At 46.6% G+C, this 144,179-nt stretch overlaps 3 protein-coding genes across 5 annotated transcripts; 2 read left to right on the top strand and 1 right to left on the bottom strand.

Annotated features, from left to right (window-relative positions):
• Positions 1–11,461: 11,461 nt before the first annotated feature.
• On the top strand, positions 11,462–21,943 carry ACBD7 (acyl-CoA binding domain containing 7). Its single transcript, XM_040434547.1, has 4 exons — positions 11,462–11,629; positions 19,285–19,402; positions 20,094–20,156; positions 21,642–21,943. Exons 1-4 carry the CDS (start codon positions 11,618–11,620, stop codon positions 21,713–21,715), a joined length of 267 nt encoding a protein of 88 aa, XP_040290481.1. The 5' UTR covers positions 11,462–11,617; the 3' UTR covers positions 21,716–21,943.
• Positions 21,944–44,451: 22,508 nt separating this feature from the next.
• OLAH (oleoyl-ACP hydrolase) lies at positions 44,452–88,898 on the bottom strand. 2 transcript variants are annotated; one of them, XM_040434545.1, is made up of 7 exons: positions 88,795–88,898; positions 77,806–77,936; positions 50,543–50,681; positions 48,526–48,625; positions 45,898–46,067; positions 45,399–45,481; positions 44,452–44,730 (listed from the first exon to the last, which is right to left on the bottom strand). In XM_040434545.1, exons 1-7 carry the CDS (start codon positions 88,800–88,802, stop codon positions 44,588–44,590), a joined length of 774 nt encoding a protein of 257 aa, XP_040290479.1. In that variant the 5' UTR covers positions 88,803–88,898; the 3' UTR covers positions 44,452–44,587. The 2 variants fall into 2 exon arrangements, with proteins under 2 accessions (XP_040290479.1, XP_040290480.1); XM_040434546.1 differs by lacking the exon at positions 88,795–88,898 and adding an exon at positions 88,703–88,793.
• A 111-nt stretch (positions 88,899–89,009) lies between these two features.
• On the top strand, positions 89,010–127,472 carry CROT (carnitine O-octanoyltransferase). Of its 2 annotated transcripts, none has more exons than XM_040434542.1 (17): positions 89,010–89,119; positions 96,071–96,205; positions 97,912–98,036; positions 102,314–102,495; positions 103,594–103,718; positions 105,804–105,912; positions 106,075–106,168; positions 106,252–106,377; positions 110,099–110,200; positions 111,319–111,402; positions 111,481–111,588; positions 114,423–114,553; positions 115,969–116,092; positions 116,499–116,577; positions 119,681–119,774; positions 122,800–122,919; positions 125,719–127,472. In XM_040434542.1, exons 2-17 carry the CDS (start codon positions 96,091–96,093, stop codon positions 125,837–125,839), a joined length of 1,839 nt encoding a protein of 612 aa, XP_040290476.1. In that variant the 5' UTR covers positions 89,010–89,119; positions 96,071–96,090; the 3' UTR covers positions 125,840–127,472. The 2 variants fall into 2 exon arrangements, with proteins under 2 accessions (XP_040290476.1, XP_040290478.1); XM_040434544.1 differs by having other exon boundaries at positions 89,067–89,151.
• Positions 127,473–144,179: the final 16,707 nt, after the last annotated feature.

Raw genomic sequence — 144,179 nt, 5'->3', positions numbered from 1 at the left:
CAAGATGAATAACAATCAAATGCGGAACAGGCCATTTCTTCATAGGCTTATTACTTTCTTCCATTAACCCTTTCCAACACATCCCTCTAACTCCCTGCCAAAGAATAAGAACTTCAGATGCATTAAACGACAAATTCTCTGAGTATATTATTTTTTCAGCTCGCTTCTGAGCCCAAAACATAAATTAATGGCCCACAATCCAAATCACAAACTGACTCCCTGTAAAAATAGAAAAGTATTCAGACTGGCAACATTAACTCCGGTCTAACATAAATTCTAAACTTATTAGATTCCCAAACCTAAAAGCCTCCGTCACAGCGCCTATCCTAAATTAATGCGACAAGATTTTAGCAGAACTGAGCCCTAACCGCCCCAAACAATTCTTCAAAATTGCGCTAAACTGAAATTTAGTGAGAGGGGAGGAATCCTGATGCACTAAAAAGGAGCCACACTTAGGCCTCATGCACACGACCGTTTTTTTTTTGCGGTCCGCAAAAACGAGTTCCGTGATCCGTGTCCGTTTTTTCTTCCGTGGGTCTTCCTTGATTTTTGGAGGATCCACGGACATGAAGGAAAAAGTCGTTTTGGTGTCCGCCTGGCCGTGCGGAGCCAAACGTATCCGTCCTGACTTACAATGCAAGTCAATGGGGACGGATCCGTTTGACGTTGACACAATATGGTGCAATTGCAAACAGATCCGTCCCCCATTGACTTTCAATGTAAAGTCAGGAGTCCCTATTAATATACCATCAGATCAGAGTTTTCTCCAATCCGATGGTATATTTTAACTTGAAGCGTCCCCATCACCATGGGAACGCCTCTATGTTAAAATATATACCATCGGATTTGAGTTAGATCGTGAAACTCAGATCCGACAGTATATTCTAACACAGAGGCGTTCCCATAGTGATGGGGACGCTTCAAGTTAGAATATACTGAGAACTGTGTAATAACTGCTGCCTGGCAGCACCCGATCTCTTACAGGGGGCTTTGATCCGCACAATTAACCCCTCAGGTGCCGCACCTGAGGGGTTAATTGTGCGGATCACAGCCCCCTGTAAGAGATCAGGTGCTGCCAGGCAGCAGGGGCCAGACCCCCCTCCCTCCCCAGTTTTAAATTCATTGGTGGCCAGTGCGGCCCCCCTCCCTCCCCAGTATTATATTTATTGGTGGCCAGTGCGGTCCCCCTCCCTCCCTCCCCAGTATTATATTCATTGGTGGCCAGTGCGGCCCCCCTTCCTCCCTCCCCAGTATTATATTCATTGGTGGCCAGTGCGGCCCCCCTCCCTCCCCAGTATTATATTCATTGGTGGCCAGTGCGGCTCCCTCCCTCCCTCCCCAGTATTATATTCATTGGTGGCCAGTGCAGCCCCCCCTCCCTCCCCAGTATTATATTCATTGGTGGCCAATTAATTAAATACAGGGGAGGGAGGGGGGGCCGCACTGGCCACCAATGAATTAAAAATGGGAGGGGGGGCCGCACTGGCCACCAATGAATTAAATACAGGGAGGGAGGGGGGGCCGCACTGGCCACCAATGAATATAATACTGGGGAGGGAGGGGGGGCCGCACTGGCCACCAATGAATTAAATACAGGGGAGGGAGGGGGGTCTGGCCCCTGCTGCCTGGCAGCACCCGATCTCTTACAGGGGGCTATGATACGCACAATTAACCCCTCAGGTGCGGCACCTGAGGGGTTAATTGTGCGGATCACAGCCCCTTGTAAGAGATCGGGTGCTGCTAGGCAGCAGGGGGCAGTTATGTCCACAGTTCAGAACAACGGACACGGATGCACACAACGGTCGTGTGCATGAGGCCTTAGAGGGATGAATCTCAAGCAAACACCTTAACAACTTAAATGGGCAAAAGTCAGAACCTACCCAAGCATGTAATCTAACTACCTGGCCTCTGCCGTACTGATCAGTTTTGGATCTTCTAATAAAAATCTCAACTTTATCATCAACCAAAACAACATCTGAAAACTCCAAACCAGACAAACTATCGCGGCTCGCCGCAACCAACTCACTAATCCTAAATGCCCCGAAAAAAGCTAACACAAAAGCTGTACGAAAAAGCAATATTTCACATTGATCCTTACACACGTCACACAAAACATTACAGTAATGAGACAGAAATCGGCCTCCTAGCGTCCAGCTTACAAACACCTTTCTTATAACCCTTGAGCGATTGCTTAATCTGAAAAAAGGATGATAACGGCCTCTCACCCCGCAGTTTTTGAAAAAACAAAACACCCGCCACTACTCTCGCAATAGACGAAGCCGCCAAATTTTTATTAAATAAACTAGCAACAAACAATAAACCAACACCTAAAACATCCCCTTTAACATGCACTGTACATGAATTTACAAAGTTCAACTAATCCCGCCATGCAGCAGAGTAAGCTGCCCATGTTCTCGGGGCTAAAGACCTCTTAATAGCTTCAGATATCAGTCCCAAATCAAACCCCAAAGATGTTGAGGACACGGGCTCCCATCCAGGTCCGCCTCCGGAGCTAATTCCCGGAATCTCAGGAACTGTGAACGAGACAAAGAATCAGCCAGCACGTTAGATGGCCCTACATATATTTTGCTTTGATCCATATATTAAACTTCATGCAAAACAGAACTAAATGCCTTAACAACTTCACCACTACGTCACATTTGGATGAAAGAGTATTGACTGCAAAACAAACCCCCTTGTTATCTGTGTGTAATAAAATCCTCCTATCCTTAAACTCAGAGCCCCAAAGAACAACTGCCACAATTACCGGAAAAAGTTCTAATACAACAATATTCCTTGTGAGGCCATTAGCCACCCAAGAAGCTGGCCATCTCTCAGCTGACAATTTACCGTTCCAGAACGCCCCATATCTGCAGCTACCGGCCGCATCCGTAAATAAACCTAAAGTGTCTGAACTCAAAAATTCCTCCTGCCAGCAACTAGAACCATTAAAATCCTGGAGAAATTCTAACCAAACACCCATATCCTCCTTCAAACACTTAGTCAACCGAATATGGGAACTAGGCGACTTCAGACCTCTCGTAGCAAAATACAACCGACTAGAAAAAACCCTACCTATGGGAATAACCCTACAAGCAAAATTAAGAGACCCAAGAAGAGATTGCATTTCTCTCAAAGTACATTTCTTCTTCCTCAACAAAGACAAAAGTAACATCCAAATTTTTTCCAATTTCGCCTCCGACAAGCGAAATTCCATGCGACTAGAGTCAATAACTATCCCAAGGAACTCTAAACAAACACAAGGACCAACAGTCTTCTCCTCCGCTACTGGAATCCCAAAACAAGAACAAATATCTAAAAAGCTAACTAACAAGTCTGAACATGCACTAGAATGAGAAGAACCAACAAACAAAAAATCATCTATATAATGAAGAACGCCATTAAAACTTAAATCACACTCAACTACCCACTGAATAAACGAAGAAAATGCTTCAAAATAATAACACGACAACGAAAAGCCCATCGGCAGGCATTTATCAAAATAAAAATAACTGTCAAACTGAAAACCTAACGAGTTGAAACCATCTGGAGGAACAGGCAATAAACGAAAAGCAGACTTAATGTCCGCCTTAGCTAACAAGGCATCCTTGCCGAAAGACCTAACTAATGCTAATGCTCTATCAAAGGAGGCGTAGGAAACAGAGGCCTTAGATTTATCCACCATATCGTTCAAAGAGCTTTTCTCTGGGAAAGACAGGTGATGAATCAACCTGAAATCACCAGGGTCCTTCTTTGGCACAACGCCCAAATGAGAAAGCCTAAAATTAACAAACGGCGGCTCCAAAAAGGGGCCCTCAATCCTACCCAAGTCAAGCTCTTTCTGAATCTTTCTACGGACTACCTCCTTATGCAAATCCACAGATTTTAAGTTCTCAACCCAACAGCAGTCAACACCAGAAAACGGCGGAACTTCAAAACCATATAAAAAAACGCTAAATATTAAATCAGCTTTCTGACGGTCTGGGTAAAGAGCGAGCCACGGTTGCATTTCTGCCAACCTCACTGGACTCGATGCTTTTTGCCACCTGCTCCCTAGTGTTTGGCTGCTGCTGGCTTGACTGGGAATTTATTTTAAAGCAACGGGATATAGGATGGGTCCCCCCACAAAATGAACATTCATGTTTAAAACGGCAGGTAGCCTCATTATAAGCGAAGCAAACGCCTTTTCTCATAACCGTCTGAGACACAGCCTCCTGGCGTGGACCAGAGGCTGAAGACGATAGGTGTGGTAGTCTTCCCAGGGGGCCCGGAGATGTCTCAACCAGCAGAGGTGGGAGCCTCTCAACAGCCCCTGTAAATTCATCTGTAGGCTTTGATAATCCACTTCCTGCTGTTGAAGCTCCTCACTGGCAGCATCTTGATGATGCTCCCTACCAGTGAGAGCACCTGCTGGATAGACTGTCCTGCCGCTCCGCCCTCCAGTCTCACTGCTCCTGGAGGACCGCCGACCTCTCTGCAATGCCGCTCCTCCTTGACTGCTGCTGCGCCGGCGCCCTCGGGGGAAGAGTATAAGCGCTCCTTGCTTTTCTAGCTCTTTTGCTAGGTAGCGCTGCTGACTCCTCCTCCTGGAACCAGCTGAAGGCATCTCTCGTCGTGCGCTGCTCCGGAACGCTTCCCCCTGCTGGCACCGGACCTTCCTCTTCAACCACAGTCGGCGGCGGCAGCTCCAGCGATGGCGGCGGTAGCAGCGGAGACTCCAGCAGCGGTCCAGACGAACTCGGCGGCGATGTCATCACTTGCAGTGAGCTTGATAGAAGCGTCGCCGGCATCTTCAAGCAGCTCCTCAGCCGGCCGACCCCACTCTCTTCATCAGCTGCTGCATGTCCCACGCTGCTCAAGTCTTCGGGCACTTCTGAGCCAGCTCCGCCGAACCTGCAAATATAAAGGGGAACAGATTCCCGCCACCAGAACAGCAACAAATCAGGGAGCTGGAAATCTCCCCCAGCAACAGGCAGCGACCAATCAGCTGCACTCTTGACTCGCAGAAACCGGAATCATCTAGAATGCAGGTAAACAGCTTTCTGAGGTAATTTTACCCGAAATAGAAAAAAGGCGGGAAAAGAGAGACAGGGAAGGGAAAAAGAACACCCTAAACAACCCCCAAACTTAAATCTACCTAAGGTGTCATTGCCCCTATGCTTCCCCCCAAGCTAAACGCTCTGGTGGGGTTAATTCAGAGCGGACAGAGATAATGAGAAGAGATAGTTATTAGGAGCTAGATAGATTTAGAGAGTAAAAATAGTTGGGGTCATTTATCAAACTGGTGTAAAGTAGAACTGGCTTAGTTGCCCATAGCAACCAATCAGATTCCATCATTCATTTTGGACAGCTCCTTTAGAAAATGAAAGGTGGAATCTGATTGGTTGCTATGGGCAACTAAGCCAGTTCTACTTTACACCAGTCATTTACACTGTCACCCCTGCAGTTTCTGCACAGTGTGCCAGGCAGGGTCATTAGTAAGGACCAGGTCTGTACCGTGTATGGAGTTTAGCCAAATCAATGTGAGCTGGCTAAACACTAGATCTGTTCCGGACCTGTCCACTAGGGGGCTGAGGTCCGTACCATGTAGGGAGTTTAGACAGCTCATATAGAGCTGGCTATTTCCCATGCTTGGTAAGGACCAGCTGCGTTCCAAGGTTTGACTTAATTTTTGGAAACGCAAAGTCGGAAATTGTATCTGATTGGTCAGTCCGGGTATGGCCCCGCCTGTTCTGCTCACAGGCATTCTGGGAGATGTAGTTTGTAGATCTGTACAGGTCGGGTGGTTACTACACTGCGACTTCCCCCCTAAGTTCTGTGAATGTAGAATCTGCAGCTCCTTTCTGCTGTGTGGGGCCTCTGACCCCTGACCTAGATCTAAATCTGCCCTATAACTGCCTCCCATGCTGTTCTGCAGTTCCATTATAATTTATATATAATATAATAATTCATAGGACATAAATGTGGCTGCCTGCGGCTCCATGGTGACATACTGTGGTTGTTTTATACACCAGTACTGACTGCATGCTAGAACTCAGTGTATAATAGTCACTAGTATATGAATATTTTTTGCAGGGACTCTTTGGCCATGTTCACACGTAAAAATTAAATCTTACGCATTTTCTGAACCAGAAATTTGGGCCTGACCCTCGTATTTCTGTGGATTGCACTGCTGCAGATCTTTGCAAGGATTCATTACCCCCGCTATCATACAATGGGACAAATCCTTGTGTTTTCTGCACAAAATAAGTGGAAATTCTCCTATGTGCATGTGCATCGGGCCCCGGGTGGGAGTAGTGTAGTGATGGTTGTGGCAATGATGGTGGGAGTTGTACTCACAGTGTCAGCCCTCACCACGGCGCTCCGTAGGCCGTGCATGGGAGGGGCACAACTTGGCCTTCTCCTCGGGACACACCCTGGACCTTTGGGGGCTCCTGCCTGGTGGTGGCTGGAGTGCCCTTGGTGTTAGATAAGCAGCAAGGCAGGAGGGCTGGCGGATGGTGGAGTCAGTCTCTACTGAGTGGATGATGGAGGTTGTAGCACATACACCCGACACAGTTCTCAGGTATTTCACAGAGCAGGCTTTTCCCAAAGGGGCAGGGAAGGTGATAATCCCCTCTAAGTCTCTCTATATACACTGCAATCTTACCAGTTGACCACAGGCGAGGCGTGAAGTTACTCTCAATACACCTTCTGCAATGGCCAGTCTGAGGGGTGCAGAACTTCAACGGGTGGCCAATCTGTCTTAGAGGTGTGGCGGGCAGTGAAGTCCAAAACCATAAACGTGCGGTACCTTTTGCTGACTTAGTCCACGCACTCTCTTAAATGGTCCTCAACAGTCTGTAAATGTCTCTTCTGCCTTCTCTTAGAGGTCAGACCATAGCACAGTTGGCTTTTGGTAGCGGCACACACCGTCATGTCTAACAGAAAACTCTCTACACCAGAAGGCAGGACCATCCCACCACCCCGCAACGGTAACCAAGGGGTGCCTATTAGCCAGGGTTTGCCACAGAAAGGTATCTAGGCTTTCTGACACCCTAGGCAAAGATGCTTCAAGATACTGTGGCTATTTGATCCCCCTCCTGCTTTGCCAGTATATACCGGTACAACTTTTCTAGTATTCTCTCTGTATCATCCTCACTATAGGGAGGCTTTTTATGTAGCCACCCTTATGGCTTTGTACAACTTTGACCCAGGCTGGTGGACCTCAGGCTCAGTCTATACTGGGAGGCCAATGCAGATAAAAAAAAAAATTTGGCCAACAATTGATTGTGAGTTTGGAGGACTGGGGCATGGGGGAAGAACAGGTACCTCTGTCTCAGCGTAGTCCATGATTGTTGTGTGTCTTGTCCTTCTCTGTCGGTCTGTACTCCTCCCGTTTTCTTGTCTTTCTGTGGTTGCCTCTATCAGGCCTCCTGTATTTTCCCATACCCTTTTTGTGTCTGTCCACGTCATCTTCTGTCCTGAGTCTTCCTGCACAGTTTCCTTTTACCAAGGCTCTGCTCTGTGGTGCCACCAAGTTCTCAGAGCATCGGCAGTAGCAAGGAAACAAGGTTTCGTGGCGTTTCAGAGTAGGCTTGATGCTTGTGTGGGGGCATCACTGCCTCTGGTGTGAACGCTGTGATGCTTGTAGGAGAGGACAAGGGAGCCCATAAATTGGAAGAGCACAGGTAGTAGGCACGTTTGTGTGTGACTTGTTAGGAGGGCCCTACTGTGAAAGTGATTGCAGAGGCATCCCAAATCTACTGTGACCTGGCAGGGTGCAAGAAATCCTCTTCATTGAGGTTGTTGGAGCTGTGAAAGCCAGTGGTCAAGCCACCACAAAGACCCATGGCAGTGTCTGTAGCCTCCTCCAAAGCGACTGGTAAACCCTGCTGTGGGTAAGTTTGCTGGGTATGTTCTGTGATAGAGGGTAGCTACTCAGGAATCCATAGCAGGAACCCAACATGGTGGTCAACATTCTCAGCCTCAATTAAAGGACTTGTCCAGGATTAGAAAACATGGCTGCTTTCATCCAAAAACAGCACCACTCCCATCCACAGGTTGTGTGTGGTATTGCAGATCTGTCCCATTGACCCTAATGGGCCTGAGCTGCAATAGCAGACACAATCTATGGACAGGGGTGGTGCTGTTTTTGAAAGAAAGCATGTGTTTTTTTTTTTTTATGCTGGACAACCTCTTCAAGGGTCATTGCTCTCAAGCTAATTTGCTAAGTTGCTGGTGCTCAACACTTTTATCGTCTTGATGCTATTAGTAGCTGTCATCATATGCAAGTGCTAGTATTCTTGCAGATCATAAGACAGTGTGTGCGCATTTACTACAGTGCCTGCTCCTGTTTTAGGCGGAAAAATGCTGTGTTAGGCCTCCTGCACACGACCGTATGGCTTTTTCATTGTTTTGCGGTCCGTTTTTCACGGATCCGTTGTTCAGTTTTTTTTTGTTTCCGTTGTGTTTCCGTTTCCGTATGGCATATACAGTATACAGTAATTACATAGATAAAAATTGGGCTGGGCATAACATTTTCAATAGATGGATCCACAAAAACGGAACGGATACGGAAGACATACGGATGCATTTCCGTATGTGTTCCATTTTTTTTGCGGACCCATTGACTTGAATGGAGCCACGGAATATGATTTGCAGGCAATAATAGAACATGTTCTATCTTTCAACGGAACGGAAATACGGAAACGGAATGCATACGGAGTACATTCCTTTTTTTTGCGGAACCATTGAAATGAATGGTTCCGTATACAGAACGCAAAAAATGGCCAGTAAACGGAAAAAAAAAAACTGTCGTGTTCAGGAGGCCTTAGACAGTCTTATTTTTTTAGTTGCATTAACTACTGAAACGTGTGCCTGTTTTGGAGGCTTTTGCGCCTCGTTCGCCTGTTTTGGTTTTCTAGACTAACTAAGAAGTTTTCTAAGTCTTGCAACTTCTTTCTGACCTATTTTTTTATGTGCAAATAAATTAGACCAGTCTATGTGAATATGAACCCGTCGAACTGAAAAACCAGAGGTCAGACTAATAAAAATATGCAGAGTCTAATTCATCAATGGCTGTGCGACTTTTAATAAATACTCGGCGAAAGAAAGACGGACGAATGAAATATGCCGGTCTAATCGTCAAGGGCTTCTGCGGTTCTTTTAAACTGATGATCTATCCTCTGTATAGATCAGGCATCCTCAAACTGCGGCCCTCCAGCTGTTGCAAAACTACAACTCCCAGCATGCCCGGACAGCCTACAGGTATCAGCCTACAGCAGGGCATGGTGGGAGTTGTAGTCTTACAACAGTTGGAGGGCCGCAGTTTGAGGATGCCTGGTATAGATCATCAGCATCTGATCGGCGGGGGTCCCGGGCTAGCTTGATAAATGTGCCCCAATGTGTGGGGCTCACCGAGCCCTTTTGTACTGCATGTCGGTACCATTAGGACTAGGACTTCTGTGCGGCTGCCCTAACTTCTGCCTGGTGGCCCAATAGTGGAAGTCAGTCATGATAATGGTGCCACTATGCTGCCCGTCACACCTGCTGCACTTGCACCTACCTCACCGGAGATCCTCTTGTTGGTCACAGGAAAATATTCAGCAGCGCTTGCCCCAGAGCTTCCCTGTGCTGGTTGCTGGGTGGGAGGATGATTTCTTTGGGGCAGAAACGGGAGCCGTGGGTAGGTACGGTATATTGAAACAGGAGCTTGATTGCTCCTATCCCACAACTGGAGAGCAGGAGCCAGTATAGCCCCTTGCAGACGAGCGTGTGCGGATCAGGTCTGGATGCGTTGCGAATGCATTCAGTGAAAAATGCGCGATTTTGCAAAAAAAGTCATTCAGAATGGCGTTGAGTTATTCAGTGCAATGCGATTTAATACATTTTGCACGCGCGTGATAAAAAACGGAATGTTTACAAACAACATCTCTTAGCAACCATCCGTGAAAAACGCATCGCATCCGCACTTGCTTGCGGATGCGATGTGATTTTCACGCAGCCCCATTCTCTTCTATGGGGCCAGCGTTGCACGAAACTCACAGAATATAGAACATGCTGCCATTTTCACGCAACGCACAAGTGATGCGTGAAAACCAATGCTCATGTACACAGACCCATTGAAATGAAAGGGTCAGGATTCCGTGCGGGCGCAATGCGTTCGCATCACGCATTGCACCCGCGCAGAATACTCGCTCGTGTGAAAGGGGCCTATGAAGCTTCTGCTGTCACTGCTGCACTTACTGGGAGGGCCAGTAGAGGGCGTTCCAATACATTAATACACTAGTTTGATTCTAATGCCTCTTTCACACGTCAGTGTTCGCTCAATGTTTTCCGTCAGTGATTGTGAGCCAAAATCAGGATTGGAGCCTCCACAGATATAGGCCGATTTCAGACGAGCGTATTGAAATCCGTCAGTATTCTGGCCATTGGCGACTCTAGGAACAATATATAGGGGGGGCGCATAAGATACCACAGTCAATATGGGGGGGGGGGCACTAATAAATTTTCACTGATGACGTCTCTGATAGGCTGCAGGACCAGTGCCTGCAGCCTAACAGAGGAACGGGGAAGGGAGACGCCTCTCCCTCCCCCGCCCCGCCGCAGCACTTCTATCTGTATCGCTGTCCGCCCCCTACGTCACCAGTGGCAGCTGTCTTGGGCCCCCCAGGAACAACTGGGCCCGGGGCAGCTGGGGAATCAGCGGGAGTCACGCATGGGGGCAAGGAATAACCTAGGGGGTCCGTTCGCTTACCTCTTTCCACGCCCTTCTACACTTGATTGACAGGGCCAGGCCAGCGTTGGTCTCCTGTCTGCCGGGGAAATCTCGCGCCTGCGCCGTCCCGTTCAGTATTCGCCGCAGGCGCACTGAGGGAAGGAGGTTCGCCGGCAGCCGGCTTCCTCACTGCGACGTATTCAGCGCAGGCGCAGTGAGAAAGCCGGCGGTCGGCGAACGTCCCTCCCTCACTGCGCCTGTGCCGAATACTGAACGGCACAGCGCAGGCGCGAGATTTCCCCGGCAGACAGGAGACCAACGCTGGCCTGGCCCTGTCAATCAAGTGTAGAAGGGCGTGGAAAGAGGTAAGCGAACGGAGCCTCTAGGAGCAGGTGCAACCCCCCCTCCCCCGACTCCTAGAGGCTCATTTGCATATTATAAAAGTACATTTTTCTAAATAACGGCAGCACATAGTGACATGGGACTAATATAGTTATGTTCGCTAATGTCAGCCAGCTTAATGCCCATTTTTCTGATGACAGAAACCCTTTAACTGTTTCTTTCCTTTATTCTGCTGCTTATATTTGGATGTAACAAAGAAAGAAGTCTGAGTGTGAACGAGCAGCGGCAGCTCTGCAATGTCAGCCTTTACTCACACTGAACAGCCAGCTGCTTAAAGCTGCAAGTCAGCACAAGGACAGATTGGCAGTGAATGGGTTACACCTGCATCCTCACTCCATGCCAGCTTCTGTAGTCAGCCACAATGGATGATGTCATCTCACAAGACATGGGTAACCAATCAGGGGTTCTGGAGAGCTGACCCATATAAAAGAGAGAGAGAGCTGAGCCACAGATTATTGTACGAGGTGCCGCTGCCTGCTGATAGTGCTGCTGCTGCTGCTGATTCCTGCAACCACCATGTCTCCCCAGGTACCACCCATTTTACTGCCCCCTGGCATCGCTGCTGTAGGATAGAACTGGTCTGCTTCTGCATGCGGTGCTCTTATTCTGCATTGAAAAAAATAATAATCTAAATTTAATAATTTATAGCTATGGTCCCCAAACGATGAGCACCGACTGTTTGCATCGTCCTCACCCATTTTTAGAACCATGCACCTCCGAAGGGTTAAATGACAAAATCAGCACTGCTACATCTTCCTGCCCGGAGAAGCTTTACTGAATTTTTTTATTTTTTTGCTTCTATGAACGTAGAACAGAAGTTTTTAAAGACTGCGTCTCTCGTCGTGATATTTACTTGAGCATGTTTAGGGTAGTAGTCTCATTTTTTTAGTTTGCATAACACGCAATTGATGTGCAGTATGTGTAACTGGCGCTTCAGGTCTCCATAGGAAGAGATGCAGAGTTTGGGTATGCAGACCATGTCCTTCAAATACCTTGGGCGGGTTATTGTAAGGCTGAATGGCGGGGTGCATGTACCGTATTTGCAAAATTTGCTAAAAGTCTGAATATATGTATAACTGCCATAACAAAAGCCAAACACTTGACCTCAAGGAGGTGCATCCCATAGAAGCGGACCGTGCAGCGGCCGCAGTGCGGCTTGAACCGCATTACCGTACAGGTCTTAGAGGTATTCAACCAACTTATTACAGGGGTGGCCAGGCTACAGATATGGATGACCTATCCCAGGGATAGGTCATCGATCACATGAGTGGGAGTCCGAAACCAGGTACCCCATAGCTGTTTCGGACAGCTACGGCGCAGGAAACTATCCAGTGTATGGGGCACACTCCGTACATGCTATAGTGGACATTCCAGGGTACTGCAGCTCAGCTGGAGTCTACAGTGTACGGAGACTTCTGTTTACACGCCGCATATAGTATAGTGTCTGGTGCCATAGCAGTCCGAAACAGCTGATCGGTGGGAGTACCCGGTGTCAGACCCCCACTGATTTAATACTGATGACCTATCTTAAGGATCAGTCATCAATATCTGTAGCCCGGACAACCCCTTTAATGGCCGCATGGTTTTGCGGGTTACTGTACGGCCATTGACAGTGTTAATTTTTTATTTTATTTTTTGTAAAAATCTGTTTCTAATGAGTTAAATGAATACTGCTGCGGGTTGCATGGTCGTGTGGTTCAAACTGCACCTTCACCGTGTGGCCGGGACCTTGGATCGAGTGGGCTCAGCCATGTTTGGTCCATTACCCCTTTGCAATTGTATAGCAAGAACACATGCAGGACTCTCCTCTCCAAGGGTCATGGAGTGGGATCAAAACACCAGGACCTTCTGTCCTGGCTGTCAAACCCTTGCACCGTAATGGGAAGGCCTCCCTCTTTTTCATTGATGCCTTATAGGGTATTCATGTCCTAATGGGGGGAAAGGAATGGTCAACCAGTCTCCAGAGGGAGCTCCATGTTGGTTTCCAGTATTGGAATACACCTCTGTGCTTGGATCCCAACTTTTTACTAAGATTTTAGACAATAATTTTGCTTGTGGATGATGGCAAGGACGAGCAAAGCACCCAAGTATCTGCTAGGTCACAATCCCTGCTGTTACTTTGGTCTTCTAGGAGGAAAGTCATCTGGTATACGAATGGGTTAACTATGATCGAACATAGTCATCTTGGGCTCAACTTTAACATGAAAATGTCCCATTCAAAGCAAAGTTAGATGAGCTTGACTAAAATAGCGGATTGCACCATGAGACCTTTCCACTTCTCATTTGTTACCTGGGGCTTCACTGCTGAAAATTAAATATCGAGGAGTCCTAGGGGCCCACCAAAATTATTTTTTTTCTCCTTGTTCTCGAGGTAAGTTGAGTTAGGCTGCTGGTACACGATGCGACCTTTATGATTGGTCTTGGCATAAGGGGCCTTCTCTTGCATGGATTTTCAGTAATTACTCCAAAAACAAGCATTCTCCAGCTGACCAAATGGAGAACTTCCTGTGTTTGACAAGGTGGGGTGGCATGGTCTCTGGAATCTTTCATGTTTCTGGTGGTATCTCAGTTAACAGTTATTGTGGTCAATATGGAGATCATACTGGGGATCTCATTGTCCTTTTACTTAAATGGATGAAGACATCCCAATTGATCCTTACAAATATCTGACAACTTTGCCCAAGACAATTGAAGGTTCCACAAAGGAAATCTGCCTACTAGGTTTAGTCCTTCAGTTGAGCCTGCCTGACTTGGTTTCTCCACACACCAGACCAGATGAACCCTGTCTGCATTTATGGTGCCCTCCTGAGTGATGGGTGACCTGCTACATGACAAGTATTCCCTTATGGCCTCTATACTCGAAGGTGAAGTGTCATGATCCTAATATAATAGAAGCTAAAACCCACACAAATGGAATATATAAGGGGAAAGTAGAAATAATTCACTGGGTGGATTCACTGAATGTCGTCTTATCCCTTTGTGTTCTGTTGTCTCTGAACCGCTTCCTGTAGAAGATTTCATCCCGAACCCTTTCCTTCAGTGTGGATGCCTGTGACATGCATGCTGCTGCACAGAGCCGTCTGTGGCTTTCCATGATTCAATGTCTGATGGATGCGATCTGGCTGCACATCCTTATGGTATCTGGACAAGAACCCACGTGACATGCAGTTACCAAGCCTACTCCTGCAAGCTCCAGCGGTGTGGAGGATAGGAGTGGTAGTGGCTCTGATTGCAACAGTTGTTCACAGTGGCAATCTTCGCACCAATGCCCCATAGGGCTGGGTAGTAAAAGGAGGACTCAGACTTTCTTCCCTTGGGGCACACCCTGATATTGGGGCTTCTGCCTGATGGCAGTTGGGGTGCCCTTGGTGTTATAAGCATTGTACGGATGCAAGGCAGGAGATTCGGTGGCCGGTGAATGTTGCTGGGGTCATTTGTAGGAAATGGACAATTCTCTCTTCACTAAAGTGCAGAATGAGAGTTGTAGTAAATCGAACAGTATCAAAACACAGTTCCAAGCAATTCACAGTACTTTCTTCCCAGATAGAGTTGTATGGGTATAAACAAGGATGGGGGTTGTAGTACTCCTATCTCTCCAGTCTCTCTCTGCAGAATCTAAGGTTGGCAATAATGTTCTTGCAATGGTGACTGTGTAATTCCCAGCTGAGGGGTACAGGATTAAGATACGGTGTGGAAGGGTGTATTAGCAATGTCCCTCTCACTGCAGTAAAGTCCATATCAGACTGCAATACCTTACTGACTGACTCCAGTGCTCAGCCATGCAGATTCTGGGCCTTCCTGGTTCTTTCTTTCTCTCTCTGGAGTACTGTGAAGTAAAAATAGTTTTCTTGATGGAAGGCTCAGCTAACACTAGACTGAACTAGCTCCTAGCTTCCTACAAGGGATTAACCCTGACTAAGGCCTCATGCACACGATGTTGTTTTATTCCGTGCCCGTTGTGGCGTTTTTCGTGATTTTCTGCAGACCCATTGACTTTCAATGGGTCCGTTGAAAACTCGGCTAATGCACCATTTGTCATCCGCGTCCGTGGTTCCAGTCAGTCAACAAAAATATAACCTGTCCTATTTTTTATATTTTTTTTCACGGAAAACGGTTCGCGGACCCATTCAAGTCAATGGGACAGTGAAAAAACGCGAAGGCACACAAGATTGTCGTCCGTCCATTTTTTTTTCCTATCATTTGCAGGGCAAACTTGACTTAGACTTTTTTTTACTTCATGTCTGGTGATCCTCCAAAAATAAAGGAAGACACACGGAAACAAAAACTGAAACGGAACAACTGAACCCCATTTTGCGGAACGGAACACAACAACGGTTGTGTGCATGAGGCCTAATCCATATGCAACAGCCCCCCCCCACTTTACGCCACCTCGGCCGATCACCTGTTTGAAGAGGCTGTGGCACTCCAGTGAGCGCTGGGCCCCTTCCAAACATACCAAGCACAACGCCGTACATTGTATAGTGGCTGTACTTGGTACTGCAGCCCAGGCCCATTCATTTGAATGGGACTGAGCTACACATAGGCCATATGACCAATGAGTGTGATGTCAGTTGCCCATAAGAAGCCATAACGTTCACCTGAGAGAAGACTCTTCAAACATCTGATTAAGGCTCCATTCAGACGTCCGCAATTTGCGGATCCGCAAAACACTGACACCGGCCATGTGCACATCGCCGGCACTATGATAGAAAATGCTTATTCTTGTCTGCTATTGCGGACAAGAATAGGACATGTTCTATTTTTTTTGCGTAGCCGCGGAATGGAAGTTCGGATGCGGACAGCACACTGTGTGCTGTCCGCATCTTTTCCGGCCCCATTGAAAATGAATGGGTCCACACCCGTTCCGCATAATTGGTCCGGATCCGTTCCGCATTCGTATGGACGTCTGAATGGAGCCTAATGGGGGTACCAGAAGTCGGGCCACCACCGATCAGATAGTGAAGACCTGTCCTGAGGATAGGTCAACCATATTTCACTCCTAGAAAATTCCTTTAAATGTGTTTGATCACTCTTCAGGACCTGTATATGCTCCAGAAGTCCCTGTGTGTGTGTGTGTGTATATATATAAAATGAATGCAGAGCAGGACACGGCGATATTAGCGGAGGCTAATTCAGTCTCTGCTCCACCAGCATGGAGAGGAATGGGTTCATTAATATTTTCAGTTTCCACAATCCTCGGTAACTGAACAGTAGCACACTGTACCCGCATTGTATGGGCTTTTGGAAATGTCTCATGACTGGGCCATTGTTCCTCTCATGACTATGGTCATGTACAAATCCCTCCGAAGAGCTGGCCTGGCCTTATTACACTGGTACGTGTATCGTGCTGAACCTGTATTATGATGGTTTATAATGGTGAAGTATAATATAACGCAAGTGGTCACTGACTAATTAAATATTTTTTTTTTAATTTGTGCCGACATAAGCGCCCCAGCACAAGGATTGACCGTTTTTGCCTGCGTCACAGAAGTACAGTTTACTATAGACAATTTTTGCACCTAAAACCAGAGTCCCAGAAATGTACTAAGGTGCACAGCATTTTGGGACTCCTTGGGGGCAGATTTACAAATCCTGCAGACCAGGGATGCTCAACCTGCGGCCCTCCAGCGTGTTGCAAGACTACAACTCCCAGCATGCCCTGATAGCTGTAAGGCTGTCCGGGCATGCTGGGAGTTGTAGTTTTGCAACAGATGGAGGGCCGCAGATTGGGCATCCCTGCATAGACAGAATAAACTCAGGAGATAATGTATCAAGGTGCAACTTTTTTTCTTTTCTTTTTTTTTGGGTGTGTGCTTGGTTTGAAGACATTTTTATGACACATTTACTATGTTGCATGCTATTTTGTTAAAATAGCACAAAATACATATGGCTTTTTCAGTCTAGGCACCTTTTTTATTACGAAAGCTCCACCAGTTTGAACACCACCTAAGGTTTGGAGTACACTTGTGACTTTTTGCAAAAAGTCACAATGATAAAAATGTTGCTTAGCCCACAAACATCTGGGCGCCCCTTAGTAAATGTAAACTGCCAGGTTTGGCATAAACCACATTAATGGTGTAAGTGCGTCATAAACTTGTTGCAGAAGCACTCCACTTTTCTGGCGCAGTGCATTTTATACATGATCCACTTGTACAGGCGGTCTGGACCTGCACCAGGCTTGTCACAGGGGCTCAGGCTGAATGATATATTTGGTGCAGATACTTTTGTCTTAACTCTGTACCAACTATTGATCGGCTTAGACTGTGAAAATTTAGGTGCCAAATTTACAGCAGCACAAGACCAGTGCAGGTGGGTGCAGGTAATCCTCACAGCCGCAGGCTCACATGGCTATTGTAAGTATAGCATCAAAGGATGAGGCAGCACTCCAAATAAAGTGCAAGAAATGGTGGATCTTTATTCCCCTTGCAACGTTTCAACCGCTCAATGCGGTCTTTCTCAAGCTTGAGAGACCGCATTGAGCGGTTGAAACGTTGCAAGGGGAATAAAGATCCACCATTTCTTTCACTTTATTTGGAGTGCTGCCTCATCCTTTGATATATATTATATTATATTCGATTTGATGCAAGCCTAGGATACCCTTTCAGATGTGGGTATGGGTGAACATACATGGGATGGGCCATGCATCTCCTACATGGGCAGGGAGTAGGAGAACAAGCACCAGGCCCTCACGTCTGAGGAGTAATGTGAAGCTCCAGCACCCAATGCCAAATCTGTCACTGGACCCCCACTGACTATGTGCTATTTTTGTAATAATAGTGTCTTATGTTACCAGGGCTCAGGTAATAACTGCTATTTCTGCAGCTAGCCATGGAGGGTGGGAGTGGTAGTACCTCTGGCAATAATGGTTGTACACACAGATCACAGTGGCAGTCCTAACAGCAATAATCGCTAGGGCCATGTAGTGACAGCAGGACGCACCCTTTTCTTCCCTTGGGGCACACCCTGATGTTGGGGAGATCCTGCCTGGTGGTGGTTAGGGTGCATTTGGTGGTGGTCAGGCTGCAAGGCAGGAAGTGTAGGTGCAATGGCCAACACCTACACCTCCACCAACAAGGCACAGATCCAAAGGTAGATCACAGTGCAATTCATCCCAATAGCAATGTATGGATAGTAGCAATGATGGGGGTTGTAGTACTCCTTTACTCTGTCTCTCTAAAGTCTCGCTGCAGAGCCTTAGCATGCAATGAGTTTCTTGTAAAAATGTCAATAATTCCCAGGCCCGGGGGGGGGGGGGGGGGGGGGGGGGGGGGGTCGGGGTGCAGAATTAAGGTATGGCTGGCCAAACCATCTCAAAGTGCGGAAGTGTTAGCAATACTTCCTCTCAATCAGCAAAGTCTCTGTGCCATAAATGTGCACAATACCTTGCTATAACACCAATGTATGGCCCTTTAGATTCTGGACCTTCTAGTTTCCCTGGTCTGTGGAGCACTTTTGTAGTAGAGTAGCTTGCTTGGGTGGCTGTAGTTTCAGAGAAGATGGTCCTCTGAAAGTCAGGCCTTCTTCTGTGGATCTCGTACAACAAATGCCAGAAGCTTCAACTTGCTAAATAAAAAACAAAACAAAATACCAGATACATAAAAACCACTACTGAAAAAAACGCTCGTCTTCCCTGCATTACATATTTCCCATAGACTTTCAGCTATGATCTGAAAATACAATTTTATTTCAGCACAAAATGCCACTCAAATCTCAAAAGTGCTGAAAAATACCACAAAATACATGTGTTTTCAGCTTTATGATTTTTTTTTTTTTTTTTTTTGTGCAATCTCACTTGATTAGTTGCCTGGAGTAAAAATTGCAGAAACGTCCCAAGACATAAAGATGCAACAAATTTATCACTTCAATATTGCATCCAGCAAAACCGACTTCAAAAATCAGTTCCTGCAGTGTTGATGCCTGTGACATGCATGCTGCTGCACAGTCCGCAGCCTGTCCCGGTCTTAGGATCTGTTGCGAGATGCCCTTCATATTATGCATTAGTTCTATTATAGGGGTTACCCCATCAGGATTGCCCTAGGACTGCCCCCACCAGGTTCCAGCTACGGGTGTCCTAGGCAGTAATGGGGCTCCTCACTGCAAGGGAAATGTAAAAGGCGATTCCATGATGTAATACTACAACTTCTGCGCCATTGCCTCCTCATTCTCTACTGATGTTTCTGCAGGCAGACTTTGACAAGGCAGCCGAGGATGTGAAGAAATTGAAAACCAAGCCAACCGATGATGAACTGAAGGAACTCTATTCCCTCTACAAGCAGTCCACTGTGGGAGACATCAATATAGGTATATTTAGGCTCTCACAGTAACAAAATGCATATTGTAACTCTGGGGTGCCACTTAAAAGTTCATATCTACCATATGTATGCTGTACCAGTGCTTTTATATCCGGTCTTACACTACAATTACTTCCAAAGCTGTGGAAACTGTGATTCCCTCCAAAGGAGGACATGATATTTGAACAAAATGATATTTAGACTTGTAAAGGCACAGCTCTCATATTGGTTACATTCTCAGGGAGGGCACACAACTTGACAGTTACAAATCTGTAGTCCAGTGGCACAATGCGCGTAATGGTACTCAAGTAGAGGCACAGTTCTTATATCTAGTCCATATGTAGTCTCATGGGGGGACCTCTCTGCTGCAGGGACAACATAGGCCTTCAAGCCACAAGGTGTCCAGCTTTGAGTCTCTCCTCACTTGCAGCTGTTACACTTCATGCCACTGGCTGGGAGTTTCCAGCTAATGCATTTCTTTATGCTTGGAGAGCAAGGGGCCCATATAGTGTTCTTGCGCAGGAATCCACTCCTGGCCAGATCAGCAGGGATCGGGGCTGTGATGTAATACTGTATAACAAGCCTTGCAGGTCCGTGGAAAGTTGGAAGATAACCCCCTATGATCTGGAAATGGATGCTGTATGCGATTGAGACCTTGTTTTGAACTGTGAACTAAAGCAATATTCTCATTCCTTTTGCAGACTGTCCTGGGATGCTGGATCTTAAGGGCAAGGCCAAATGGGAAGCATGGAATTTAAAGAAAGGTAGGTTTATAAATATGTAAGAGGCCAATACATAGATCTCCCCCCCATCCAGCATCACGTATAATGGAGGAGGAAATCCATGGCTGCACAATCAATTGAAGTCTTGGACTTCTCCCAGGGTCTGATGAGCATTCACAGTGCTTGCTTAAGTTATGCAGAGGCACAACTCTCAATATGCGGGAAATGATGAGCGATATGGGGCAGAGGATGGATCTCGTTGAATACCATGTCCAGTGTAGATGTATCGGGTACAATGGAAGAAGAAATCCACAGCTGCACTTTCACTAGATGCCATCTTGGTACCAAGACACTTGCAGGTGGACAGGTTTATTAACATCTGTATATTTATCACTCATTTCGGGGTGTAAAACATCCCTTCATAAGAGAATACAAGAGATCTGAAGAACAGGTGTTTTATACCCCGAAGTGCGTTGTAAATGTACAGATATTAATACAGATTGTCAATTTGCAAGTGTTTGGTACCAAGACACCATCTATCTGGTGAAGGAGCAGCTGTGGGTTTCTTCTTCAGTTGTACCTGATGCTATATATACCCAGGACTGTAGTGGTAGTAGTCTAGTTCCTCCACTATGTCTGGAGGAAAAAAGTTTACATCAGCAGAAAAGGATTCTTTACTGTAAGGGCAGTGAGAAGATGGAACTTTCTGCCAGAAGAGGTGTTGAAGGAGGACTCTCTAAAAGAGTTCAAGAGGGGCCTGGAAGTATTTCTAGAGTGTACTAATACTACAGATTATAGTTACTACGGTAGATTTCTGGGTGTTTGATCCAGGGAGTTATTCTGATTGGAGTTGGGAAGGAGTTCTTCTCTTGAACATGAGTAAGAGTTGGCTTCTACCTTGACTTTTATGCCTTCCCCTTGCAGAATAACAGGCTGAAAGTGGATGGACGGATATCTTTTTTTTTTCAGCTGTACCAACTATGTTACTATTTTATAGGAAACCAAAGTATCTTAATTTTTTTTGCAATTAAAAAAGCTTTATCCAACTTCCAAGCATGACAACTGGAATGTGTAGGTAGAGGTCTGCAACATGTGTTCTTCAACCGTTGCAACAACACAACCCTCAGCATGCCCTGACAGGTGTCAAAGCTGGAATCGCACATGCAGTTTAATGCGCCAAAGCCAGATGTGGATCCAAGAAGGAACAATGGGACACAGTATCTCCTTTTCAATACTCTCCTGGTTTTGGCTCTAAATGTTGTAATTCCAGCATGAACATGGTCTCATATATTTTGATCCAGTTTTAGTAGCCAGGCAAGGAGTAGATACACAGAAAAAAAAAAGCCACAGGTTTTGGTGTGGTTTTTGGATCCAAAGCAAGAAGTAATGGGAAATATAAAAGCACATGCTCCCTGCTGGAGCCACCTCTCGTCTTGGTTCAAACTACATGAAAAATTGCATAGAACCACCCTTACAGTGGACGTCTGACATGCAGACTTGTTTTCCAATTTATTTTTTGTTTTGTAGGTATGTCTAAGGAGGATGCCATGAGCGCCTACGTGTCTAAAGCCAACGAGCTGATTGAAAAATACGGTCTGTAATGCCTATGCAGCCACGTCTGTCCCGGATGTAACAGCGAGAATCTAACCTGTATGTCACGTGGAGAGCAAAGACCCACTAATAACACTGTGCACCTGCTCTACTGTAGGTTTCTGCAATATTTCAGGAACTCTAACTTAGGATTGTCCTCTCACAGAGAAGACCTGTTTTCTACACATGTATGGTTTTCTATGTCCCTCTTACTTATTAAACCATTTTACACAAGAAAATTGGTGCAATTGTCTTCAGTGACTTGGATTGTAGATTTGTATTCTTCAGCCTGTTCCGACTTTAGTGAGCTGGGTGCATGGCTATGAACGATCTGTAAATCTGAGGAATTCTTCACCTTTCCATAAAAGGGTTGTCATCTGGAACTTTGATAGGATATGGCATCAAAGTCAGATAGGTGTGGGTCCCACCTCTGAGACCCAAACCCATTTCTAAAACGGGATCCCGAAAGTGATGGAGAGTGCATGCAAGGTGTGCTCTCCATTCATTTCTATGGGAGTTCCCAAAAAAGCCGAGTGGCTCTCAGTGAAGACTCGCTGGTGAATGGAGACTTCTTTTCGGACAATGCTACATGTGCATCGTCTCATTGGGATACATGTGTCGTGCAACAGCAAGTCACAGAAAAGTCGTGAGATACAAATTTGCAAGTCTACAACTTGGGGCTCATGCACACGACCATATGCCCTCAGACATACGGTCCGTGAGCGGGCCATAAGTCCCGGAGCGGCATACATCGTGCTCACAGGAGCGCACAGCATAATGGGTTACTATGATGCTATGTGCATCGGGTCGCCCGCGGGGCTATTGTCTCGCACTCATAATATCATATATGTGCGGGACAATAATTCCGCGGGCGGTCCGATGCGCACAGCATTATAGTAACCTATGATGCTGTGCACATTATGTATGCCGCTTCGGGACATATGGCCCGCTCACGGACCGTATGTCTCAGAGGGTATATGGTCGTGTGCATGAGCCCTTACTGTTTGGCGATGATCTTAGAACTGTGATTTGGGAAGTCCAGGTCACACTTGACTTGCATTAACCGCCTAACGCAGGATCGCGTTCCGGAGGCGGCAGAGTCACGCATATACGCGTCATCTCGCGAGACGCGAGATTTCGCTCAAAGCCGGCCCGCGCATGCGCATCGCGGGCCGGCAAAAGTTACAGGACAAGTTCGTCATCAACCTGCCAGCCAATGATCGTCGCTGGCAGGTTGCTGATTTTCTAAACGAATCACAAGCCATCTAACACCTTATATTTATAAATAAGGTGTTATATGGCTTGTCTGCTCCTCTGCTGGTCCTTTTGGTCGGTTGGTTCCAGCAGAGGAGCAGACATCACAGTGAGTAGCCACCAAACACTACACTTAGCCCCAGATCACCCCCATCACCCCAATTAACCCCTTGATCGCCCCTGTCAATCACTAGTGAAAGGGGAAAAAAGTGATCGGTGTAAACTGTCACTTTTTTTTTCCCACTGTTAGGTTTTAGGATAGTTTAGGCCCCTTGGTTAGGTAGTTAGCGATCGTTTAGCGCCCACCGCACCGCAGTCACTGGTTCGCTGATTAGCGTATCGCTAATCAGCATTTGTACTTCTATAATATATGTAAGTGATCAAAACCGATCAGTCAGATCTATAATAGTATTAGTGTCACCTTAGTTCGCCCTCCCCTCAAAACGCAGTGTTTGCCCAATCAGGCCTGATCGGTCGCCCACACGTGCGTTCACCCACGCCCGCCCCGCCGCAGTGACAAAAAAAAAATGTTTTTTTGGATTACTGCACAATCACTTTACAAGCGCTGCGGCGATAAAAATATCAAAACAGATTTTTTTTTATCAATCGCAGCGGCCTCCGGTACTTCGCTAGCCTCCCATTTGTAAGACAGGCTTGCTTTTTTTTCTTGGGTAGTCTCAGGGAATACCCCCTAAATTTAGTAGTCTAAATGTCAAACAGGGGGTATTCTTCTGAAGAGGCCTACAGGCTTCTGACCAAGTCGGATGAGGAATGGGAACCCTCATCTGATGAATCTAGCGGGTCAGAATATGAACCTGTGGAAAGCAGTGGCTCTCTGACCCAAAGTTCGGACGAGGAGGTTGAGGTCCCTGATATAACCAGGCGTACCTGGCCCTGTGTCGCTAGACCACAGGTTGTGCAGGATCCGTTTCAAGGCCAGCAGAGTGGGGCTGGCGCTGTCGGATTACGTGGTGAGGCATACACCAGCAGCGCAGCCCATCCTGGACCTAGTACCAGCACTGCCGTACAACATGGTGACGTGGCGAGCACCAGAAGGGCAGTTGAAGCTGGTATGGTGGCACGTGCAATAGTTACCCCGTCGCAGCCACCGCACAGACAGGCCCGTAGAGTCCCTGAGGTGCTGGCAAACCCTGATTGGCAGTCCCCAACTTCAGCCGCACCTGTAGTTCCCCCTTTCACCGCCCAGTCTGGAGTTCGGGTTGAGACAGCTCAGATCGGTTCGGCACTGGGGTTTTTTGAGCTGTTGACTGCGGAGCTCTTGGACTTAGTCGTGGCAGAAAGAAACCGATATGCCACTCAATTTATAGCTGCCAACCCTGGAAGCTATTATGCCCAGCCTTTCCGGTGGAAACCCGTCCATGTTTCCGAATTAAAAAAATTTCTGGGCCTTCTCCTCAACATGGGTCTAACCAAAAAGCATGAATTGCGGTCATATTGGTCCACGAACCCAATTCATCACATGCCCATGTTCTCTGCTGCTATGTCCAGGGCACGATTTGAGGCCATCCTGCACTTTAGCGAAAACACCACCTCCCGTCCCAGAGGCCACCCAGCTTTTGACCGGCTCCACAAAATTCGGCCCCTCATAGACCACTTCAACAACAAATTTGCAGATTTGTATACCCCTGAGCAAAACATCTGCGTAGACGAGTCCCTTATACATTTTACCGGGCGCCTTGGCTTCAAACAATACATCCCAAGCAAGCGCGCCCGGTATGGGGTCAAATTGTATAAGCTCTGTGAAAGGGCCACAGGCTATACCCACAAATTTCGAATCTGAGGGAAAAGATCAAACTCTGGAGCCGGTCGGTTGCCCTGACTACCTGGGGAGCAGTGGGAAGACAGTCTGGGACCTGGTGTCACCCTTATTTGGCAAGGGGTACCATCTTTATGTGGACAATTTTTACACAAGTGTGCCCCTCTTCAGGCATTTGTTCCTAGAACAGATTGGCTGCTGTGGCACCGCGCGACCTAGTCGCCGGGGCTTCCCCCAACGGCTCGTTACCACCCATCTTGCAAGGGGGGGAGAGGGCTGCCTTGTGTAACGAAGAACTGCTCGTGGTGAAATGGAGAGACAAGCGTGACTTTTACATGCTCTCCTCCATTCACGCAGACACGACAATACAAATAGAACAGGCAACCAGTGTCATTGAAAAGTCCCTCTCGGTCCACGACTATAATTTGCTCATGGGAGGGGTGGACTTCAATGACCAGATGTTGGCTCCTTATTTAGTTTCCCGACGCACCAGACGCTGGTATAAGAAGGTGCCTGTATATTTGATTCAATTGGCTGCATATAATAGTTTTGTTCTCTACAGTAAGGCTGGGAGAACACGATCCTTCCTCAAATTTCAGGAAGAGATCATCGAGAACCTCCTGTATCTAGGAGGTTCCGTGGCCCCATCCACCAGTGTAGTGAGCCGTCTACACGAGCGACATTTCCCCAATGTCGTTGCTGGTACCTCAACCCAACCGTCACCCCGAAAAAGATGTTGTGTCTGTAGCAGGAGTGGAATAAGGCGTGACACCCGCTATTTCTGTCCTGACTGCCCTGATCACCCTGCCCTATGCTTTGGGGAGTGTTTCCAGAAGTACCACACACAGGTACACTTAGCATAGGGATTGCATCTCACAGGACAGGCACACAGGGCTATTAGGGCCCTTTCACTCACAGCTGCTGCAAACCTCTCCTTTCACCTGGGACAAAGTGCATAATGTACTTCGCCACATCTTTGGGCGATTTGCGCTTTGCACATTGTCCCATGGGGAAGGAGAGGTTTGTCCTATAAAGGTAAAAAAAAAAAAAAAAAAATCACCGGTAAGCAAAAAAGTTAACATTCTGTTCAAAAAGTTTAATAAAGTTTATATGTTCCGTTCAAATGTTATTATAAAGTTAATAAATTTATTGCGTTGCGGCCTCGTTTTTTCTTTTTTGTTTTGTTTTTTTTACCTTCCAGGTGGACCAACCGATCGACTAGCTGCAGCACTGATGTGCATTCTGACAGAAGCATTGCGCTGCTGTCAGATTGCACGCAAGTCGGTGTATGCGGCGCTGCAAGACGAGATTTCTCCTCTGCAGTAAAAGATACGTTTGCCGAGGCATATGAGCTGAGGAGGTGGCGTTGTTCATATGCTTTGGCAAACACTTTGTGTGTGTGTGTATATATATATATATATATATATATATATATATAAAAAAAACAATAATAAATCCCGGCAATGATTTATTCATCCACATCGATTGATGTGAATGGAGAAATCGGGTTTGCCAGGGCATACGGGCTAAGTGGGTATGGATGTTGGGCGGAGCTCCTATGTCCTGGCAGACGCCTTTCCCCTCCTTTTTTTTTTTTTTTTTGGCAGAGATTTTTTCATCCACATTGATCGATGCGAATGAAGAAATCTGTGCCGTTTATTTTTTCTTTCAGCCCAGAAGCTGAACGAAAAAAAAAAAATCTCATTACCCGTATGCTCAATATAAGGAGAATAGCAGAAACTCCTAATGCTGGCCATACATGTAATGATTGCGGAGACCCTCAAATGCCAGGGCAGTACAAACACCCCACAAATGACCCCATTTTGGAAAGAAGACACCCCAAGGTATTCGCTGAGGGGCATATTGAGTCCATGAAAGATTGAAATTTTTGTCCCAAGTTAGTGGAAAGGGAGACTTTGTGAGAAAAAAAAATAAAAATAAATCAATTTCCGCTAACTTGTGGCAAAAAAAAAAAAAATTCTATAAACTCGCCATGCCCCTCATTGAATACCTTGGGGTGTCTTCTTTCCAAAATGGGGTCACATGTGGGGTATTTATACTGCCCTGGCATTTTAGGGGCCCTAAAGCGTGAGAAGAAGTCTGGGATCCAAATGTCAAAAAATGCCCTCCTAAAAGGAATTTGGGCCCCTTTGCGCATCAAGGCTGCAAAAAAGTGTCACACATCTGGTATCGCCGTACTCAGGAAAAGTTGGGGAATGTGTTTTGGGGTGTCATTTTACATATACCCATGCTGGGTGAGATAAATATCTCGGTCAAATGCCAACTTTGTATAAAAAAATGGGAAAAGTTGTCTTTTGCCGAGATATTTCTCTCACCCAGCATGGGTATATGTAAAAAGACACCCCAAAACACATTGCCCTACTTCTTCTGAGTACGGCGATACCAGATGTGTGACACTTTTTTGCAGCCTAGGTGGGCAAAGGGGCCCAAATTCCAAAGAGCACCTTTCGGATTTTACAGGGCATTTTTTACACATTTTGATTTCAAACTACTTCTCACACATTAGGGCCCCTAAAATTCCAGGGCAGTATAATTCCCCACAAGTGACCCCATTTTGGAAAGAAGACACCCCAAGGTATTCCGTGAGGGGCATGGCGAGTTCCTCAAATTTTTTTATTTTTGTCACAAGTTAGTGGAAAGATTTTTTTTTTTTCTTACAAAGTCACATATTACACTAACTTGTGACAAAAAATAAAAACTTCCATGAACTCACTATGCCCTTTAAGAAATACCTTTGGGGTGTCTTCTTTCCAAAATGGGGTCACTTGTGGGGTAGTTATACTGCCCTGGCATTTTAGGGGCCCGAATGCGTGGCAAGTAGTTTGAAATCAAAATTTGTAAAAAATGCCCTGTGAAATCCGAAAGGTGCTCTTTGGAATGTGGGCCTATTTGCCCACCTAGGCTGCAAAAAAGTGTGACACATCTGGTATCGCCGTACTCAGGAGAAGTTGGGCAATGTGTTTTGGGGTGTCTTTTTACATATACCCATGCTGGGTGAGAGAAATATCTCGGCAAAAGACAACTTTTCCCATTTTTTTTTATACAAAATTGGCATTTGACCGAGATATTTCTCACCCAGCATGGGTATATGTAAAATGACACCCCAAAACACATTGCCCAACTTCTCCTGAGTACGGCGATACCAGATGTGTGACACTTTTTTGCAGCCTAGGTCGGCAAATGGGCCCACATTCCAAAGAGCACCTTTCGGATTTCACAGGGCATTTTTTACACATTTTGATTTCAAACTACTTCTCACGCATTAGGGCCCCTAAAATGCCAGGGCAGTATAACTACCCCACAAATGACCCCATTTTGGAAAGAAGACACCCCAAGGTATTTCGTGATGGGCATAGTAAGTTCATGGAAGTTTTTATTTTTTGTCACAAGTTAGTGGAATATGAGACTTTGTAAGAAAAAAAAAAAATGAAAAAAAAAATAATCATTTTCCGCTAACTTGTGACAAAAAATAAAAAGTTCTATGAACTCACTATGCCCATCAGCGAATACCTTAGGGTGTCTACTTTCCGAAATGGGATCATTTGTGGGGTTTTTCTACTGTCTGGGCATTGTAGAACCTCAGGAAACATGACAGGTGCTCAGAAAGTCAGAGCTGCTTCAAAAAGCGGAAATTCACATTTCCATTTCGTCCACCATGACGGCTTTACTACGAGATTGACCCTTGACCTCTGTAGGGGCAGGAACACACAGAGTTTAAAAGGCCACCACCCACACTCACCCTCAGTGTTTTCCTGTCCCTACGGGGTCAACCACACAGAGAGCCCTCCTGGTGGAGGTGAAGAATAAGTTTATTATTTTATAAAATACCTGAGGATTCCGTCCTCGTCCCCTGCCCTCCTGCGGTCTGGTCCAAAGCTGGGCAGGGGATTCATATGGAGCCGATCTCGCTTCTGTACCAGGAGCCTGTATCCCTCCCCACAGTGCAGTCCCCCTTCCCTATGTTGAGGAAGCTGACCGCAGGGAAGCAGCATGCTGAACGCCGACAGGAAGCCTCAGCATTACTCGCTGCTCCCGGCGGCTGGAGGCGAAAGGGGCGGAGCTTAGACCGGAAGGGGCAGAGCTTAGATCGGCCGCACGGCGGTGACGTCAGACGCCGGACTGACTACTTGTGGCGGCAGATTCAAACAGGCAGTGGCACCGATCTTCCTCCTGGCGCATACAGCACTAATGTCTGCTCCTGAAGCCCCGGACGCCTCTACAGCCCAGATGGACTCTGAAACTCCCTCGGCTACTCCAACAGTGAGTTCCCCTGTGGGGAAAGACAAAATGATGTATCTTTTTTTGACTTACTTGCTGTTTTGTCTATTGATACCTGGCTGCTCCTCTCTTTTATAGGGAGTTAAAGAGCCCAGAACAAGGTCTAAAGTTCAAAGATGTGCAACTTGTAATAAGAAGCTCTGCCAAAGCTGCATAAAAGACCTTATAAAAGAGGAGCAGCCGTCAATTTTGTCCGAGGTCAAAACGCTTATTCAGAACGAAATTAAGTCCTCTTTGGCCTCCCTCAGATCAGCCCCGTCTACACCTCCTGCTGCAAAAAAAACTAGATTATCCGCCCCATCCTCCTCTGTTTCGGAGATTATGGACGAGGGGGCCTCCACCTCTGGACAGAATGTGGACTTTGACGTTCTATCAGAGGGGGAGATAATGGAAGATAATAAAAAATATTTCTTTTCTTCCGAGGATATGGAGGAGCTGTCAGAGCAACCATGGGGATTGAGGAGGTGAAAAAACCAAGGTCCGTCTTAGACGAGATGTTCGAGGGACTCAGAGCAAAAAAGTTAAAAGTTTTCCTAATGAATGAAAATTTAAAGGACATGATCTTAGACGAGTGGACTGACCCCGAGAGGAGACTAGGGGTATCTCGGGAATTCAGAAACCGGTTGTTGTTTGATCCAGCGGACGTCAAATTATATAACGAGACCCCCAAAATTGACATCCAAGTGGCGAAAGTAGTTAAGAAGACTTCCCTCCCATTTGAGGACTCTTCACAACTACAGGACCCAATGGAAAGGAAAGCCGACTCTCTCCTAAAGAAATCATGGGAGACAGCTGTGTTTGGGGTCAAAACCAACATAGCCGCAACATCGGTCGCAAGATCTATGTGTTTTTGGCTTAACGAACTAGAAGAACATATCAAAAACAAGAGAAATATTGAGCTCTATCCCACTCCTCAAATCTGCCACGGCCTTCTTGGCGGATGCCTCGGCGGAATCGGTGAGGTTCGCCGCTAAGGATGCGGCCCTCACCAATTCCGCAAGGAGAGCTTTGTGGATGAAAGCCTGGGGAGGGGATAGAGCATAAAAAGCAAAACTATGCTCCATAGCGTTTTCTGGGGAATACGTTTTTGGACCCGTATTAGACTCTATCCTGGAAAAGGCTGCAGACAAAAAAAAGGGGTTCCCGGAAGAGACCAAAAAGAAGCCCTTTCGTTCCTCCAACTCCCAAACTAGACCCTATAGGGGCAAAGGAAAGGGGGGTAGGTGGAGTTACCAGAAGGGGGGAAAAGGCAGAGGTTTCCTTCTTAACCCCCAAAATAAAGATAAACAATGACGCCAGAGTAGGGGGAAGACTGCAGAATTTTCTGTCCAGTGGGAGTCCATTACAAAAAATCCATGGGCCCTAAATATAATTCGGGATGGCTACCGGATAGAATTTTCCTCAGTCCCTCCAAAGAGGTTCAAAATAACCTCTCACAGCCCAAAAATAATAGAAAAAATTTGGCAGGGTATCCTGCAACTTATAGACTCAGGCGTTGTGACAGAAGTCCCAAGTACAGAAAGAGGAAGGGGTTATTATTCCAGTCTATTTCTGGTACAAAAACCAGATGGTACCTTCCGCACTATTATAAATCTAAAAGGATTAAACAAAGCGGTCGCATACAGGAAATTCAGGATGGAATCTGTAACATCCATCATTCCCCTGATCAGAACAGGAGACTTCATGACGTCCATAGATTTAAAAGACGCGTACTATCACGTCCCCATAAACAGATCATCGCAAAAATTCCTCAGGTTTGCCCTAGTGGACAGCTCAGGAGTTGTAAGACACTTCCAGTTCACCGTGTTACCCTTTGGAATCTCATCTGCTCCAAGGGTATTCACAAAACTAGTAGTAGAAATGATATCCCCTCTGAGAGCAGAAGGGATAAAAATTTTCCCATACTTGGACGACTTTCTGGTCCTGGGACCCTCGGAGCAGGAGACAACCAGCATTACCAGAGACCTGATGCACAGGTTTTCAGACCTGGGGTGGGTAATAAACCTGAAAAAATCAAGTTTAGTCCCCTCAACCAAAATGAAATTTCTGGGGGTAATACTGGACTCGGTCTCCCAGGTGACATCCCTCCCTCGCGAAAAAGTTACGTCGTTTATGGAAAAAACACAAAAATTCCGAAGTCAATCCCAGTGCTCCATTCGCAATGCCATGAGCCTCCTAGGCACAATGACCTCCTGCATAACAGCGGTGTCTTGGTCTCAGGCCCACACCAGGATTCTCCAATCTTGGATCCTGAGAATTTGGGACAAGAGACAGTGCTCTCTAGAGAAAAAAATCCCCATCCCGAGTCAGGTAAAATCAGATTTAAAATGGTGGATGAAAGAGGAAAACCTGCAAAAGGGTGTACCCTGGGTAAAAGATCCGGAGATTTAAATAAACACGGATGCAAGTGGTACAGGATGGGGAGCAAAAATAGGCTCGATAAATTACCAGGGCACTTGGTCGGACGCCATGAGAAAATGTTCCTCAAATCACAGAGAATTGAGGGCAATCTGGGAGGTGCTGAAGGTGTCACAGGACAGGGTCTCCGGAAAACACCTAAAAATCCTCTCGGACAACGTAACAGCCGTAGCATACCTGAAACATCAGGGGGGCACACGATCATCAGGCTTAAAGGAATTGGCAGAAAAAATATTCTCCTGGGCGGAAAAGAACGTTCTATCCATCACTGCTATCCATCTAAAGGGTACAGAAAACATACAGGCGGATTTTCTCAGCAGAGTAACCATAGATCCGGGGGAATGGGCCCTAAACTCAATCGTATTCGAGCAGATTACCAGGAGGTGGGAAACCCCCAAGATAGACCTGTTTGCATCAAAAAAGAACGCAAAGGTCCATCCCTTTTGCTCCCTAAACCCAAGAGACAACCCTTGGGCGACAGACGCATTTTCAGTCAGGTGGTCTTGGGATGTAGCCTATGCCTTCCCCCCTTGGCCATTAATACCCAGGGTGCTGCAGAAAATAAGATCGGACCCAGTAACAGTAATACTGGTTGTCCCGTACTGGACAAAAAGGAATTGGTTCCCAGTGTTAAAAGAACTAGCTCTGGAAGAACCCTGGATAATCCCCCCACGGGAGGACATTATCTCTCAGGGTCCAATTCTTCACCAGAATCCAGGTCTTTTCAGACTATCGGTCTGGATCCTGAACGCGAAATCCTAAAAAGCAGAGGGATATCAGAGAAAGTCATAAACACCCTTAAGTCCAGCAGGAAAGAAGTTACTTCTGCAATATATCTTAAGATATGGAAAAAATATTGTAGTTGGCTTGGCCAGACTCCTCCTGTAAACTCTTCTCCCAATATTAAAAAAGTGCTAGACTTCCTCCAACGAGGGTTAGATCTGGGCCTTAGACCAAGTACTCTCAAAGTACAGATCTCTGCTTTGGGGGCTTGTTATGATACGGACCTGGCCAGTCACAGGTGGGTAAGGAGGTTCATAAAAGCTGCCTCAAGATTGAGACCTTCCCTAACCCCTAGGACGCCTCAATGGGATCTAAACTTGGTCCTAAAAAACCTTACAAATTCGCCTTTTTCTCCTACGCAGGATATATCTCTCAAACACCTATCTTTAAAAGCAGCCTTCCTAGTGGCAATCACTTCAGCCAGACGTCTGGGTGAAATCCAAGCGCTGTCCTGCAGGGAACCATACCTCACGATCTTCCCGGACAGAATAGTTTTACGTTTAGATCCAGGTTTTCTCCCAAAAGTGGTGTCGGACTTTCACAGAGACCAAGAGATCATTCTTCCATCTTTTCCCAAGGACGACCCATCACAAGATCAGTTCCAGCTCCTGGACGTCCGGGATACCATCATACAATACCTGGACTTAACAAAAGAATTTAGGAAAGATGATAACCTTTTCGTTCAGTATGGGGGTCCAAACAGGGGGAAAAAGGCATCCAAAGCCACGATCGGAAGATGGATCAGATCTACTATTATTTGCTGCTACCAGAAGTCGGGTCTAGATAGCCCCACGAATATAAAAGCTCACTCTACAAGAGCTATGGCGTCTTCATGGGCAGAAAGAGGAGGTGTCTCCCTTGACAGGATTTGTAAAGCAGCCACCTGGTCGAATATAAGTACTTTTATCAAACATTACCGGATTAATGTGTCAGCTTCTGCGGATTTAACCTTCGGTCAGAAGGTTCTACAAGCAGTTACCCACCCTGTTTAATAATCTGGTAGTTCTCATAGTAAAGCCGTCATGGTGGACGAAATGGAAAGACCGTAATTAGACTTACCGGTAATTCTGTTTCCTTGAGTCCACCATGACGGCCCAGATTTCCCCCCCTGAGATTTAAGGAGGGGTTGAGTATGAATTAATACTCAAAAAAATATTTAAAAAAAAAAAGTATATATTCATATACTTGCCTTGGTTAAGGCTACACCCACTTGGTAATTTGGAAAGCACTGAGGGTGAGTGTGGGTGGTGGCCTTTTAAACTCTGTGTGTTCCTGCCCCTACAGAGGTCAAGGGTCAATCTCGTAGTAAAGCCGTCATGGTGGACTCAAGGAAACAGAATTACCGGTAAGTCTAATTACGGTCTTTTTGTACCATAGTTTGTAAACGCTATCACTTTTACCCAAACATTTTTTTTTATCAAAGACATGTGGAACAATAAATTTAGAGAAAAATTTATATATGGATGTCTTTTTTTTTAAAAAATTTTTACAACTGAAAGTGAAAAATGTCATTTTTTTGCAAAAGAATCGGTAAATTTTGATTAATAACAAAAAAAGTAAAAATGTCAGCAGCAATGAAATACCACCAAATGAAAGCTCTATTAGTGAGAAGAAAAGGAGGTAAAATTCATTTGGGTGGTAAGTTGCATGACCGAGCAATAAACCGTGAAAGTAGTGTAGTGCAGAAGTGTAAAAAGTGGCCTGGTCATTAAGGGTGTTTAAGCTAGGGGAGCTGAGGTGGTTAAAGTCAATGGAGTAAAAAATTTGCATGCAACTTGAAACAAAATCCAGCATGTCTGGATTTTTGTGACTGTCGAGTCAGTGTGTTGCATTGTGACACCATTGACAAACATGACATAAAATTTCATGTGATCGTGGTACCGTACCCTTAAAGAAACCAGTACTCTCTTGAGCATCTCATTCAGTTAACTAGCATCCTGCTCTGTACTGATGAGGGGGCAATAAACCCAAAACTGAGATGTCTGCACATAGGTATCTGGTTTAGCTAAACTGCATAACATGATGTGAACATTTTGTGTTAGAAGTGGGAATTACTGCAGGTCTTAGCATGGTGTTATGATGCCCATCTGCAGGCACTGCTAGCGAGAAATCTTAGATGCATTTTTACTTCTATAAGACATGGAGATAAGCAGCTAATAGATACCTCTGGTTTTGCTCATCTCCTTGCTGAACATGGTTTACCACATGAGCAGACCGTAAAGTAATAAGGAAAGCAGTGCTTCCCTCATACAAAGGAGATTTTTGCTGTCAACCAATATCTTATGTCCAAAATGCCAAGCTAAAAGCAGTTTTCCCATCTTTTAAAGTGGTGGTATATTGCTAGGATACTCTGTGCCATCACTTTATGGTCATGGGAATAAAAGGGGTGCCGCACTGGTTTAGTTTACCCTACAGTGTCTGTGAGCGGCACTGTGTAGAGAGAAAATAGTGAATGGGGTGCAGCAGTACATCAGCGCTGTCACGTGCCGGAAGCGCAAGGCAGACCTCTGGGACGTCATGCGAACAGGACACAGGCAAAAAAGACAGAGGACCCACAGAGAACTTATTACAAGTGTAATAAAAGGACAGGTTAGGCAATAGTGGTAGCACTACCACAGAACCAAGTGCACCGGCAGACCAGAGGCAAAACCCAGAGAGCCAGTGAGCCCAGTTCTTCACAGAGCCCCTGGTGGTGGGGATGAACTGGGCCGAGGGCTCACTGGTTGCACCTCCAGGAAGGTCCCAGTACACTTGGCCCCTACCTGCAAGGAACCACGCTGGTGCAAGCACCAGCGGAACAGACGACAGAACTGGAACCCATACAAACACAGCACATGGAACAGACAGGACGAACGGGAACCAGCACAGAAACAGACTAGAGAGACTAGAGATTCCCACTCCGGGGAAGCCAGGGACCCTCTCACGAAGGCAGGACAAACACGGGATAGGAACAGAAGCAGAAAGGAACTATAGGCAGACAAGGGTCAGAAGCAGTAGGCACTACCAGACAGGACATAGGACAGGTAACAACATCAGACAATGCAGCAACAATCATTACCAGGTGACACCACAAACAAGGGCAGATAGGAAAAAACACCTGGGTCAGCAGAAAGGGGCTACACCCAGTAAGGCACTGGACAGAGATAGACTGACCTCCTGGGTGAGCAGCGAGGTGCTACATCCAGCAAGACACAATAAAGACTGACCACCAGCCCCACAGCTCACAGATGGATATAGCTGGATAATGAGGGCACCTGATAAGCCACATCTAGGACCAGATCAGGGTAAGTTAGCCCCACCAGAACAGAAGTACCAGAACCACAAAACACACAGGCTGCAGTACAGGACGTTGCCCCTGGCAACCAGCATACACGGAGTCCACCGCAGCCAGTATGCCAGAGAACAAACAACCCATGTCACAGTGACAAACAGAGAAGCAAACACGGGGAGAGCAAACATTCACAGGCAGTTTACAGAAGACACCGCAGCCAGCACGCAGCCCAAAGCAACCAGCCTGCACAGGAGGCAGCCTGCAGCCAGTACGCGAGGGGGGCATGCAGCCAGCCTACACGGACACAACTGTCAGTGAACCGCACTGTGACAAGCGCTGAATCGACTTTATTTTCATGATTAGTGAGTGTGTGGTCTCAGAGGTCAGACCAAACCCGATATAAAGTGATGGCTTATTGCTAGGGTATGGCAACTTTTTATGTAGCTGGGGAAACCTCTGCTGACCAGTGGATCATGAATTATATTTACATGGATACTTGTCTTCTTGCCCAGGGTCCTCCACCAATCTTGATCTGGCTCTGTTAATATTTGGCTTAAAGGGAACCTGTCACCCCTACTATGCTGCCCTCACTGATTTCAGTGGGCTGTCACCAACATGCCGAAGCTTGCGAGGGAGTTCTTGTCCCTGCCCTTCCTATGCACAAGAGGAAAGAAACCTGTCAGTCTAGAGGCATGGACAGAAGCCTCATTGGACTTCTCTCCCTCTCAGCGCTGGCGCGAGGTTCAGCATATCGGTACTGTAAAAGTACTGACTGCCAGCAAAAAAGTGACAGCCCCTTGAAATCGGCTTCTGCCACTGCACTATGCTGTCCTCAGTGAGGGCACCATCGTAGAGGTGACAGGTTCCCTTTAAAATCGTGTTGTTGGGGCAGCATGTTAATTCGATTAGTAACATTACTCACCCCCTATCCACCGCTTATACGGGACTATCACCACATCTTGGAAGCCCGGTGACTCAGTGGTTAGCACTGGTGCCTTACAGCGCTGGGGCCCTAGGTTTGAATCTGACCATGGACAACATCTGCATGGAGTTTGTATGTTCTTGGGTTTGTGTGGGTTTCCTGAAAACATACTGATCGGGAACTTAGATTGTGAGCCCCGTTGGAGACAGCTTAATGCTAATGTCTGTAAAGCGCTGCGGAATATGTCAGCGCTATATAAGTGAGTAAAATAACTAAATATCTGGCAATCCCACAGAAGTACATGGAATGGTGGTAACACATGCACAGCACTGCTCCATTCTCATAGGGGGCTGTTTTTCATGACCGTAGGGGGTCCCAGTATTTAAACCTCAGTGATCAAACACTTATCCCGATACTGTGGACATATCAGTGGGGCAATGATTTTAAGTTCAGGCATTTTTTACTAGTGAGGTCAAGTTCCCAAAAATGCATTGAAAGACCAGCCCGAAAGTCTGTGACAAAATGTATTTATGTTACATGCAGATTTGGCCAAGGAAGTCACCCACTGCATTGTGTAAAATACATGCCGAGGATTTTTGGGAATTTGGTAAAACCATATTCACTTGCATTGTACTTTGTAGCTGTATGTATTCGGCTTGCTGGTTGTGGGATACGCGTGTATGTCTATCTCTATCCATTCTGCTTTGTCCTGGTGTTACATCACTTCTTCCCTCCTCCGAGATACGTTCCTTGAAAGCTGATAAAGAGAATATTCTCCTGAGACGAGACCGTCCGGGGAAACATGCAAACTACAAGGGAAGTAATTTTCCACTTGCATCAGGCTGTGTATTGTCTCCAATAGAGACGGACGATGTAGTATTGCCAGCGCTGGATACAAGCGAGGACCGTTGAGTAGCCTGCGCTTTGTAGGGGATATGGTGCACATAGAAATGCCTAAAATATGTTACCTAAAGCAAATCCCTAGCCTGACTATCCACACTCCACTTCTGGTGGCACCATGAAATTGTCACAGCAGCACAAAAATAAAGCATCGGTGTTTGTAGATGGGTACCTGGGCACTGCCTAGCAAAAATGACCCTTTCTACAACATTATTGAAGTCGGTTGGATAATTACAAGGGGAACTTTTTTTTTTTTTTTTAACTGAAGTTTTCCTTAAAGGGGTTCCAGGAGAACAGAAAAAAGGCTCTACTCCACCTCTCCTGAAAACAGCACCACTCTTGTGAACAGGCTGTCTCTGGTATTGCAGACTCCAAGTGAATTGAAATAAGCTGCAATGCCAGATACAGCCTAAGGTCGGTTTTACACGTGCGTTTTCAATGCATTGAACTCGCAGCGTGTGTCTGCAACTGCACCCGTCCTGACCTACGTAGCACTGATAGGATCGCATAGCGTTATATTGATTTCTGATGATATGTAACCCTTAGGCCCCTTTCACACGGGCGAGTATTCCGCGCGGGTGCAATGCGTGACATGAACGCACAGCACCCGCACTGAATCCTGACCCATTCATTTTTTAATCGGGTTGTGCACATGAGCGATGTAAATTCATGCATTTACTTGTGCGTTGTGTGAAAATCGCAGCATGCTCTATATTCAGCGTTTTTCACTCAACGCAGGCCCCATAGAAGTGAATGGGGCTGCGTGAAAATCGCATGGCATCCGCAAGCAAGTGTGGATGCAATGCGATTTTCACGGATGGTTGCTAAGGAGATGATAATAAATAGGGATGAGGTCCATTCACTTTATTATTTTCCATTAGAACATGGTTATAATGGAAAATAATAGCATTCTTGAAGGCCTCATGCACACAACCGTTGTTTTATTCCGTGTCCGTTGTTCCGTTTTTCGTGATTTTCTGCGGACCCATTGACTTTCAATGGGTCCGCTGAAAACTCAGCTAATGCACCGTTGGTCATCCGCGTCCGTGATCCGTGGTTCCAGTCCGTCAAAAATATATAACCTGTCCTATTATTTTCGCGGAAAACGGTTTGCGGACCCATTCAAGTCAATGGGACCGCTAAAAAACACGGAGGCACACAAGATTGTCGTCCGCGTCCGTTTTTTTCCTATCATTTGCATGCCAAACCTGTCTTAGATTTTTTTTTACTTTCCTTTATGTCTGGTGATCCTCCAAAAATAAAGGAAGACACACGGAAACAAAAACTGAAACGGAACCCCATTTTGCGGAACAGAACACAACAACGGTCGTGTGCATGAGGCCTAATACAGGATGCAAAGTAAAATGTCCCTCGAGGGTAAAAAAATAATAAAAGAATTAGCACGATGACGTCAGCGCAGGTCCTTTTGCAGGTCCTTTTGCAGGTCCTTCAAGAAGAAGAAAGAAGACGATAACGGCTGCGCGAATAAGTGGATGAGGTGAGTAATTTTTTTTAATTATTTTTGAACCCTCAACTGACATTTTACTTAGCATCATGTATTAAAGAATGCTATTATTTTCCATTATAACCATGTTATAATGGAAAATAATAAAATCTACAGAACACCGAACCCAAACCTGAACTTCAGTGAAGAAGTCCGGGTTCGGGTCTGGGTACCACATTCAGTTTTTTATCACGCGTGTGCAAAACGCATTAAAACGCAACGCAATCGCAGACAAAACTGACTGAAATTGTGTGCGTACTTGCGCGGGTTTCCCGCAACGCATCCGGGCCTCTTCCGGCGACGCCCGTGTGAAAGGGGCCTACGGGTTACATAGCATCATAAATCAATATAACGCTATGTGATCCCTTCAGTGCTACGTAGGTCAGGACGGAGACACACGCTGCAAGTTAAACGCATTGAAGCCGCTCGTGTGAAACCAGCCTAAGGCCTTCTGCACACGACCATATCCATTTTGCTGTTCGCTAATCACGAAACTGCAAAATACAGATGGGGTATGTGTGCATCCCGCAATTTTCACAGGACCCACGCAAAATGGACAAGAAAAGGACAGGTTCTATCATTTTGGGCCCGGCTGTATGGATGCAGACAACACACCGTTTTTTTTTTGCTGACCTAGAAATGAATGGGTCTGTGTGTGATCCACAATAAAAGCGGATCGGACACAAACCAAAAATACGGTTGTGTGCATAAGGCCTAAAAACAAGAGTGGTGAGAGCTTCTTACTGCAGGTAAAGTGAGGGGGTGTGAGAACCGCATGATACATGGGATTATGCATGTATTTCTGGAGTGTAATAACATTACAGGTCGATGGAGGGGTCGTTGATCCAGGGAGTTATTCTGATTGCCTGATTGGAGTCAGGAGGAAATTTTCCCCTAAAATGAGGAGAATTGACTTCAACCTCATGGGATTTTGTTGCCTTCTTCTGGATCAACTTTGCAGGATAACAGGGTGAACTGGATGAGCAGAAGCCTTTTTTCAGCCGTATAAACTATGTTACTATGCCGGCTGCTTTTAATCACCTACTAATAGGATTTTGTAATCGTCCTCCTATAAAGTTTGGGGTGAAAGTACAGCTGGTTGTCACGGTGCGATGCAGATGGACTGTTTTATTCAATCTCTAGGTAAATAAAAATCAGGAGGTGGAGGGAAGAGTTGGCAGACAGGGTGCCACTGCTTCTTAACAACTTGTACCCTTGTACCCCAAGCCTAGTTTTTAGTGCTGTAGGTGCAAGGGCCAAACCCTAGACAAATGGCAGGTTTGCCTCGACCTTCTCCCCTCTCCCTGCCTTGTGCCTAGTAAGAGATAAAGCGTAATAAAAATGGTGCATTACACACATGGTGGTTCAGATCTTTGTATATGCTGGCTAGATTGCCACCTGTAGAGGACTTTGGGTCACCATCTTGACGCCATTATGTCGGGTAGTTTGAAAGCCTAAAGTGGGACATGAGCCAGTAACCACCTGAATTCAATGTGGAGCCAAACCGAGATTTTTGAGCTTTGAGGATGCTTAGGGTGGTAGTCTAACCCGGCAATGTTTCCCAACCAGCGTGCCTCCAGCTGTTGCAAAACCACACCTCCCAGCATGCCTGCACAGCCAAAGGCTGTCCGGGCATGCTGGGAGTTGTAGTTTTGCAACAGCTGGAGGCACGTTGGTTGGGAAACCCTAGGGAGACTCCAGAACAGAATGGATTTCCCAATGCTCTGTGACTTGTTTCGGACCTGCAGGGTCTTCTGACTCAAGACCCTTGTACTTTTGTAGAGGGCTTGCAATAGACTGCCTCTGAGTGAGAACACTGGCACTTCTGTAGCACTGATGGGGGAGAAAACACGAATCATCTCAGACTTTTTCGATAGCGTTGCTTCTCTGGAGAATATCTTTACAATACAAGGGCCAAATATCACACGGAAATATCAGCAAATTCAAAATTTCTTGTTTTTCTGAATTTAATGAATGCAGCTCCCAACCATCACGGAAATATATGACTCTATTGAGACTATGACTGTCTATTGACCTTTGCAGTAAACCACATAAAGACCCCAAAACATTATATGTGAGGAATATATAAGGGATATACAGACATAACAACAGCTGAAAAACATGGCCATGGGAATGCTCCCAAACCATAATATATATATAATATAAAAATGAATGATAGTATGATTCAAAGCATGTTGAATTACGTGTATTCTTTACTACAAGCATTGCTTCTATGGGAGAATGTAGTGTCTCTGTGAGGCACAATATGAGGGTACACGGCCACTGCTCTGTGAGGCCTCATTCACACCTCAGTGATTGTGAGCCAAAACCAGGTGCGGGTCAAAAACCCAGGTGCAAATATTTTCATTGTATCTTGGTGAAGGATCCACTTCTGTTTTTGGCTTCCAATCACTGACCAAACACCGACTGTAGGGTTGAGCGAAGAGGGTTCGGATTGCTGTAGCCGAACCCGATTATTTTAAAAACTACGTTAAGAATATCGGCTCCGTCCTACTGTAAAAAAATATTGCCTCCGCGGAGGTCTTTCCAAAGTTTCAGCAAATATCGCAAGACTTACTTCATCTAGCCGCACGTGTCACTTCGTTTAGGGCCCATGCACACGACTGTATTTTTGGTCAGCATTTTTTTCGGATAGGATGCGGATCCAATCATTTCAAAGGGTCCGCAAAATATGGGGACAGCACACAGTGTGCTGTCCGCATCTGTATGTCCGTTCCGTAGCCCAGCAAAAAAGACAGAACGTGTCCTATTCTTGTCCATTTTGCAGACAAGGATAGGCATTGTTATAATGGATCCAGAAATTTTTTGCGGATCCACGTTTTGCAGACCGCAAAATACATGCAGTTTCGTGAATGTAGCCTTGTTCGCATAAATTACTGTATTAAAATACAAAGCCAAACTCAGCTTTGTGCCTCATTAACGAAGCCGAGTTCAGCTTCATATTTCGATACAGTAATTTATGCGAATAAACAAAGTGACCCGTGATAGAGGCTAGACAAAGTAAGACTGCGTGTCCCCAGTGGCCGTATTGCGGCCCACATACGGCAGGTCCGCAATACATGGGACACCGGCCGTGTGCAATCCGCATCACGGATGCGGACCCATTCACTTCAACGTTCCATTCACTGGAACAGAACGGAACCACAGAATGGAAGCACGACGGAGTGCTTCTGTGGTGTTCCGTTCCGTGCTTCTGTTCCACAAAAAGATAGAACTTGTCCTATCTTTTTGCGGAACGGACTGATCGCGGAACCCATTCGAGTGATCGGGGTCGCGATCCGCATGCGGCTGGCCCATGGTCGGTGCCCGTGCACTGCGAACCGCAATTTGTGGTCTTCAGCACAGGCACGGGCAGCACAGTTCGTGTGCAAGAGGCCTAAGTCTCGCGATATTTGCTGAAGCTTCGGAAAGACCTTCGTGGAGGCAATACATTTTACAGTAGGACGGAGCCGATATTCTTAACATAGTTTTTTAAAGAATTGGGTTCAGATACAGCAACCCGAACCCGATTTGCTCAACCCCAAGTCCGACTGTGTGAATGCAGAACCTTAGGGGCCAGTGAGCAGTGATGGCCAGTTCGCAGTGTTCGCCAGCGAACACATGCGGGCTGCCATCTTAACTCACAAGTCCAGCGATGCACAGGTAAGCCCTTACCTGTGCCTGTGCCGCGAGCCAGTCTGAAACAAATGCGGTCACCGGGAGCAGGCAGTTCCGAGAACAGCGCGATGAAGGCCCCCGGCGGTTGTTCTCGGAACTGCTTGCTCCCGGTGACCGCATTTGTTTCAGACCGGCTCGCGGCGCAGGTACAGGTAAGGGCTTACCTGTGCATCGCCGGAACTTGTGAGTCAAGATGGCAGCCCGCATGTGTTCGCTGGCGAACACTGCGAACTGGCCATCACTGGCAGTGAGCATAACGTTCCATTGCTGTTTGGCACATTAGTCGGATCTACATCTATAAAATCGGAGGAACAGAACATTTCAGGCACCTTTTTACACACATCCAAAATATAACACTTTTTTTTTTTTTTTAAAGCAAATCAAATTATTTGCATGTAGCCAAAATTATAAGTGATTTCAATACATTTAAAATCAATGTGATCCACTGGTCATGATTAGAATTTTAAAGGGAAAACCCAATCAGATTGATCTTCTGGAAAGTCATTAATACAGTAAATCACATGTCTGTGATCTCACCTCAAACCACCTTGAAAGGGCTTACTGCTCTGTCATTAAAAATCTGACACAATGAAGATTTACTAAGCAAAATGCACTTGAATTCTGCCTAAAAAAAAAAAAAATACAGGCCATGCCCCACATTAGTTAGGCCTCATGTTGCAGACCGCGATTTGCAGTCCGCAATGCACGGGCAACGACTGTAGGGCCGCCTCATGCGGACAAGGACCCGTACACTTGAATGGTGCTTCCATGGGGTTCTGTGCCTCTGTTCTGTACCGACCTTCCAGATTGCGGACCCATTCAAGTGCATGCGTGATGCAGGGTGCACGCGGCCGGTGCCAGTGTATTGCGGACCCAGGCTGGGCAACGGTCGGGTGCATGAGGCCTTATGCAGAGGGATTTAAAGGGAACCAGTCAACATGAAAATGCAAAAAAATCTGCAGGCAGCAGGTTATAGAGCAGAAGGAGCTGTGCAGAGTGATGTATAGTTTTATGGGAAAAGATTCAGTCTAATATGTATTTTATACATTTATATTCCTGCTCTTTCTGGGCTTTGAAGTCCAGGAGGCGGTCCTATCAGTAATTGACAGATATCTCTATATACACTGTCAAAGGGGAAAAGAGCAGAGATATAAATGAATAAAATACAAGTTTTACTGAATCTTTTCCCATAAAACTATACATCACTCTGCTCAGCTCCTCCTGCTCTATAACCTGCAGCTCAGACACCATGTTCAACGTGACAGGTTCCCTTTAAGGATTCTGCAGAGCCCCTTCATTCATGGAAGGCTGTGGTAGTCAACGATCAGACATCACTTTTCTATGACAGATCAGAGGATGATTTCACTGGATTTCCCCTTAAAGGGGTTGTCTCATCTCAGAAAATGGGGGCATATCGCTAGGATATGCCCCATTGTCTTACAGGTGCAGGTCCCACTGCTGGGACCCGCACCTATATCGAGAACGGAGCTCCGAAAGTGAAGGAGAGCGCACTGCTATTGCCGTCTGCCCCATCGAAATGAATGGGAGCATGGACCACGCATGGGCGGCACGCCCCCATTCACTTCTATGGGAGAGGCGGGGATTAGCGCTCCCCGCTCGATATAGGTGTGGGTCCCAGCGGTGGGACCCGCACCTATCAGACAATGGAGGCATATCCTAGCGATATGCCCCCATTGTCTAAGATGGGAATACCCCTTTAAGGCCTTATGCACACGACCAGGCCGTTTTTTGCGGTCCGCAAAAAACGGAAGCCGTCTGTGTGCCTTCCAAAATTTGCGGAACAGAACGGGCGGCCCATTGTAGACATGCCTATTCTTGTCCGCAAAACGGACAAGAATAGGACATGCTATATATTTTTTTGTGGGGCCTCGGAACAGAGCAACGGATGCGGACAGCACACGGAGTGCTGTCCGGATCTTTTGCGGCTCCATTGAATCGAATGGGTCCGCATCCGAGCTGCAAAAACTGCGGCTCGGATGCGGACCATAACTACGGTCGTGTGCATGAGGCCTTACAGTTAAAGTCCTGCAGTTTTCACAGCCACAGAAGATAAACTTTAAAAATAGTCCATTCCTGTCCCTTCTAAATATTTTGACATGTAGGCCATTAGCGATGCCTCATTTTGTGGGTCCTTTAAGTAGAAATGTCCCCCTGGCAGCATGTGAATGTTGAAGTCTCCACTTGTGAGCTCCTTCCAAACTGTAAGCAAAAAACACAAGGAATAAATATGTTCAACATTTGCATTTTACAGTTGAGTATTCCAGGGTTCTGCCCCCCAAAATATGCAATGAAGGGATGATGACATTGATTGTTATATGAGATTAGAAAGGTCTGTTCTTTACAAAAAAAATAAAAAATCTCATCCAGCTATTTTAGCCAAGCTATAGACACAACTTTCCCAAAGACCACTGTTTTGAATTTTTTTTTTTTTCCAGGAGTAGAATATCAGGATAGGTCAGCAACAACTGATCGTAGCAGTAGTGAACTTTTCTTTGGCCAATGATGTCACGTTCATCGGTCACAAAGCCTATTTGCAGCTTAGTGTTATACAAGTGAAAGGGTCTGGGCTGCAATACCAAGCACAGACACTATCCAATGTACGGCGCTGTGCTTGGTGTGCTCACTCAGAGCTGATCGCTGGGGGTGTCAGAAGTCAGACTCCCACCCATCAGATATTGATGACTAGCCTGAGGATAGGTCATCAAAAACGAACAAATATATATATATTTTTTAAAGTTGGTAACCATGGAGACACATAGGTCTGCATAGGGGCTATGAAAACAAAACAGTTGATTTTAGCAATTACAAAAATGGTTGGAAAGGTGGACATAGCCTTGTAGTGTAGCCGACCCCCAAGGCAAACTTACCGGCCAAGTCACGAGGGATGTCTTCTGTCCCATAAAAGCACGTCAGGCCACAAGAAAGGGGAGGAGAGGCTGGCTTATCATAGCTGCAGAGTCAGAAAGAGCATTCCTAGTAAGTATCTCTAACAGCCACATATAATGACACAGACACAGGTCCTCTTAAAATCACGTTAAGGGCCCCATTTTGCTCTGGCTTTGTTTTTTGTGCACTTTATGTGGTTTTTAGTGTTTTATTTTGCAAAACAAATATTTGAATGGTGTTTTTTTGTTCAAACGCTTTTTTCCCCCCTACAAGAGAAGGGGATGAAAAACTGACAGAATAAAAAAAAAAAAAACAACAATTGGGAAAAATACACCATGAGGCTTGTCTGCCCTGTCTTTCATATCTTCCATAGACTTTCAAACTAACATCTGGAAACAGCATATTTTTTTTTTTTTTCAGCAAAAAACACAATCTTCATAAGGGAATTCTGGGGGAAACTACAGTATAATAAGAACTCACACATAGCCATCAACAACTCTCAGATCAGCTTTCAGCGGCGGGAGGAAGAGCTGCATGGCTTCCTTGTTCTCCAGAATTTCAGGCGGCGTTCCCCCCGCGGTAGACAACCACTTCAGAAATTCTTCGTCGTTCATCTTAGATTTTTTTTCAGATGAGTAACGAGATGTGGCCTACAGAGAGCAGAAACATTTATATATGTTTTTTTAGGATTAAGCATTGCAAGAACCCCCTACCATCTTAGAGAGGTTGACAACCCTTTACAAATAATACTGCAGCTCATTCAGATTCAATAGGCTGATTGGAGGGGGTCCTGAAGGACAGACCCCCAGGATCCAACATCGATTGCTTATTCTAAGAATAAGGTTTGTCTGGGAGAAATCCCTTTAATTTTCCTTAGTATAGAAAATGCTAGGACAAAGGCAGCAGGCAGGGAGCGGATGGAGGGTTAGAGGGGTACCAAAGTAGACTTGGAGATACTGAATGGATCAGTAAATTAAGGGCTTGTTCACATGTTGGTGTCCCGTTCCCGTATTGCGGACCGCATTTGCGGATCCACAATACACGGGCACCGTTCCGTTGTCATTCCGCATCACGGATGCGGACCCATTCATTTCAATGGGTCCGCAAATCCGGAGATGAGGAACGGAACACTACGGAAGCACTACGGAGGGCTTTCTGGGGTTCCGTTCTGTGCCCCTGCACCGCAAAAAGATAGAACATGCTCTATCTTTTTGCGGAACGGAGGGATCGCGGACCCATTCACGTGAATGGGTCTGCGATCCCCATGCGGCTGCCCCACGGAAGGTGCCCGTGCATTGCGGACCACAGCACGGGCGCGGGCTTCACACGGTCGTGTGAACAAGCCCTAAGTCTGTATATTAGAATAAATGTCTGTTCATTAAAAAGGACTTCCTGGGAGTTAAATATTGATGAGCTATCCTCAGGATGAACAATAAAGATGAAAAAATAAAAATACAAAATTAAAAAACAGAAATAAAAAAAAAGGAAACAGCACGTCCAAACTTGTGGAATTTAAATCAGGATGCGAGTGCGCGCTTCTCCGTTTTTTTTATTTTATTTTTTTCATCTTTATTGTTCACACTACCTTTGGGGAATTTTACCACCCCCCTGGAGACGAGCACCCACTACACTTATACTAAGGAGTGCTGTTCATCCTCGACTATCCTCAGGATGGTCATCGGTATCAGATCTGTGGTGGTCCGACTCCTAGCACCTTCGCCGATCAGATGTTCTGCATAGAATCCCAAACGCGGCACCGTACACTGCATAGTTGTACTGCTTCGTACTGTAGACCAAATGGATCTGAGCCGCACAAAGGCCATGTGTAACGAATGGAAGTGACAACACAGGCCGTGGAAGAGGATGCACAGCTGATTGACAGGGGCGCCGGGAGTCGGTCCCCCACCGATCAGATATTAATTACCTATCCCGAGGAAAGGTCAGCATTGGCCCAGCAATATTTGAAAACCCCTTTAAGCCACGGAGGGTAGAGCTTACAGACAACCCAGTTCTGAAGGCAACAACCCACAGCATGAACATGCAGAAGTTCCTAACCTAGACCTGAATACCAGTTAGAGGTGACGTCCTGACAAGACCACCCCAAGTATTGTCAGAGCATCCCTGCATAAACCCTAGGTTCAGTCCCTCCAACACATTTCACAGTAGCTCACCGGGAAGTAGATGAACTCAACTCATTGGAGGTTAAATGACAGTGTCTAAAATCGAGGACAAAACAGGAGGACATCGCAGTGGTGAAAACAAAATATTACGCTGGCATGAAGTAGAACATCAGTGGCCGCATATTAAGTAGGTCGACAAAGTGGGAAAGACAGGACTGGGAGACAGTCTCAACTGGTGCAGACAATGGAGCAGGAACATTTCCCCCCGGAATATATCTTATGTAGACTTTTTAGAAATGGGTGGGTGTCAATGATTTGAGTGACTGATGTCCTCAAGATTGGCAGAATCTTTAATACAACAGTCACAGAGGTCTATATCGCTTTCCAATGACATAGGACATGTCAGAAGATAAGGTTGACCTACACCAGCAGATAGTGTACGGATGATATCTCTGTGGCCATGGCTAAATGTTTGCCCAATATGCTAATCCTACAAGTCGGATAGACAATGTGGGTCATCCTGAACCTTTCCTATCCTAAACGTGGCCACGCACAGAGTAACATCTTCTGAATCCGTCAAGTACGCCAATGTGTATGGGGGACTCCTGGCCCTTCCCCAACAGATGATGTCGGGAGAATGAAGAATCAGGGATGTGGAACAGCCACACCCGATCCTTTTGCGGAGCAGACTGTGCACGTGTACAGGGCTTGGGATTTATGACCCTTCAGCTGACAGCTGAATATATTAGATTATTTGATCATTTCAAGTTTTTGGGACTACCCAGGTGTTAGTGGTTTTACACCTGTGTACAATGGTATAGTCTCATGCGGCAGAAATATCTGCTACCGTCCCATCCATCTGAATGTAGCTTGCAGAAATCTATGCACACAATGCAGAAACATCCCTAGTCAGATGCATTGGAAGAATTTTCAGTTATATAAATTTTTGCAACAGATCTACTGTGTGTGAATGTACCCTAAGACTCACGTGAGGCGCAGGCGCTCCAGACACGAACAGATGCACGGGCTCCAGACCATATTTCTCCTTAAGTCTAAGTGCGGTAGCAAAACTAGTGAAGGACCCAAAGCTGTGATGAAAAAGAAAACAAATCAGAAATGCTTCCGGCCGTCAGGAATGTGGCAAATGTGATGTCCGATGGGCAGTTGCTAACAATGGACACATGAAGGAACTGGAGAAATAATCCTGCCATCTGCAGCACAAGCTCCCGCCGGACTCTAGAGTTAATCGCACAATGCGGTTTTAGTCTGTTAAATAGATGAAGACTTCATAAGACGACATGGCTCTGGATGACACGGCATCGGAAGCACTGACACAGTCCTGTAACACTGCCGCATACAGTGCGAAAACATATTTACAAAGACCCTGTGGCCGAAACACACCCATGGCGGCCATTTGTGGCCAAAACCTAAGGGGCCACTGCCATTTATACTATCTAGGGTTCCCGGATTACATCCACTTAAAGCGGACCTGTCACCACTCCTGACATGCCTGTTTTAATAGCTTCATGCATTCCCCATGTAATATCAATTCTGGAGCCTCTATTCTTATGGCTCTATGTTGTGCCGTTCCTTTATTATTTCTACTAGAAGTGATGAATGTACCCTTACTGCAGACTGCTAGCAAGTCAGAGGGGTGTTACCAGTTGGGGGAAGGTGTCTCCTGCACAGTCTGACAATCGCAGCACTGATTGGATAGAGTGAGACTGTGCAGGGACACGCCCCCACCTGGTTACCTCCCCTCTGTACCCTTACTGCAGACTGCTAGCATTTCATTCACTGAGGGGTTATCCAAGATTTACTAAAATTATGCAGAGAGCAAGGGGCAGTGTAACATTAGAAAAATAAAAAAACCTTACTCCCCGTTACAATGTCCTATCGGTCCAGCGCTGCTCCTCCAGTGGCCACAACTCCGATCCTCGCTGGGCCTGCAGTGGAAACATGCAGTTCACATGTCACGTGATGCTGTAGCCAGCCAGTTATTGGCTGTAGTGGGCACGGGAGCAATGAACGTGATTTCATTAATACAGGCTCGGCGGGGATCGGAGCAGAAGTGTGGGAATGGCGGGACATTTTAAAGGTGAGTAGGTTGTTTTTTTTTGTTTTTTTTTCACTGCGCCTTGCATAACTGAGGATGATTGAAGTATTCTTCCAAAGGAAAAATGTCTGCCCCCATAATCACTGCTTTACCTCAAATTTCTCTAGTGCTTGGCGCTTCAAAATACAATTACTGTATATACATAAACATAGTGAAAAGTATGTGAACCCCTGATCAGCACATCCATCGTCCTAAAACCATGAGTACTAAGTGGAATTGGATGGACCGCCTCCTTTGTTGTGTTTTCGCGTCGTCAGCCGGCGCATGCGCAATAGTTACTGTGATGCCGTACAAGGAATGGGCATCGCAGTGCGCATGCGCCGGCCAAATGAATGAGTGCGCAGACGCGGGATCTCGGCGGAATAACAAGTTGGTACATAGGCGGTCAGAGGGAAAGGATGGGCGGGCGGAGGGTAGGAAGGGGGCGGGGGGACGCAATTAAAAGGCTGAGCAAGCAGGGCACCTAAGAGAGTAACACCGCCCCTGGGCACTTGCGAGCCCTCATTTGCATATCTTATAAAGATCGTTTTTGATGGATTTTATAAGAGCAGGAAAGATGCCAGAGGTAACGTTTTGATTAACTGTAAGCATGCTAGAGAGCAGTGGTAAAGGTTAAAAAAGTGAAATGCTGGTGACAGACTCCCTTTAACAGATATTCAACTTCTAAGAATGGCTGCAGTGGCTGAACTCGGTAACAAGGAGGGAGGTCCATATACTTTGGCCACCAAACAGGACATCAGCAGCTGTTCTTGTAGGGGGCAGACTCTTCACGGTTAATACACCACACCATTAAAATGACTCATAGAATAGAATGAGCGTATACCATAACCATGGACGTCACTCAGCTACTTCTGATAGGTTCATTGAATGTGATATCAGAACTACTTACCTGTGGCCGAAGAAAGCAAAATTTTTTTCCTGCAGTTGCGGTAACAATACAGCAGCCACTTCATCGACTATTTGGTCCATGCTTGAAGAAAATGGCTCTGAATGCCGGGACTCTCTTCCTGGAAGGCAGATTGAGCAGACTGGAAAGACAAGTAGTCAGATAAATCACACACAGTGCGAAAATTATAGCATTCTTAATACAGAATGCATAGTACAATAAGGCTGGAGGGGTTAAAAAAAAAAAAAATAAAAAAAAAAATAATTAACTCACCTTAATCCACTTGATCGCGCAGCCCGGGTTCTTCTGTCTTCTTCTTCGCTGTGCACAGGAATAGGACCTTTGATGACATCACTGTGCTCATCACATGGTCCAATCACATGGTTCATCACCATGGTGAGGGACCATGTGATTGGATCATGTGATGTGACGTCACCACAGGTCCTTAGCCGGCATCTCAACATTACAGAAGAAGACAGAGATCCACAACTACGCGACCAAGTGGACTCGGTGAGTTAATTTATTTATATTTTTAACCCCTCCATCACTATTTTACTTTGCATTCTGTATGCTATAAGGGAAAATAATACAGATCGGGTCCCCAGCCGGATCGTCACCTAGCAACCATGCGTGAAAATCGCACCGCATCCGCACTTGCTTGCGGATGCTTGTGATTTTCACGCGGCCCCATTCACTTCTATCAGGCCTGCGTTGAGTGAAAAACGCAGAATATAGAGCTTGCTGCGATTTTCACGCAACGCACAAGTGATGCGTGAATATCACCGCTCGTGTGCACAGCCCCATAGAAATGAATGGGTCAGGATTCAGTGCGGGTGCAATGCGTTCAACTCACGCATTGCACCCGTGCGGAGTACTCGCCCGTGTGAAAGGGGCCTAAGGTGAGTTTTCCACGCGGGTGCAATGCGCGGGTGCAATGCGGGATGCAAACGCATTGTGCCCGCACTGAATCCGGACCCATTCATTTCAATGGGTCTGTGTACATGAGCGTTGTTTTTCACGGATCACTTGTGCGTTGCGTGAAAATCGCAGCATGCTCTATATTCTGCGTTTTTCACGCAACGCAGGCCCCATAGAAGTGAATGGGGCTTCAGCGAAAAACGCATTGCATCTGAAAGCAAGTGCGGATGCGATGCGTTTTTCACTGATGGTTGCTGAGACCATTCCGTTTTTTATTACGCGCGTGAGAAACGCATTAATGCACATTTCGCCTGCGCGAAAAAACCTAACCGATGAACACAATCGCAGACCAAACTGACTGAAATTGCTTGCAAAATGGTGCGGGTTTTCCTGAACGCACCATGAACGCATCCGGACCTAATCCGTATCGTTCGTGTGCAAGAGGCCTAAGGGTTACATATCATCATGAATCAATATAATGCTATGTGACCCTGTCAGTGCTGGGAGGTCAGGCTGAGAGCTGTGCTGCGGACTCGCAGTGTGACAAACGCTTGTCTGCAATGGGCCTTACTTATCAGTTTCTTTAGAAAGGAAGCTCGAAAAAGTCTCAAATTATGGTGCAAATATTGTGTGTGCCATAATCTGTGACCCTTAACGCCATAAAAGTGGAGTTAAAGCACTACTAACTCTCCCCAAATGTGTCTTCTGTGCTGTTTTATTTAGGCTACTTTTACATTTGTGTTTTTATTTCCGGTTTTGAGATCTGACAGAGGATCTCAAAACGGGAGGAAAAACGCTTTAGTTTTGTCCCTATTCATTGTCAATAGGGACAAAACTGAACAAGCCGGAACAGAGTGCGCCAGAATGCATTCCGTTCCGTTGCGTTCCTATCTCGGCAAGTAATGTTTTTGTGTGTGGCATGGGAAAGGCATAAAAAACCATGTAAGGCTGAGTTCACATCAGCGTTCAGCCTTTCCGTTCTGCTGCTCCGTTGTAGGAGCAGGAGAACGGAAAGGACAGATTCGGCACATAACTGAGCTGAACGGAGTGTCACGGGTAGAGTCACGGGAATCAAGATAGAGCGGAGGTGCACCCCCTGAGCTGCCACCCGGTCCCCTGTCTCTGCCTACTTGCACCACCCTCCCTAGGTGACGGAGCGCAACTGGGCGACAGTCCCTAACCTACTAAGTGCAAGCAGAGAGAAAGAGACAGCAGGGAAGCAGACAGCCACTGAGAAGTAACACTAAGCGGACAAGAGGTAGAACAAAAACGGAAGGCGAGGCGGGTCAACTAGCCGAGGTCAGTCCAGGAGGTCATGTCAGAACAAGGGAAGAGACAAAGACAAATCCGTAAACAAGCCGAGGTCAAAATCCGAGAGGTAGCGTCAAGGTACAGGGAGCAGGCAGAAGAGGTGTCAAGAGGCGGATCGAGGGTCAATTCCAGAGGTAGCTTAATAACAATAAAGTACACAGCCTATAGGACGAAAATCACAGGCAACCTGTGGCCAGCAGGTTGCCTGTTTAAATAGTGGAGGGAAGGGGTCATGTGACGTGGCCAACGTCACATGATCCCTCCTCCCTGACAGTAACTGAGCCCCAGCTGGTCCCCATGGCAACGAGGAGCGTCGGCCGTTCCTGCATGAGGATTGCGGCCTAACATCCCGCCTCCCCCGTCACCATGGCGACCGGGACGCCGCACACAGGAGAGCGCAGCCAGGAGACGTGAATTCCCTGGCTGCCGCGATATCAGAGGCCGACGGCGGCGCAGGGAACAGGAAGCCGGCCGTCTGCCTCTCGTAACACGGAGCCTACTGACCCCATAGACTATAATGGGGTGCGTTAGGTTTCCGCTCAGAAGATGATTTTGGAGCGGAGACAAAAGTAGTGCATGCAGGACGGGGATTGAAAAAAATGAAGGTAAAAATCAACTTCTGTCAGCTGCAGGGCTGGGAGGGAGGGTGACTTTCTCCCTGCAGCTTACACTCAGACAGCACAGTGCTGCTGTCTTAGAGTGAGCTGTTCAAAAGGACACGCCCCCGATCCAGTAAAGGCCACTGTTTAAGGGGCGGGCCCCAGTGGAGGTCACTGTCAAGGGGGTGGCATGCTGTGAAAGTCACTGTTAAAGGGGAAGGCTGCTGTAAAGGTCAAAGTTAAGGGGGTGGGCTGCTGTGGAGGTCCAATTTTAAGGGACGGGGCACTGTGGGGGGTCAGTGTTAAGGGGTGACGGGCTGTGGAGGTCACTGTTTTAGGGGCGGGGTGCTGTAGATGTCACTGTTATAGTGGATAGTGTCGATATCTTTTAACGACACACACAAACATTAAAGAGGACCTTTCACCGATTCTTACCCTATGAACTAACTATACAGATATGTAGAGCGGCGCCCGGGGATCTCACTGCACTTACTATTATCCCCGGGCGCCGCTCCGTTCTGCCGCTATGCCCTCCGGTATCTCCGCTCACTAAGTTATAGTAGGCGGAGATACCAGTCCCTAAGTTATGGTAGGCGGAGTCTGCCCTAGCGCTGGCCAATCGCAGCGCAGAGCTCACAGCCTGGGAGGTTATTTTCTCCCAGGCTGTGAGCTCTGCAATGCGATTGGCCAGCGCTAGGGCAGACTCCGCCTACCATAACTTAGGGAACGGAGATACCAGAGGGCATAGCAGGAGAACGGAGCGGCGCCCGGGGATAATAGTAAGTGCAGAGAGATCCCCGGGCGCCGCTCCACATGTCTGTATACTTAGTTCATAGGGTAAGAATCGGTGAAAGGTCCTCTTTAAATGAAATAGATTAAATATACCCGAGCGAAGCCGGGTCCTTCAGCTAGTTTTCAATATAATACAACTGGATCTGTTCTGAACTAATTCAGTCTGTTGTATTATTCAAACGGATGCGTTTTCCTGCGGTTTTGAGATCCTCGGCCAGATGTCAAAACAGGAAAGGAAAACGCAGATGTGAAAGTAGCCTTATGCAGTTTTCTGTTTGAAGTGGATTTTGATGCGGTACTTAGGCCTCCCATCGATTCCTCATGGGATCATCTGTGTAGAAGCTGCATGAAGAATGAACACATTGGGGGAGATTTATCAAAACTTGTGTAAAGGAAAACGGGCGGCCTGGATGCCCATAGCAACCAATCAGATTCCACCTTTCATTCTTCAGAGCTCCTTTGGAAAATGAAAGGTGGAATCTGATTGGCTGCAAGGGGCAACTAAGCCAGTTTTCCTTTACACAAGTTTTGATAAATCTCCCCCATGGCTTTTATTTTTTTTGGCATTATGGATTTTAAATCTGCTCATGGAGAAAAAACGCTCTGCATGGTCTACAGAGAGGATTTCTCACTGAAAACAATGGAGGGTGAATTTTTTTTCATGGATTTTGGTGTATGGAAAATGTGTGGCTGTGCCCTTATGTTGCAGATTTCACCCTTTGTTAGGACTTATGCACACGACCGTTGGCTGATTTGCAGTCTGTAAGTTGCAGATCCACAAAACATGGCAGTGTGCATTCCGCATTTTGCGGAACAGAACAGTTGGCCGCTATATGGAATAGTCCTATCCGTGTCCGCAATGCGGACAATAATAGGACGTTCCATTTTTTTGCGCCACGGCTATGCGGACACATTTTTTAAGGGCTCATTGAAGTGAATGGTTCTGCATAAGGGCTGCAAAAAAACGGAACGAACATGGAGAAAAAGTACGTTTGTGTGCATGAGCCCTTATGGAGAGGGGGAGATCTGAGGCAAACCTGCAGCGTCAACAAATGATTAATTGCAGCGACAAATGATGCACCATTTGGAACTGTATGGATTTTGCTGCCGTGGAATTCCAGCAGATCCGCTAGTTAGACAGCGATATCCCCGCTCTTGTACTGCTGCATTATTAAACAGGTTTACATTTCAGGACTCCAGGAAAGCTGGGTGACGCTTGCAGGACCTAAGGGTAGATAATTGCAGATAACTAATGCGGCAGAAGAGGACAACTCCGGGGCTAGGGGCGATGAGACGTGGAATAAATTATTGCCGCTCGCAGGTATTAAGACCCACTAAACGCCCTGATCTGAATACACTGGATATCTTGACCTGAGACCTTGAGCTGCAAATGGTAGCGTTGCACAGGCCAGCATTGTGTCCAGCCGAGGACATACGACAGATGTCTTTCACTCGGAAACAGAGGGTTTCTTCTCTGCTGGAGAGATATGTGATGTGACCAGCACACCAATGCTGAGCACAGGGTGCCAAGTCCACGGCTTGCCTTTGTTTCCTATGCTAATGTTGGGCCCCCGGAGCCCGAGTCATTCTGTTCTTTCACCAGAGAGCTCTTTGAAAAGCGTCTCCAGCTTCCCAACCCCCAGAATTGCCAGCTCTGAATGCCGATATAAAGTTACACAGACAATGGCTTCTCCATGGAGCTCAGACATTGTGCCCTGGCTCCAAACATTCTGGGCCTCATTTATCAAAAAGACTGTCCTGATTGCCCATGGCAACCTATCAGAGCGCAGCTTTCATTTTTCCAGAGCAGCTGAAGACAAGAAAGCTGAGCTCCGATTGGTTGCTATGGGCAACACAGACAGTTTTGATAAACAATGCCCTCCGTGCCTAATGTAATGATGTCCTCTTATATGTAAGAATGTAATATAATTTGGCCTGCATGTAAGGCAACCGGCGACCCCTCCCCATGGGGCTAATTTCAACTGAGTCTATCCCCATTTGCCCCACTATAGGACAGATTTATGAAACTGTCTAGAAGGAAAACATCTATTGCCCATAGCAACCAATCCCAGTGCAGCTTTCATTTCATATTCTGCTCTTGAAAAATGCAATCTGCGCTGTGATTGGATGCCATGGGCAACAACGAGTTACCGTTTTAGGCCCCGTTCACATGGTGGAAATCCACCATGTATCCTGCAGCACAGACCCTTCAGGTTTCTACCACGCGATTTCATGCTCACGGTTCAGCCTCATTTAATGAAATTAAACCACGAACGGTCACATGCCGCGTTTGAATGAATGGTAGCATGGCACCCCACTGAAAAAATGGGATGTCGATTCCGAGTGGCCACTAGTCAGCTTTTTGACGGTGGACCCGCTCGTTGTTCAGCCTCAATAAATAAAATTAAACTGTGAATGAACACCCGCCGCAGTTTCCAGAGCCGTCTCTGCGGACATCTTGCCGTCTGTTCTTGGCGTGGTTGTGTAAATAAACCGCGGTCGCATGAAGGACAGCTTGGCCTCCCATTGAAAACCATGAAAGGCGGATTCCATGTGATAACCGGGCGGCTTTTTGACACAGAGTCAGTACTAATATCTGCCTGCAAGAAAGCGAGTGTGAACGGGTCCTAAATCTGCAGAGCATGACACGCGTATGATATAGGTGCTAATTGTGCTGAATTTGCAGGGACTGTCCCTAATTTTCAGTGACAATCCCAGCAAGTTTAGGCTGCCCTGAGCTGAAAAGCGGGTGGGGCTATGGTAACTCCGGCCCATAAGTGGGCATTCCCTGACAGGTTTGGGCGTTCCCAGGGTAGGGCTTAAATGCCCCGAATTTAATGACTATGGTATTAGCACCGATTTTAGTCACAACCTAAGTTGCTTTTCTGCATTTTAAACATGGCAGACCCCAGAGCAGGAGGGTGGGAGGCAACAACAGGTACGCTTCTAGTGCGGCGCTTGGTTCTGTTTTATCACAGACAGCCGTTTCATATGGAGCCTTTGCAAACAGCCAGACATTTGCCCTGCAGGCCAGACCAGAGAAGTGGACCCCATCCATGACACACATATGCTCTAAGAAGGGGTGTGGATAGTTTAACCCTTTTAAAGGGCATCTGTCAGCAGTTTTGTACCTATGAAACTGGCTGACCGGTTACATGTGCGCTTGGAAGCTGAAGACATCTGTGTTGGTCCCATGTTCCTATGTGCCCGCATTGCTGGAAAAAAAAGTTTTAATATATGCAAATGGGCTTCTAGGAGCAACGGGGGCGTTGCCGTTACACCTAGAGGCTCTGCTCTCTCTGCAACTGCCGTGCCCTCTGCACTTTGATTGACAAGTCCAGGTGTGATGATGTTTTCATATGAACATGGGACCAACACAGTTGTCTTCAGCTGCCAAGCGCACATGTAACAGGTCAGCCAGTGTCATAGGTACAAATCTGCTGACAGATGCAGTTTAACGGATTGGAAAAATCATGGCTGCTGTCTACAAAAAACAGCTCCACACCGGTCCATGGGTTGTGTCTAATATAGCAGCTCAGCTTCATTTAAGTGAATGCGGCTTAGCTGCAATACCGAACACAACCTGGGTGCAGATGAGGCGCTGTTTCTGAAAGCAGCCATGTTTTTCTAATCATGCACAACCCTTTACGTTTTTGCTTAAAAGGAGTTCTGTTTCGGCAATCCCTTTGCGTTAGAAGGGTCCCCAGATAATAAGTTGGCATTTAAGCCCTACCCTGGGAACGCCCAAACCTGTCAGGGAATGCCCACTTATGGGCAGGACAAGCTGTCCCACAGAGCTGGAATTCGTCAGCAAGTGTTCAGTTAAGCGCTGCAGAAGGAGTAATGAACCTTTGTTAAGCGTCCATTATACTCTTTGTAGCCGCTCTGTAGTCTGGTGGAAACATAAGGGTTTTGTATTGGGGCCCCCATCTAGCAATTCACAACTAACCTGCCAAACCGTGCAGCTGCAAAGTTTTCTCTAAGACTTAAAGGGATTGTGCAGGGGGTTTATAACAGTGCCTTATCCACGGACCCCCGCCGATCAGCCATGTGAAGAGGAGGTGGCGTTCATTAAAGGGGTTATCCAGTAATATATATAATGTCATCATTATCACATTGGAAGGGGTCCAAGTCCCATCAGCTGTTTGGGGAGCCACTGCGCTCTCCAGAGCTCTGGTGAGCACATCCGGCTACGGCAGCTTTCCAAGCACAGCACCGTCCATTGTATAGTGGCAGTGCTTGGTATTGCAGCTCAGGCCCATTGACTTGAATGAGGCAGAGCTGCAACTAGGCCATGTGAACGATGTATAGTGACGTCACTGGCCTAGGAAGAGGCTGCTGCGCTTAAAGAGTGCAGACCTCTAACAGCTGATTGGTCAGGGTACCAGGAGTCGGACCCCCACAGATCTGATATTCATGACTTATCCCTTCCTATAGGTCATTATTATTATTATTTATTATTAAAGCGCCATTCATTCCATAGCGCTGTACATATGATGAGCGGTGCACATACATAATACAGACAATTGCACTAATCATAAACAAGACAAGTTACAAACTGGTACAGAAGGAGAGAGGGCCCTGCCCGTGAGGGCTTACAATCTACATGGTATGGGAGAAGGACACAATAGGTGCGAGTTAAGTTGGTCATGGCGGTATAGAGGCAGCAGGGCCCCTCTATACCGACAGGTCATCAATATAAATCCCTGGATAACCCCTTTAACTATTGATGTTGCATCCTTAGGACTCAGACTGGCGAGGGTCTGGCATTGGAATTACACTGTGTAGTGGCCGTGCCTGGTTACTGCAGGGGAGTGCGATAGGTTCTGGAATAAGTCTTGAATTAGTCCTTGCATTCACAAGCTGCAGCTCAAGAACCACTGCCGCTGACCCACCACTACCGCTAACCCACCACTACCGCTAACCCACCACTGCCGCTGACCCACCACTGCTGCTAGCCCACCACTTCCACTGAACCACCACTGCCGCTGACCCACCACTACCACTGACCCACCACTGCCGCTGACCCACCACTGCCGCTGACCCACCACTACCACTGACCCACCACTACCGCTAACCCACCACTGCCGCTGACCCACCACTGCTGCTAACCCACCACTGCCGCTGACCCACCACTGCTTCTAACCCACCACTGCCGCTGACCCACCACTACCACTGACCCCCCACTGCTGCTAACCCACCACTGCCGCTGACCCACCACTACCGCTGACCCACCACTGCTGCTAACCCACCACTGCCGCTGACCCACCACTACCGCTGACCCACCACTGCCGCTAACCCACCACTACCACTGACCCACCACTGCCGCTGACCCACCACTGCCGCTGACCCACCACTACCGCTAACCCACCACTGCCGCTGACCCACCACTGCTGCTAACCCACCACTGCCGCTGACCCACCACTGCCGCTGATTGACAGCTTTCTGATGAGTTCCCAGATTACAAAATATTCTGAATTATCAGGAACAATATAGATCTATAGATATTTATATACACTACACAAAAAATGAAAGAATGAAATATAAACCCGTTCACATGAACTTCTTTCTACATACACTGCATCTGTCTGTTATACTGTACTGCACTAGGAGTTTAGCACCTGCCAGTGGTGTAACTACAGGGGAAGCAGCTGCTTCAGGGCCCGAGTGTAGAGGGGGCCAGGGAGCAGTGTCTTTTCATGTACAATTCATGCCAGGCGGGGCCCCCGGTGTCACTGTATCTGAAGGGGGCCTGGCCTGACCTGAAATGTACTAGAAAAGGTGTACATAACAGTATGAAGGACCTTTACAATGCAGTAAAGATAGGCTAGAGGACCTTTGATGATGTCATTATGTCACATGATCGAAGGTCCTTTAGAGACATCAGAGGACAACAGAGAACCTGCAGCCTGTAAGTAAATAAGTGTGTATATATATGGGTGTGTATATGCATGTGTGTTTGTGTGTATATATGTGTCTATATGTTTATGTGTATGTACATATGTATTGTAGGAGGGCGCAAGGGACCGTCGTTGACGGAAGGTATGTGTCACCGAGCTTCCTGGCCTCGGTGGAGTAAGAGCTAGTTTTCATGTGTCAGCAGCAGTTGCTGTTTGACACCTTGCTATTTAGTATAGCTGTAATAGCTGATCCGGAACGGCTCTTACTGGGAGTAGTCAAAGTCAGGAAGCTGTGTGCAGCGGGTACCCCAGAAACTCTAAATCACTTGTGCCGGGTGGAAGTGGGAGACACTCCAGTGGTGGCCCTACTGTACTCAGGGAGTCTGGTGTCCCTAGTAAGGGCTCCCCTGGTAAGGTCTGCTGAGTATACTGGCCAGAAAGTCAGGGTCATGTGCATTCATGGGGACTTAAAAGACTATCCCACCGCCCTGGTGTCTCTAACCAGGGAGGCCGGCAGATGGACTTACGAAGTGGCAGTTGCCACAAACTTATACCACAAATTTATAATTGGAAGAGACTTCCCGGGTTTCCCGGAACTGTGGCCTGCTCCGAAAGTGACTGATACCCATGAGACAGGGGTAACCCCAGCAGAGTGGCCTTGCTCTGGGGAGAGGCCAAAACCCTGGGAACCCGAGGCCGAAGGGCCAGCGGTAGGGGTGACCGCCACTTTGGTGGAAGAGGGGAAGACAACCCCACTGAGTGTAATGGTGGGAGACGTGGAGGACTTGCCTGAGCTGGCAGACCTCAATGTCTCCGGGGATAATTTTGGTACTGCACAACACCGGGACCCAACCCTATTCCGAGCCTGGGAAAATGTATTAATAGTAGATTTTGAACCACAACAAGCTGGGGCAGAGTCGTTTTTCTCCCGTTTTGTGGTTCATCAGGATATGTTGTATCGGGTAAACCAGCTGCGGGATGAACCCATTGAACAGTTGGTGGTGCCCCAGGCTTATCGCAAAATCGTGTTTGAGTTAGCCCACCAACATGTTCTCGGGGGTCATCTGGGAATGCAGAAAACACAGGACTGGATACTACAACGGTTTTACTGGCCCAGTGTGTTTAGAGAGGTGGACGAATTCTTTAAGTCTTGCCCGACCTGCCAGGCAACTAGCACCCAGCACCTTCTCCGCAGTCCCTTGGTACCTCTCCCGATCATCGAGGTACCGTTTGAGTGAATCGCTATAGACCTTGTAGGCCCAGTACCGAAGTCCGCTAGAGGACACCAACACATCCTGGTCGTCCTAGATTACGCCACTTGGTACCCGGAGGCCGTGCCACTGCAACATACATCAGATAAACTCATAGCTAAGGAGCTAATGGAGATGTTCTCCCGAGTGGGGCTACCTTAAGAGGTTCTTAGCTGGAACACGGATGTGTTCTCGGACCTCCCTGGACGCACTTCCACAATTCGGCATGACATTGTCACTGAGCCTCAGGCGAAAGTCCGGCTAAAACCATACCGGGTACCCGAGGCTCGGCGACAAGCCATCTCAGAGGAAGTGCAGATGATGCTGAGGCTAGACGTCATTGAGGAGTCTAACAGTGAGTGGGCTAGTCCTATAGTGCCAATACCCACGCCGGACGGGCAGGGCCGCTGATAGAAATCATGGGGCCCCGTACAGCATACATGACGGGGCCCCCTTCAGCTCCACCCCCTGATCCCTCCTTCAGCCACACCCCTGGCCCCGCCCTTGGCCCCTCCCCAGACGCCGCCTTGAAACAACATGCAGATTTGTCTACAAGTGATATTTATTTTTCTCCAGCCAGTTATAAGTTTTATTATCCAAAATAAATACTGTTTTCAGATGAGAACAGACCTCTTTAATATCAATATGTAATAAAAAAACATTAATGAATAAATGAAGTGGTATTTTGAAAAAATTAGGAAGATTAAACAAATGATAAAGGTGGAAAAAAAACAACAAGCCAGGTCTCGTTAAAGATAGTTTACTGTAGACAACTCAACTACAGTGGGGTAGCCAGGCCTGAAATAATAATTAGAGTGAGCCTGCAGACAGTAGATCTTGACCCCCCCCCCCCAAACAAGACATTCATACCTGTTATCCTGATTCCTGGCCCCAGGACAGAGTCACTCCTCCTTCACTGTAGATAGACTGTAGTAGTAGCGCTGGCTGCTGTGCTGTCTGCCTCCCTGGATTCCTGGATTCGCTGCCCGGAGTGTCACAAAATTTTTTATTTTTTTTCCTTTCTTCACTGCCAGTGGTGCTTTTCCTTCTCTCACTCTCTTCCCTGGCGCCGCGGAGGGAGAAGAATCACTCCGCGGCGCCAGGGAAGGACAAGCTGGCCGGGACTTGATTCTGAGCAGACTGAGCAGAGCAGAGGAGCGGGCGCGGGAGAGAGAACAGAGAAGAGAAGAGATACTCTTCCGCGCCCGAAACAGAGGAAATAGTCCCTACCTGCTGCCGCATACAAACGGAGCAAGCAGGCAGGTACTGAGCGGCGATTTAAAAAAAAAAAAAAAACGTAGAAAGCAGGGGGGGGGGGGGGGGGGTACGACGGGGTTTGACTATAGGGCTGGGGGGGTTTTTTTTTTTTTTTTTTTTTTAAACATTAATTGGTTATGTCGAGGCTGCCCGGGCCCCCCTGCCAGCCGGGCCCGGTACAACTGGGCCAGCTGTACTGGCCTATCAGCGGCCCTGCGGACGGGTATTCTATCTTTTAATGGGACAACACTGAAGATCTGACACTTTGATCCGATGTAAAGTAGTCAATGTACGGGTTGTATAATAGTGTAAATTTGGTGTGGCCTCAAAATTACTCAACACACAGCCATTAATGTCTAAACCGCTGGCAACAAAAGTGAGTACGCCCCTAAGTGAAAATGACCAAATTGTGCCCAAAGTGTCAATATTTTGTGTGGCCACCATTATTTTCCAGCAGTGTCTTAACTCTCTTGGGCATGGAGTTCACTAGAGCTTCACAGGTCACCACTGGAATCCTCTTCCACTCCTCCATGACCACATCACCTGGTGGATGTTAGAGACCTTGTGCTCCTCCACCTTCCATCTGAGGATGCCCTACAGATGCTCAATGGTGTTTAGGTCTGGAGAAATGCTTGGCCAGTCCAGCACCTTTACCCTCAGTTTCTTTAACAAGGCAGAGGTCTTCTTGGAGGTGTGTTTGGGGTCGTTATCATGTTGGAATACTGCCCTGCGGCCCAGTTTCCGGACGGGATCATGCTCTGCTTCAGTATGTCACAGTACATGTTGGAATTCATGGTTCCCTCAATGAACTGTAGCTCCCCACAGCCGGCAGCACTCATGAAGCCCCAAACCATGACACTCCACCACCATGCCTGACTGTAGGCAGGACACACTTGTCCTTGTGCTCCTCACCTGGTTGCCACCACACACTCCTGACACCATCTGAACCAAATAGGTTTATCGTGGTCTGGTTCCAGTAGTCCATGTCCTTAGTCTGCTTGACTTCAGCAAACTGTTTGCAGGCTTTCTTACTGTATGCATCATCTTTAGGCCTCCTGCACACGACCGTAGGTGTTCCGTTGCCGTACTGCGGACGGCATTTGAGGATCCGCAATACACGGGCACCGTTCTGTGTGCATTCCGCATCACGGATGCGGACCCATTCACTTCAATAGGTCCGCAAATCCGGAGATGCAGAATGGTGTGGAACGGAAGCACGGAACTGTACCCTACGGAGTGCTTCCGTGGGGTTTCGTCCCGTACTTCCATTCCGCAAAAAGATAGAACATGCTCTATCTTTTTGTGGAACAGCCGGATCGCGGACCCATTAAAATGAATGGATCCGCGATCCGCTGCGGCTGCCCCACGTTTGGCGTTCGTGCATTGCGGCCCGCATTTTGCGGGCCGCAGCACGGCCATGGGGCGCACACATTCGTGTGCAGGAGGCCTTAGAAGAGGCTTCCTTCTGGGATGACAACCATGCAGACCAATGTGATGCAGTGTGCGGCGTATGGTCTGAGAACTGACAGGCTGTAACTTCTGCAGCAATGCTGGCAGCACTCGTACAACCTCTGGATATGACGCTGAGCACGTGCACTCAACTTCTATGGTCGACCATGCCGAGGCCTGTTCTGAGTGGCACCTGTCCTGTTAAACCGTTGTCTGGTCTTGGCCACCGTGCTGCAGCTCAGTTTCAGGGTGCTGGCAATCTTCTTATAGCCTAGACCACTGATGGTGAACTTTTTAGAGACCGAGTGCACAAACCGCAACCCAAAACCCACTTATTTATCGCAAAATGCCAACGCGGCAATTTAACCTGAATACCAACATAGTATATCTTCCATGTACTTTATTATTTAGCTATAATAACTGCCTACATTCAGCGCACTGCCTGTGCTGTACATAGTGCGCCCTGCGCTGATGAATAGCGGAAAAAGTCTAAGGCTTATTGGTACACCATAGACTTTTTCCAGTGTGCGGGTGCCATAGGTTCGCCACCACTGGCCTCGGCCATCTTTTTTTAGATCCTCAGAGAGTTCTTTGCCATGAGGAGCCATTGTTGAATTTTCAGTGACCAGTATGAGAGTGTGAGAGCAAAAACACCAAATTTAAAGGGTTTCTGTCACCTGAAAAATGGGTATTAAGCTGCTGATGTCAGCTGAACATAACTATATTAGTGCCATCTCACTGCCTGCCGCAGTTATTGAGAAAACAAACTTTTATAATATGCTAATTACCCTCTAAGAGCAGGGGGGGGGGGGGGGGCGGTTGTTCCTGCTCCTAGAGGCTCCGTTCTCCCACCTCTGGCCACGCCCTGCTACACTAGATTGACAGGGCCAGGCAGCCTTCACCTCCTCCTGCCGACCCTGTGCGCTGGGAGATCTCGCGCCCCGCAGTGAGGAAGCTGGCAGCCGGCGAGCACCCTTCACTCACGGGATTTACACTGCAGGACAGGCCGGAGTGTAGGAGACCAACGCTGCCTGGCCCTGTCAATCTAGCAGGGCGCGGCCAGAGGTGCCTGCACCTATATAGTTATGTTCAGCTGACACTAGCACATCGGTAATGTCCAGCCAGCCTAATACCCATTTTTCAGTGACAGAAAACCTTTAACTCACCTGCTCCCCATTCACACCTGAGACTTTGTAACACTAACGAGTCACATGACACCGGGAAGGGAAAATGGCTAATTGGGCACAATTTGGCCATTTTCACTGAGGGGTGTACTCACTTTTGTTGCCAGCCGTTTAGACATTATAGCTGTGTGTTTATTTGAGGGCACACCCAATTTACACTGTTATACAGGCTGTACACTGACTACTGTACATTGTATCAAAGTGTCAGATCTTCAGTGCTGTCCCATTAAAGAAAATTAATAAAATATTTACAAAAATGTGAGGGTGACTCACTTTTTTGAGATACTGTATATACTGTATGTGTTTATCTGTGGTGTATGTGTATGTTAGTATGTGGGTGTTTGTGTATCTACTGTATGTCAACATCTGCTTAATGTGTATATAAGATATACCGTATCTGGATAGAAGTAGTGTGTGTGTATATATATATATATATATATATATATACACACACACTGCTCAAAAAAATAAGGGGAACACTTAAACAACACAATGTAACTCCAAGTCAATCACACTTGGTCCACTTAGGAAGCAACACTGAGTGACAATCAATTTCACATGCTGTTGTGCAAATGGGATAGACAAAGGTGAAATTATAGGCAATTAGCAAGACACCCCCAATTAAGGAGTGGTTTCTTCAGGTGGTGACAACAGACCACTTCTCAGTTCCTATGCTTCCTGGCTGATGTTTTGGTCACTTTTGAATGCTGGCGGTGCTTTCACTCTAGTGGTAGCATGAGACGGAGTCTACAACCCACACAAGTGGCTCAGGTAGTGCAGCTTATCCAGGATGGCACATGAATGCGAGCTGTGGCAAGAAGGTTTGCTGTGTCTGTCAGCATAGTGTCCAGAGCATGGAGGCGCTACCAGGAGACAGGCCAGTACATCAGGAGACGTGGAGGAGGCTGTAGGAGGGCAACAACCCAGCAGCAGGACCGCTACCTCCGCCTTTGTGCAATAAGGAATAGGAGGAGCACTGCCAGAGCCCTGTAAAATGACCTCCAGCAGGCCACAAATGTGCATGTGTCTGCTCACACGGTCAGAAACAGACTCCATGAGGGTGATATGAGGGCCCGACGTCCACAGGTGGGGGTTGTGCTTACAGCCCAACACCGTGCAGGACGTTTGGCATTTGCCAGAGAACACCAAGATTGGCAAATTCGCCACTGGCGCCCTGTGCTCTTCACAGATGAAAGCAGGTTCACACTGAGCACATGTGACAGACGTGACAGAGTCTTGGACGCCGTGGAGAACGTTCTGCTGCCTGCAACATCCTCCAGCATGTGGGTGGGGGGGGGGGGGGGGGGGGGGGGGGGGGGGGGGGGGGGGGGGGGGGGGGGGGTTGGGTCAGTAATGGTGTGGGGTGGCATTTCTTTGGAGGGCCGCACAGCCCTCCATGTGCTCACCCAGAGGTAGCCTGACTGCCATTAGGTACCGAGATGAGATCCTCAGACCCCTTGTGAGACCATATGCTGGTGCGGTTGGCCCTGGGTTCCTCCTAATGCAAGACAATGCTAGACCTCATGTGGCTGAGTGTGTCAGCAGTTCCTGCAAGACGAAGGCATTGATGCTATGTGACTGGCCCGCCCGTTCCCCAGACCTGAATCCAATTGAGCACATCTGGGACATCATGTCTCGCTCTATCCACCAACGTCACGTTGCACCACAGACTGTCCAGGAGTTGGCAGATGCTTTAGTCCAGGTCTGGGAGGAGATCCCTCAGGAGACCGTCCGCCACCTCATCAGGAGCATGCACAGGCGTTGTAGGGAGGTCATACAGGCACGTGGAGGCCACACACTAATGAGCCTCATTTTGACTTGTTTTAAAGGACATTACATCAAAGTTGGATCAGCGTGTAGTGTGTTTTTCCACTTTAATTTTGAGTGTGACTCCAAATCCAGATCTCCATGGGTTGAAAAATTTGATTTCCATTTTTTAATTTTTGTGTGATTTTGTTGTCAGCACATTCAACTATTTAAAGACAAAGTATTTCAGAAGAATATTTACTTAATTCAGATCTAGGATGTGTTTATTTTTTGTGTTCCCTTTATTTTTTTTGAGCAGTGAATATAGCTAGTCAAAGGCTCCATAGAGAGTGCTGAAACATTGCTGCTGGTTGGTGAATAAACGTCCACTTTTTTCACTACCTGGAGTGCTGCCTTCTTTTTGCTTCTTATCTACAACCGGGGCCTTGGTCACAGGTCCCCCAGGAGGATTTTTTTGCACCCGCATATTGTTTTTGTGTGCTGCTTCTTTTCTTTTTTCTTATATACAGTTGCAAGAAAAAGTATGTGAACCCTTTGGAATGATATGGATATCTGCACAAATTGGTCATAAAATGTGATCTGATCTTCATCCAAGTCACAACAATAGACAATCACAGTCTGCTTAAACTAATAACACCAAAGAATTAATGTTACTATGTTTTTATTGAACACACCATGTAAACAATCACAGTGCAGGTGGAAAAAGTATGTGAACCCTTGGATTTAATACTGGTTGAACTTCCTTTGGCAGCCAATAACTTCAACCAAACGTTTCCTGTAGTTGCAGATCAGACGTGCACAACGGTCAGGAGTAATTCTTGACCATTCCTCTTTAACAGAACTTTTTCAGTTCTGCAATATTCTTGGGATGTCTGGTGTGAATCGCTTTCTTGAGGTCATGCAACAGCATCTCAATCGGGTTGAGGTCAGGACTCTGACTGGGCCACTCCAGAAGGCGTATTTTCTTCTGTTTAAGCCATTCTGTTGTTGATTTACTTCTAGGCTTTGGGTCGTTGTCCTGTTGCAACACCCATCTTCTGTTGAGCTTCAGCTGGTGGACAGATGGCCTTAAGTTCTCCTGCAAAATGTCTTGATAAACTTGGGAATTCATTTTTCCTTCGATGATAGCAATCCGTCAGGCCCTGACGCAGCAAAGCAGCCCCAAACCATGATGCCCCCAACATCATACTTCACAGTTGGGATGAGGTTTTGATGTTGGTGAGCTGTGCCTCTTTTTCTCCACACATAGTGTTGTGTGTTTCTTCCAAACAACTCAACTTTGGTTTCATCTGTCCACAGAATATTTTGCCAGTACTGCTGTGGAACATCCAGGTGCTCTTGTGCAAACTGTAAACATGCAGCAATGTTTTTTTTTTGGACAGTAGTGGCTTCCTCTGTGGTATCCTCCCATGAAATCCATTCTTGTTTAGTGTTTTACGTATCGAGATTCGCTAACAGGGATGTTAGCATATGCCATGAGACTGTTGTAAGTCTTTAGCTGACACTCTAGGATTCTTCTTCACCTCATTGAGCAGTCTGTGCTGTGCTCATGCAGTCATCTTTACAGTACGGCCACTCCTAGGGAGAGTAGCAGCAGTGCTGAACTTTCTTAATTTATAGACAATTTGTCTTACCCTTTGACTTATGAACAGCAAGGCTTTTGGAGATACTTTTATAACCCTTTCCAGCTTTATGCAAGTCAACAATTCTTAATCGTGGGTCTTCTGGGAGCTCTTTTGTGCGAGGCCTCATTCACATCAGGCAATGCTTCTTGTGAAAAGCAAACCCAGAACTGGTGTGTGTTTTTTTATAGGGCAGGGCAGCTGTAACCAACACCTCCAATCTTATCTCATTGATTGGACCTCAGTTGGCTGACACCTCACCTCAATTAGCCTCTTGGAGATGTCATTAGTCTAGGGGTTCACATACTTTTTCCACCTGCACTGTGAATGTTTCATGGTGTGTTCAATAAAAACATGGTAACATTTAATTCTTTGTGTGTTATTAGTTTAAGCAGACTGTGATTGTCTATTGTTGTGACTTAGATGAAGATCAGATCACATTTTATGACCAATTTGTGCAGAAATCCATATAATTCCAAAGGGTTCAACATACTTTTTCTTGCAACTGTATATATATATATATATATATATATATGAGAGAGAATTAGGGTAGGTCATCAATATCAGAGGGGGGGGGGGGGGCTGTAGAAAATTTGCTGTGGGGGCCCAGTCAGTTCTAGCTACGCCCCTGGCAGCTGCCCATTTATCTGCCTCCATAGTTCTAAAATGTACTAATACAGAATATAGCACACGCTTAATTATAATTAAAGGGGTTCTGCAGTTTGTTTTAGCTGATGACCTATCCTCTGGATAGATCATCAGCATCTGATATCCGGGTGAGATCTATGAAAGGCATTTACTAAACGATTGCATTAACGGTTGGATGCCGGCACCCACATTCTCTCCTCCGGTCCATAACCTCTCGAGTGGACAAGATATTAAAGGGATCCACGGAGAACTCGAGAGTCAACTATTTTCGCGATCTTGAATTCCAAATTACCGTCCACCATGACTGGAGCGGGTGGAAAGGAAGATGGCTGTAAAGATTCCACATATTTTTTCAACAAAGACCTATGGTACACTTTATGAATTTTCAGGGCGTGAGGAAGCTCAAGACGAAAAGCTACAGGATTAATAATGGCAGTGATTTTTTATGGACCAATAAATCTTGGACCCAACTTCCAAGAAGGTACCTTCAACTTAATGTTTCTTGTGGACAGCTACACAGAATCACCCACACTTAGGTCCGGACCAGTCATACGTTTCTGTCAGCCACACTTTTATATTTTGTTGCCCATATTTTTCTTGTTGCCCATAAGTTATTTTGAATTTTTCGCCATATCGATGACAATGATGACGAAAATCGTCTTCCGCAGGGATACCAGAAAGTATTAGAACCAGAAAATGTGCCAAATTGCGGGTGAAACCCATAGGCCCCAAAAAACTGCGACTCACCAGTGGACTCTGTCTACGATTGTTTATGGCAAAACTCTTCCAAAGACAAAAACGAAGACCACTCTCCTGGTTCTCAGAGACAAAACATCTCCAGACTCTGATTAGTGCGCCGTCTGTCCGTTCGACTGAGGGATGGAAAAGCCGAAGAAAAGGACAGTTGTACCCACAGTCGAGTACAGAACGCTCTCCAGAATCTGGAAACAAACTGAGTCCACAATCTGAAACCACATCAGAGGGAATGCCATGGAGTTTCACAATGTTGTCAACAAATACCTGTTGCAAGGGTTTTAGCATTAGGTAGACCTGGTACTGCAATAAAATGTACCATTTTACTAAAGCGAACAAACTACCACCAGATAGTCCATGGTCTGGACGGAATGGGTAATGGAAGTAAAGATCCAGAAGGTCGAGTATGTGTCACCTTGGCACATGCACAGGTAGTACAGGCTGACACATTGTCCTTTACACACTTACGCCACCCGGCCACCAGAATCTACGAGATATGAGGTTGGCAGTGGACCTACTCCCAGGATTGTCCTGTCCTGAACAGTACAATGATGTTCCTCCAACACCTTGAGACGCAATTCCGGGTGGCACAAATAGTTTTCCAGAGGGAACGAGACGGTACGACTCCCTGCGCCTCTAACACCTTCACCCTCAAGGTCAGGGTAGAGGGCGGATATCACCACCCCTTAGACTATATGGGACCTTGGGTTTTCAAATCACCACCTCCAGGGGGAAAACTACATGACAAGGGCGACCGCCTTGGACCCAATCTTAATCCCTGGACGATGGTGACAGTGAAATTGAATCTGTTGAAAAACGGGGCCCATCTGGCTTGTCTTGGGTTCAGTCGTTTCGGCCGACTCCAGATAAGGCCAGATTTTTGTGATCAGTGAAATCCGTGATCGAATGATCCGCCCCCATCCAAACCAATGACGCAATCCTCAAAAGCAATTTATGGCCAGCATCTCTCTGTTAAACCACATCATAATTTTTCTCAGCGGGGATAGTTTTTTAAAAAAAAAAATGCACATCGTCGCCATTTACCAGGTGACAAAACTGCTCCTACCCCCACCTCGGATGCGTCCACAATAAACGGTTGTGAACATCTGGCTGCACCAATATGGGAGCAGAAGAGAAGCATTCCTTAATCGCCTGAAAAGGCTTGCAACGCCGAATCAGACCACACAGAGACATCCGTCCCTTTCTTAGTCATTTCCGTTTAAGGGTCTTTTTTTTTTTCTATTGTCGAATAAATTTTATTACATTTGCGGTAATAGTTGGTGAATCTAAAAACCGCATAAGAGCTTTCAGATTTTCGGGTCGATCCCAGTCCAATACGACACAGACTTTCTCAGGATCCATTCGAAAACCCGAAGATGAACAGCAGGTAGCCCAAGAACTGCACCTCGTGTACTGAAAAAACACACTTCTCTAATTTTGCGAACCAATTTATTAATCCCTTAGGATCTGTAACACCTGTCTAACGTGATCCTGATGTGTTTCATGTCGGAGAATAAATAAGAATGTCATCCAAATATACGATCACAAACCTCCCCACCAGGTGATGAAAGATGTCATTCCCAAAATGTTGGGAAGACCGCCGGGGGATTGGTCAACCAGAAAGGCATGACCAGGTTCTCAAAGTGCCCCCTCAGGAGTATTAAAGGGTTTCTGTCACCAGATTTAACCCTATTAAGCTAGCTGACATTAGCGATGTGCTAAAGTCAGCTAAACCAAACTAGCCTATTCCTACTTTTATCTATGCCCCCGTTATGCCAGAAATCTAACTTTTATAATATGCTAATTATCATCTAGGAGCGGGGGGGGCGCTGTTCCTCCTCCTAGAGGCTCCGTTCTCCCACCTTTGTCGCCTGTCCTTATTGACAGGGCCAGGCAGCGCTCGCATCTGTCTGCCAGCCCTGTGCTCTGGTGAAATCTTGCGCCGTTCAGCGCTTGCCTTTAAAAGCTGTCTTCCATTCATCCCCTTCCTTGATCCTAACCAGATTATATGCCCCCCTTAAAGAGGACCTTTCATCGGTCCAAACATTGTAAGATAATTATTAGGCTGTGTAGAGCGGCGCCCCGGGATCGCTGTCCAATCGCAGCGCAGAGGGAGAAAAAAAAACACTGCTGAGGTGGCGCTAGAGTCAAAAACTTTGGGAATTAAGGTATTTATCGACACCCCCGGGGGCCGGGTGAACCTGATTGATGCTCAGTTTGTCCGCATGCACGGGTTTATCACCGAGTACATAAAAAAAAAGGTTTTTAGTCTCCTGGCTGTGAGCTCTGCGCTGCGATTGAACAGCGCTACAGCCAGGGAAAGGGACTGCCCAGGGAGAAACAGGGCAGACTCCGCTTAGTATAACCAATTTCAGCAAAAAATACTGGGGGACATAACGGGAGAACGGAGCGGCGCCCCGGAATAATAGTAAGTGCAGAGATCCCGGGGCGCCGCTCTACACAGCCTGATAATTATCTTACAATCTATATAAAAATAAGACGGGATGTCCAGCTTCCAAAAAAGACGTTGTTCTTTATTCCAAAAATGACACAGGATAAAAACAATCCAACACGGCAAGCAGGTCTACATGTTTCGGATGCTCTAATACTGATCCGTATTCATGACACATCGGTGCTGAATGGCTAACATTCTTAAATAGCTGAACTTTCCTAGCGGCTCGCAGATGGTTTGGATTGGCAGGAGTGAACACACTGATTGGGTTCTGCCTACTGTCCAAATGCCATGTGAGTATAGGGGCAAGGGTACACATAGAAATAAAAAGTTGGATGTGTCAAAAAAACACATGAACTGTTTTAAAAGTATATCTGAGCAAAGATCAGTAATGCAGGATTAGATCATGTTTGCGATTTAACCCTGCTGGGACTCGGGAACCCATACGAAAGATCCAATAGGACTCCCTGTTAAGGAGCTTTCGCTTGTAGTCACCACCTCTAGCAGGAGGATTAACCCTTTCTAGGGCCTGAACTTGAAGGCCTGCGGTATCTCCATGGTGAGAAACCGCGAAATGTAAACTGGCCGCTGAAACATTTCTTACTCTGCTATATAGGATGTCTGAAAGGCGTTTACAGATTCTGACTTTTAAGCTATTGGTTGTGCGTCCAATATATTGCAGACTGCAAATAGAGCAGGTAATGCCGTACACCACATGGTTCGTGTTGCAATCTGTTGTGAGTGGCTGTTGAAACAACTGCTGAACCTGTTTTAATGTAATGGCAGCACGTACAGATGCGGTGGCCGCATTTAAATGTGCCTTTGTGTCTCAGCCAAGCACTTTTTTCTTTTTTGCTGATATCACTGTCAGTGAAAAGACTTGGGCTGATTTTTTGCGCAATAGTCGGTGCGCGACGTGCAATGCATCGGACACCTGCTGAGCTGATGTCAGACCACTGTTCATCACAATTTAGAACAGGTAAGTGTTTTCTAACTATGGCGCAAATTTGTGAAAATATTGGTGACGAAACAGGGAACATTCTTTGCGGCTGCATTAGATTGTCTGTTTATACACGATGATAGGTCGGGTTGTGCTCTGTCCGGAAAAACAAGCCTGTCTCTGGGTCTGTTCAATACATTGGCCCTTGCTCGATCTAGGGTCCAAGGGGGGTACCTGCGCTCCGCAAGTCTCATGGCCACTGTTTCCATCTCCATTTTTGATTTGTCATCTTTAGAACAATTTCTTTTGGCCCGAATAAATTCCCCTTTAGGGATATTGCGGACCACATTTGGAGGATGGCATGATGTGGCCATGAGAGTTGTATTGCCTGACATGTCCTTGCGATAGGTACTGGAGTGGACCGAATGAGTCGCAGAGTCACCCTCCAAGGAGAGATCAAGAAAGGCAATGGTGGTAATGTCATGTAAAATAGTAAATTTTAAACAGCAATGATTATTGTTGAGAAAAATCCCAAAAGATGGCACGGCCGCAGAATCGCCCGACCACACAAACAGCAGGTCGTCAATATAGCGGCCGTACCATCTCGGGGAGCCGCTCCAAGGGTTGTCTGCTGAAAATAAAAAATGACATTCCCACCATGCCATGTAGATATTTGCCATGGAGGGCCAATGTATTGAACAGACCCAGAGACAGGCTTGTTTTTCCGGACAGAGCACAACCCGAAATATCATCGTGTATAAACAGACAATCTAATGACAAAAAATGTTCCCTGTTTCGTCACCAACTACAGTTTAGAATTTTCACAAATTTGCGCCATAGTTAGAAAACACTTACCTGTTCTAAATTGTGATGAACAGTGGTCTGACATCAGCTCAGCAGGTGTCAGATGCATTGCACGTCGCGCACCGACTATTGCGCAAAAAATCAGCCCAAGTCTTTTCACTGACAGTGATACCAGCAAAAAAGAAAAAAGCGCTTGGTTGAGACACAAAGGCACATTTAAATGCGGCCACCGCATCTGTACGTGCTGCCATTACATTAAAACAGGTTCAGCAGTTGTTTCAACAGCCACTCACAACAGATTGCAACACGAACCATGTGGTGTACGGCATTACCTGCTCTATATGTAGTCTGCAATATATTGGATGCACAACCAATAGCTTAAAAGTTAGAATCTGTAAACGCCTTTCAGACATCCCATATAGCAGAGTAAGAGATGTTTCAGCAGCCAGTTTACATTTCGCGGTTTCTCACCATGGAGATACCGCGGGCCTTCAAGTTCAGGCCCTAGAAAGGGTTAATCCATGGGTTCCCGAGTCCCAGCAGGGTTAAATCGCAAACATGATCTAATCCTGCATTACTGATCTTTGCTCAGATATACTTTTAAAACAGTTTATGTGTTTTTTTGACACATCCAACTTTTTATTTCTATGTGTATCCTTGCCCCTATACTCACATGGCATCTGGACAGTAGGCGGAACCCAATCAGTGTGTTCACTCCTGCCAATCCAAACCATCTGCGAGTGCTAGGAAGTTCAGCTATTTAAGTATGTAGCCATTCAGCAACCAATGTGTCATAAATAAGGATCAGCATTAGAGCATCCGAAACATGTAGACCTGCTTGCCGTGTTGGATTGTTTTTATCCTGTTTCATTTTTGGAATAAAGAACAATGTCTTTTTTGGAAGCTGGACATCCCGTCTTATTTTCATATAGTTTGCAACTGGTGCCCTTTCCAAGCACAGTCCGTGCTTCCATCGCAAGACTGACTAGGTGAGCGCCGCCTACGGAACTTTTATGCTTTTGTGCAATTATCTTACAATGTTTGGACCGATGAAAGGTCTTCTTTAAGTCCAACTTGGAGAACACCTTGGCACCAATAATCTGGTTAAACAAATCGGGAATCAAAGGAAGAGGGTAAGAATCACGGACAGTAATCTGATTAAGTTCACAAAAATCCAGACATGGCCGAAGACCTCCATCTTTTTACAAAAAAGAACCCTGCAGCCACTGGAGACTTGGAAGGTCTTATGTGCCCTTTCTTCAAACTCTCAGCAATATACTCTCTCATGGCCTGCCTTTCATGTCCAGAAAGATTATACAACCTAGATTTAGGCAATTTAGTTTCTCTTTTTGCCGCTGAATGCTTGGACATATATTGACAAAATGTCCCCTTTGACTGCAGAAAAAACATACTCCCTGCTCCCGGAGTTGCTCCCCCTAATTGCATGGGTTCATCCCCAGGTATAAGTTTAGGAGTCACTCCACCCAAACAGTCAAAGGAATACGGTACGTTATGTAATAGAACGTCCTGAGAAAGTAGGCCCTTAGATCTCTCTCTCAGGCGTCTATCAATACATACAGCCAAAGACATAGCGGCTTCCAAAGACTCAGGATTCTCAGGAAAGGCCAAAGCGTCCTTCAGCCTCTCAGATAATTTCTGACAAAACTGGCTACGGAGAGCTGGATCATTCCACTCAGTATCTCAGTAGAATGCTCTCCCTGACACAGGCCGCGTAATTTAGTCTCAGCCAGGGAGGTTCGGTCCGGGTCAAAATAGATGAGACCTAAAGCTCCGAAAAATGCATCTACTGATCGGAGAGACTGTGATCCGGTTGGCAGAGAAAAAGTCCAAGACTGGGCGTCCCCTTTAAGCAATGAAATAATCACACCCACTCTCTGTCTCTCGTCCCCAGATGAGTGTGGACACAGCTTAAAGTACCATTTGCACGCTTCCCTGAACCGAATAAAATTATCACTCCCCCCGAGAATCTATCCGGGAGAGCAACTTTAGGTTCAGGACAGGTCAGGTAACCACTACTAGGATCAGCCAACAGTGGTCTCTGCATCTGTGAGAAGGTCGTGCGGAGGTTAGCTACCACCAGAGACAGCGCCTGTAGCTGTCCGGTCAGTGCAGCGATAACATCCATGGCTGAACTGATACAGACAACAAAATGACGGTTATTTGGCGGTTTATAATGTCACGATCAGTAAGGGGGGGGAAACTCCACACTAAACACAGGAGGGAAGGGGAACTAACTGGGCCTGGAAACTAGGGAAGGAACAGGTCACCTCCTAGACAACCCTTATCCGGGCCTTAACTACCTATCAATATGAATAGACCTTGAAGGTAGGAATATTCATATGCTGGATACCTAGGCCCTAATATCCCTTCAAGGCCGTGGAATGAGGTTACGACCAGAGACAACCCATTCCTCCCCAGATGGACGAAGGGAAGTCTCTGTCTCAGGCCCAGATACAAACAACAGGGAATATAACAAACACAAAACAATAAGAAAAGACAAGACTTAGCTGAAAGTAGAAAACTGACAACTCCAGAGGCACCACAGAGTACAACTGACCAGCTAGTTAGAAGGCAGGAAGAACATCTATAAACCGCACCTCCAAGAGTGAGAAGCCGCTACTTATGGGAAAGGTAAATTACCAACAAGCAACACCTGAAGCAAGGGGTGTGGCATTCACTAAAACACAGACACACTGACCACCAATGAATTTAATACTGGGGAGGGAGGGAGGGGGGGCCGCACTGGCCACCAATGAATTTAAAACTGGGGAGGGAGGGGGGTCTGGCCCCTGCTGCCTGGCAGCACCTGATCTCTTACAGGGGTGCGGCACCTGAGGGGTTAATTGTGCGGATCACAGCCCCTGTAAGAGATCGGGTGCTGCCAGGCAGCAGGGGGCAGTCATGTACACAGTTCTTAGTATATTCTAACTTGAAGCGTCCCCATCACTATACTGTCGGATCTGAGTTTTCACGCTCTAACTCAAATCCGATAGTATATTCTAACATAGAGGCGTTCCCATGGTGATGGGGATGCTTCAAGTTAAAATATACCATCGGATTGGAGAAAACTCTGATCCGATGGTATATTAATAGGGACTCCTGACTTTACATTGAAAGTCAATGGGGGACGGATCCGTTTGCAATTGCACCATATTGCAAGCTGCGTTTTGGTGTCCGCCTCCAGAGCGGAATGGAGGCAGAACGGAGCCAAACTGATGCATTCTGAACGGATCCTTATCTATTCAGAATGCATTGGGGATGAACGGATCAGTTCGGGGCCGCTTGTGAGAGCCCTCAAACGGATCTCACAAGTGGAAACCCAAACGCAAGTGTGAAAGTAGCTAACCCACGAGTTGCCAGTCTCTCCGATCTCCTGGTACCTGCTACGTGAACGTCCGTGACACTGTAGCCTGGACAACCCCTTTAACAGCAGACACTAAACAAGAGATGTCAGGTCTAAAGCCTGCAGAATTGTGAATGCAGCTCTGCAGTAGAACACGATCAGTACAAGATATGTAATGTAAGGTATGTGCATAGTGATTTAGATATATATGTATGTTTATTCTATGTAAAATAGTTGTATAATGTGCCATACAAACCTTCAATGGACTCGTCCAGCAAGCGCCCCCACTGTGCATAAAACAGCGATCCTCCTCCAGCCCAGGGGAAGCAGAATAATCGGGTTACGGCATTCGGTCGTTTATAGAAGCAGTTCACCAGCTTATCCATCCTTAAAAAAAAACATAAAAACAGAGAGTGCGGATGAAGTTACGTTGCTGTCTCACGCGGCTCGTGAATACAGCAAACATTTTAGTAGTGTCAGACTTTTAAGCAATAGTGCAAGCTGGTTTAAGACTTTCCCATTGGGAACAACTACAGAAGCGCCAGGAGGGAGCGCAGCTCTGATGGACATAATACAGGGACTATGTACAGAACAGTAATAGCTGAGGCTCATCCAGTCACATTTAAGGGGTTATCCCACGAAAACATTGCATAATGTATTGCTGGGACCCCCATGATAATCTGTAGAATAGGGTCTTAGAAGAGTTTGAATGGAGCAGTGGTCACGTATGCTCACTGAGTCTAGGAGTCTGCTAGAGACAGTTGGGTACAGCACCCCACTACCTCCGCCAGTCCCATAAACAATGTTAGTGACCATGCGTGACCACTGCTCCATTTAAAGGGGAGGATTGGGACCCCTATTCTAGTGATTGTGGGGTTCCCAGCGATCATATATTGATCACCTGTGGATAGGTGATGTTTTATTTCTATGGGATAACCCCATGGAGTTGGGCAGTCATTTCCAGCCCTCTCAGACTGGCAGGACCCGTGTTGGTGATCATACTTACCTAATTTTTGACACTGGGTCCTGGCTCATTCACGTAAACATCCAGTTTGACACTGCTGCAGCCAATCACTGGCCGCTGCTCCCCTTGTGTCACATGACCAAGGGGGAGCAGTGGCCAGTGGTTGGCTGCAGTGGTGTCAAATAGGAAGTGTACATGGAGGGAGCCAAGACAAGCAGCGGAGGTAAGTATGATTACCAACGCAGGTCCCACCAGTCAGAGGTCTGGAAATAGAGGCATCATGCTTAATTAATTAAAGTTTTATTCAGATGGGAAAAGAAGTCTTGCATGCAGGACTTTAATGGCCTCTATCACACGGTCCGTTTTTTGCATCAGTATTTCATCTGTATTGGTAAGGCAAAAAACAGGAGTGGGTCCAAAACAGAGATAACATGTGATGGAAATAATTGCATGTCGTCTGTGTTTTGGACATACTCCTGTGTGCTAATCACTGATTGTGTTGTCAACCTCACGCCTGCACCATTGCTCCCAGTAGTGGCGCAAGTGCAAAGGCTATGCTGCTGCCGCCTGGGCAGTGCAGATAGCGACTGTGAATGCGCCACTTACATCAGGGTACACCCGGCAGTGTAGCGGTGCATGCACAGTTGCCAGCTGTGCTGAGCAAGGCAGCAGCATCAGAGCCTCTGTGCTTGGCTGCTAATGGAAGCCCCGGTTCAGTTGGCGCCCTTGAGCACTTTTACGTGTTGCATGCTGCACTTTTTAGACTTCAGAACACATTGCAGTGGTACACCTATAAGTAGCATTGAGTCACATGATGCACTCAGAAGATTATGCCCCATACAATGAGCTGAGAAGCATCTATCAAGACTAGAGATGAGCGAAATTTAAAAAAATTAGATTCGGACACTTCGCCAAAATTTGATTCAATCCGAATTAATTTGTGACGAAGCGCGTTAAAAAATCAGCTATTTCCTGGCTACAGACAGCGTGTATATCGGTGTACATCACTGTGCACTGCAGAAACCGCTGTGGTAGTGAAACAGTTACGGTGCGTCAGTATGACAGGCATCATTCTTAGAATCAGTTCACACTTCACTTATTTGGTCACTAACGGGGTCAAAAACTAACCCAATAACTAAAGTGTGAACTCAGCCTTACAGGTCAATGTTAGCATCAGGTATGAAGAACCATGCAGAGGCCCAAGATTTTACTATAGAGTGAAAGAGCATGAAGAGTCAACACAGTGGCCCAGCCACACAGCGGGGAGGTGGGGGACAACGCCAGTGGCAGTAACAGCATAAGATAGTGGCAGTAGGAGATGACAGCAGGTGTGTGGCATCAGGCGGGTGGCAGCATCCGAATAGTGGCTGAAGCAGGTGGCTTCCCAATGTTTAGGTGTGGCACCCAGAATGCCTTAGTCTCATGCATCAGGCACTGGTGCATGGAAAACCTGGCTGATCCACGCTTGATTCATCTTTACAAAAGGTCAGTCTCAACATTTTGTGTTGAAAGGCGAGTTCTCCTTGGGGTAACCATGCCCCTGCGGCACTAAACACCTGCTCTGATGCCACACTACTGGCCGGGCAGGAAAGCACGTCCAGGGCAAACTCGTCCAGTTGCGGCCACAAATCAAGTTTGGCTGCCCAGTAGTCCAGGGAATCTTGGATGTAGAGTGGCAGAGTGCAGTCCAAGTATGCCACCACCTGCTGGTTCAGGTTCTGCTCCATGTCCTGCTGCTGCTGGGTGGTTTCTTTAGTAGGCGGGTGAAGAAAAGTGCTCATTAGAGATTCCAAACTTAAGTTGCTGCTGATGGAGCTGGTACTGCACCTGCCCCCATCCCCTCCAGAAGTCATGGCAGTGGCGCTTGAGTGCAGAAGGACCCCCCCAGATCTTTGTAAGGATGGGCATTGGCGCACATAGGCAAGCAGTCAACTGACTACATAGGATAGTAGTTGAGTTTGTCCTCCCTCTCAGGAGGTGGAAAAAAGGCCTCCATTTTGGACCGGTAGCGAGGGTCTAACATGATGTAGAGCCAGTAGTCACCCCTCTGCCAAATAGTAAAAATACGGCTGTCTCTACGCAAGCAACTCAGCATGCATCTGGCAATTTGTGCAAGGGACTCAGAGGGACTCCCTTGGCCTCCATCTCCACGGCATACTGCCACGGTGTCTCAGGGTCATCTGCCGGGTCTTCCTCATCGCTCTCCAGTTCCTCTCCTGTCACTTATGCAGATAAACCACCCATTTCTGTATACATTGCTTGTGCGTAAATGTCCTTCTCCTCCACCAGTTCAGTCCCACCAGGGCTCAGGTGGCCCCATGTTTCCTGTCCCTTGGCCAGACAGATTTATCAGCATCTGCTCCAAAACGTGAAGAGTGGAATGACATCATTCATCCCATAGTCACGGTGACTGACAAATAAAGTGGCCTCCTCAAAGGGCCTGAGCAAACGGCAGGTGTCACACATGAGCTGCCACTGGCACTGTAACGTCGATGTTACACAGGGCAGTACTCCTGTCTGCCTGCATCATCAAGAAATCGTTCATGGCCCTCCTTTGCTGATATAGTCGGTCCAACTTATGGAGGGTGGAGTTCCAACGGGTGGAAATATCGCATATCAGGCGATAGGTAACGTTATTCTGCCTTTGCAGCTCAAGGTTTCCTGACCATTTTCAAGACGTCTTGCAGATGAACCGCTTTACAACCAGATTTAAAAAAACGTGCGCCATGCAGGGCGCATGGGTCAGCCCTCCTTGACGCAGCGCCGTCACAATGTTCTTCCTGTTTTCAGTGACCATGGTTGTGATCTTCAGAGGTGTGACTCTGTTTGCCCAGGCAAACTACATGCAAAACAGCGCGACACCGCCGTGCATAGGTGATATGCTGGAGGAGCACTCAGAATTGTGCCTGCAGTGGAGACTGAGGACAAGGTTGAGGATGAGGAGGCAGAGGAGGACGTTGGCAGAGGAATCACAGCTTGAGAACGCGGAGGTCGCATTGGCGTCACCTGGCCAATTTGCTGGTTTGGCTGGGCAGGAACCACATTTACCCAGTAGGCAGTAAAGGGCCTATATTGTCCTTGACCGTAGTCAAGTACACATCGTCGCTGCCGTGAACGTTACCAGACACCGACAGGCTCAAGGACTGGCCCACCTTCTGCTCAACATACATGTGCAGGGCGGGTACAGCCTTTTTGGAGAAGTAATGACGGCTTGGGACTCTCCACCTTGGCTCGGCACAAGCCAATAGTTCTCGAAATGTGCAGAGTCCATCACATGAAAAGGGAGGGACTGTAGAACCAGCAACTTGGCCAGGAGCACCCTTAGCTTCTGCGCTGTGGGATGAGTGCATGCATACTTTTGTCTTTTTGCAATGGCCTCTGTGATCGATTGCTGGCAAAATGGGTGACGAGGAGGAGCAGGAGCATCAGGACCAGTAGATGATGGGAAGGAAACACAAATCCCTTCTGCCTTGACTGCTGGAAAAGAGTTGCGGGCTGGTAGGAGATGCCTCAGGCTGTACCACAACATTAGCGCCACGGTTTTCCCAGACCACTTTATGGTGACGCTCCATGTGTTGACGCAGTGCCATGGGGCCAACATTGGCACACTGGCCGCGCTTCACCTTCTACCCACTGATTCTACACACGGCCACGGTGACATCCTTCGGCGACTTGATGAAAAATTTCCACACCGGCGAAAATGCCATTTTACCCCCACCACTGCCTTCGTGAACCCGTGCACCACTAGTTGTTTCCGGACAGGTAGGCTCCTGAGTAGCAGACGGTCTACTCTGGGCAGATTTGGCCCCAGATCTCATACTGCTTCCGCCCTGCTGACTCATGGCCACACTTGTTGGCTCAGCAACTGTCTCAAGCGCAAGCTGCCACTCTCATCCCCTGAAGCCCCCTCTTCACCCGGCTCCCACGTGCGATCAGCTACATCATCATCCTCTACTGTCTTCACGTCACTGATGTCACCCTCCCCAGTCTCATGGCCGAGTGTCTGACCGCTCGCAACACCTGCTCCCATACCACTCTTATTGTCGCTACTTGCCCGCCTGCAGGAGGAAGCAGCGGATCTCTCCTCCACATCTTGGCTGCACAACTTTCTGGGCTCCATTCTCGGTGTTGATGCGGGTCCCGCACATATCAGACAATGGGGGCCTATCCTAGTGATATGCCCTCATTGTCTGTGATGGGGAAAACCCCTTTAATGGAATTACTTATGTAAAAAAACTATGTGGACACCCTAAAATCAGTATCAGGCCGCAATTTCACCCCAATTACAGAATCAAGGATTAATGGAATTACTTATATAAAAAACAAATGTGAACAACCTAAAATTAGTAGAATTAGAACATCATTTTACCCCAATTACAGAATCAAGGCCTAAGAGTACTTTCACACTCGCGGCAGAGGATTCCGGAAGGCAGTTCTGTCGCCGGAACTGCCTGCTGGATCCGAGAATCTGGACGCAAACTGATGGCATTTGTCAGACGGATTCGGATGTGGATCCGTCTAACAAATGCATTGCAATACCGGATCTGTCTCTCCGGTGTCATCCGGGAAAACGGATCTGGTATTAATTTTTATTTTGCATTTTTAAAGGTCTGCGCAGAGATCCGTTTTGCCGAAACACTTAATGCCGGATCCGGCATTAATACACTTTAATGTAAATTAATGCCGGATCCGGCATTCCGACAAGTGTTCAGTATTTTTGGCCGGAGATAAAACTGCAGCATGCTGCGGTATTTTCTCCATCCAAAAAACGTAAGAGGGACTGAACTGATGCATCCTGAACAGATTACTCTCCATTCAGAATGCATTAGGATAGAACTGATCAGTTTATTCCGTTATTGAGCTCCTGTGATGGAACTCAACACCGGAAAAGAAAAACGCTAGTGTGAAAGTACCCTGATACAATTACTTCTCTATAACACAAGGTGTGAAACCAAGCCCATGAAAATATTTTGAGTGCTATTTCACTCCAATTACAGAATCAAGCGTTATAGAATTAATTATGTATAAAACAATGTGGACACCACAACAGCAGTAGTATTCAAGCACTTTTAGTGACTCCAATTAGTGCAGCAAGGTGTAATAGTAATTGCTCCTATTAGCCAGACTTTACACTCTCCTATTGGTCCCTGCTCTCTCCCTATAGTGCGGATAAAGCCTCCCTATTATATCCCTACACTATCTCTGTGCTGACCCCGCTCTCTCCCTATAGTGTGGATAAAGCCTCCCTATTATGTCCCTACACTATCTCTGTGCTGTCCCCGCTCTCTCCCTATAGTGTGGATAAAGCCTCCCTATTATGTCCCTACACTATCTCTGTGCTGTCCCCGCTCTCTCCGTATAGTGTGGATAAAGCCTCCCTACTATATCCCTACACTATCTCTGTGCTGTCCCTGCTCTCTCCCTATAGTGCAGATAAAGCCTCCCTATTATATCCCTACACTATCTCTGTGCTGTCCCTGCTCTCTCCCTATTATGTGGATAAATCCTCCCTATTATATCCCTACACTATCTCTGTGCTGTCCCTGCTCTCTCCGTATAGTGTGGATAAAGCCTCCCTATTATATCCCTACACTATCTCTGTGCTGTCCCTGCTCTCTCCGTATAGTGTGGATAAAGCCTCCCTACTATATCCCTACACTATCTCTGTGCTGTCCCTGCTCTCTCCGTATAGTGTGGATAAAGCCTCCCTATTATATCCCTACACTATCTCTGTGCTGTCCCTGCTCTCTCCCTATAGTGCAGATAAAGCCTCCTTATTATATCCCTACACTATCTCTGTGCTGTCCCCGCTTTCTCCCTATAGTGTGGATAAAGCCTCCTTATTATATCCCTACACTATCTCTGTGCTGTCCCCGCTCTCTCCGTATAGTGTGTGGATAAAATCTCCCTATTATATCCCTACACTATCTCTGTGCTGTCCCTGCTCTCTCCCTATTATGTGGATAAATCCTTCCTATTATATCCCTACACTATCTCTGTGCTGTCCCTGCTCTCTCCCTATTATGTGGATAAATCCTTCCTATTATATCCCTACACTATCTCTGTGCTGTCCCCGCTCTCTCCCTATTATGTGGATAAATCCTTCCTATTATATCCCTACACTATCTCTGTGCTGTCCCTGCTCTCTCCCTATAGTGCGGATAAAGCCTCCCTATTATATCCCTACACTATGTCTGTGCTGTCCCTGCTCTCTCCCTATTGTGTGGATAAAGCCTCCCTATTATATCCCTACACTATCTCTGTGCTGTCCCCGCTCTCTCCCTATTATGTGGATAAATCCTTCCTATTATATCCCTACACTATCTCTGTGCTGTCCCTGCTCTCTCCCTATAGTGCGGATAAAGCCTCCCTATTATATCCCTACACTATCTCTGTGCTGTCCCTGCTCTCTCCCTATTGTGTGGATAAAGCCTCCCTATTATATCCCTACACTATCTCTGTGCTGTCCCCGCTCTCTCCCTATAGTGCGGATAAAGCCTCCCTATTATATCCCTACACTATCTCTGTGCTGTCCCTGCTCTCTCCCTATTATGTGGATAAATCCTCCCTATTATATCCCTAAACTATCTCTGTGCTGTCCCTGCTCTCTCCCTATAGTGCAGATAAAGCCTCCCTATTATATCCCTACACTATCTCTGTGCTGTCCCTGCTCTCTCCCTATTGTGTGGATAAAGCCTCCCTATTATATCCCTACACTATCACTAAGCTGTCCCGGAACTGCTCAATAGTAATATTCCTAGCACTGTCCCTACCGCCTGTCACGTCTCTCCCTGCACTATAAAATGGCGGAGACCAGGCAGGAGGAGGCTTTCTATGGGGCTGTGACATCACAGGGGCTGGCTAGCTGCTGATTAGCTGTCTGCACGGTATTATGGGCGATCCCTCGTTCCCAGGCTTCTCACTTTCACTTTGTAACACGTGCAGCAGCCATTTTGGAAAAAATATGATTCGTTACCACGAAGCACGAGGAAATTCGGATTCATGACTAATCAAATTTTTCCTGGAATTCTGATCAAATGCCACTTCATCAACTTTAAGTCTATAATGCAAACGCTTAGATCCGTTCAGAACGGGTCCGTTTGCATTGCCATGGACAGGGGAATATTTTTCGTGGTGATGCAGACGGATCCGTTTTGGCTTGCATTGGGAGTCGGTGGGAGACGGATCCGCTTGAGGATTGAGCCATATTGTGTCGGCTTCGGGCGGGTCCGTCCCCATTGACTTACATTGTAAGTCTGGACGGATCCGTTTGCCTCCGCGCGGCCGGGCGGACACCCGGGCGCTGCAAGCAGCGTTCGGGTGTCCGCCTGCTGAGCGGAGCAAAGGCCAAACGGTGCCAGACTGATGCATTCTGAGCGGATTATATTTTTTTTATATATGGATACATTCATTTTATATAAGTATATCACTTCGGATGGTATTCAAACACTATCAGTGTATATTTTAATTGTATTTATTTGAACAAAGGATGAATACCAGTTACAATAACTCTGTTGGTCTTTCAAGTACTCCATGACAGAATTTCAGTATAGCCGAATTATACCAAGTTGGAGTACACCTGTACATCTCTATATAAAGTCGACTAGTTTCATGGGAAAATCAACCACTGAGGAAGGAGTCCAGTTAACTGGTGAAGGATAACCCCATGAGACTAAATATACATTGAAGCGCTTCAAATCGACCAGGAATAGTGGGATCGCATCCAAAAAATTTGGTAAAGAAAAAACCTGAAATCAACAGCCGCAGTGACATCTGACCTGCTTGCTTGATTGCGCACCTGTGCAGGAACTAAACCACACAAAACCACTGAGACGGCACTCCTACAGTTGATTGCTGCAGATCCCTGAATCTATCTCCTGGAAACTACATCGCAGCCTGTAAGCGTACTAGACGTGGGACGCCACGTCAACCGCAGTACAGCCGGCATAAATCTACTGAACTGTAAGTAAAACCAATGCCGTATGGATGTATACACAGGCAAAGTGAATGGATGTATTGCTAAACTTGTAGCAAAAGAAATGTGAGTGACTCAACCACACATCCTCACTTCGGCTACATGGAAACTAACCTGTGAACCTCCTAAAATCCTGATTACCACGGACTGCGTCCAAATAGCGTGGATATCAGGTCCACTGGACAATTAATGTAACACGGACATTCAGAGTAATAGAAAATAACAGAAAAATTTGAGACTCTATTCAGGACATTTCTTCCCTAGGATTTTTCACATAATTTTATATTTTAGTGTTGCTTTTTATGGATGTTTGCAATTTTAATAATTTTAAAGTGACTATAAATCTATATAGCATGCAAATATATGTTTAATAATATTTTATGTATATATATTTTTTTCTGGTATAAATAAATTTATTGTCTCTCCCTATTGTGCGGATAAAGCCCCCCTATTATATCCCTACACTATCTCTGTGCTGTCCCCGCTCTCTCCGTATAGTGTGGATAAAGCCTCCCTACTATATCCCTACACTATCTCTGTGCTGTCCCCGCTCTCTCCCTATAGTGTGGATGAAGCCTCCCTATTATATCCCTACACTATCTCTGTGCTGTCCCCGCTCTCTCCCTATAGTGCGGATAAAGCCTCCCTATTATATCCCTACACTATCTCTGTGCTGTCCCCGCTCTCTCCCTATAGTGTGGATAAAGCCTCCCTATTATATCCCTACACTATCTCTGTGCTGTCCCCGCTCTCTCCCTATAGTGCGGATAAAGCCTCCCTATTATATCCCTACACTATCTCTGTGCTGTCCCCGCTCTCTCCCTATTGTGTGGATAAAGCCTCCCTATTATATCCCTACACTATCTCTGTGCTGTCCCTGCTCTCTCCCTATAGTGTGGATAAAGCCTCCCTATTATATCCCTACACTATCTCTGTGCTGTCCCTGCTCTCTCCCTATAGTGCGGATAAAGCCTCCCTATTATATCCCTACACTATCTCTGTGCTGTCCCTGCTCTCTCCCTATAGTGTGGATAAAGCCTCCCTATTATATCCCTACACTATCTCTGTGCTGTCCCTGCTCTCTCCCTATAGTGTGGATAAAGCCTCCCTATTATATCCCTACACTATCTCTGTGCTGTCCCCGCTCTCTTCCTATAGTGTGGATAAAGCCTCTCTATTATATCCCTACACTATCACTAAGCTGTCCCGGAACTGCTCAATAGTAATATTCCTAGCACTGTCCCTAGCACCTGTCACGTCTCTCCCTGCACTATAAAATGGCGGAGACCAGGCAGGAGGAGGCTTTCTATGGGGCTGTGACATCACAGGGGCTGACTATCTGCTGATTAGCTGTCTGCACGGCATTATGGGCGATCCCTCGTTCCCAGGGTTCTCACTTTCACTTTGTAACACGTCCAGCAACCATTTTGGAAAAAATATGATTCGTTACCACGAAGCACGAGGAAATTCGGATTCGTGACAAATCACATTTTTCCTGAAATTCAGATCAAATGCCACTTCATCAACTTTAAAGAGGACCTTTCACCTGAAAATGAAAGTTAAACTAAAGATATAGCCTTACTTACATGCCCCCGGTATTGCTTATTCAGTCATTCATTTTTCAATCAGTGCCCCCGTTTTTCCGCGCTGCCCCCCGGAATATTTGCCGCCTTGTATGCTAATGAGCCATTCGGCTCAACTGGGCGGGCCTTCAAAAGTTCTCCCGGGCGTGTCATTCTTCTCCCTGGCACGGAGCGCATCCAATCAGCGCGCTCCGCTCTTAGCCAGGGAGAAGACGCTCCAGTTCTCACGAGATTTGCGAGAACTGGAGCGATTTCATCCATCCGGAGCCGGCGCCATCTCGCGAGAACTGGAGCGTCTTCTCCCTGGCTAAGAGCGGAGCGCGCTGATTGGATGCGCTCCGTGCCAGGGAGAAGAATGACACGCCCGGGAGAACTTTTGAAGGCCCGCCCGGTTGAGCCGAATGGCTCATTAGCATACAAGGCGGCAAATATTCCGGGGGGCAGCGCGGACAAATGGGGGCACTGATTGAAAAATGAATGGCTGAATAAGCAATACCGGGGGCATGTAAGTAAGGCTATATCTTTAGTTTAACTTTCATTTTCAGGTGAAAGGTCCTCTTTAAGTCGCTCAACACTAATCAAGACTGTAAAGCAGAACCCATACACATAACACAGCTGTAAACTCACATACAAAAGGTAATACTTTATACATCATGACACTGCAAAGCACAGAGACTCCCTAGACCGCGTCCACCATGTCCTAAGGAGTCTTTACCCATGTACCTGCTCATCTAGACAGTGACTCCTTCCTCTTCAAGGCTGACAACGAGACTTTGCCCTTTTCAAAAATGGCCGTTCGCGTGCATTCTTTTGATTGGCTAGCGCTAGTGTTTACAATCCCATGAGCCGAAGCGACAGTCCAATTGTAGGACATGGCCACGCCCAGCGGGGGGCGGGGTCTCATTTGACAGGTCTATTCCCTGTGTCCAATCGTCGCACTTTGAAGGGGTTTGTCCCCTGCAGTGTACCGTAGCGTTGTGTAATTGGCGATAATCCAAGGCAGAAGTGATCATTACAGACGGAGTTCGCACCGGAGCCTGAGGCACAGGTGACGGGACTCGGTGGCTGTAACGGCGGGAGGTGGGCGGTGCTTGTAGGGAGGCTTTATATGGTCGCACTGGGGAGTCTTTCCTGGCGCTAGTTGTGGATTAGACTTAAAGGGCAACTCCACTTATTGCTGAGCTCAACGTCACTGGTGAAGTGTTTATTCTTAGGTCACTTAGTTGATGACTACCCCCATCATGCACCAGAAAGGCATGCTGTGCATAGGATATAACGCGTGTAAAATGCTCTGTTTGCGGATTTTGTGTGTTAGATCCGGTTTCTTCTTTCGCCTGACATTCGCTATCTGTAGGAAGAAAATATCCTCAATCTGAATCTTTTATGACATTTTCCTGCACCAGAAATACTTCAGTAAGACAGACATGGGGTGAAAAACGTGCTTACCTGATGCTGTGGCCCCAGCCTTCGGTATATGTAGGCAATGGGCATTAAGTTATTATGAGAAGGCATCTGGTCGTGAGCAGGGACTGGCCTTGGACCTTTAGTCATGAGCAAGGGCTGACTGCGGGCATCTAACCATGAACAGGGACTGGCTGTAGACATCTAGCCGTGAGCAGGGACTGGCCGCGGGCCTCTGTTCGTGAGCAGGGACTGGCCGCGGGCCTCTGTTCGTGAGCAGGGACTGGCCGCGGGCCTCTGTTCGTGAGCAGGGACTGGCCACGGGCCTCTGTTCGTGAGCAGGGACTGGCCGCGGGCCTCTGTTCGTGAGCAGGGACTGGCCGCGGGCCTCTGTTCGTGAGCAGGGACTGGCCGCGGGCCTCTGTTCGTGAGCAGGGACTGGCCGCGGGCCTCTGTTCGTGAGCAGGGACTGGCCGCGGGCCTCTGTCCGTGAGCAGGGACTGGCCGCGGGCCTCTAGCCGTGAGCAGGGACTGGCCGCGGGCATCTAGCCGTGAGCAGGGACTGGCCGCGGGCATCTAGCCGTGAGCAGGGACTGGCCGCGGGCATCTAGCCGTGAGCAGGGCCTGGCCGTGGGCATCTAGCCGTGAGCAGGGACTGGCCGTGGGCATCTAGCCGTGAGCAGGGACTGGCCGTGGGCATCTAGCCGTGAGCAGGGACTGGCCGCGGGCATCTAGCCGTGAGCAGGGACTGGCCGCGGGCATCTAGCCGTGAGCAGGGACTGGCCGCGGGCATCTAGCCGTGAGCAGGGCCTGGCCGTGGGCATCTAGCCGTGAGCAGGGACTGGCCGTGGGCATCTAGCCGTGAGCAGGGACTGGCCGTGGGCATCTAGCCGTGAGCAGGGACTGGCCGTGGGCATCTAGCCGTGAGCAGGGACTGGCCGTGGGCATCTAGCCGTGAGCAGGGACTGGCCGTGGGCATCTAGCCGTGAGCAGGGACTGGCCGTGGGCATCTAGCCGTGAGCAGGGACTGGCCGTGGGCATCTAGCCGTGAGCAGGGACTGGCCGTGGGCATCTAGCCGTGAGCAGGGACTGGCCGTGGGCATCTGGCCGTGAGCAGGGACTGGCCGTGGGCATCTGGCCGTGAGCAGGGACTGGCCGTGGGCATCTGGCCGTGAGCAGGGACTGGCCGTGGGCATCTGGCCGTGAGCAGGGACTGGCCGTGGGCATCTGGTCGTGAGCAAGGACTGGCCGTGGACCTTTAGTCATGAGCAAGGGCTGGCTGCGGGCATCTAACAATGAGCAGGGACTGGCCGTAGACATCTAGCTATGAGCAGGGACTGGCCGTGGGCATCTAGCCATGAGCAGGGACTGGCCGTGGAGATATAGTCATGACTCGTGAGCAGGGACTGGCTGCGGACATCTAGTGACAGGGGGCACACTGCAGCCCCCCAGTAATTAGGAGGAACTTTACACGTTGCCTGTAGCACACATGAATACCCAGATCTGCTTAATCATGTGCAGGGTTTACTCTTCCATATCTGGGGCAGAGTTCACATTACACCGGGACACGCTCCCGGCTGAAATCTGTAAATGTTTGATTAACCAGTCTTATCAGCGGAGGGCGCCAGGGCCTGGGGTGCAGCATGTGCCCGCTCAGCTCCTCGCATCACCGTTCTGCAGGTTACAGCGTGTGCTCTTTATAGGATTAGAATGGATTCTATGAGTTTTTCCCAAGATTCCTGTCATTGCAGCAGCCAGCCTGCTTGGTGATGGTTTCCAGGAACAATGCACTCAACGTGAAAGAATTCCAAAATAATAAGCACAAAGGGAATAAGTGCAAAATGGAAGGAGGCACTCCGTCAGAAAATACGTTTCCGAAATGGACCCAACCCAGGCCAACAAAAATACAAAAAAAGTCTTCCTTTGTAGGGAATCCTCCACCACATGACCAGAAATATGACTTTCTAGGACTTTGGTCCAGGAGGACTGGAGGAATCGGTGACAGCACAACGTGAGGAAATTCTTGGCGTTATTAAAAGCTTATCATGAGGGCAGAACGCGAACATAACCAGGCGTCTTGCTTCATTCCCCTGTAAAATCCATTGTGTGGACGTCCCCTAAGGGGAGTATTTTTGCTCTTTTGGGTAGTGCGACCTCTGGTGATGTTCGTGTTCTGCCCTCATGATAAGGCCACAGTCCAATATATTGGGGGTCATTTACAAACGCTCAGTGTGAACAGGCTCTAAAAGTGCCATTTTATGTGTCATAATGACCCATCTGTGAAGACCACCCAGCGGAGGTAGCGGGATGCTCTGGGAAAACCTTGGGTCCTGGCATCATGTGGTTGTGACACTTACCACCTCTCTAAACATTTTACAGACTAAGGGGGTCATTTACTTACTGATATACAGTACTTTTTGGTTATTTGCGCATTTCACATCAGTATCACAAATTATAACCATGTTTTAGTGAAGAATTGGTATTTCTGCATCAAAGTGTGTAGTTCAAACATATTACACCCCAAAAAAATTGCGTTTTTCCCATTGTAAATTTGTCAATACCAGTGTGCAGTGTGTTTGTGGAAATGGATTGGCTTAGGACATTTAATTGCACTTATGTCTTTAAATTACAGAAAAAAACGCCTGTCATTTTGGCTAAATTTTACAAATCTGACAAATCTTTTACAAGTCATTTTATGTGGTAATAACTTTGGATGCCTTTTCTTATCCAACCAGTTCTGAGACTGTTTTCTCGGGACACATTGTACTTCATGTTACTGGTAAATTTGAGTTGGGATTTTTAAAGGGAAAATCTGTTCCCTGGATAATCAACATTAAAGCAAACGTAGGTTTTGTATGGTGCACAGGGCCCCTGTCAGGTCTCCGCTCTCTGTCCTGTACCCTTTGTCTTTGGTTGGGAGGGGTATGACGAGGCAGTATGGGCGTTATTCCCGTTGACACAGGGGTCCACACATTCCTTGGCCCTGCTCATAGGGATATCTACAGAGGGGACCCTTTTGGTCTGCAACATATGATCCAGGCAGGAAGGAGCCCCTATGGATCCCTTAGGGCAGGCATGCTCAACCTGCGGCCCTCCTGCTGTTGTAAAACTACAACTCCCACAATACCCTGCTGTAGGCTGATAGCTGTAGGCTGTTCGGGCATGCTGGGAGTTGTAGTTTTGCAACAGCTGGAGGGCCGCAGGTTGGGCTTGCCTGCCTTAGGGTATTCCCACTTGGCAGATTTGCTGCAGAAATTTGTCAGTGAACGGAGCAGTTTTGGCAGGAAGCGCGTGGATTTCTGAAGGCGCCAAATAGTTTTGACCATTTTGCCCAAGCTCCTGGGGGCATTACCCCCTGTGCTGCCCCCGTTCAGGACAGGAGACCAGTATCATTGTAAATACAGCTTAAGATGTGACTGGAGAGTAGGATGTGATGTAAGAGAGGAGACAGGAATCACTGTAAATGCAGCTTTAGATGTGACTGGAGAGTAGGATGTGATGTAAGAGAGGAGACAGGCATCACTGTAAATGCAGCTTTAGATGTGACTGGAGAGTAGGACATGATGTAAGACAGGATACCAGCATCATTGTAAATGCAGATTTAGATATGACTGGAGAATAAGATGTGCTGTAAGACAGGAGACCGACGTCATTGTAAATGCAGCTTTAGATGTGACCGGAGAGTATTACTTGAAGCAAGAGAGGAGAATAGCATCATTGTAAATGCAGCTTTAGAAGTGAATGGAGAATAGGACGTGATGCATCATAGTAAATTCGCCCATTCCTCGGGGCAGGGGTCTGGAATCCGTTCCTGCGCTGAAGCTCCTGTCTCCTCCTCGTGGAAATCCATATGGATAACTCGCTCCATACCGTTCACTGTGCAGACAGGTTCCCACTGCTCCTGCACACAGTGGAAATCCCTAGTGCCAAATACTCTCTTCCGTCCACCATGCTTTAGACTTCTCTATTTCATCTATTACTCAAGACCCTTATTTGTTCATAGCAACCGGCATGATTTAACCTCTTCTTGAATCAATCCCTCTGATGCTAGGCTGTAAATCCACTTGCTTTCTATCCGCCACATTCTTGCTACATAATCCCCTCACTGCCAATTTGGTTTAACCCTTTCTACTCCCAGTTCTTTTCACACAACTCTTATGTTGTGCCTTTCCTCTATTATTCCTACTAGAGGTCTATGAATGAATTGCTAGCAGTGTGTAATAAAGCTCCAGTCGGGGGGGTCCCGGCACAGCCTGACACTGGCTGGATAGCTAACCGGTAACACCCATATGGGCCTTCATTGCAAACTGCTGGTGATTCATTCCCAAACTACTAGCAGGAATAATAAAGGAATGGTTACTAAAACAGACAAGTCAGGATAGGGGACAGGCCCTTTTTAAAGGGGTTGTTTCATCTGGAACTTTGATGGCCTGTCACCAGGATATGTCATCAAAGTCAGATCGATGTGAGTCCTACCCCAGGCCCGCACCTGTCTCTAAACGCAACCCCTGATGGTGAAGGAGAACGCCCTGCACATGTGTGGCACGCTGCCCCTTCATTTCTATGGGAGTTCGGAAATTAGCTGAGTGAGTGTGCTCGGCTATTTTCGTCACTCCCATAGAAAATAATAGAGAGCGTACTGCGCAAGCGCGGCCACCACTCCATTCACTTCTATGGGCCAACGCTTAGCTATTTTCAGTAGTCCGATAGAAATGAATAGCGAGGACACTGCGCAAGCGCGGCCACTACTCCATTCACCTCTACGGGCCAGGGCTTAGCTATCTTCAGCAGTCTGATAGAAATGAATAGAGAGTAGGGATCGACCGATTATCGGTTTGGCCGATATTATCGGCCGATATTGAGGATTTTGAACGTTATCGGCATCTATTTTGCCGATATACCGATAACGTATTGGGAACACAGAACGCGCTGCTCTCAGCGCTCTCCGTGTTCCCTCCGCAGCACAGGGGAGAAGGAAGCAGTGTCTCCTCCCCCTGTGCTGCTGCTGCCGCTGCCTCCAATGACAGGACGGAAGACAAGAGGAGGGGAGGGGCTTTGGCCGCTGCGCCACCAATGAAGATGAGTCTTTCATTAATTCAAATACAGGAGGCGGGAGCTGGCTGCAGAATCACATAGCCGGCTCCCGACCTCAATGAACGGCAGCTGCGGTCCGCGGTAGTTAACCTCTTAGGTGCCGCGGATCGCAGCTACCGCTGATAGAGGTCGGGAGCCGGCTATGTGATTCTGCAGCCAGCTCCCGCCTCCTGTATGTGAAAGAGAGGTATCTTCATTGGTGGCGCAGTGCGCCCCCCCCCCCCCCCCCCCTCAAGCCCCCTAGTATTAATCATTGGTGGCGCAGTGCGCCCCCCCACCCCAATAGTAAAAACATTGGTGGCGCAGTGCGCCCCCCCCCTCAAGCCCCCTAGTATTAGTCATTGGTGGCGCAGTGCGCCCCCCACCCCCATCCCAATAGTAAAAACATTGGTGGCGCAGTGCGCCCCCCACCCAGTATTACTCATTGGTGGCAGTGGCCACAGGATCCCCTCTCCCCTGCTCCTCCGATCGGAGCCCCAGCAGTGTAAGCCTGGGGCTCCGATCGGTTACCATGGCAGCCAGGACACTATTGAAGCCCTGGCTGCCATAGTCAGCTCCATGCTGCTGTGTGCACAGAGCACAGGGCAGCAGGGAGAGTGCGAGATCCTATTCACTCTGATAGAGATCTATCAGGGTGAATGGGACAAGGGTTCTAGTCCCTAAGGGGGCTAAAAGTTAGTAAAAAAAACAAAACACAAAAATATTAAGTATAAATTAAAAAGATTTACAAAAAAATAAAATAATAATAACACGTTAACAATAAACATTAATTTTCAGCAGATTTGTGTAGGAAATTTTTTTTTTCCTCAAAAATAAAAATACCCAGAATATCGGTATAAATTATCGGCTATCGGCCTGAAAGTTGACAAATTATCGGTATCGGTATCGGCCCTAAAAAATCAATATCGGTCGATCCCTAATAGAGGGCGTACTGCGCAAGCGTGGCCACTACTCAATCCGCCTCTATGGGCCAGGGCTTAGCTATTTTCAGCAATCCAATAGAAATAAATAGGGAGCACACTGCGCAAGCACGACCACCACTCCATTCCCTTCTGTAGGAACGCTGGAGATAGCCGAGCCAGCGCTTAGCTGTTTTCGGCAGTCCCATAGAAATGAATAGAGAGCACACTGCACAAGCGCGACCACCACTCCATTAAGTCCTATGGTAACGCCGGGAGCCCCGGCTCGACTATACTCGTCAGTCCCATAGAAATAAATGGAGTGTGGCCGTGGTCCCGTTCTGGGTATATGCCACTAGTGTCTCAGATGAGACAGCTCCTCTTTAAGCCTGGGAAAAACACGCCTTTTTAGGAGACATGTCAGTAGGTCGCGCAGGAGAATGGATCCGTTAAATATCTTCCACGAAGAGCTGGGGGGGGAGTAATCCTGGAGGCACATGCCTTGTCACCCTGTGTACAGTACACCTCTGTATATTAGCGCAGCACAAACATCAGGCCTCACATGGTGACACAGCGCGTATTGACCTTTCTGTCTTTCCCTGCAGATGCTTGATCTTTCCTCATCATGGAGAACCACGTGTTTGGGTCTGTAGAAGAGCGGACCTTCCAGTACCAGGACTCCCTCCCTCCTCTCCCCGTCCCTTCCCTGGAGGAGTCTTTGTCTAAGTACTGTGACTCAGGTAACGTGTGTAAGGCGCCAGATCTGCCAAGCCCTGCAGCTCTTACAGGACGTTCGTTCACACCGGGCTTTTTGCAGTAGAACTTTGGCACGGACAGCCGTGCTGAAATTCTGCCGGAAATTTTGCACCTTTTCTACCTACCGTGCATCTCAATGGGAGGCAGCTCTGAGGATCACGGAGCAGACATGTCGCTGAGATGGGAGGGAGAAAAGAACGCAGCCGCCGGCAGGTTTTCGGCAAAATTTTGGCGCCCAAATTCCACTGAAAATGCAGTTGTGTGACCTGGCCCCTATCAGAGGATTTCCACCTGAAATAAGGACGCGGTAGATAAGAGGGTCCCATGGCGGGACCCCACTGTATGAGCCCCGGGTGGGGAGTGGCGATGTAAGAGCAGACCCTGTCCATCTATCCGTCCGCGGTCAGCCGTTCATGTGCGCCATATACTGTAATGCTACATTAACCCTTTAGCTGCCACTGCAGGGGGAAAATATATGACCTCGTTAAACTCCCCGGATCCGTTGAAGGCATTGCAGGAGAAGCTCGTGGATGCGTGCAGCTATTTCCGATCCTCCACGGGCTGAAAGGCTCCCCCCCCCCGTAGGTTAGCAGATGCCACGACTTCAGCTATTAAAGTGACAATTTCAAAGCTTGGAGAGTAGAAGCGCCCCCGGACGGGTGACCCTGGGGGGGTCTGGAGTCACTGGGGATGGGATCCCACTCTTTTGGGTTTTGGAGCTTGCACACCTCAGGCCTTAATCGTGCAAATATTGAGAAATTCTTATAAATACGGCCAGACGTTCGGGACATCATGACACCGCGCACAACGCTGGTCCACTGAATGTTCACTTATCAAGGTTTATTTGTCACTAAGACCGTTCAGTGCCCTAAGGGGTTAAAATCCATACCATACCAAAGCCACCCTCCCCCCAGTGCTAGTTAAAGGGCTTGTCCCATGAAAAATATTCTACGTTTTTCAAATCAGCACCTGGATTAAAAATGTTGTATCTCCACTGATTTATCTAATAAAATGTATCTGTATAGCGTCACCTGCTGATTGTTTTTTTTTTTTTTCCCCTTATCTGTCTGTCCACCTTTGCTGAGGTGGTCGCTGATGCTCAGTTCCATTCATCAACTGCCACCTACTAGAAGCCATGATAGGTGACACACACCCTGAGCTGTAATAGGGAGAGAGCTGTAGTAGAAAGACACACCCCCTTAGCCCTGATAGGGAGAGAGCTGCAGGTGAATGGACACACCCCCTGAGAATGGACACACCCCCTGAGAATGGACACACCCCCTGAGAATGGACACACCCCCTGAGAATGGACACACCCCCTGAGCTACTAGCTTAAAATAAATTTAGCAGAGCAATGAATGAGGAGATCTCTGGATCCATGTGAGGTGCAGGGCTGGTTCTAGCTTTGTTAGAAAGAGATCGTCATGTACTATATGATGTCTGATTTTAGTTTTAAATCAATTATGGGATAACCCCTTTAAACTTCACTGAAGTCAGCCGCCGGTTTCCTGACCCTGGCTCGGTGGGTTTATGGACAGGTCGGGGACACTTTTAGATTCTATCCTTGTGAACACGTTTTTGTACAAACTGGGACCTTAAAACGAGTCTGTTTTTGGTCTGACCCCATAAGAGAAGCAATAAGTGACCGGTGCTCCGTGTCCCTCTGACCTGGGCTGTTTCTTTCTTGCAGTAAAACCCTTTCTGAATGAAGAAGAATATAAGAAGACTTGCAGGATCGTGAAAGACTTTGGAAATGGAATAGGCAAAGAACTCCACCAGAAGCTCCTAGAGAGAGCAAGAACGAGGAAAAATTGGGTACGCCTCCCTGCATAGAGTGCTTTGGGGCTCATTCATACGACCATATGAACGGGTCTGCATCCGTTCCGCAATTTAGCAGAACGGGTGCGGGCCCATTAATTTCAGTGGGGCCGCAAAATATACGGACAGCGCACATATAGAGCATGTCCTATTCTTGTCCGTATTTTCTATATAGTGCAGGCCCTGTGCGTTCAGCATACAGCTGGTATCCATGTTTGGCGGATCCGCTATTAGCGGCCGCAAAACACGGCATGGTCGTGTGAATGAAGCCTTATAGTGTGTTTTCACTTAAAAGGGGCTGTCTACAAAACAATCTCTATCCCTAGAGAAGCAGGGGGGGGTCTCCTGTTCAGGATCCCCCTCTGTAATCCAGAGAGAAGAACCTTTAGGGTCCATTCACACGTCCGTAGTGTATTGCGGATCCGCAATACACCCGGCCGGCACCCCCATAGAAATGCCTATTCTTGTCCGCAATTGCGGACAAGAATAGGACATGTTCTACTTTTTTCCGGAGCTGCAGACCGGAAGATCGGGGCCGCGCTATGGAAATGCGGATGCGGAGAGCACATAGTGTGCTCTCCGCATCCACTCTGTCCCCATAGAGAATGAACGGGTCTGCACCCAATCCGCAAAATTGCAGACCCATTTGTGGACGTGTGACTGGAGCCTTAAGAAGGGCTGACTCTGGCTTAGTGGACGCATGCAGATGGGCACCATGTAATTATAGATTCTCAAACTTCTATTACTTTGAAATTTCTGCTAATCCGGCACTGCGCCCAATTTTCCGACTATAACGATGCGCATACGGTATTATCACTCATCATTTATTGTGCACTTTACCACATGACTAGGACAGGCGGCAGTTTATGGTGCAGAAACTAAACCCACCCATATTTGTATGGCAAATGAGCCCGCTCACCCGGCTTGTCTTGGCACTCGTTATGCCAGATGTTAACCCCTGGTGCACAGATATGCCATGTCTTTCCACTCACAGACAGCAAGGGTGCATATGCTTGGCATAGGAGGTTACAATCCAATCTAGCACTGACACATCGTTACCTTTAGCACATCTCTTTAATTCACATTAGCCCATTCGTGGCGGTTCACGTGGAGTCCTGCCAGGTCCTCTATCCTAGGATCAGTGTCGGATCACTCGGTGTCATAGTTAATCCTCTCTACTTAAGACGGAGGAAGGAACTTGAGATCTAAGTGACTGTAAAGAACATTAGACACAGTCTGGGGTGTGGATACAGGGCTTCTTGGTTTGCCACCAAAACACAAGTTCAGTCATCAACTTTTTGAGCCGGAGCTACTCTGAAACAGCTGATGTTTCAGATATCGATGCCCTTTCCGTGGAGTAGGCCATCAGTTGTTAGAAGCTAGACAACCCCTTTATAGGGGGTTCATGTAAAGGAAGACGACAGCAAATCATACAGCCGTTCAGTATGGCAACAACCTCCTGTTTCCCCCATCCCATTGCAGAAATTACTGAAGCTCTGCTAACTACATGTCCCAGGATGCCTTGTCCAGGCCCGATCAAATAGAGAGGTTTGGGCCACATCATATCAGAAACTAAAGTGTCCTAAATCATTCTAAATTGTGAGCAGGGTGCTGGAGGGTTAAAGATGTAAGGCACAGGAGAGGCTACAGGCTGTGCCCACTGCAGCATCTACGGTAAGCAGCCTGCAGGGGATTCGGTGGCAACTTTAACATACACAGGGCTAAGAGCTCCCCATATACATTTTGAGTATGGTCGTCCGAATGCTCCATTTTTGGCGCCACTGGATCCCAGTCTAATGTGTATGGGGAGCTCCCGACATTATGTAGTGGAAGAAAAAGTTCAGGAGAATTAGAATTTTTTTGTCCAATGCTTCTGTTTCTCCTGGGAGATAAGCTGCCACCAGATGCATCTGCCATCGCCTTTCTCCTCCTTCCCCATTGACTGGTACTTTTCTACAATGGCCGGGATCAGAGATGACTCCGCTCCCAGCTGCTTAACCCTGCAGATTCCACAGGTGCTATTGGAAAGGTGATAAATACTTTTTTATTGGATAGCTCCTTTAAAGTGAGGAACCTGTGACCAGGTTTGAGGGAAACACCAAAGCTGGCCATACATTTGAGATAATGATCAGCCGAGGGATTGTTCGTACGAACGATCCCACCAACTAAACTGCCTGACCTGGGAGTCCGTTTTTTTAAAATAAAAACAGGCTCCCTGGTGCTTGAGCACAATGGCAAGTGATTGGCTGAATTCGTCCTATCGCGCCATCAACATGCAGTTTCCGAAGTGGCCGAAGTTTTCCAGCATGGCGGATCGCATTTTCGGCAGACAAGAGTCTGCCATTAGTGATCGGGAGTTTTTCAAACGACAGTCGGCCGGAATGATGATAATCTTATGTCTATGGCCACCCTTAGAAAGTCAGCTCTGCTACATCTATTTTGTCCTCTGCACCTGGAGGTAGCTGCCGTTGGTTTCAGACAGCATCTCATTGACACAGGGAGAATTTCTGAAGTGTGAACAGACCCCCGTCGTGTTCTCAGGTCAGCCTATTGTCTCCTCTAATGGAAGCCTCGGGGATCAGCTACTTTATGTTCCCTTCCAAACTGCAGAAACTTCTGTGCATTTGAGATCGTGGGAGGGGAGCACAGTTAAAGGGGTTACCTGAAAATACAGAAACATGGCTGCAGGGTGTTGGACCCCTGACAATCTGATATTGATGGCCTATCACCAGGGTAGACCATCAGTAATAAAAATTCTAAAATACTCCTTTACGGAAAACCAGATGACTTTTTTGTCTCGTACAACTCCATTTATAGGTTCCTGTTGTGCAGTGCGTATTCCTATATTAACAGGCAGACCTGCCGCCATATTGTGGAGGGGAAGTATATATATATTTGAGCTTTTATTCTAGGGGTACACTTGCCTACACATAGTGGAAGGGTCATGCGGTATATAATATACATTTTAGTCCTGGTGGTCCAGAGGCAGTCCACAATCAGATCCAAGGGGTTAGCACTTTCTGGTGGTCTTCCAACATCACACATGGTCAGTATGCCAAGCAGGGGGATTGTGGGTCATGTGAGCAGGGTCAACCTTGAGAATGACTACGTAACTTTTCTTGGCTGCGCTTCTGATACTTCCTTAAAGGTGTTATCCCACAAATTGATGTACACCGTTATTTAAAGGCCAGATTTGTCCCTATGACATCGTCTGACCTTTAACATGTGCGCTTGGCAGCTGAAGACATCTGTGTTCGTCCCATGTCCATATGTGCTCACATTACTGAAAAAATATATATGAAATGTTGATATATGCAAATGAGCCTCTAGGAGCAACGGAGGCGTTGCCATTACACCTAGTCTCTGCTCTCTCTGCAACTGCCACGCCCACTGCACTTTGACGGACAGGACCAGGCAGTGTAAGAGTGATCATGCCTGTTCCTGTCAATCAAAGTGCAGAGGGTGCGCTCTGTTGCAGAGAGAGCAGAGCCTCTAGGTGTAAGGACAACATCCCCGTTTCTCCTAGAGGCTCATTTGCATATATTAAAACTTGGTCATGCCTCATTGGCCTTGTCCGTCACAGTGCAGAAGATGTGTCCAGGCTCACAAATGCTGCTAAACTTTTTAGCTCCTTTGCTCACCTATCTGCAGCTCTGGTCTCTTCAGTTTCTGTGGGTGGGCAGCAGTTCATCACATGTGACCATCAAGCACCTTTTTTTTTTTTTTTATATATATATTTTTTAATCTCTGTTCACTTCTGTGTAGTACAACTCCCAGCATGCACGCTTACTCGGCTGTTCTTGTAGCTCCCATGGAAGCGAAAGGAGCATTCTGGGAGTTGTAGTTCCAGAACAGCTGGAGCGCCGGAGGGATGCTGAGCCTTGGTGTAGTGGATTCCATTTATATGGTTCCGGGATTGTTGTACAACAGACGCCACTAGCGCCTTATGAACTCCACTGACTCACAATTACGGAACTCAGACGGACTTGTCATTCTGACAACAAGAACAGTGCCGCATCCATCGCCTTTCTTCCAGGAAAATCCGTCAGAATTGGCGACGGGCACCTCCGGCAAAAGTGTGAACAGAGACTAAAGTGATTGCATCCGATGGGAGAAAACCTCCTCCTCTGTGATGTCTGTATACCCCATTATGGCGTAGGCCAAGGGGTTATCGTCATCAGACAACTGATGGTCTGAGCGGCTGTGTGTTATATATTCATCCTGCAGGTAACGAGGGAATTGCTGGCGTCTGATGTCCTTGTCTTGTCTTTCAGCTGGAGGAATGGTGGCTGAATGCAGCGTATCTCGATGTACGGATGCCGTCTCAGCTCAATGTCAACTTTGGCGGCCCTGCCCCTTACCTGGAGCATTACTGGCCTCCTAAACTTGGCACCCAGCTCGAAAGGGGGAGCATAACGGCATATTATACCCTGAAATACTGGGATCTCATCAGGAGGTGAGCTCTTATATCAGGTGACACTGCGACGGAACCATCGCTGCAGAGACAAAACCATTTCTACTAGGGCTCATCACACGACCGTATGAATGGGTCGGCATCCGTTCTGCAATTTTGCGGACCCATTCATTTCAATGGGGCCACAAAAGATGTGGACAGAACACCATGTGCTGTCCACGTCTATTGCTCCGTTCCGTGGCCCTGCAAAAAAAGGTAGAACATGTCCTATTCTTATCCGTTTTGCGGACAAGAATAGGCGTTTCTATCATGGGCCACCCATTTTGTTCCGCAAATTGTGGAATGCACACGGGCAGCTTCCTTGCTTTCCGGATCCGCAATTTGCGGAACCGCAAAACACGGCGCGGTCGCGTGAATGAACCCTTGGGGTGCATTGACACGACATTATGTATTTTGCTCAAAATGCAGATCGGCGAGAAATATGGATGACGTCTGTGTCGCATCCGGTTTTGTGGTGGACCCATTGTAACAATGCCTATTGTCTGCAAAACGGACAAGAATAGGACATGTTCTGTCTCTTTTGTACGACTGCAGAACGGACATATTGTGGGCTGTCCGCATTTTTTGCGGTCCCATTGAAGTGATTAGGCAAAAAATGCGGATCGGATGTGGTGCAAAAATACAGTCGAGTAAATGAGGCCTTAACAGAGTTTTTCATTTTTAGTAAATTGAGTAAATAAATGGATAATGAACATTTCTATAACATTCTTATGTACTTTAGTTTTTTATTCTTTACCAGTTTCTAGAAATATGCTTGCTGTCAGTGAATGAGAACATCTGCTCTCATCTGATAAGTGGATACAATTGAATACAATGCTCTGTGAGCTCAATAGCCTGGACTCCAGACTGATACGTTGTAGCAAACCACCAGAGAGATCTGTGCAGCTGTTAGGCCTCATGCACATGACTATAATTTTTTTGGGGGGGGGGGACAGATGTGAGTGACCTCAATCTGTGCACTTCTGGCGCGATTACAGTTGTATTTCCCCTATTCCAGCGCCATTTAGCTGTTGGTACTATATACAGTCTGTGAGCTCAGTCATTTCTCCCCCTTTTCCTCCTGACGTCTTCCTTTTACAGGGAGAAGCTGGCCGTTCACAAGGCGAGGGCTTCACCCCTGGACATGGCCCAGTTCCAAAATTTGTTCAACACCTGCAAAATCCCCGGTGTGACCAGAGATCGCATTTGCAACTACTTTAAGACTGGTGAGTAAAGCTTATATTACTGCAAGATTTAACCCCTTGCATTACACAATTCCGCTGGCGTAATCCACACCATTATGTCCGTTCTGTATAACGCCACTCACTGGCGTCGTCCTGAGGATTTCTTGTGGAAGTGAAGCATTTCCTCTGTTCATGTTCACATCTTGGTTCGGGCCCATTTCACCCTTTTGTCAAGACGTTAAACATTCCGTATCTTGGTTCAATTCATTTCGGAAAAAGCTTGGTGATGACCGATATATGGCTGCTACAGCAGGTCCCTCTAGGCCAGTGGTGGCGAACCTTTTAGAGACCGAGTGCCCAAACCGCAACCCCAAAACCCCCTTATTCATCGCAAAGTGCCAACGTGGCAAGTTAACCTGAATCCTACAGTCCAATATAGTATATCTTTCATGTACTTTATCATGTAGTAGCTATAATAGCCTGTCTACATTAAGTGCGCTGCCTGTGCTGTTCATGGTGCGTCCTGCGCTGATGAATGGCAGGAAAGGTCTAAGGCATATTGGTACACTCAGGCTTTTTCCAGGGTGTGGGTGCCCACAGAAAGGGCTCCGAGTGCCGCCTCTGGCACCCGTGCCATAGGTTCGCCACCACTGCTCTAGGCCAGTGATGGCGAACCTTTTAGAGACCGAGTGCCCAAACTGCAACCCTACCACCCACCCACTTATTTATCGCAAAGTGCCAAGACTGCAATGGCAATGAATACCAATATAGTATATCTTCAATGTACTTTATCATTTAGCTATAATATCCTGCCTACACTAAGGCATATTGGTACACCATAGACTTTTTCCAGGGTGCGAGTGCCCACAAAGAGGGCTCTGAGTGCCGCCTCTGGCACCCGTGCCATAGGTTCGCCACCACTGCTCTAGGCGTATCTTCTGACTTGTGCAGGTCCTGGAGACAGACCCGCCTCATTTTTCAGCAATACGTCTCCTGCGCCTATAAGGGGGGTAAGTGATAAATGATCGCGGGACCCCCTCCGATCAAGAGAATGGGGCTCCCATATATACTGTTTGAAGGGAGTGGTGGTCACGCATGTGCACGACTGCTGCATGAGGCTCTGTAGGACTGACTGAGATAGCCAAGTACAGCACTGCACAGTATGGCACCATAGACAGCGAATGGAGTGATAGGGTGCATGGACCCCCATTATCATGATCAGTAGGGGTCCCAGCAGTCAGATCCTGTCATTCCTATAGTCATTGCACATGGACCTCCATTAACATAATTGGTTGGGATCCCAGCAGTCAGACCCTGTCAGTCCTATAGACATTGAATAGTGCCAGTGCGTATGGACCCCCATTATCATGATCGGTAGGGGTCCCTATAGTCAGATCCAGTCCTAGAGTGGTAGTACACTTGCATGATTACGGCTCTATTCAGACATTATTCTGTACCCCTGTTATCGTGATCTGTGGGGGTCCTAGCGTCTGATCCATAGTGATCATTCATTTATAAATATTTTTCTTGGGCCAACCCCTTTAAATGTGCTGTCTGGTTGAAAAAAATCCTTGGAATTTCAATTTCAGGACCTTCAGAGAGCTCTGCACATCTCTGCATTACATGGACAACCCAGTGGGACCTGTAAAATACTGCATTATCCACCGGGGCGGACTGGGAACTTAAAGTGGCCCTGGAAAAAATACTAAAAGTGTCCCCGTTTTGTAGTCGGGTCCAAATTCATGGAAGGCAGAGCCAGTAATACCATATTGTGGCTCATTATACTGCCCCAAAGACCACAGTCCATCACAAAACACATCCTCAAAAACTTCCACTGGACGGCAGTGAGGAGGGCTTAGGCGGCCCCCTGGGCATCAGCTCCCTGTAAGGTCTATGGCCAATCCGCCCCTGGTTATCCCTGTGGTGAAGGGAAATCGATGCTGATGGTTTCCTATACATTACTGCAGATTGCAAGGGATGCCATCTTTGGGATGTTCTATTTTCAGTTTTTCATTGCAAGATCTTTCTAACAAAGTGAAACTGTCCAAAGTAGACGACCCCTTTAATTTTCTTCATGGCTGTGTGGAGCCTTGCACTCAATGCTTTTATCTCCTGTTCCTATTTCAGAATCGGAGGGCGGCTGTCCCACTCACCTGATTGCCATGTGCCGGGGACGGATCTTCACCTTCGAAGCTGTTCTCAACGGCCAGATCCTCTCTCCTCCAGAAATATTAAGGTTCTATTAATAAAACATTATTAAAATTGTGTAAAAAGTCAAGAAATTCGGGCAGTAGAAGGGGGGTCCCCTTGTAGCAAGTGCAGTCCCTGTGGCGGAGGACCTCTAGAGTCCTTAGACGACCTTCTGATTTGTCTTCTGTGATTCTTCATGTCCTTTCAGGCAGCTTTCGTACATCCAGAACCTTTGCCAGAGTGGCCGGGACGGCCTGGGACTGTCCGCATTGACCACAGAGGAGCGAACGCGCTGGGCCCTGGTTGGTTTATATCTCCTGCATTGCTTGTAAGTTTGTTTCCGACCGTATCGCTGTCATCACGCCATCACTGTGGTTTCTTGTAGTCTCGTGAACACCTCATTAGCCTCGACCCAAAGAATTTATCTCACCTGGAGCGGATTCAGAGCAGTTTGTTTGTTGTGTCTCTCGATGACGAATGTCCCGATGGATCGCCCGAGGATTACAGCCAGGTAATCATGAAAACCTTTCTGGAATCAGACGTTTTCAAAGCATTCCTTTTCCATAAGTCATTAGTGTGACCATCGACATGGCCACCAGAGCACCTCATTCAGCTGCATCTATTGATCTCCTATCAGCCCTTAAAGGAGTCCATCGTAAAGAAGGCCTCATACCATCCCCCCATACACATGCACACTTGACCCCGCTGGTGGTGGCTTATGGTCATGAGGATAAGAGGTTTGGGCATGTTGAAATTCATTTTGAATGCAGCAGTTCCCCAATTGGTTTAGCTTCATTAAATGGAGATGAACAGGGAGCTTCCCGAGGTGTCCACATGGTAACTGCGTGAAGAGTGGACATGTCCATTCTTGGCCCAGTCTGGAAACCCACACATGAAAAGTCCACGCCCGCGCAACGTGGAATTGGTGCTGAAATTCGTGCCTGATATCCAGTGTGAACCTTAGATGCTAAACATCAGTAGAGTCATTTTCAGACATGTCAGACAGCAGGCGGGGATGTCACCTCTGCTGGCAAATGTCCAGGTCGTGTCCTATATTACCGGAGAAAACGGACATTGTCGTCAGCTACCCATTTGCTTAAAAGGCAACTAGGAATGCAGGCGGCATAGTTATGGGGGCACTGTATAATTGTCACTGTTATGAGTACACTACTATGGTGGGCACTGTGTCTGGCTCTGTGGGGGGCTTTATGGTGACTCTTAAGTGGGCACTGTGACTCTTGTAGGACAATGTCTGTAGCTCCACTTTCCCTACCCGCAGGCTCTCCGCAATCTCTAAAAACCCATCTCGTGTACCATAGTGGATACAAGACAGTAAGGAGAGGGGAGGAGGGGGATGCTGCTGCAGGAGGACAGAGACATCTGATCAGAACACACAGCTCTTGCACCAGGATGAGCCCACCCACTTGGCATTTCTAGCTGCACTTCATCTTATAGATGGCTCCGGATATTGATGACCTATTCTCCGGCAGCCCCACCGATCAGTTGCTCTATGCAGCCTCTGACACAGGAACTACTTGAACTTGGAAACACAACGTGCAGTGGCTGTACGGAGTTACTCGAATGGGAGCTGAGCTGCAGTAACCTGACACGGCCACTACACAGACAAAGGCGCTGTGCTTCCAGCTTAGTTCAGAGTGTCTGCAGGGAACAGATGATCAGTGGGGTGCAGGGTGTCAGACCCCCTGTCCTGTCCTGACGATAGGTCATCGATATCCTGAGCCCAGACTACCCATTAAAGGAGAGATTGTTTATTTGGCTTTCCACATTTAAAGGGCCACTGCCTCCAGACTTTGACAGTCTATTACCCTTTGGTTATACACACCTGTATGGAGACATATCTGTATGTGATAACGGGCGTACCACTCGCCCTGTAGGGCTACAACCACACGTTATCTCTGCATGTCCCCATAAGATAGGGGGTCGGACTTTGTATTCGCTCCTGTTTGCTCTTTAGCCTGTTGCTGATCCATAGGATAGATTAATCCTTCATAAATGATAGCTTTTAGGCTTTGCTCACACTTATTACAGCTCTATGTAAAAGATGTTTATTTAGCGGCAAAAAGGTGATCGTAAATGGCAAGATACAATAAAAAACCCCAGTCCCTGTGTTTCCCCTCCCGTTTTCAGTATTATGCCGCTGTCCACATTTGTCTGTGTGTCATTTCACTGTTATCGAAGTCGAATAACTAGGTAAAAAGATGGCTGTTTTTGTGCATTTTTGAGTTTTCATTTTCTTAATTCACAGACGTAGGAAAAACTGCTGGCTGCTCTGCGGGAACAGACAGCAGTTTAGCTCCACCCCTCTGTTAGTCATGTGACCTAACAGCTAAAAAGAGTGGTCCTATTACAACAACACCTGTGCCCTACCCACTGGATGTTATTTTTATTTATATATATATATATATATATATATATATATATATATATATATATACAGTACAGACCAAAAGTTTGGACACACCTTCTCATTCAAAGAGTTTTCTTTATTTTCATGACTATGAAGGCATCAAAACTATGAATTAACACATGTGGAATTATATTCATAACAAACAAGTGTGAAACAACTTAAAATATGTCATATTCTAGGTTCTTCAAAGTAGCCACCTTTTGCTTTGATTACTGCTTTGCACACTCTTGGCATTCTCTTGATGAGCTTCAAGAGGTAGTCCCCTGAAATGGTCTTCCAACAGTCTTGAAGGAGTTCCCAGAGATGCTTAGCACTTGTTGGCCCTTTTGCCTTCACTCTGCAGTCCAGCTCACCCCAAACCATCTTGATTGGGTTCAGGTCCGGTGACTGTGGAGGCCAGGTAATCTGGCGCAGCACCCCATCACTCTCCTTCATGGTCAAATAGCCCTTACTTTCAAAGTTTTCCCAATTTTTCGGCTGACTGACCTTCATTTCTTAAAGTAATGATGGCCACTCGTTTTTCTTTACTTAGCTGCTTTTTTCTTGCCATAATACAAATTCTAACAGTCTATTCAGTAGGACTATCAGCTGTGTATCCACCTGACTTCTCCTCAACACAACTGATGGTCCCAACCCCATTTATAAGGCAAGAAATCCCACTTATTAAACCTGACAGGGCACACCTGTGAAGTGAAAACCATTTCAGGGGACTACCTCTTGAAGCTCATCAAGAGAATGCCAAGAGTGTGCAAAGCAGTAATCAAAGCAAAAGGTGGCTACTTTGAAGAACCTAGAATATGACATATTTTCTGTTGTTTCACACTTGTTTGTTATGTATATAATTCCACATGTGTTAATTCATAGTTTTGATGCCTTCATAGTCATGAAAATAAAGAAAACTCTTTGAATGAGAAGGTGTGTCCAAACTTTTGGTCTGTACTGTATATATATATATATATATATATATATATATATATATATATATATATATTAATGTGATAAATGGGAAAATGTTTTTTTTCGTTTTTTAATATTTGTTTATTTGTTTTGTTTTGTTTTTTAGATTTTTGAAACTTTATTGAACTGATTTTTTACTCCATACATTCCTTGTCCACCTGTTATGTAAAGTAGAACCCAGGTGTGTGAAGTGGGTAAAAAGAAGCACATTTAGGCTACCTTCACACCTGCGCTTTCCCTTTTCGCTATTTAGATTGGTCATAGGATCTCAAAAGCGGAGGAAAACGCTTCCGTTTTGTCCCCATTCATTGTCAATGGGGACAAAACTGAATGAAACGGAACGGAGCGCTCCAAAATGTGTTCCGTTTGGTTGCGTCCCCATCGCAGACAGAATAGCGCTGCAAGCAGTGGTTTTCTGTCCGCGATGTGGTGCGGAGCAAGACGGATCTGTCCTGACACACAATGTAAGCTAATGGGACGGATCCGTTTTCTCGGACGCAAAAGAAAACTTACAATGGTTTTAGAGACGGATCCGTCTTGGCTATTTTAGAGATAATACAACCAGATCCGTTCATAACGGATGCAGACGGTTGTATTATTATGACGGAAGCGTTTTTGCTGAACCCTGACGGATCCAGCAAAAACACTGGTGTGAAAGCAGTCTTAGAGGAGCACTAGAGTGCATTAGTTTTGTCTGGTTGTAATCCAGCAGGGGTGGGGTTGAGTTTCGGGGTCTGGCTTCGCTTTGACTCCTGATTCTGTCGATTTTTATGGCTTTCATGAAGGATAAATTGTAAATCTAGTTTCAGTAGCCATTTGCCAATGATCTATGTTCTCTGTCCTACAGATGACCTCGATGGCCTTGGCTGGAGACCCGACTATACGCTGGGGTGACAAATCCTACAACTCCATCTTGTGGCGCAATGGCGTGTTTGGCTCTAACTGTGATGTAGGTCCATCAGAATAGGGCCTATCGCTTACATCGCGTCATTATGTTAAACATAGTTTAAAAAATGTTTTAGAGATTTTTATTCTGATATTCCATGGCGCTCTCTTTGAAAAGGGAATAATCCTGAAATCTTGCCGTTTTCACTCTGGCCACTGAGCCCCACAGTAGGCTGAGTTCTCAGCAGTCATCTCCTTGTCATCCAAGGCAGGATTACAATGACAAGTTTCATGTATATACAGCTAAGGCCCCATTCACACGACTGTATTTTTCGATCCGCGTCCAAACCCCAGATCCCACACGGACCCATCCACTTCTATGGGGGCCGCACAAAATGCAGACTGCACACGGGTGTCATCTATGTGCTGTCTGCATCCGTGCGACCGAGCCGCAAATTATAGAACATGTCCCATTCTTGTCCCTTTTGTTGAGAAGAATAGACATTTTGAAAAACGGGGCCGACGAAAAGTGCTGGATTCGCCATGGATCCACTATTGGCAATGGGTGATGTCATAGCTCACCTCCTCCCCTTCCCTGCACAATGACCTCTGCACAAGTTCATAGAGCATGCCCACAACACTCTTCCATAATGAGTCCTCTCCCGCCCATTGTAACTTTGGTCCATATGGCTGCTGTGACGCATATCTCGTAATGCTGCTAACAGATGGCCGCCTCCATGATCACATACAAAAAATGAATGAAAAAATCTACAATTAGACAAAAATGTATGAATATGTATTAGTATCTAGTTTTAATTAAAGGAGGTTTTTAAGGAGGTTCTCTGCAGCCTCCAGCGCTGGAGCTAGCACTTTGAAGGGAGCTCCATTAAAAGTCCAGTGGCCTTACCAGGTTCCATTCACTTCTTTTGGAGCTGAGCTGCAGTAACCCGACATGGCCACCACACTTTGAGTGGAGCTGTTCTTCCAGCTTCGTTCATGGCGCAGGGCACAGCAGATCGGTGGGGGTGCGGGTTCCTCACCCACTGGATATCAGGAGCCTGGAAAACCCCAGGCCCAGTGATACATTGCCTTTTAAAGTGGCTTTGTCATTACAAAATAGTATGGCAAGATTGTACTGTATATTCAGTCGGTATACATATGTTCTCTGTGCTTGTCTTCCAGCACGCCCCCTATGACGCCATGGTGCTTGTGGCATTATGTGACTACATTGATCAGAACATCAAGGCCTGTGAGGGGCGCTGGAAGGTACGCCGCCGCTCACTGTAACCTCATCAGGATTGTGTGGTCCTTACTGTCCTTACAATGTCATCCTTCTCCTCACAGGGCTCGCCCTTCGTCCGGGAGCTTCCAGATCCTGAGGAGATGGTCTTCACTGTGGATCAGAAGATTATAGATGACATTGCTCTGGCCAAAGCTCAGTATCGCACTCAGGTATCCGGAGTCGTGTGTTCTGCATTTACCAACGGGAATCAATAGAAGCCATTTGTTAAAGGGGGGGGCTTCCCCTCCAAAGAGAGTGGTGTTTTTTTTGATATGACATCACTTCCGGATGGGAGAAGGTCCATCTGCCAGGACCTCCACCAGTGCTGAGAATGAAGAGGCCACAGCACTAGAGCTATGGCTCCTGCGCAGTGACACTCAGCAGTCACCCACAAAATATCTCCTTTCTCAGGGGTCAGGAGCACATGAGAAAATTACAAGGAACCCCAGTCCCTTTGTTTTGGAGATGGGCGAGGGTCCCAAAGGTCTGGTCCCATTTAATCATTATGTTATGACCTATTGTAGCAGTATGTCATACCGTTAAAGGCGGTTGCTTTTTTTTCCCCCCTGGATCCAGTGCCACCTTGAATCAGAGACGATATTGCAGCTAAACCCAATTGATTTGAATGGGGTTTCCTTGCAGTATCAGACACAACCTGTGGAGAAGAGTGGCGCTGTTTCTGAGATTTAAAAAAATCAACCGTTTGTTCAATCCTAACCCCTTTAAAAAACAAAATGTATTAAATATTTCTGGCGTGTCTGATGGGTGAGGGTCTGATTGCTATTTGTTATACGCTGTTCCCGTACCATAAATATGATTTGGAAAACTCTTAAAAATGGTTCATAGCTCAATTAATATTTGCAATGTCCCCCACAACTTTCATTTAAAGGGTTTGTCTCATGACAACAGCCACTGTCCACGTGCAGCAGAGGTGTGATCGTGGACTTGGACTCCACTACCGATATCGGCTCATTACAGGGTTAAAGAAGTTTCCTTCTTGAACCCCTCCAGACATATGACTTACATTACGTCGCATATCGCAGTGCAGGGAGCAGGAGCTGAGTCGGTGCCGGGTGGGTTACACAGCTGACAACCACCTGCAACAGCTCGGATTGGAGATATTTCTGATCCTGCCTTTTAAGGTCCATTCACACGTCCGCAAAAATGGATCCAGATCTGTTCCACAACGTTGCGGAACGGATCCGCACCCATTCATTTTCAATGGGGCCGGAAAAGATGCGCACAGCACACAGTGTGATGTCCTCCTCCGCACTTCCATTCCGCAAAAAATAGAACCATGTCCTATTCTTGTCCGCAGACACGGACAAGAAAAGGCATTTCTATTAAAGTGCCGGCCTTGTGCGGTACGCTAAATGTGGAACGCACATGGCTGGTGTCCGTGTTTGGCGGATCCGCAATTTGCGGAGGGGTGAATGGACCCTTAAGCTGCAGACAATCGCAACATCGTTAGGGGGTGGGCTCCCTCTGTGACCTGATTGGTGAACTTGCCGCCCCCTTCCCCCTTTTTCCGCATGCAGCATGATCAGAGGGAACTGCGCTATTGTGGAAGCCCGGAGCTAACAATGGCCTGCCGGTTAAAGAGATACTCCGACAATATGTTTTATTTAGGGGTATTATGTAAACTGGGGTATGGTGAGTTTACTGTCCCAGCGCATCCTCTAGGTAATACCGCCCTTGTTCGGGTACACCATTTGGTCAGGTGATCACCTAATTGAACTCTTGATTCACACAGAATCTCCTCTGTTCACCAGAAGTCTCCTTTTTGATCTATGCAGGTTTATGAGACTCACATCCAGGTTGTCATAGACTTTTTATAAAAAAGGAGACTATCGGTCCACACAGGAGATTGCTGTGTGAATCGGCAGCTGAGCTTGCCAGTCATGTGACCAGATGGCGGGCCCGAAAGGAGGCGGTATTACCTAGACGATGTGCTGGGTGAGTAAACTCTCTGTACCTCAGTTTACATGATGCACCTGTACTATCGGACAAAAAAAATATATATAAATATATATATAATGGAGTATTGCTTTAAGAGGCTGGGCTTAAAGGAATTGTCCAGGATTTTTATATTGATGCTGGTAACTGCAGCACTGCTCCCATTCACGTCAATATAAAATATTAAAAGTAATAAAGGGGTATTCCCATTTGGGACATTTAAGGCATCTTGATAGGATCGGGTCCCAGAGGTCCTATGTCAAGAACTGGACTCAACCATTAGTGTTGAGCGAACTTGTGTTTTAAGTTCGGCGTCTAAAGTTCGGGTTCGGGTTACCGAAGAATCGCGTTATGGATTCCGCTACCACGGATCATAACGGAATTTGGAATCCATAACGGGATTGTTCAATAACCCGAACCAAGAACTTTAGACGCCGAACTTAAAACACAAGTTCGCTCAACACTCTCCACCATGAATGGAGAGCAATCTGTACTCTCCTTTCACTGCTAGCAATGAATAGAGAGAATGCCACCCATGTACTGTGTGCTCTCCATCCCTGGCGGGGTTCCTTCCTTCCAGAGACCTGTAGGACTTGCATCCATCAGACACTTATGGCCTATCCTGTCGCTATACAATAAACGCCCAGCTGGAGGTACCCCTTTAAAATATTGAAAGTTTAACACCTCCCCCACCCTTTTCCATCACAAAGACGTCACTGGTATCTGTCCAAGTCTTCAGATATCATGTTATTTATCCAGCACGATGTTTGCTGTAAGAGGGCAAAATAAATAATAATACGCAATGCCCTACAAAATAGAATAAAAAGTGATCAAAAAGTCATATGCACCCCACTTTAGTGCAAAAAAAAACAAGCCCTCACACAGCTGCATCGACAGAAAGATTAAAAAACAAAGTCACGGGCGCCGAATATGTTTTTTTCATTTATTTAGTGAAAGTTGTAAAACGTCATAAAAACTGAAAACAATTGGTTTGCATCTTTCCCTTGTGTTGGCCTTCAGCCCCTTACATTGTCCGCTATGTCCCTAGGCTTCTGATTTACAGGTCGCCAATTACGCCTTTACGTCTTTTGGGAAGTTGCATGTGAAGAAGAAGAAACTTCACCCAGACACATTTGTCCAGCTTTCCCTCCAGTTGGCATTTTACAAACTTCATGGACGGTAAGGGTTAAAATTTAGCGTTGTTCTTTATTGCGATTTTTTAATTCTGTAACCGTTAAAGGGGGGGCTCCGCTTTCAACACACTCTTCTGGAGTAGGGCTTCTTGACAATTAGCAGATTTGCAAAGTGTCCCCACTTGCTGGGACCTCTAAACTTTCTATTATTGTGAAACCTGGCAGTAAGTGTTCAGTTTCCCTGCAGCGCCACCACAGGGGAAATTAAAGTATTACAAAGTGTCCATTCAGATCAATGGGTTCTCTGTGTAATGCGGGACTGGACAGGTCCTCCAGAGCAAGAATTTTCTCAGAATTCCCTTAAAGGGCACATCTGCCTTCTAAACTGAGCAATCCCTTTAATACAGTATGTCATTGTGGTAAAGGGATCTGATGGCAAGCAAAGGCTTAAAGGGGAATTCCACCTAAAATCCTCATCTACCGTTGAAAGTGATGATATTAGACAGTGCTTGCTACTGAATCCTCCATGTGCTAGCTTCAGGAGTTAGTGGTGGCCCCAATTTTTCTGACCCACTTCTGCTCCCCAATTTCTTCTCCTGATAAGTCTGTATGACAAAAAAAGGCAAAGGGATAGTGGGAAAGTGCACCTTTATCTTCTGGCCCTAGATGTCATGGGTGTGGGGTCTGTGCCCTAGGATTGCCCCCACGATCAAGGGGCCACATGCATGCCTATTTACTCCAGAATCCAGAAGGGGCACAGTATTTTGAATGCCGGTCCTGGCACTAATACATTCCTATGGAAAAAAATGACGGATCCGGCATTCAGGCAAGTGTTTAGTTTTTTTTTCGCCGGAGATAAAACCGCAGCATGCTGAGGTTTTATCTCCATCATGAACAGTCAAAAAGACTGAACTGAAGACATCCTGATGCATCCTGAAGGGATTACTCTCCATTCAGAATGCATGGGGATATGCCTGATCAGTTCTTTTCCGGTATTGAGCCTCTAGGACCGAACTCTATGCCGGAAAAGAAAACCGCTAGTGCGAAAGTACCCTTATTTGTGGTAGATGATGGTGAATACCACATTGAAATCCCCCAATGATTACTGTATTTTTCAGACTATAAGACACACCTAGGATATAGAGGTGGAAAATAAGAAAAAACATATATTTTCATCAGTCCTCACATAAGACACGTGCAGGGAGCAGTGAGTACAGCTCTACCCTCGCCGCTCCCTTTACTTCCTGCATGCTGATGTCTGTAGCATTCACACTATAAGATGCACTGACATTTTCCCCTCCGCTTTTGGGGAAGAAAAGTGCATCTTATAGTCCAAAAAGCATGGTAAATTTTGGAGGTGCATTGGTTCATCTGGTGTGAAGTGCAGGTAGTTGTTCAGTCGTCACTCTCCGATGTAAAAACACAAAGCTCTATCTCTTCTGCTTTCTTTCTGTCACATAGCCCCGGTAGCTGTTACGAGACGGCTACAACTCGGATGTTTTATCATGGTCGCACAGAAACCATGAGGCCATGTACAGTGGAAGCTGTAAACTGGTGCCGCTCCATGCTGGATCCTGCTTCTACTGTAAGTTCTGACTTTTGCACTGCGCAATTTCCACTATAATATAGATTGCGCGTTCTTATGTCCTCCATACATCCGACTCAAGGCACCCCCATCGATTAGCTAAATGAAGGGGCAAGCTCCACATCCCCCTCATTGTTTACCAGGCACAGCGCCATACATTTGTTTGTGGCTATGCCTGGTATTGTGAATGGGACTGGGCTGCAGTACCAGCCACAGCCACAAAGAACCCTACAGCGCTGTGAGCACATCCGGGACCTTCATTGGTCTGATCGGCGGGGATGCAGGGGGTCGGACCTCCACCAATCCGATATCGGATCCTGGAAAACCTTTTTAAACTATTTCTCACTCCTACTTATTGTGTAGGAGAAATGACTGAGATTAAATCTTCAAACTTGTCTATCTGCAGCACGCCCAACGCCGGGAACTGATGCTGAAGGCATTTGCAAAGCATAACAAGATGATGGATGAATGCCAGCTTGGCAAAGGTATATCAAAGGAAACTAAATGACTTTCTGTACATTTCTAGGTTTTACACAAGAATTGTAAAGCATAAAGCCTCTATTATTCCCCATAATAAATGAAATAGGGTTTACACAAGGATTAAAAAATATGCAGCCTCCATTATTCTCCTGAGATGTCTAAAAATAACAATGCCAAAGCACCTTCTTTAGCACTCTGCATGGTGTGTTACCTCTGTTATTCCTCCTGTAAATGTATGAGTACACTGACAACTGGCAGGTACCATTTTCCTTTCCGATAGGGAAGGCCCTGGATACATTGATATTATCAGCACAGTGTCAGTAGGGACACATCCTATAACAAGAGGAATGGTAAGTGCCAGTTGTTAGTTTCTTCATACATTTACAGGAGGAATAAAAGAGGACCAGCACAATGCAGAGTTCTAAGAAAAGATGCTCCAGAATTATTTCATGGGGGATAATAAAACACACATGTCAGCAGAGCTGACTGTTCCTCTTTAACCACCCCAGGACCGCCGTACGCAGGATTGCGTCCTGGCGGCGGCCCTGTTATTCCTCCTGGACGCGCCGGCGCGCACAGGAGCGCGCGTTCACAGGAACCGGAGGTAAACGAGTGGATCTGCAGCCTGCCAGCGGCGATCATTCGCTGGCAGGCTGTAGATGCGATTTTTTTTAACCCTAAAAAGGTATATTAGACGCTGTTTTGTTAACAGCATCTAATATACCTGCTACCTGGTCCTCTGGTGGTCCCTTTTGCTTGGATCGACCACCAGAGGACACAGGCAGCTCTGTAAGTAGCACCAAACACCACTACACTACACCCCCCCCCCCGTCACTTATTAACCCCTGATCACCCCATATAGACTCCCTGATCACCCCCCTGTCATTGATCACCCCACTGTAAGGCTCCATTCAGACGTCCGTATGTGTTTTACGGATCCGCAAAACACGGACACCGCGGATACGCAAAATACGGACACCGGCAATGTGCTTTCCGCATTTTGCGGATCCGCACATTGCCAGAACTATATAGAAAATGCATTTTCTTGTCCGCAATTGCGGACAAGAAAAGGTCATGTTCTATAGGCTCTACAAAAAACGCAGTGTTCGCCCGATCAGGCCTGATCTTGTGCGCACACTTGCGTTCAGTCCGCCCCACCGCAGTGACAGAAATTCACTGCAAACACACCGTAAAATCGCTGAGGCGCTATAAAAAGATCACTTTTGAGGGGCATGGCGAGTTCATAGAAGATTTTTTTATTTTTTTTTGGCACAAGTTAGCGGAAATTGATATATATTTATTTTTTCTTACAAAGTCTCATATTCCACTAACTTGTGACAAAAAATAAAGTCTCACATGAACTCACCATACCCCTCACGGAATCCAAATGCGTAAACATTTTTAGACATTTATATTCCAGACTTCTTCTCACGCTTTAGGGCCCCTAAAATGACAGGGCAGTACAAACACCCCACATGTGACCCCATTTTGGAAAGAAGACACCCCAAGGTATTCGCTGAGGGGCATATTGAGTCCATGAAAGATTGAACTTTTTGTCACAAGTTAGCAGAAAGGGAGACTTTGTGAGAAAAAACAAACAAAAAAAATTTCCGCTAACTTGTGCAAAAAAACAACAACTATGAACTCGCCATGCCCCTCACGGAATACCTTGGGGTGTCTTCTTTCCAAAATGGGGTCACATGTGGGGTATTTATACTGCCCTGGCATTTTAGGGGCCCTAAAGCGTGAGAAGAAGTCTGGAATCCAAATGCCCTCCTAAAAGATTCTCATTGGAATTTGGGCCCCTTTGCGCACCTAGGCTGCAAAAAAGTGTCACACATGTGGTATCACCGTACTCAGGAGAAGTAGGGCAATGTGTTTTGGGGTGTCTTTTTACATATACCCATGCTGGGTGAGAGAAATATCTCTCTCAAATGACAACTTTGTATAAAAAAAATGGGAAAAGTTGACTTTTAGAGAGATATTTCTCTCACCCAGCATGGGTATATGTAAAAATACACCCCAAAACACATTGCCCTACTTCTCCTGAGTACGGCGATACCACATGTGTGACACTTTGCAGCCTAGGTGCCCAAAGGGGCCCAAATTCTAAAGAGCACCTTTAGGATTTTACAGGGCATTTTTTACGCATTTGGATTCCAAACTACTTCTCACGCTTTAGGTCCCCTAAAATGCCAGGGCAGTACAAATACCCCACAAGTGACCCCATTTTGGAAAGAAGACACCCCAAGGTATTTCGTGATGCGCATAGTGAGTTCATGGAAGTTTTTTATTTTTTGTCACAAGTTAGTGGAATATGAGACTTTGTAAGAAAAAAAAAATAAATCATCATTTTCCGCTAACTTGTGACAAAAAATAAAAACTTCTATGAACTCACTATGCCCATCAGCGAATACCTTAGGGTGTCTACTTTCCAAAATGGGGTCATTTGTGGGGTGTTTGTACTGTCTGGGCATTGTAGAACCTCAGGAAACATGACAGGTGCTCAGAAAGTCAGAGCTGCTTCAAAATGCGGAAATTCACATTTTTGTACCATAGATTGTAAACGCTATAACTTTTACCCAAACCAATAAATATACACTTATTGCATTTTTTTTTTAATCAAAGACATGTAGAACAATAAATTTAGAGAAAAATTTATATAGAAATGTAGTTTTATTTGAAAAATTTTACAACCGAAAGTGAAAAATGTCATTTTTTTTAAAACATTTCTGTAAATTTCGATTAACATCAAAAAAAGTAAAAATGTCAGCAGCAATGAAATACCACCAAATGAAAGCTCTATTAGTGAGAAGAAAATTAGGTAAAATTCATTTTGGTGGTAAGTTTTATGACCGAGCAATAAACGGTGAAAGTAGGGTACGTCAGAAGTGTAAAAAGTCGCCTGGTCATTAAGGGGGTTTAAGCTAGGGGGGCTGAAGTGGTTAAAATCCTTCATATTAATGAACACTTTAAAGGGGGTTTCCAGCTTTACCTCACTTGTTAATCATGCCCCAGGAATTTGTTCCTCCTCATGTCGACAGCGCTTTAGGTTCCTGATACTATATAGCTCACAGATCTCATGTCCTTATTTCCATACACTTGCAGGATTTGACCGCCATCTACTGGGTCTTCTCCTTATTGCAAAGGAACAAGGACTTGCCGTACCAGAGTTGTTTAACGACTCCGCTTTTACTAAGAGGTAATCGTAATGCAGTTATTGGGCTAGTCGTTTCAGGTACCGCAGAGTAGGCTGTGCGTCCAGTTGGGAGGTACACAGAGATACAGGCATCAACTGCAGATATTAAAGTGTAACTGTCATATTTTTTTTTTTTATTTGCTAGTATATTAGAGCCAGGCATGTATACCTGAGTTAGTCTGTCAATGATTGTCTAAAGATCTGTAATTACCTTATAATAACAGCTTTCATTAATGTCCTCTGTTCCTTTCCACTGCTCCCTTGAAAGACCTTTGCTATGGCTTGTCTGTCTCTAGCTAAGAAGACAGAGGGGCGGTCCTTCACGCTGCATGCCTGCATTAGGCTTCAGAGTGAGGAGGCGTGTCTCTCAGTAATCCAACCTGATTGGCTGGCAGGAAACTGCTGGCTACAGCAAGTGTGTATGGGAAGTAAGGGAAGGCAGTTTTGGCCTCAGAGAACTGGCAGAGGAGCCATCTTGAGAAGGTCCTCATATTGTAAATGTTTAAACAGCAGTAACTAAGGGAAAAACTCAAGGAAAACAGTGGTATGTGAAGAAACTAAACATTGCTTTATGTATAATGCTGGAGCAGTAGTAACATATGCTAAAATATTTTTTTTTTTTTTTTTGCTGAAAACATGACGGTTACACTTTAAACATCTTATATTAAAGTAACTTCATAAGTCTACTTTCACACTGGTGTTTTGGTTTCCACAAGCGGTCCAAAACGGATCAGTTTTGCCCTAATGCCCTCTGAATGGAAAAGGATCCGCTCAGAATGCATCAGTTTGCCTCCGTTCAGTCTCCATTCCGCTCTGGAGACGGACACCAAAACGCTGCCTGCAGCATTTTTCTGTCTGCCTGACAAAGCGGAGCCAAACAGATCCGTTTTCTCTGACACAATCTGGCACAATAGAAAACAGATCCGTCCTCCATTGACTTTCAGTGGTGTTCAAGACGGATCTGTCAAGACATAATACAACTGGATCCGTTCATGATGGATGCATGCGGTTGTATTATTGTAACAGAAGCGTTTTTGCAGATCCATGACGAATCCGCAAAAAACGCTAGTGTGAAAGTAGCCTTACGTGTTAACCTATTGCATAAAGGATTTGGACATTGTACACATGGAAAACATAATTTTCACATATGGCAGGCTAGCTATATACATTAGATCAGGCATGCTCAACCTGCGGCCCTCCAGCTGTTGCAAAACTACAACTCCCATCATTCCCGGACAGCCTACAGCAGGACATGGTGGGAGTTGTAGTTTTACAACAGCTGGAGGGCAGCAGGTTGAGCATCCCTGCATTAGATAGCTGAAGCTGGCTCCCCGAGCATACATGTGTTCTCAGTAGGAAGAGGGGAGTATGTCGCTGCCCGGTTATCTCCAGAAAACAAAAGGATCAGGCATGTTGAAATCCAACTGTCTAATCCTTACCTCTCCCAACATCTGCCATCCGTGGAAAGCAGAGACCCCCTCTTACATATTGGTTTGCCTTTTCCAACGAAATTAAAAGGGTCAGCTGATAAACATCTATTTACCTTGAGCAAAAAATGTTTCAGGCTGCAATCTTCATTTCTTCTAGTTTCAGACCCTCCGATATTCAGTTTACAACCTGCTCCTAGTTTCAGGCTTTTCTCATGTGGAGGTGTCTCTTCGAGTAATGAAGTTGGATGTAAGGTCTGTGTGTCCAGGATGCTGCTGTCTTCACTAGTTCTCATGTATCAGTGCAGCTTCATTCCTTAATTAATTTTCAGACCCCCCTGATGTTCAGATTGGAACCTGCTCCTAGTTTCAGACTTTTCTCATGTGGACTTGTCCCTCCCAGTAATACATGCTGGATGTAAGATCTGTGTGTCCACAATTCTCCTCTCTTCACTAGCTCTTATGTATCGGCACAGTTTCTTTCCTTCATTCATTTTCAGGACCCCTTGATGTTCAATTTGGAACCTTATCCTAGTTTCACACTTTTCTCATGTGAATGTGTTCCTTCTAGTAATATGTGCTGGATGTAAGGTCTGTGCATCCAGGATGCTGCAGTCTTCACTAGCTGTTATGAATTAGCAGAACTTAATTTCTTCATTCATTTTCAGACCCCCTGATGTTCAGTTTGGAACCTGCCCCTAGTTTCAGACTATATTCTCATGTGCATGTGTTCCTTCTAGTATTACATGCTGAATGTGAGGTTTTCATGTCCAGGGATGTTACTGCCTTCACTAGCTTTCATGCCTCAGCACAGCTTTGTTCCTGGAACGAGTTCCACTTCTATAGCCCATGAGGGATCTCTCAATTGTGCTGCCGGTCACTGATGCTAAAGAGTGAGTGATTCCCCCAGCAGAGTTTGTTGTTGGCGCTCTGCTTTCCTTCTACACTCATACACATTCTATGTCATTCTTCTCCTTCAGACTGCCTCGTGTGCGCTTTCCTCTCTATATACAGCCTATGTGAGCTGTCCTCCATCGACGCTTTACCCCTCTCTGCACTCTGATCTGCTTTGCACAACCTGTTACAACCCCTCTTATATATATCATTGAAAGAAAGGTGGGGGAGAGCAGAGACCGCTGTCAGAAACAGGAGCAGAGCTCTCAGATTTATGTCAGATTCAGCAGCACCAGCAGATAGGTGAAGGACTTACACACACTCTGCGGTACCAAATTTTTAATGAAGACTACTTAGAGAGCTGCTTCATTTTAAGAAGCAATAATACACATCAGTGCAAAGATGTCCTTAGCCTTTAACTTAGTCTATTTTGCTCATGGGCAGATTTCACATCATTAGCGCACCGTGTGGTTCGGCATGGTATTGCAAAAAAAAATTACTGGTTTATAAACCTGAAACGAATGGTGCAAAGTGAAAGAAATGCTACATTGCATTCGGAAAGTCTTCAGACCCTTGAGTTCTTTTCACATTTTAAAAAAAGTGAAAGGGTCTGAAGACTTTCAGAATGCACTGTATGTTGTTATTCACTGACATTATCCATCTGATATTCCATATCTTCATTAACCGTGTCTTTGGTTTCACCACAGTGGAGGAGGCGGCAACTTTGTCCTTTCCACGAGTCTTGTCGGCTACACATCTGTCCATGGAGCTGTAGTCCCCATGATACACGATGGATATGGCTTTTTCTACAGAATCCGAGATGATCGGTATGTCCTCAACCCTCTACACGCTGTGATTTCTTATTTTACAGGAGTATAACAGACACAGCAGTTTTGTTTGGTGTGTTGTCCTAAATGTTTACCGTGCGAACAGCTGAATGTGGGTGTGATTGACAGCGCTACCCTCGGGTCCTGTTACCCCATCCACCGCCTGCACCACCCTACAACGTCAGTGGGGAAGGGTCTAACCCAAGCTTTCCATGATTGTAGGCAGATGAACTTCACATTGCCATGAGCGTGTCAAGATCTGTGAGAGGAGGGGGCTCTGCCACATGTCAGTGAATAGATAAATATCTTTGAACTTGTAATGCTTCCATTGGTGATGGAAGTTGACCACCAGAAGCTTTTAGGTTTTCTTTAACCCAGATTTACCATAACCGGTCATTTTAGCAGCTCCTATTTGGATGTACAGCCATTATTGGTTTAAATAAACATGGTATGAAAGTCACCGTCCGCTTTGAACAGTCTCTACTTTGTGGAAGGTTTCCTTAAGGGTCCTTTCACACGTCCGTAGTGCATTGCGGATCCGCAATACACCTGGCCGGCACCCCCATAGAACTGCTTATTGCGGACAAGAATAGGACAGGTTCTATTTTTTTCAGGAGCCGCGGACTGGAAGATCGGGGGCGCGCTCTGGAAATGCGGATGCGGAGAGCACATAGTGTGCTCTCGGCATCCATTCCATCCCCATAGAGAATGAATGGGTCCGCACACGTAACAGATACGGACGCGTGAATGGATCCTAGCGGTAAACTGATTTCTAAAGTATCCCCCTGTTGGAACCCCCTGCAATCAGCTGGAACCTTTGGAGAAACCTTGCAGTAAGGTTGATTTCACACAATCAAGTGTCGCGCTCCAGACTGGCAGCATGAGTAGCACTAACGAGGTCGCATAGCATTATATTGGTTTATGATGCTATGTAACCCTTAGAGGTCTGGAATGTATTGGATAACACTGACATAATGCTGTCAGTGTTATACAATACATTCCAGAACTGTAAGGGTTACATAGCATCATAAACCAATATAATGCTATGCGACCCCGGCAGTGCTGGGAGTTCAGGACGGGAGCTGCGCTGCGAGTCCGGAGCGTGACACTCGCTCGTGTGAAACCAGCCTAAGTGATAAATTTCACTGCAGCACGACTGCAGTAAAAACTAAGCATTACCACATTACGATGCGTCTTTGGACGCTTTCACTTTTTTCACTTTTTGTTATGCTGCGGCCTTGTACTAAAAATATTAAAAAATAACGTTTTCCCCCATCATTCTACATTCGATACCCCATGATGACAAAGAAATCTTTGCCAATTTATTGAACAGGAAAACTAAAATCTTGCATTGAGATAAGTATTCAGACCCTTTACTAAGGACTTAGTTGAAGCCCCTTTGGCAGTGATTCTTGGGGATGATGCCACAAGGTTTGCACCTGGATTTGGGGATTTTCTGCCGTTCTTCTTTGCAGATCCTCTCAAGCCTCTGTCTGGTTGGATGGGTCTGTTGGTGGACAGCCATTTTCAGGTCTCTCCAGAGATGTTTGATTGGGTTCCAGTCAGGGCTCGACCTGGGCCACTTGAGGACATTCACAACATTGTCCCTAAGCCTCTCCTGTGTTGTCTTGGCTGTGTGCTTAGGGTCATTGTCTTGTTGGAAGGTGAACCTTCAGCCCAGTCTGAGGTCCAGACCTCTCTGGATCAGGTTTTCATTAAGAATATCTCTGTACTTTGCTCCATTAAGCTTTCCCTCAACCCTGACCAGTCTCCCTGTCCCAGCCTCTGACAAATACTCCACAGCATGATGATGCCACCACCATGCTTCACTGTAGGGATGCTATTGGGAAGGTGATGAGCAGGGCCTGGTTTCCTCCTGACATGACACTTAGAAATTAGGCCAAAAAATGTAATCTTGGTTTAATCTGACCAGAGAATCTTGTTTCTCACAGTCTGAGAGTCTTTTAGGTGCTTTTTCATAAACCTTCATGTGTCTTTACTGAGGAAAAGCTTCTTTCTGGTCACACTGCCATAAAGCCAAAATTGGTGGAGGCTGCAGTGATGATGGCTGAACTTCTGGAAGTTTCTCCCATCTGCACACAGGATCTTATGGAGCTCAGCCAGAGTGACCACTGGGTACTTGGTCACCTCTAGAACCAAGGCCCTAGTCCCCCGATTACTTAGCTTAGAGGGGTGGCCAGCTCTAAGAAGAGTCCTGGTTGTTCCAAACATCAGAGCTAAATGTCACATGTCACAGCAAAGGGTCTGAATACTTATGACCATGACAAATTTTCGTTTAATACATTTGCAAAAATTTCTAAAATTCTGTTTTTACTTTGTCATTATGGGGTATTGAGTTCAGTTTAATGGGAGAAGACTTGAATTTCTTTTTACTTTAGCACGAGGAGCAACGTAACAAAATGTGGAAATAGTGAAAGGGTCTGACTACTTTCCGAATGCCCTGTACGCTGTGCCCATTCTGCGTCTGTGCAGAGTGAGAACAACGCTCTCTGCTCTGGCCAAGAGATGAGGATCCCAGAAATATAAAATGACTAATCTAATCTAACCAAGCCGTGTAAAGACTTCAAGAATAAAACTACATGGGCTGACCTTCCACCGATATATGGTGGCCATCTGGCTTAGCGGTTGAGGTGTATGTTGTGTAATTGTATTATATTAGTTTAGTCATCTGAACATTCTAGTCGTCTGTCTGTCTTTAAGACACCTATTTGTGAAACCACTTTAACAGACCTCCAAGAAAATCATCAAAAATGTTTTAAACATTTTTTTATTTCTCAGGATTGTTGCAGCCTGCACTGCCTGGAAGTCCAGCCCTGAAACCGATGCGGAAAAGCTGTGCCGGACCGTGTTCCAGAACTTCCTTGACATGGTGCAGCTGATGATCAGCCCTCAGCTGTAGTTGGCGTCGACCACACGACTGTTTGTTCTTCATTTTCTTTTTAGCACAATGTTTACAGATCATTGACCACCGCAGTCCTACAGGCAGAGTCAGCTGCATTGTCCTACCTATATTTAAACAGGAAATTTAAAGGCAAGCTCCTCTCAGGTTGAGCTTTTGCCTTACAGAAATTGCTTTCAGCAATGTCAACTGCTGTTTGGGCTTCAGGGGTGCACTTACTTAATCAACTGTCTGAAGTGCCCTCTGTTAACATTGGGCCTTTCTAATCTGTTATGCACAGAAGTATAGAAGTCTGCCTTGGTAAACTCTGCACCTATTTTTGGTGACCGGGAGATAGGAACACATGAGATAGTTGGAGTAGTTGCCCATCGTGAGCAATTAGAGGCCCCGTGAGGGAGAAAACAAAAACCCTTTGCCATTGGCAACTACGGATGTGTCCTCCTTACCTTTTGTTCTTGGCTCATTATATCCTGAGAAGTTTGTTTCAAGATGACTAGCTTTGAAGAAAAAAAAACATGATTTTGTGATACTATGTCACCAGATGTCTACCCTACATATGTCTATATGTGGCCATCTGGTGGTTTTGATGTGAATTGCACCCTGTAAAGGGTAAAGTATCCCAATATTGTATGGAGTTGTGTTTAGTGAGCAATTGTAAAGGTGGACTCATCTGTAGTCTTTCTATTGCACCAGTTTTAAATCCCAGGTCTTCTACATATGTGGGTCACCTGGCTTCTTGATATTGGTGATGAGATTTGCAGAGTATTTTGAGAGCAGAATTTTGCTGACCTGTCCTCAGGATATGTCATCAAGGGGTGTCTGACACCCTGTACCCCCGCCGATCAGCTGTTTGAAGAGGCTGGTGAGCCCTGCGGTCACTTCCTAGGCCATTAATGACACGTTCATCGGTCACATGCCCTAGGTGCAGCTCAGTCCCATTCAAGTGAATGGGCCTGGGCTGCAGTACCAAGCACAGCCACTATACATTGAACGGCGCTGTGCTTGGTAAGAAGAGATTACCGGAACGCCGTGGGCTCTTCAAATAGGTGAGCGGTGGCTGTGATGGGAGTCAGACCCCCACCTCTCCGATACTGATGACCTGGGCATAGGCTTTTAATATTCTACTCCCAGAAGACCCCTTTAAGTATCACCTAACTCAATTACAGTAGTGCCACAGGAAAGAGCCTCGAAACAGGAGATAGAGCAGTGACCATAAGGACAGGAATTTTTTGGGATCTCCTGTCAATCTCCCCAGTGAAGAACGCTACAGTCATCTTCTCCTCAGACTAAAATGGCTGATAACAGGGAAGAAAAGATTGTATTCCTAGTTAGACTAGATCAGGGTTTCTCAACTCCGGTCCTCAGGACCCACCTACCGGTCAGGATTTAAGAATATCCTACAGAATGAATACCTGTGGTAAGTCCTGATGCATGGACACTAATTATATCACCTGCTGAATACTAAGGAAATCCTGAAAACATGACCGGCAGGTGGGTCCCGAAGAACAGGAGTTGAGAAACCCTGGACTAGAGAAATAACATGATACAGTAGGCGCTGTAGTTTTTTTGCATGGGGCTGTTTTTAAGAAAACAAGCTCGTGTTATATGCAGTATTAGGGGGACGTAGAGCAAATACGAGGGGTGGAGAAGACCACAAGACTGAAATCAGTGGCGGATGGCCATAGATTCAGCGGGTAGCGGTTCAGGCCTTATTTTCCCGTAATATGGTCATAAGAAGAACACTAGTATATTGGGCAGACTAGATGGGCCAAATGGTTCTTATCTGCCGACACATTCTATGTTTAAAGGGAGTCTGTCACCACATTTGGGCATATTAGACCGATCAAATAGGGTTATATGATCCACCCAGAACTTCAAAACGGTACCTTTGTTGTAGAAAACGGACTTTTCTTTTAGCCGAAAATGAACTTATAAGGTTATGTTAATGAGCCCTCTCAAGTGCCCAGGGCGGTCTCTCAATCCTCGGAGCCCCAGGCAGCACCTCCTCAACGGCTCATAACCCCACCCTCCGTGCGCCTCTGCCCGCCCGTTTACTCCCCTCCCCTGTCCTTTTCCACTGCGGCTGTGCGGTCCATATCGTAGCGGGCGCATGCGCAGTAGGTATCGCGATGCCCTGCCAGGAGCGGGCATCGCATTGCGCATGCGCCCGCTACGATTTGGACAGCACAGCAGCATTGGAAAAGGACAGGGGAGGGGAGTAAACGGGCGGGCAGAGGCGCACGGAGGGTGGGGTTATGAGCCGTTGAGGAGGTGCTGCCTGGGGCTCCGAGGATTGAGAGACCGCCCTGGGCACTTGAGAGGGCTCATTAACATAACCTTATAAGTTCATTTTCGGCTAAAAGAAAAGTCAGTTTTCTACAACAAAGGTACCGTTTTTAAGTTCTGGGTGGATCATATAACCCTATTTGATCGGTCTAATATGCTGAAATGTGGTGACAGACTCCCTTTAAGTATTATCACAGCCGTTTAATTTCCAAAAGGGCTCCCAGCAGCATGTCCTACCTCAATTAACCCAAAGGGGGCAGTACTCGCGATAGTATCTGTGCCACCCATTAGTTTATTCCGCCAGTTTTCCCCACAATGCAGCCGGCTCTGTCTGTATCGTGACGCCAAATAATGCAAACCAAATGCGTGAAACCGCACAAAATACAGAATGCAAAATCAATGCAATCTCGTAGGAAAGCCACTGGAGCGCAGCGTCCGCGTTGTGCGCAGGGAGGTCCGTCAGCCATCACTTATTTTAATTAGATGATTACGAAATGCTTAGGAGTAAATTAGACGCTAGATTGCGCTTTACATTTCTGAATTCACTGAGGTTGTCTGTATCTTTGGAAATTCTGGACATAAAAGATGTCCTTTCCACTCATCATAATGATCTCACTTGGCACATTTGTAGATTTTATTTTAGTTAATTTTTTGCATTTTTGGTTTTAAAACTAGTAAAAAAAAATAAAAACTTAAAAAAATATATATAATAATGTGATAAATCCTGAGCAGTATTTTATTTCTTATGTAATCACCCCTTTAAGTGGAGCACATTCACCTACTGGGGCAACATAAACCTGGTAAATATACTCCACCAGGGGCGTAGCTATAGGGGGTGCAGAGGTAGCAGTCGCTACCGGGCCCAGGAGCCTGAGGGGGCCCAAAGACCCTTGTGCCACATAAGACACTGGCTTTATAGAAAGTGCATACTGGTCAATTTACACCTCTGGCTGGAGGGAAGGGGTTAGGTTAAGAATTTGGCATGAGGGGCTGCCCTTCCAATGTTTGCCACTGGCAGCAAGAGGGATATGTGCTCTCCTGCCCCTTGCCAACAAGCACTGAGGGACGGGGGCCCAAGCTTAACTCTTGCACCAGGGCCCATGAGCTTTTAGCTACGCCCCTGTACTCCACGTTAGAGGGTATGCCTAAGCAGATGTAGTAATTACTTAAAGGGTTTCTCCATTGCAGGTTCTACTTGTTAATAGGGCATCTTAATAAAAAGCAGATCACAACATGCCGAGACCTGCCCGATCTCTGGGGATACATGGCAGTAAGTGTTCAGTTTCCCTGCAGCGCCACCACTGGAGAAATGAAGCATTGCACAGTGTCCATTGAAATCAGTGGGTTGTGTGTGTCATGCTGGACACATCAGGTCCTCCACGGTTAGAGGTTTAGGGTTTTTTCCAATGCACAATTCATTTACAGAAATTAGGTTTATTAATATACAGAAATAAAGCCTTTAAACAGGAATCTGATTATATAAAAATGTTGATAATTCAGAACGTGATATCATCAGAAACCTCACAAATCTGGAAGCAGAAACATAAAATTTTGTAGCATAAGAATTATATTTAGGTAAGATCCTTGGGCATCACTGAGGCACAAAGGTGCAGTTCTTAAAGGGGTTATCCCATAAATAATGTAAAAAAATAAAAATCAGACATCATATAGTACACGACAACCTCTTTCTAACAAAGCTAGAACCAGCCCTGTACCTCACATGGATCCAGAGATCTCCCCATTCATTGCTCCAGTTGCTCTGCTAGATTTATTTCAGGCTGGCAGCTCAAAGGGTGTGTCCTTTCTGTTGCAGCTATCTCCAGATCACGGTGTGGGGATTTGTTCTTTCTGCTGCAGCTCTCACCCTATCACAGCTCAGGGGGAATGTCCTTTCTGCTACATTTCGCTTCCTATCACAGCTCAGGGGGAATGTCCTTTCTGCTGCAGCCCTCTACCTGTAACAGTAGATGCAGCCGGAGGCAATAGCCATAGAGATACATTTTATTAAATACCTCTATACTAAGTTTCTAATTACAGGCAATTACCAAACTATTCAGATCCAGGGGCTTCTGTGATTACTGTAGAATAATTTTCGTGTGACAACCCCTTTAAAGTTTGTGCACCTCTCATCAGATTGCATATTTCTACAAATTTCATTGTATCATTAATTTATAATAATGAGAAAAAAATAAACAAAAAATTTGGCACCTGCCGAAAGTTAGAGCCCCTTTCCAATTGTCCATAGTTGCCAACGCACACTACAGTCCCTGACAAAAGTCTTGTCGCTTGTGTACTAAGTGACTTGAAGTGCCGCTAAAATATATTTCTAATCAAGATTTTGTTACAAGAAATGGGTCATTTTAATCCCAACAGCTTTTGTAATAATGTTTCAGTGCAAAACGAAACTGACAAAAAGTATTCTAATATTCACGGCTTGGTAAAGCCCATTGAGTCCATTTTTGCCAAGACATAAGTGTTGTCGCCTTGTCATATGAGCTTCACCTGTGACTAATAATGGATCAATTAGGTCTCAGGTGTGTATAAAAAGAACCCCAGTACACTAGACCTTCACATCAACTGCAACTAGACCTCTGCAAACATGCCTAAGATTCACCTGGAGACTAAAGTGTTGATTATCAAGAGGCTGAAGACCAGATCCACTGCTGATGTGGCGGACACCTTCAATGTGTCTCAGCGTCAAGTTCAGAGGATAAAAAAAAGAGTTGAAGAGACTGGAGACATTTTGGACAAGGCCAGGTCAGGCCGACCCCGCAAGACAACTGCTCGAGAGGACCGTTTGTTGGCCTGAAAATCCAAGGCCAGCCCATTTTCCACTGCAGCAGAGCTCCACGAGACCTGGTCACCTGAAGTCCCTGTGTCAACCAGAACAAAGTGACTTCAGACCTCAACTGGTCCCTAAAAAGTGGGTTTTTGAAAATTTCAGAAAAATTTCAAGATTTGCTTCTAAACTTCTAAGCCTTGTAACATCCCCCAAAAATAAAATATCAAGAAGACATAAGGGGAATGTAAAGTAATAACTATTTTTGTAGGTATTACTATGTATTATAGAAGTAGAGAAATTGAAACTTGGAAATTTTTTTACAAATTTTGGGTAAATTTGGTATTTTTTTATAAATAAAAATGAATTTTTTTTACTTCATTTTACTTCAGTGTCATGAAGTACAATATGTGACGAAAAAACTATCTCAGAACGGCTTGGATAAGTCAAAGCGTTTTAAAGTTATCACCACTTAAAGTGACACTGGTCAGATTTACAAAAAATGGCCTGGGCAGGAAGGTGAAATAAGGCTGTGTCCTTAAGGGGTTAAAGGGAACCTGTCACCGGGATTTTGTGTATAGAGCTGAGGACATGGGTTGCTAGATGGCCGCTAGCACATCCGCAATACCCAGTCCCCATAGCTCTGTGTGCTTTTATTGTTTAAAAAAAAACGATTTGATACATATGCAAATTACCCTGAGATGAGTCCTGTTGTCCCTGACTCATCTCACATACAGGACTCATCATGGGGAGGGGACCGGTGCTGACTAGTTCAGCATCAGTCTCCTCCGAGGTCAGCCAGGGGACTCCAGTGTTTGGCATCCCCTGCCAGCATTGCAATTGGCTGGAAAAACGCTACAGCCAATGGCAGCGCTACAGCAGCAGAGGGAACAGGAAGAATCCTTCTGCATGCAGTCATTCTAGCTGGTGACTGCATGCAGAGGGGACCTGTGCCTCTCTGTGCTGTACCTGCTTGCTGGGACTTGTGGTTCACCACCACAGCGATCTACTGCTTCCTGTAAAGAAGAAGAAAGAAGAACATCTGCTGCAGCCCTATCCCCCCCTCCCCCAGTCCGATTTTGCCTACAGCGAACAAATTGTGACTTTTTTGTCACTTTTATCTGGCTTTTTTTTTTTTTTTTTTCAGCTCTGGACCACTTTTTTGTGTGCGAGCTGTGAACGCCAAGCGCTGACCAGTCCGTAATCCACTTTTCAGCACCTGGGCTCATTTTTTTTGGTGCAGATATTTCTTTTTTCATCTGTGCTCTTTTTTTTAAGATGTAATATTTAGAATCTTTTGTTGATTTTTAGATAGTGTTCTTTTTTTTTGTATCTTCACTAAATTTTTATACTGCAGTGTCTGCACGGACGTACCAAACGTCAGCTTGCATGCGTTCTGCACCCCTGAGTACCATTTCTTTTTTTTTTACTAGTCCCTTTTGCTCAGTTTTCTTTGTTGTTGTTTTTGTGTAAAAAAATACATTTAGTGTTAAATAGGAATAAATTTTAGGTAGTGTTAGTGTAGATTTTTGCACGCACGTATGTGTGCGCGCACGTCCTGCACCTGCTGATCAGAAACATCAATTTTTCTGACCATTTACTGTGCAGATTTTTTTTGTGTGTAGATTTTTATATATATATATATATATATAAAGATGAAAAACGGACAGCACTCCAAGTAAAAAGTAGTGGTGTTTATTCACCCATGTGGAAGGCAACGTTTCAGCTCATACAAGAGCCTTTCTCAAGCCTTGAGAAAGGCTCTTGTATGAGCTGAAACGTTGCCTTCCACATGGGTGAATAAACACCACTACTTTTTACTTGTAGTGCTGTCCGTTCTTCATCTTTATTATACAGGCTAAGCTGCTACATCCCTGGACCTAGCACCCGCATTGTGCTTTTCCAGTGCCGCCATTTGTTTTCTTTATAGATATATATATATATATAGAAATTAATTTTAGTTAGGTAGTGTTAGTGTAGGTTTTTGCACGCACGCAACATCTTTGTGTGTGCGTGCATTCTGCACCTGTAATTTTCTGTAACTTTTTTGTCTACTTCTTTTCTCTATATTTCAAATTTTTTACAAGCCTCTTCACGTGTGCAACACAACATACAAACCTCTCACAATAAATAAAGGTTTACACATTTCACACCCCAATAAAATAAAAATGGCCCGTCCGTCCCAACGAGTTTACTCAGCTGAAGAGGCATACGCCATGCTTGCCTCTGATGCTGAGTCTGCCAGTGAGGGAGAAGAGGATGCCACTTTCCTCTACCCCCTCATCATCATCATCTGCTGATGAGGGACCCTCTAGAAGGCGCCCCAGAACAACAGCTGAGGCAGCCCCCCAGAGTAAGCCATATGGACCCCACCCCCTGACGATTATCAGCCCCAAATTCTGGATTTTGAGGGCAGCTCCGGAATACAGATAGACTGTGCCGGCTTTACTGAGCTACCGTATTTTTCGCTTTATAAGGCACACCTGATGATAAGACGCACCCCAGATTTTAGAGGAGGGAAATAAGAAAAAGATATTTTTAATCAGACCTCATATCAGATCCTCAGATCAGACCCCCATAAATATCAGGACATCACATAAGACCCCCATATCAGTTCTGTGTCAGAACCCCATTAGCCCTCCATGTCAGACCCCATCAGACCTCAGATCAGCTCTTTTCTTTTAGACCCCATCAGACCTCAGATCAGCCCTTTTGTTTTAGACCCCATCAGACCTCAGATCAGCCCTTCCCTTTCAGACCCCCATCAGACTAAAATAAAAAAACTTCCTTACATCTCCTACGCTGAGGTTCCACTACGGGTCCGGCGTTGCGCTCCCCTGTCTTCTCTGACTGTGACATGTTCATTGCAAGGACTCCATAACTTAAAGGGACATTTCACATTGGAGAGCTGATAAAATTCCCACAAACTCAAGCCAGGCTGGCGTTTTGCTCAGAAGGAATACTCAGCCACATTTAAGTCAAATTCTGGTGTTGGGGTTACTTTCCTCGTTTGTGACTTCACTGTATCCTGGGGAGCCCACCTCAGTGCACGGCTTACATGTGCATTATGATTTTTTCTTAGGTGCAGACACTGACCTGTTGTGTGGATTTTTAAATTTGCAACATGTAAATTGGTTGTGCGATTCAGCACCTTCTGTAAAGTGGTTTTCCCCATAGAAATGCACAAAAATGTGGACCAAAAACTGCACCAAAAATGCACCAAACTGTGATAAATAGTGCACATTTATGTGCGTTTTTTGTGTGGTTTGGGGACAAATTTCTTGCACATTTTCGGCACACAGATCTGCACTGTGTGCAGCGACACTTAGTGTCCTTTTACATGGCCTAATGCAGGGCCATAAAGAGAGGCCGATCAACTTATTTTATCTTTTAAAAAAGGCTAAGAATTGCAAGAGGAATGAACAATCGTTACTGTGATCATTCATCCCATATACACTTTACATTATCTCAGCAGCACATACCCTATACCACATATATATATACACTCACCTAAAGAATTATTAGGAACACCATACTAATACGGTGTTGGACCCCCTTTTGCCTTCAGAACTGCCTTAATTCTACGTGGCATTGATTCCACAAGGTGCTGATAGCATTCTTTAGAAATGTTGGCCCATATTGATAGGATAGCATCTTGCAGTTGATGGAGATTTGAGGGATGCACATCCAGGGCACGAAGCTCCCGTTCCACCACATCCCAAAGATGCTCTACTGGGTTGAGATCTGGTGACTGTGGGGCCATTTTAGTACAGTGAACTCATTGTCATGTTCAAGAAACCAATTTGAAATGATTCGAGCTTTGTGACATGGTGCATTATCCTGCTGGAAGTAGCCATCAGAGGATGGATACATGTTCTCATTCTACAAAGAAAAAATGTGGGTGATTCAGTCAGCACAACCCTGTATGCAGGTGCACATCGCTATGGCGAAATACATATACAAACGCAAAATACAAATGCAATAGCACTCTACAACCAGCATTCTGCCCTGCCTCTATACTGGATGAGGCATTGGTGTACATTTTGGCCAAAGCGTAATAAGCCACTCACCACGTCAAGGTCGCCTCTATGGAGTGGTCCCTAACACTAGTTCCTACCTGTTTATAGGCCATGACAGCCACACTGCATTCCCTGGACTTTGTGTGGCTGTCATGGCCCATAAACAGGTAGGAACTAGTGTTAGGGACCACTCCATAGAGGCGACCTTGACGTGGTGAGTGGCTTATTACGCTTTGGCCAAAATGTACACCAATGCCTCATCCAGCATAGAGGCAGGGCAGAGTGCTATTGCATTTGTATTTTGCGTATGTTCTCATTCTGTTTACGCCAAATTCGGACTCTACCATTTGAATGTCTCAACAGAAATCGAGACTCATCAGACCAGGCAACATTTTTCCAGTCTTCAACAGTCCAATTTTGGTGAGCTCGTGCAAATTGTAGCCTCTTTTTCCTATTTGTAGTGGAGATGAGTGGTACCCGGTGGGGTCTTCTGCTGTTGTAGCCCATCCGCCTCAAGGTTGTGCGTGTTGTGGCTTCACAAATGCTTTGCTGCATACCTCGGTTGTAACGAGTGGTTATTTCAGTCAACGTTGCTCTTCTATCAGCTTGAATCAGTCGGCCCATTCTCCTCTGACCTCCAGCATCAACAAGGCATTTTCGCCCACAGGACTGCCGCATACTGGATGTTTTTCCCTTTTCACACCATTCTTTGTAAACCCTAGAAATGGTTGTGCGTGAAAATCCCAGTAACTGAGCAGATTGTGAAATACTCAGACCGGCCCGTCTGGCACCAACAACCATGCCACGCTCAAAATTGCTTAAATCACCTTTCTTTCCCATTCTGACATTCAGTTTGGAGTTCAGGAGATTGTCTTGACCAGGACCACCCCCCAGGGGCGGGCTGGGCCGGGGGGCAGGGAGGCAATTGCCCCCCAGGCCGCCCGAAATAAACGGCCACTGGGCCGCGCGTCTTTAAAAAAAAAAAAATAAATTATTTTTTTTTTAAATTTTTTTTTTATTCTTCAGGGCCGCACCGCCAATCATCACCACAGGCGGCGCGGCCCTGGATGTCATTGCGGCCGTGCTGTGTGCTGTGGGGCAGGGGAGGGAGAGGCGTGTCCCTCCCCTGTTCTTCTGATAGGCCGCAGGCACTAATGCCTGCAGCCTATCAGAGGCCGGCTCAGGCAGAGCAATGACGTCATTATCATTGCGACACCTGAGTCGGGCAGCACACAGCAGAGACACAGGCCAGAAGAGGCTGCATCGCTGCTGATGGAGGTAAGTATTAGTGTTGTTTTTTTTTTCTTCTTTGCGGGGGCTGGCACTATGGGGGGGGGATCTGGCACTATAAGGGGGGCTGGCACTATGGGGGGGATCTGACACTATGGGGGGGGATCTGGCACTTTGGGGGAGCTAGCACTATGGGGGGGGCACTATAGGGGGAGCTGGCACTATAGGGATGGCTGGAACTATGGGGGAGCTGGAACTATGGGGGGCTGGCACTATGGGGGAGCTGGCACTATGGGGGAGCTGGCACTATGGGGGGGCTGGCACTATGGGGGAGGAGCTGGCACTATGGGGGGGCTCTGGCACTATGGGGGATTTGGCACTATGGGGGGAAATCTGGCACTTTGGGGGAGCTAACACTATGGGGGGGCACTATAGGGGGAGCTGGCACTAGTATATGGGGGGGCTGGCACTATGGGGGGGCTGACACTATAAGGGGGCTGGCAGCCTGGCACTATGGGGTAGGAGCTGGCACTATGGGGGGAGCTGGCACTATGGGGGGAGCTGGCACTATGGGGGAGCTGGCACTATAAGGGGGCTGGCACTATGGGCGAAGTGGCACTATGGGGGGGCTGCCACTATGGGGGGCTTGGCACTATAGGGGGCTTGTACTATGGGGGGGGGGAGCTGGCACTATGGGGGCATTTCTTGCTGGCACATTATGGGGGGGCACCATGGGGGAGAGGAGCACTATGGGGGTATCGGGGCTCTAAAGGGGCTTTTTTTTTAATTATTGGCACATTCTGGGGGGGCACTATAGGGGAGAGCAGCACTATGGGGCATCTGGGGTTACTATAGGGGCATTATTTGGGGGCACTATGGGGAAGTGGGGGCTCTAAAGGGGCCTTTTGTATTGGAACATTATGGGGGGCACTATGGCATTTGGTAGCACTAAGGGGGCATTTTTTACTGGCACATTATGGCAGGCACTATAAGGGAGAGCGGCACTATGGGGCATTATTTGGGGGCACTATGGGGGAGTGGAGCACTATTGGGGCATATGGTGGCACTAAGAAGGGGAATTTTTTTACTGGCACATTGTGGCGGAGAGGAGCACTATAGGGGCATCTGCTGGGGGTACTAAGGGGCATTTTTTTACTGGCATATTATGGGGGACACTATGGGGAAGGGGGAGAGGAGCAGTATGAGTGCATTTACTGGGGCACTATATAGGGGTATTTTATACTGGCATACATTATGGGGACATTAGCTCAACTGCGGGCACTAAGCGGGGGTATTTCATGTACTGTCATATTATAGGGAGAATTAGTACTATGGTATTATGGGGAGCTTTACTACTACTGGGGGGCTATGAGGAACATGATTACTAGGGCACCATAGGGGCATTATTACTACTAAGTGAGCTCTGGCAGAGAATTATTTCTATTGGTGGGATTTTGGGGGGCACTGTTACTTTGGGGGCACCCTAGCACAGTATCAGCTTAGCACTATTATTTTTGGGGGACATTATCTTTATACTATTAGTGTCTGAGCGCAGTTATTTTTTAGAGCACTGTGTGCCAATAATTGTTTAAGGGGGCACTATCTGTGTGGTAGTAGTATTCCCAGGGGTACTGTTTCTGCAGTATAGTATTGGGGGCACAGCGGGTACAGTATTGGGGGCACTATCTGTGTGGTAGTAGTATTCCCAGGGGTACTGTTTCTGCAGTATAGTATTGGGGGTGGCAGGAAACTAATGTCTGTTTGTTAATCTCTGCAGAGACGGGAGATGGCTGAAAAATCATCATGGCGGTCTGGTCTGAATGGAGAAGATGAGGAAAAAGAACGTCTACAACAAAGGTGACATTAGATGTAAGAGGTATGTGGTGCTATGTAGGAGAGGAGATGCTCCGGCTCCTCCCCCTGCCATTTGCAGAAGGATGATTCAGAGCTGGGTGAGGATGACGAAAGGGGGGCAGCAGGCCACGGGCGGGTGGCAGATGGTGGGGGGAACCACAAGCCTTAAGCAGGATCAGGGGAGGGAGGAGAACGGAGGAGCTTCCTGGCTGTAGCTTGTTATATAAGCAGGCAGTGCAGCCGGGACAGGTCCTCCCCTCTTCGTATGATGTGTAGACAGGCCTGAACTATAGAATGTCAGCTGTACAGTGTGTGTTGGGAGTGGCCTATTAAATGTAGGAGGGGCTTTTAATAATGGGCGGGGCTAAAAAATGGGCAACTTGACTGGATTTGCCCCCCAGGACTAAGGCTGCCAGCCCTCCCCTGCCACCCCCCTAAATGCATTGAAGCAACTGCCATGTGCTTGGTTGACTAGATAATTGCATTAATGATAAATAGAACAGGTGTTCCTAATAATTCTTTAGGTGAGTGTATACACACATATACATACCAGATACATAGATGGGGAGAGGTGCTACCAACCAGCTAGAATTTCCCTGCTCAGACAAAGATCCGATCAACTGAGAAACGATTGTTTGCTAATTTGTTAGCCGATTGGTGGGATGTTTACCCAGGACAATGATCGGGCTGAATGAACGTTCCTACAAACGTTCGTTTCCATGCAGCCTGTGAGAGGCCCTTTAACCACACTAACTCATTAGCCTCAGCAAGGTTCCCGTCTACGGCATCCATATGCCCCCGTATACTCTAAGGCTACGTCTACACGACGACATTCGTCGCGCGACATTTTGTTGCACTAATATCGTGCGACAATTTTTATAATGGCAGTCTATGGTGTCGCACTGCAACATGCAACATGCTTGGATTTTTTTGCGACTGTTGTGTCGCAGTCGCAGCATGTTGCATGTTGCAGTGTGACACTATAGACTGTCATTATAAAAATTGTCGCGCGACATTAGTGCAACAAAATGTTGCACTATAAATGTTGCAGTGTAGTTGTGCCCTATCTGTCGCGCGACTTATTGTCGTCGTGTAGACGTAGCCTAATAGGCCAAGAGATGCAGTGATAGTACAACCCATTTAAGGAAAAATCATCTATAGTATCTCACAAAACTGAGCACACCCCTGACATTTCTGTAAATATTTTATTCTATCTTTTCATGGGACAGCACTGAAGATCTGACACTTTGATACATGTACAGTAGTCAGTGTACGGCTTGTATAATAGTATAAATTGGGCGTGCCCTCAAAATAACAACACACAGCCATTAGTGTCTAAACCGCTGGCTGCAAAAGTGAGTACACCCCTCAGTGAAAATGGCCAAATTGTGCCCAATTAGCCGATTTCCCTCCCCGGTGTCATGTGACTCGTTAGTGTTACAAGGTCTCAGGTGTGAATGGGGAGCCGGTGAGTAAAATTTTGTGTTTTCGCTCTCACTCGTCACATTTCACTCATACTGGTCACTGAAACTGATACTGGTCACTGCTCACATTTCGCTCATACTGGTCACTGGAAGTTCAACATGGCTCCTCGTGGCAAAGAACTCTCTGAGGATCTGAAAAAAAAAATTGTTGTTCTACATAAAGATGGCCGAGGCCAGTGGTGGCGAACCTATGTCACAGGTGCCAGAGGAGGCACTCAGAGCCCTCTCTGTAGGCACCCACACCCTGGAAAAAGTCTACAGTGTGCCAATAAGCCTTAGACTTTCGCTGCCATTCTTTAGCGCAGGGCGCGCTATGAATGGCACAGGCAGCTATTATAGCTAAATAATAAAGTACATGGAAGATATACTATATTCGACTGTAGTAATCAGGTTAAATTGCTGTGTTGGCACTTTGCGATAAATAAGTGGGTTTTGGGTTGCGGTTTGTGCACTCTGTCTCTAAAAAGTTCACCATCACTGGTCTAGGCTATAAGAAGATTGCCAGCACCCTGAAACTGAGCTGCAGCACGGTGGCCAAGACCAGACAACGGTTTAGCAGGACAGGTGCCACTCAGAACAGGCCTCGGCATGGTCGACCAAAGAAGTTGAGTGCACGTGCTCAGCGTCATATCCAGAGGTTGTACGAGTGCTGCCAGCATTGCTTGTTACAGGGGTGGGGGGGTCAGCGTGTCAGTGCTCAGACCATACACCACATCACATTGGCTGTCGTCCAAGAAGGAAGCCTCTTCTAAAGATAAACCACAAGAAAGCCCACAATCAGTTTGCTGAAGACAAGCAGACTAAAGACATGGATTACTGGAACCATTTCCTGTGCTCTGAGACCAAGATAAACTTATTTGGTTCAAATGGTGTCAAGCGTGTGTGGCGGCAACCAGGTGAGGAGCACAAAGACAATAATGTCTTACCTACAGTCAGGCATGGTGGTGGAGTGTCATGGTTTGGGGCTACATGAGTGCTGCCGTCTGTGGGGAGCTACAGTTCATTGAGGGAACCATGAATGTGAACATGTACTGTGACATACAGGGAGTGCATAATTATTAGGCAAGTTGTATTTTTGAGGATTAATTTTTTTATTGAACAACAACCATGTTCTCAATGAACCCAAAAAACTCATTAATATCAAAGCTGAATATTTTTGGAAGTAGTTTTTAGTTTGTTTTTAGTTTTAGCTATTTTAGGGGGATATCTGTGTGTGCAGGTGACTATTACTGTGCATAATTATTAGGCGACTTAACAAAAAACAAATATATACCCATTTCAATTATTAATTTTTACCAGTGAAACCAATATAACATCTCAACATTCACAAATATACATTTCTGACATTCAAAAACAAAACAAAAACAAATCAGTGACCAATATAGCCACCTTTGTTTGCAAGGACACTCAAAAGCCTGCCATCCATGGATTCTGTGAGTGTTTTGATCTGTTCACCATCAACATTGCGTGCAGCAGCAACCACAGCCTCCCAGACACTGTTCAGAGAGGTGTACTGTTTTCCCTCCTTGTAAATCTCACATTTGACGATGGACCACAGGTTCTCAATGGGGTTCAGATCAGGTGAACAAGGAGGCCATGTCATTAGATTTTCTTCTTTTATACCCTTTCTTGCCAGCCACGCTGTGGAGTACTTGGACGCGTGTGATGGACCATTGTCCTGCATGAAAATCATGTTTTTCTTCTTCCTGTACCACTGCTTGAAGAAGGTGTCTTCCAGAAACTGGCAGTAGGACTGGGAGTTGAGCTTGACTCCATCCTCAACTCGAAAAGGCCCCACAAGCTCATCTTTGATGATACCAGCCCAAACCAGTACTCCACCTCCACCTTGCTGGCGTCTGAGTCGGACTGGAGCTCTCTGCCCTTTACCAATCCAGCCACGGGCCCATCCATCTGGCCCATCAAGACTCACTCTCATTTCATCAGTCCATAAAACCTTAGAAAAATCAGTCTTGAGATATTTCTTGGCCCAGTCTTGACGTTTCAGCTTGTGTGTCTTGTTCAGTGGTGGTCGTCTTTCAGCCTTTCTTACCTTGGCCATGTCTCTGAGTATTGCACACCTTGTGCTTTTGGGCACTCCAGTGATGTTGCAGCTCTGAAATATGGCCAAACTGGTGGCAAGTGGCATCTTGGCAGCTGCACGCTTGACTTTTCTCAGTTCATGGGCAGTTATTTTGCGCCTTGGTTTTTCCACACGCTTCTTGCGACCCTGTTGACTATTTTGAATGAAACGCTTGATTGTTCGATGATCACACTTCAGAAGCTTTGCAATTTTAAGAGTGCTGCATCCCTCTGCAAGATATCTCACTATTTTTGACTTTTCTGAGCCTGTCAAGTCCTTCTTTTGACCCATTTTGCCAAAGGAAAGGAAGTTGCCTAATAATTACGCACACCTGATATAGGGTGTTGATGTCATTAGACCACACCCCTTCTCATTACAGAGATGCACATCACCTAATATGCTTAATTGGTAGTAGGCTTACGAGCCTATACAGCTTGGAGTAAGACAACATGCATAAAGAGGATGATGTGGTCAAAATACTCATTTGCCTAATAATTCTGCACGCAGTGTACTGAAGCAGAGCATGATCCCCTCCGGAAACTGGGCCGCGGGGCAGTATTCCAACATGATAATGACCCCAAACACACCTCCAAAAAGACCACTGCCTTGCTAAAGAAACTGAGGGTAAATGTGCTGGACAAGCAGGGCAGTGGCCAGGTATGGGTGGATAATATTCTGTATTTGTCATGACGCCAATTGCAGCGTGCGCAGGGTACTATCCCAGGGCCCTTCCAAGGTGTTATAATGCACGTCCCAGATTAGGAATGCGAGAGTGGTGTAATGGCCTATAATGTCTCTGTAGTTTTGTGGTAGTTGTGTCACTGTGATTCCTACCTGGGTACGGCCGGACTCCTGGCTCCTGGCTCACTTGCAGTACATGTAGTGATAGTAGGAGTAATAGAGGAGCTTTGCAGAATAAATGATGTCCAGACCTTTAGATGAAGTTCACACGATGTTGCTTTACTTGAAATAACTTGCATCCAAACAGTATACAGCTTTGGTCTCTTTGTCCCAGCAGGTGTAGGCAATATTTGGCAGGAATATACACTTTCGCTTTCTATGTGAAGCTTGCAGGATAGACGTCTGCTTCTAGCTATGTAACAGTGACAGGAATTAATCTTCTGCAGTGACTTGGTACCTTCTCCTCAGACTGGATGAGGAGGAATAGGCTTCTTCTAGGAACTGGACTTCTCTCACAGATGGGTTCTCAAGGAATGCTTCCTTTCTGGAACTCCAGAGTTGGTCTGTAGATTCTGCTTCTTCATCCAGCAGAGCTAAAGGTACTCTAGGTGGAATATAAAGGCCACGTTTCTAGCAGAGACGTGCCCCTACTTCTTTCCCTAAGGAGGGAGAACTACTCTAACACACCTTCCCCAACAGGGGGTAAACTAGAACTCGTTCTAACAGTTTTTTCCCCTCCCTTGCTGCAGGAAGAAGGACCTGCCCACTTCCCCACATAGGGGAGCTAAGCTGGAATAAACCATTCCAGCCTAGATACACTAAACTGTGCCAATGTGTTGCTGCCACCTGCTGGTAAACCAGGCTAATTACATGAACAATTGTCTTAATACAGTTTTATATGCACAATTTGGAGGACCTAATATAAATTACATCAGACGACATTATAAGAGGCGCTTAGAAGATAGTAGCGAGTTGGAGGCGTGTAGTAACAGAACTCTGGGGGGTTACATTCCCCCTTACTTTGAGTCAAGACATCCTTGGCTTGTGCTTAGGATAGGAGGATTAAGCCCGAATGAGTAGGATGTCTTATTAACGGTTGCCCTCTCGGTATAACCAGTGAACCAAAGGTCTGCACTAAGCAATCATTACTGGCTTTCTTTTGAGTATACTGAGCTCTAGTACCAAAGAAAGCATGGCGGTGTCTTTACTCTGTAATCCCACCATTATGTAACGAGACGCCCACAAATGGAAGGGTGGCTTTATCCTGTATTCCCTTCTCTGCACCAAAGTCTGAAAATAAGGCTTATAGCACGATCACTATGGTGACTAATGGGTAGCTAATTGGCTCTAAGGCGGTGCACTAGGCCTTAGGCACAGGTACAGAAGGGGAGGGGGAGCATGCTTCTCCCAAACACTTCTGGCAGTCACAGGAGGAGGGTATAATAATCCCATAAAACTCCTGGAAGAACAAACAGGAAGGAGGGGTATATTACTCTCCTAGCCATTCCCAAAGCAGCGGGGTTACCCTTGTAGTTGCTGGACCTACCTGGGACTTATCACTTGTCCTACCTGGGAACCTAGGATACATGATACCAGGAGTAGGCCATTAGTATTAAGCATCCAAAGATGCAGTCTGTTTAAAGAGAAAAGAGCTATAAAGCAAAGTGACACAAAAGAGAGGTGCTATTGATCTGGCTAAGTGCAAAGGAAAGCTCAATTTCAGAAAAAGTGCATAACTTCACATTGCGGCACCTAGAAAAGAATACACACAATGGGCATAAGTACTTGAACGTTGCATAACCTGTGAACATTAAAGTAAGATTAGTGAACAGTATAAGTCACAAAGAGCTCAGGTATACATTAGAGTCTTTTCTTTGGGTGCTGGCTTGTAATGTTGCAGAACAGTAAAAATGTGTCCATGGCTGGG

Source organism: Bufo bufo, chromosome 5 (assembly GCF_905171765.1).
Source record: "Bufo bufo chromosome 5, aBufBuf1.1, whole genome shotgun sequence".
In the NCBI taxonomy this organism is placed as follows: Eukaryota; Metazoa; Chordata; class Amphibia; order Anura; family Bufonidae; genus Bufo; species Bufo bufo.
Note: the sequence above shows the minus strand (reverse complement) of the source record. Positions and strands in the feature narration are given on the sequence as shown.

What these genes read in the sequence shown, in the direction of transcription:
- ACBD7 (XM_040434547.1), top strand. An exon ending in TGTGGGAGACATCAATATAG is followed by an intron (nt 19,403 to 20,093) that starts GTATATTTAGGC and finishes TTCCTTTTGCAG; the next exon opens with ACTGTCCTGGGATGCTGGAT. An exon ending in AGCATGGAATTTAAAGAAAG is followed by an intron (nt 20,157 to 21,641) that starts GTAGGTTTATAA and finishes TTTGTTTTGTAG; the next exon opens with GTATGTCTAAGGAGGATGCC.
- OLAH (XM_040434545.1), bottom strand. An exon ending in TTTGCTTTCTTCGGCCACAG is followed by an intron (nt 48,626 to 50,542) that starts GTAAGTAGTTCT and finishes TTTTCATCACAG; the next exon opens with CTTTGGGTCCTTCACTAGTT. An exon ending in AGAGTTGTTGATGGCTATGT is followed by an intron (nt 45,482 to 45,897) that starts GTGAGTTCTTAT and finishes CTGACTCTGCAG; the next exon opens with CTATGATAAGCCAGCCTCTC.
- CROT (XM_040434542.1), top strand. Translation starts at nt 96,091, where the DNA reads ATGGAGAACCACGTGTTTGGGTCTGTAGAAGAGCGGACCTTCCAGTAC. An exon ending in TACTGGGATCTCATCAGGAG is followed by an intron (nt 102,496 to 103,593) that starts GTGAGCTCTTAT and finishes TTCCTTTTACAG; the next exon opens with GGAGAAGCTGGCCGTTCACA. An exon ending in GACTCCGCTTTTACTAAGAG is followed by an intron (nt 119,775 to 122,799) that starts GTAATCGTAATG and finishes GTTTCACCACAG; the next exon opens with TGGAGGAGGCGGCAACTTTG.